The 117,124-nt window shown below is 43.0% G+C and overlaps 1 protein-coding gene across 3 annotated transcripts; it reads left to right on the forward strand.

The window, feature by feature from the left end:
* Nucleotides 1–26,411: 26,411 nt before the first annotated feature.
* On the forward strand, nt 26,412–106,536 carry pdzrn3b (PDZ domain containing RING finger 3b; the record flags this gene model as incomplete). 3 transcript variants are annotated; one of them, XM_083668986.1, is made up of 10 exons in its annotated part: nt 26,412–27,207; nt 31,144–31,230; nt 33,217–33,324; nt 99,226–99,479; nt 100,437–100,524; nt 102,120–102,218; nt 103,225–103,287; nt 103,415–103,516; nt 103,708–103,824; nt 104,157–106,536. In XM_083668986.1, the coding sequence occupies 10 exons, from the start codon at nt 26,494–26,496 to the stop codon at nt 105,675–105,677; spliced, it is 3,153 nt and encodes a 1,050-aa protein (XP_083525112.1). In that variant the 3' UTR covers nt 105,678–106,536. The 3 variants fall into 3 exon arrangements, with proteins under 3 accessions (XP_083525112.1, XP_083525114.1, XP_083525113.1); XM_083668988.1 differs by lacking the exons at nt 26,412–27,207; nt 31,144–31,230 and adding an exon at nt 64,272–64,314 and having other exon boundaries at nt 33,229–33,324; XM_083668987.1 differs by lacking the exons at nt 26,412–27,207; nt 31,144–31,230; nt 33,217–33,324 and adding an exon at nt 88,341–88,409.
* Nucleotides 106,537–117,124: the final 10,588 nt, after the last annotated feature.

The following is a 117,124-nucleotide window of genomic DNA, read 5'->3' on the forward strand; positions in this document are numbered from 1 at the left end:
TGAGATACGGAAAGAAAATAGCACCGTCACCACCATTAGCTCACATTCACTAAAGAACCCAATTCCCCGTCATTCAGTTCATCTTCAACTTAAAGTTTGAGTGCTTGAGAAAGTTTGCTTCCCGGCAACCATCATCAGAGGCACTGGGGTTGGATGGGGACAGAGGGGGCTTTAGGCTTACCTGAATGGGAGTTAATTAAGATGCATCAGTAATTTCCTCCCCATCATCTTACACTGAGTATTTCTCATTCTTAGTCGTTCCAATTTTGATCTACATTAGAAAATGTAGTGATGCAAATTATTTCACTGCTGCCACAGTTGTTATGAAGATTAGAATGCATTACGTAACTTACATAAGCCAGCGAAATTCACAGCTTTGGTTTTGCTTTGCTGCTGCAGTTGTTTTTGTTATGCTTTGTTTCCCTCCCCACATCATTCTAGGCATAGCGTGTCTATGTACAGTACAGTATCTGAGGGGGAACAACTCTGATTTATTCCACAAAATGGTCAAAGCAATGGTTGCTTTGTGATGCCTCATGCTGGTTTGGAGCAGGAGAATGACCCTCTGGCACTCTGCTTAGCCACTCACACCTGGTCCCCTGTAATGCCTCACCAATCTACCTTGAGCCTACTATAACAATGGCACCAAAAATACCAGGGACACAATTTTGAAGGACGTTTAGTTTAGCTTTCATAGAATAAATGAATAAAGCAGACATTTTATAAGAGACGATCAATGCTAACATTGTTGAAGGGTAGGAGTGCACAACCACTCTGAGGAAAGGTTAGCCAAGAGAGGTGGTACAACCCTTGAGGTATCATTTGTATGGTCACATGAATAAAAACAGATGATCTTTTGTAATATCCTAAAAATCCCTAATTACAAGCAGTGCTTTTGGAGTTAAATCCTGATTTCTGGAAGTTTAGGTCATCTCAGGCATGACCTTTATGTGTCCTTACACGTGACCTGAAGACAGGAGTGGTGGCAGACACTCTGATTTGCACTAAAAAGCAGCTCTTTCTTTTGAAGAGCCAAATACGAGGGTAGCCTCCACCTCCTGAAAGCTTTAGCTCTGAAGGTTCAAACATGATTCCAGTCTCCTCCGTAGCCCATCGCTCTAGTGCTTCACGCCCTGACTCTAAATGGAATTTCATCTCGCTAGCCTTGAATGTTTAATATGAAGGGATACCTTTGTCCTCTCAGTAAGTGCAGTGTAATGAACTGTGTGGAATGCAATCTGGCACTAACTAAAAACCCTTTTCATCCTCATTTTCAAAGGACATTGTTTGAGAATAAAGAGACTAGCAATTTTTCAAATTGAGAAATTCTCGCTAACACATACTTTATAAAGAGGACTTCTTTACCATTTCTATAGCAACTATTCTTCTTTTTCTTCAAGAAGGGACATATTAACAGTATGACACAGCTTTTCTTTGAACTTTGAATAAAATGTCCTTTCAGTGATTTGCACATGCTGCCGAATCTGTACCTCAATATCTTCACCCATGCCCTTAGCAGGGAAGATGGAACTAATGCAGTTTCCAATGTCTGTTTGTCTGTCTGCCAATCATCAAGATGTCTGTGAATGGGATTATAGTGAGATGAGATGGAGGTTGGAAAGGGATTCTGGCTTGATGACAGAAACATTCAACAAGATGCATGTGCCAGTCCAGCTTCCTTATTTCCATTCCTCTGTACCATAACCATCTGATTACCACCGTCTGATTACCATTTTCACTATTGCTTAGTTTCATTTCAACTAATCAAATATCTGACTGAATCCCAAGAACGAAAACAATAATCATTATTCAATCAAGAATAATTGCACTTTGTAAGACCACAGAGGATGTAAGTATATTCCTGAGCTGTGAGACAAAGATGTTAGAAACATACCCCCCTTTTTTGCTGTGAGTGAGTGAATGAGTTGTTAGTTATGCTAGATTCTGTTATCAAATGTGAATTTGCTCTGAGGCGATATTCTAGGAAGGTCTACTGTACTCTTGGCGAGATTGTGTGCAGTTGATTGTGTAAGCCCCAGGTTCTGACAGGTTCCTATGGTTAATTCACACAGATATATAGCTACATCGGCTACATGTTTGAGATTTTACTGGAGTTCAGTGATGGATGAACCCTATCTCCCACCTGCTGATTGTTGACTGGGTCTATGTGCATGTACAATAATGACACACCATGCTATGAGTTGTTCTTTCACTGCCCTCCAGTGGCTAAGGGAAATAAATACTGGTTAGTATCATTGAGACTTCAGTGTGCCACTTTTTAATTTTCTGGAAGCTGGCACAGCCATTTTGAAGCTGAGATGACAAGGAGAGGATCAAACATTTCCAACACTATCATGATGCTATGTTTATTTCATTTGGTGTCGCTAAAGCACTCAATAAATTACATTCAGTGTAATTACGGAAGTTACCAATTACAATCCATGTAATTTAAGCATATGCTAGACAAATAAGCAGAATAACCCTCCATTTATTATTTGAAACCTATTTTTAAGACGCAATTGAAAGTGGGGAAAGATTCTGCAAAACAAAACCAGATGTGGTTTCTTGGCTGTTTCCAAGCCAAACCGTTAGGAATGTATGGCTTTGACTGCCTCTGTGAGAATATGTGTGGTGAGGAGGAGAGGGTCGCCGGGTCAAGGGGTTCATTATGATGACTGTCTACATGAAAAGTGGATGAGACTTGGGGTCACACACCACCCCTGCTGAAGCACAGGGTGGGGGGGCCAGGGTGGGGGTGTAAGAGAGGGGAGCTCTCTTACACCCCTGTGCCTGTCACCAGGGGGCGACGTTGTGTTTCCAGACTCACAGCCAGAGCAGCGCATGTCACCAGTCTCATCGCTGGCCTCTCACTCGCTCCTGTAACGCAGCCAATCAGTTTGAGACCAGGACTGAAAATAACAGTGCTGACTTACTCACGGAGAGGACTGCTTTATTTCCTCTGAAACTTGTTTGTTTTATTTCAATAAAATGACACTGCCTTTTCGAGTTCCAAATCCGCCTGATGTTTAGGCAAAAGAAATTGAAATAAATTTGCTGACTCTGGACATAGAACAGTGATCCTTGGGGAAAGTGTTTTGGTCAGCTTAACCATATCCTCTACACTTCTAAATTTAGTGAAATCATCTTAAACATTGATTATATATTTTGTTTAATTTAATGAGTGTGGTTGCTGACACACAGTCACGGACACACGCACACACACACACACGCACGCGCGCACACACACACACACACACACATACACACACACACACACACACACACACACACACACACACACACACACACACACACACACACACATTTTTTTCAACTGACCAACCCTATGATTAAAAGATGTATTCAAAATTTCCGAGGGAGGCCTTTCCACTAGAGAAAACATGCAATCCTATTTGATTTATCAGCTGTATCACCATTCAATGTTTGTTTTTTTATGTCTTTACTGTATCACAAAATCTTACAGTATTTTAAACCACATGTTCTGTCTCTCTGTGTAAAGATTTACAGTATTTTCAAGACCAGTTCTTGTGTTATCACTCCAGGCATAGTCTTTGGCCTGTAGAATGTCATCCATCTCTACTTCACTGATCTTAAGGTTCACCAGGTGTTGTTCCATTGACCCAGAATTCATTATCTCCCATTAGACCCCTGTCTCTCTTCTCACTTAGAAGTATGTGTGTGTGTGTGTGTGTGTGTGTGTGTGTGTGTGTGTGTGTGTGTGTGTGTGTGTGTGTGTGTGTGTGTGTGTGTGTGTGTGTGTGTGTGTGTGCGTGTGTGTGTGCGTGTGTGTGTGCGTGTGTGTGTGCGTGTGTGTGTGTGTGTAATTCACCCCAGCAAATATATACAACTACTCTAACCGTGTTGCATATACTGCAAGCACAAAATAAATCATAACAATATTTTTGGTCACACAACATCCAGATCAAATGAAAATTCAACCCTGTCTCAACTTTCCTGTTTTGCTTCTTGGAGTTGTATAGAGTTCATTTTCTTTATTTGTGCTGTACAGTGTTTTGATAACCTACATATGAAAATGTGTTGCTGACATAACTCAGTGCTTGCTTCAAACTGAAAGTATTCTCCCATCTCAGAGCTTTTGCAATCTAAATGGCGTTCCCCTCCAGGAGAATATCTGCTGCACCTGGTCTCTGTCAAGCGAAGCCAACACAAAAGGGCAGTTGACGCGTATCCTTTTAGAGGGTCATGTTTTCAGATTTCCTTTCGCTTTTCCTACCATGAACTTGGAGAAGTGTGTTTGAGGTTCTAAAAGGCCCTCTAGAAAGGGTCAGTACATGAAAATCAGTTACAGTATCCACCAATTTTAGTTTATTCAAAGCAACATGACAGCATGGCATTTGAAAAGAGGAACTTTTTAATATTTTGTCCAACAATGCAGTCCTTTAGTATGAGGCCGATTGCAAGGCATTTTATAAACACTTCTCTGACAGGTTGGTCATCTTGCGAGCCAGAGAGATGGAGAGGTGTAGAAATGTGGTGTCAAGAGTTGTGTTGATTACAGGCAACAGCAGGGGCTCTGTTGAGAGATGAGTGTGTTCTCTCCTCACACATTTTCAATTAACTGGGAGCCAGTTCTCTCCCTTTGGCTGAGTAAAGCCAACCTGTGGAGAGACCAGACATTCTGTCTCACTGAGTACCAGTAAAGATCAGCCAGAGCCCTGAAACCTGTGTGGTGGAAAACTCTTACAGTAGCACTACCAGAGAAGTCAAGTCAAGTCATTCTCCCTGCAGCCTCCATGTTTGAAAGCACTCACTTCATTAATGAGAGTGTTTGAGAATAATTAACTGTATTTGTTTGGCTCCTCTTTTTTATTAGGGCATTGCTTTGACACTCAAAAGTAGCCTGGCTAAACTGTGCTGTCATACCGTTACCTTGGTTACAATGTGTAGATTACTTGTAATAGAAACAATAATTCTGTCGATTATTTTTATGTTTTTCTCCAGCCAAATTCTTAGTTACATGACCTTGAAACTAGCAAAGGACACTGGTGGCTGAAGATGCAGCCGTTATTTAGTTTAGAAATGCACACAAAAACTACCATAGATCGGTCAGTGAGCCAGCCAGCTGAGAAACTCAAATTTTACATTAAATGAAACGTGTACTTTACCCACAGCTGCACAAACTTAATATTGCGTATAAATTATTCTAAAAGTGACTTCAAACAACAGTACGTGACGGTACGTGAGTTTTCATGGTTTTGTAACATAAGCAGCACAAATTAGAATCTATTTTTATCTCTGATGCTTTCTAATCTGAAGATCTGAACATTGGTTCCACGTCCTACAAGACAGGTCTGTTGAGGCTCAGAGTGTTGCGTCATTGTCTTACGTCAGGTATCATCATTTTATCGCGACGTTGCTTCGTCGAAAGACTATGAGTGTTGCGTAGAAATAACACCACCTGTTGTAAAGCAATGGTGTTTACTCTGCAATGCCTAATCGTTCCTCAGCACAATGACCAATAGAATGGTAGCAACTCACAAATACAGTATATCTCTGATGAATGTCATTCATATGACCCCTGTCCTGCGCTGTCAGTCCACCCACTCAAATCAACTGTTTCTTTTAAAGGTTAAACCTATCTCACACAATTACATTGAGGATCTCAATATTTTATTACAACCAAATCAGATCATCATTCACAAAAGAGGGACGTCAGTGAGGCCATTGAGAAGGCTTTTGTCTATAGTCATTTGACTGGACGTAATGCATCAGAATTCTGAGAACCAGGAAATCTCTTGCAGGACCGGCAAGATAGTTATTGAATCAAGTATGTTGAGCCTACCCCCCAGACATCAGATATTCCACAGTCCCAGAGACTTTAATTCAAGACAGCATCCTGGTTGTTTTCTTTTGTGAGACACCCCCCTACTGTACTATTATTCACATGGAGTCTTATGGAGCATCCCTCTGCACCTCAGTTGGATGACAGCATCAGGATTCAGCTGCAGCCCGCATTACTGCAGACGGAGAGACTATGGAGCTGTGTGTCTGTGTGGTCAGTAATATGCATTTGTATGAATGCAGTCAGCTGATGCTACTGCACTGGAAGATTGATGAAATAGGGAACTTCTTGGTTGACTATGTTTTGAGTCATAAAGCAGCTGTTTTCTCTTTGCTAATTACCATGCAAAACATAACCCTCTGGCTTAACATTTCCCCATAGGAGGTTTTAAAAGTCTGTTATGTTCTGCATATCAATTATATCACTCTATGGCAGCCCTGCAGCGAAAGAGAAGTGACACACCATCGTTGTGTTTAGCCTGTGTGCGCTTCCTCTCTCTGTTGTTCAGACATGTTTCTATTTTCTGCCTCAGATGTGAATCTATGCATTAACCACATTCCTCTCACTCTAAAACATAGGAGATTCTAGCATTCCTCGCAATCCTCCCTTTCCCTCCATTTTATGGAATCCACCATCCTGTTTCCAGAGTTTTCAGACCAAGAGTTCAGAAAGATGGATGCTGCGTAATGAGTGTAATTGCACTAATCCTTCCGTTTTCACAGCGCTTTAATTTGTTCATGCTGTTACCTAATCTTTATTGGGCCATAATTTGTATTCTGTATATGATTACATTTCCTCTTCCAGTCGTTTGACAATTATGGGCTTGCACACTCCTGCTGGGATGTGCAATACCTACCCAACTTTACTTTCGCACAGACTTGTAAACAACAACACAGAGGCAGAGGTTAAGAAAGGGCACAGTAAGGCACAGTGTGTGAGTACACTAAGTACGTACAGAGTTATGTAAATCAGGAAAGATGGATCTTCCAGATGTGTATCCTTTTCCTATTAAACTTTATTGTCTTTTCACTCGCTACTGAACTCGACTGACAGGTCTTGGACATTCAATTGAGACTTAACGTTCAATTATCTGGTGCCTGGATGTCTAAGACTCTGTCCTTTTTGCAGATTTTTACATTTACAACACATTCACATTCAACAGTCTGGCAGAGGGAATATTAGCTATGTAATTTTGTGGTCTGTGGACTGATGGATTGTGCTATCTGATATCTGGGAGTTTTCAGGTCAATAGATGTTTATTTTGAGAGCCATCCAGCAGGAGAGAGAATAGGGCTCTATTAGAATCACATCTGAGCATGGGATGGGATGGGATGGGATGGGATGATAAGCTTTCATTCTTATACAGTATTGTGCATTCTCTCTCCAATCTTCTCCATCTGATTACAAGCTCTCAGACTTGTAAACAATGCACAGAGGTTGTTAGTTTCTTACTGCACGTGTCTGAGAGGCACACTGAGAAAACAAAGTCATTTTTGGGCTGTCTACTTTCTCACTCCTTCACACAACTGGGACAGAAATATTTGTGACACAGGGAGGAGAGACAGCATGACTCCTGAAGGATATAATTTTGGTCACCATATGCCTTAATCAATACCTTTACTGTAACATCATGGAAGGGCAGGATGATGAAGAGGGTGCAGTGGATGCCCTGTTAGACTCATTATCATCAGAAGCACATTCTTCACTGGCCATACTGGCTTCTGTACCACTAATTTACTCCATCTGATTCTCTGACTCCTCATTTCCCCTCTGATTCCAAAGGGAAAGTCCCTTTTAACGCTATCTGCAGGGTCTAATTTAGCTGTCTGTAGTCTGTCCAATCTCTGTTTCCATGCAAGTGGCACAGAGGACGTAGCTGGGCTGATGTAGAACTGACTTGACCTGGACGTCCAAGTACAAGCTTCTGTGGAGTAACACCAAAGCTTCTTTGAATAAGCCTCTCTTGGTTATTAAGACCTCTACAAAGAGTTTGACAGGGTTGTTCAGCATGTGAAGAATGTCGCTGTTTTCAACCGGCCTTCATCCCTTTGAGTTCACAGACTCCAGACACACGAATTACATGTCAATTGAGTACATATTAAGTTCAAACTCATAATACAGTTTATGTTATATAAATGAAGCATGCAGGCAACATGGCTGCCTCCCCGTCCCTTGCAGTGGCTGTTTTAGCCACAGGCCAGAATGTTAAATTAGGACATAGGCCAGGTGGTCTCTGAGAAAGAACAGCAGAGAAGTGATTCTTTTGAGCTTTACCTCATGAGACCGGTTAGCATGACAGAGAGAATCAACAAGGCAGAGAAACCCTCAAGTCACGAACATACAGTTTCAGAACATTTTCCCCAGCTTATTTTATTCTCCCTTTCTCTCCCTTTCAAAAGCAATAGTCTGCCTTGAAGGAGATTTTTTAGGGCCATGGTCAGTTATTCAAGTAAAGAAATTGAGGAAAAGTAAAAAAAATGATAACCCCTCTCTGCAGAGGGTTTGTGGCCAATGATAGGGTACATGCCTACAGGGGGTTTGAGGTAGCTGACTGGCTGATAGGGTGATAGGATCCTACATGTGACACTGAACAGGAGCAGCTGTTGCTCTGTGTTGCTTGAGGAGCTGACACAGGAAGCAGATGCACTCTGGTGTCAAACTCAGGGGAGCCCATCACCCGGTTCTGGTAAACATACCTGGGCATTATCAACATATCCAGCATCTGGCCTTTTTACTTTATGGTCTAAAATTACTTCTAATAGAACCCCACTGTTGGATGGAATATTCCATTTTCAGTTGTCAAAGTGTCAACAGAGTGTGCAAACAGGGAATGTCTTTTGGCTGGCAGTGTGACATGGTATTAGAGGACATCTGCAAGAGATTACTTCTCCAGGTTGTTGATTATAAATGGCACTTTTCAAATCGAGAGCATGATCAAAAGCAATGGCAAAGCACATGTGTTTATATTTAACATACATTGTCCACCTAGTTGAAAGCCAGCTTCCCTCTACTCTCATACAAGCTATCCAGCTGTTTTTTATCAATCTTTATCACTTGCTCTGTATTTGACACAGAAAGCAGTTCCCCTTAAAGCTACTTTTGTATTCATGTATTGGGAAAATGGGGCCAGTTTAAGAAGATCTGAAATGGAAAATATTGGAAAATTGTTTGAACCGATTATCAAACTAAGCTGTCACCCACTACATCAAAAGACAATGTGGATGATGTAGGTTTAGATGTAGGTATGGCATGGTTCATTTGTTTACATTTGATAATCAATTTATAGAGGTTCAAAGTGCTTCCATTCATCGATTAAAAATGCTGGCATGAACATTGATTTATGTTGTGTTTAAGAAGACACAGTGTAAAACCTTGTTCATCGGACAAGGGAGGTTTTCATTATTTACAAAACAAAGATGACTGACAATTCTGTTCAGTGAACCTCCTATGAATAAGATGATCATAAAAGATCATAAAAGCAACAGTAAATAATCCTCTCTCAGCATCAGTGTGAGGAAAACAACTGATGGCATACTGTATGGTCTCCACAAATCTCAATTAATTAAAATATGTTGAATTATGGTTGTTTAAAGGCAGAATGATTAGTCTTCAATCAGGCTTTAAGGCTGGGCACTCTACTGAGACTGCTCTCCTTGCTGTCATGGAGGCCCTCCACTCTGCTCGAGCTTCCTCCCTCTCTTCTTTTCTCATTCTTCTGGACCTGTCTGCTGCATTCGACACAGTAAACCAGCCAATCCTTCTCTCCACCCTCTCAGAACTGGGCATCTCTGGCTCTGCACTCTCCTGGTTTGCATCCTACCTGGACGATCAACTTACCAGGTGACAATTCTCTTACCAGGTGACAACTCACCACTGGGATCCCCCAGGGCTCCGTCCTAGGGCCCTTACTGTTTTCCCTCTACACCAAATCTCTTGGCTCGGTAAGTTCCTCACATGATTTCTCCTACCACTACCAGATGACACTCAACTCTTTCTCTCTTTCCCCCCCTCTGACTCACAGGTGGCAACAGGTGTCTCTGCGTGTCAATGTTAAGTAAATGTTAAGTAAAGCATTCAAGTTCTATTAATGAAACTTCCCTTTGGTTAGGAATCAATGGGCAACCTTGTTACAATGTTGGATCATGACTGTCAAAAAACGATTTTCAGAAAACCTGTGTTTATGTAAATAGGCAACATTTTAAAAACTATTATTTTCAACTGTGAGGTGGTCTGATTCTGAGTGTCAACTGCCAATGGTAAGAAAATCCATGATAAAAAATGCAGCAATGTTGGATGATGACAATCAAATGACAGTCATAAACCAACATGGTATGATGGTGTTACCACATTCTACTGTGCAACATTTGGCTTTAACATTGTCCCACAGTTGTTTTTCTTTGTCTCTCTATGGTTAGCAAAGACAGTGAATCAACATCCTTTTACATATGCTTATACAATGTTTGGATTAAGACATTGCTGCTCCATACCATTTTCCGTCATGACCAACATACAACGATACAACAAAAAAACTATGTTAATACAATGTTGGTTTTTCTAAATGCCCATGGGGCTGTCTGCAGCACACATGGCCTATTGGACAGGTTATTGTAGGACCTGACTGATGGCTCCTTGTCTCCCAAATCTCCCCACCTGACAAGCATCCTTCAGACTGCATGAGCAGACGTGCCCCAATTGTCCCGCATGAATCCCTGTGTCTGTGAAGATACCATGCAGTAAGGGGTGATAAGCCATTTGATTATCTGGGCTGGAACAAGCAAGTGCTGATATTTCTCAAAACCCTGGCATGATAACGACACGCGATAATGTCGCCACATTCCTGAAGCAACCACGAAAAAGTTTTTTTCTACCAAGCTTGTGTTCCCTGTATTGGAAGAAGATGCTAAAACCGGTTATCCCACAGTATATCTCTTAGAAGGACTCATGGATGTTTGGGGAAAAAAATTATGTTTCTAATGGATGTTTACAAATAAAATAAAAATATTATATATAAATAACTCTCTATAAAGATGTAGGCACTGGATGACCAATAACCAATAACGGTTCTTTAGGAAGCATGCATAATAAAAGGTCATTACAATTTCACTGCCATTTTTCATTTAAGAGGGGTCATTGCTGTTGTTGTTTTCTCTTGTTCTCTCTAAGCAAGATGCATTGCACACAGTTGTTCAGAAACACAGAAATCAGATACCCTTGGCATACTAGTTACTTTGAACCACACTCATGACATGGAAGTCAATGCATCCATCACTTCTAGATAGACATTGACAATAGGCCAGAACCATCTCTGGTAGTTTCTCTTTGAGTGTCTTAGCGAGGTGGGCCATCGGTGAGGGCTTTGAAAAAAGGAATGCTCCGTTTGAACACAGTTTATACATAATCTACAAACCCAGCAGCATGAGAGGCAATAGGTCACGGCGTAAGAGAGAGAGCCATCAAGGGAAGCTTCGGGTGTCACTTTGATACACTGTAAGCACGCAACAGGAGAAAAGAATGTTCCCTCCAAAGGACGGATCCCATTTCCACATACTACAGCCCCGTTAGAGGGGGTCCAGACCCCTTGACCAGATTTCTTCAGGACAACAGACTGCTTTATTGACACATCTCTCTGTGGTGTTTACATTCTATCTCATACCCTCTCTGTGCCCCCCCCTCCCTGAGTCTCCCCCAGTCTCCTATGCATTCTGTGAGGACATTCTTTTCCCCTTCTTGTTTATGTATTCCATAGTTGTTCCAGATGTTGTAGATGATTGAGAGTCAGTGTTCTGAGAAATCGCTTGCAGTACAGTCATGTGGGAAGCCTTCATCAATGACACAGATCATTACAATTTCAGTCTGCTACTGTGTCAACACCAAAAGTGGGATGCTGTGTACTGAAAAACTTCAACATTATGATGAAGATGAAAATTTCATTTTAATACTGAATTACTGTCAACCTATTTGAAAGCCTTAAACCAACTTAGCAATCTGATCTGCTGTACATGTATATTTGTAAATCCCTTTGATCAAATTGCATTTGAGCAAAGGGATAAATCTTCATTGATACCACATCTGAACTGATGATCTAAAACGTCATCAAATTACTCTGTGAGATCCTTTGTCACGTTGGTTCTTTGTTCTTAATGGACTGACTATCAGTATAAGAAACAACAAATCTGTGATATCAATTAATCACACTGTCTGGTTTGCAAAAAATAGAAGAGCTGTCTTAAAACTATGTAAGCTGACTGAAAAAAACCTTGCGCCTGGCATCTGCATCATGTTTAAAAGATACCAGGCATGTGTCTGTTAAAGACACAAATAAGGATAATCAGACCACCCTGGGTTTGACGCACTCTGGTTTGTGATTTGTCTGATGTCAGACAGGCCAGGGTCTCTTAGAATGCGTGAAGGCCACTCTTGTATAAATGCTTTCTGCTGATTTGCTTGTCTGTTGAAAGGTATGTCACATTGACTGACTACTGATACTGGCAGAGAGGAGGGAAGGCGGAGGGCCAGTATGCAAAGTCAGTGTATGAATGCTTTGAGCATGTAATACAAGATGTAAAAGATTCAAAGGAAGATCTGAGTGAGTTGAAAAAATTGCATTAACATTCTGGATAGTGTTAGTGTCTGTGTTAGTGTTAGTCTCTCAGAAATTTGGTGAAAGATACTTATCATAAACATTGAGAATTAATCACAAGACACATTACCAAACTTTATCATGACTTTGGTTCTAATTAGTACAGCAGAGACCAACTGTGGTCTTATTTGTGGTTGAAATATGAAATGTTTTTTCTTTTACTCAGTACCTTTTATTGAGGAATTTTTTTGATAAATGACTGTTTTTTTCTCCAAAAAGCTCCCTTTTTGTGGTTAATGGCTGCAGTTCTATTTTTTCTTTCTCTTTCTGACAACTTTGATGGTCAATTATATTTAATAAACAGTTATGGTGCAGAAATAAATCAATTTCAGGAGGACCTAATCCTCATCTGAAGCAGACTGTGAAGCCACAAGTCCTGGAGAAAAATTTGAAACAGACCGTAATGGAACACATATGTCATGCAACAAAGGCCTCAGGGAGCCCCATATCCCATACTGCTTGCTTGATGGTAAAAAGTAAGGAATGGAGAGTCAGGGTAAAGCAGGAAAAAAAGCCCCCTGTTCTTTATCCATTCACTGTCTATCTTTACTTAGTAGACTTGTGAGGAATGGTTGTCTCCTGCTCTGAGCCTAGGGCTTGGGTTCAAATGGACCATTTTAATTATCCTATCACCCCTGGGTTTAGAGTTCGCACATAACCCAACCGACATTTCTGCAGCAGCCGGTCAGGTCCACATGAGCGGTTGGAATAGTTTACAAATGGTCGGGTCAGAGGTTTAGTCCTCTCACCAGCCTGGTTAGCTTGAAAAGCCTTGGGCAGGTCTGGCAGACACTCAAGTGGCTCTTTAAGAACAGTCTCCTTTTCCTGATAGAATCCTCTCATGCACAAAAAGGGATATGTGGATAATGTGGAAACACACTCTTCATGAATCATTTTCTTTATATATGTCCCCTTTCTTGAAAGCACCATACATAGTATAAATCATATACACTGTAAGATACCTAGGTGCTGGGACATACCTAAGACTGGGACTTCCTCCATCTTGCCCTCTTGAACTTTTAGGAGGATGCATATTGTAGCATGACAATAATTGACTTCACAATCATCTCATCTCTTCTTAAAATCTAGAAAACATGAAGCCTTTTTTTCGGAAATCATCTGACATGAAATGTGGTTGATACATCACATCTTTCTTCCAAAGCTCTAATGGTGTGTGTGTCTGTTTTGTCTAGTTGATTGTCCATCGCTAAGCAACAGTGGTCGTGTTCAGTTGGTGCTGGGATGGTTCCAGAAGGTTAATGATGAGGCTTTCACCGCTGGGACTCCCAATCTTTATTGCATGTCCTCAGTGGGTAATGCTGAAGTGTATTTAGCATGCAGAAGCAGATTAAGGCAGGGGAAAAAATTCAAACACTAATTTACCATCCATATTGAAAAACATTTTGCTGACGTTTTGCTTTTTTTCCTCGTCTCTGTCTTAGAAATTGATACGTGACTGAAACATTGTGCTTCAAATATAATGTAATGTATGTGACATTGCAGTAACTACTTTATTTCAGTGCATGTAGATCCCCTATGTTGCGCCTATAGTAGTGCACTTATGGATATATTGGTTTGTGTACGATTGACATTTTTTACACTTAACAACATCCTAAAATGCAGCTCCAACTTCGACTGTAATTCTTTTTATGTAGTTGTGTTGATAAAGAGAGCAACATTGAGTTGGCTATGGTTGGTTATGGTTTCTTCCTCAGCGATGTCAGGCAATTGGGGAGGGGTGATGGGAAACATCTTCTGAGGAAGTTAATGTACTGTTTTGTTACAGTGAATTCCATTGCATTCTAATGATGTCTTACACTTTAAACAGTCATTTGTTTAATTTTCTTCAAGAGCCTTTCCCCATTCACAACACTTTCAACATACTGTATGCCAACATATCATTAAAACAAGCTCATTTCTCTCCAGATACACTTTTGAAAGAACACTAATGACCTAGTTCTAGTGGGCTAAATCCTTTCAGTTGTACAGTACACAGCAAGTATTTCAACACTTTTCCGTTAACACACACTGTGTATTATATGAGTGTGCTCTGCAGATACAGTAGGTATATTATCCTACATGAAGTGGAATGTGGAACAAGTTTAAGTCAAGCTCAAATTAATAAATATCATTACATAAGGAGCTTGCTAAAAGAAGCTGACTTTGAATATTGCCATGAGTAATGTGAGTGTCCTGGATTTAATTGCTCCATGAGTGGGCCCACAAGCCTAAACCCATAATTGGAAAATGATAATCAAGGGTTCTGGCATTGATAACTTTGGACGATTGTATCATATAATCCTGCCTAAATGTGTGCTTACCAAATATGCAATCCATCAAAATAAAGATGGTTCTTATTTTTTTTATAATGTCTATATATATATATATATATATATATATATATATATATATATATATATATATATATATATATATATATATATATATATATATGTCTATCTATCTATCTATCTATCTATCTATCTATCTATCTATCTATCTATCTATCTATCTATATATATATATATATATATATGGTAGACTTGGTCAGCTACTGTATCTATATCTCCAAAGAATATTGTAATAATTCACTTTTTTTTTGTAATAAAGGAGTAGATTACTTGGATGTTCACTTCTCTAAAGGAGCTACACATAACATTTTGACTAGACTACAGCATATCTACAGCATATGCAGGTCTTAAAAAATCTGCAGGGATTGTGGCGCGATAATGTTTAAAAGTAACAGCTCCCCACCAATGTTTCTATGGCGACTTAGTGCGTTGATTTCTTTTCACTGTGTTGTCAAAACGTAGGCAAATCAAAGCAAATATGTATTATTACCTGTTCACTTGACATCTCAGGATCTTATCTATATGGTCTGGATTGCCAATTTCTCAATAGAAGCTAGCTAGTAATAGAATGCTTGTAAATAAACTGCTTGTAATTGCAATTCCGACTCATGGCCACAGGGGACCCAGATTTCACTTGTAGCTCCTTTAACCCAAATGTGCGTTGTATGGATGAATTGGTATTTGCCCACAGAATATCTGGGACAATGTACTTGTAGACTGTGCTTCTGAAATTAACTATACAATTTGCAGACAGTACACACTGGATCCTGTTACACATAAGGTAATAAGATAAATATCCCCTCTCATCCTCCGATTCAGCATTGAGAGTTGAATTCTCTTGCAGCTTGGCAATAACCTTTTCACCTTATGTGCTAGCAATGAATCCTGTCTTTGCTGTTGCGTTCATAGTCAGCAGCTTAGCTTAGTTTAGCTTAGCGTTCCAAACATGATCTTTGTCCTGCATTGTTTTCTCCCTGTTCTAATTAGACCGTGGCATTTAACTCATTGGTCCTACATCAGCAGTGCAGATAGACATGCATAAAACCATGTCTTTTTACAACAACCAATTACTACCACATTTGACCTCCTCCCTTAGATTCAGATTAACACAGATGCAGTTTACCATGCCTCCACTCTCACTGCAGTGTGAAAGTAATATCACATCTAAAGACTTGATAAGTGGAAATAAAAAGACCTTTAATCTCTTAATTAGCCTTGCTTAATCATTTGCATCCGCTCACAATTCAACATCTGAAGTCTGAACAGTTTGAATCCACCACAGACGTCATGGTTCAGTGAGCATGCCATATGGTTGTGTGCTGTTACATTAAAGCACTATGGTTAAGAGTTTGAGCAGCTTTGTAAGAGTGGGAGTACGAAACTGCACTACTTTGTAAAACCTCGTGTTCTTCTGGTTTCGGACAATTTTGCAGATAAAATATGTTGAAATATGTTCCTTATAACAAAGCCCTCTGTGTGCCATTTGAGTCTGTTCTGAAGGCTGAATGTGCTGAAGGCACAAGGCACTGTTGTATGTAGCATAAGGCATGACAACAGAGACATGGATGGTCTTAGAAGACAAGCCCAACCTACCAACTCCATCCCCAGTGCCACTCTGATTAGGGTTTATGGAAGACAGGCCATGTGATAGACGAGACTCCAGGGCAGATGGAGAGTTTACACCAGTTACCAGACACGACACTGTGTTTGAAGCAGGACGTGAAGTCAGAAAGTGCTGTGTTAATGAATAGAGCAGTACCAGATGCATAGAAAGGCTCGTCCTAACATGTTCATAGACTGATTCATTATGAATAATAGCTATTCTCTTTTTTGACACAAAGCCATCATAGTTTACCCCAAGTGCTTTTAGGCATGTGTATGTTTGTGATTGATTCACAGCCATATTTAGGTTATGCCATTACAACAAGCAGCCATGGGAGAGGCTTGAAGTGGTTAGAGGTCACATCGTACCATGAAAAGCTCATGGCAAATATTCTTGCTTCGGTCTACCATTTCTGTGTCAAACATGTAGGTGAAACACTGAAACACTATAAAGTAATCTTTGAGGTTTACGCAATGCATTTACATAACTGCACACAATTATACACAATTCTTTCCACAATTATAATTGAAATCCAGTTTGAAACTGACCTGATTAACATCAGAGCCCATCATGTTGAAGTTTGTCTAAAATGTTTGCATCGCCATCCTCATCGCCATCCTCGTCATCATTATCTTCATTGTACAAAACCAGTAGTTAAAATGTTTTGCAAGGAAAGGAGAGCCTTTTCAGTGCTAGAGACAGTGAGTGAGCCCTCCTCAGCTGTGAAATTTGGTTTGTTTTTACACTGGGTGTACAAGCAGAGCCACTATCTCCACTCCCATCTGGTCCAGCCAACGAGAGCCAGAGCTTTGGCAGGAGAACACTCACTGTCAGGGATGGAGGGCAGGTATTTGCCTCCGAGGCGTCAAGCTACTGAAGAGGATGCTGCCTTGGATGATGGGATTCTGTAAGCACTCCCAAAACCTCAGGTCTATTGTGGAAAGAATGGACAACCAAACAAATCCAACTCAGAAGCAAAGCTCATAATTAAACAGTGGCATCGAAACTGATTATACCGTGGTTATATAATATGAATATCTGTTATCTGAAAGGAATACTGTTGTATATTTAAGAGATGATGAAACAATGTAAATAACATTAGACTACATTGTGTTCAACAAAAAAACACATTTAGGAAATTATTTGATTACACAACTGCCAGATTTTATAGATAAAAAGTGCATTTTCAATTGAGTCTTTAAATACATCATGTTGGCTATAGTTTACTTTTAGTGTAGCCTAGAGTGGCACTCCCCACAAGGGATAGCAATAACTATGACCTCAGTCTGTTATTTTGGTAATGGGTAATTAGGAGGGGCTTGTTTCCGATTAGCTCCTAATATTACTTACACAGACCATTGCCTTGTTTCCGTGTATATTGAATTATCCTGCAATGAACTTCTCTCAATGGTGCACTGCTGGACATTTTACCTGGTACTTCTGCCTATATCTGCAAAGATTCAATCTGGCTGTTTGTTGTTGTTGCTGGTCAAACATGCATGCCATGAGTATGGTTCATTCCTTCTAAGAATCTGTGTTTATTCGCATACCCAGCCAGCTGTTGCAATTAAAACAACAAGGTTAAAACAAAACGGTTAAAGAATTAATTTCCGGAGAAAAAAAATCCTCTAGAATTCCTGGTGCATTATATTAAATTTTCCAAAATGGCCTATAAAATGTAGGTCACTAACCAATGGAAAAGTCTAAAGAGAGCCAAACTATTGGTTGAATCTCTATGAACTAAGCATAGGGACATTTGTCTGTGTTGTTGTATTCCCTGTCTTCCTCTTTTTGGTCACTTGTATATATTCAGGTTTTGTGTTTGATAAAAATCATGGGAAAAAAAGGTCCTGTTCAGCTCTCCATGCTTTGGTATTCCGGCATTTGTTCTCAGAAATCTAGCCACTTCACACCTGCTCAAAGACTCTATGCCTGGCAGGATTGAGGAGTGCTTCACACAGCATGTCTTTGCATTTTATATAAAGAGATCAGGGGATCTCTGCACTGTTAAAGCACTATCCCTTTACAGAGTGTATAAACCTTGTAAATGCACATGCAGTACTCCACCATCTTTATCACTGTTTCTGGGCAAACCAACTTCTGTCCTTCCACCATGTTTACAGGCAGGCTGGTGAGCAACACCTACTCAGTGCTCGAGCTGTGCCTTTTTGTGATAGCCCGTCATCACTGCAGTCACAGCATGTTGGCTTACTGTCACTATTCTCATTATCACCAACCTTTCAGCATGGTGGTGTGTGTCTGCAGATCCAGCCCTGCTGTCAACCCATCTCAGGTGTCAGACATTATCAAAGAATGACTCCCCCAATATCACTGACCTTGCTACATGTTTTTCACATACTTCACCCTGCCCCACTCATCCTATACGTAGTTCAGTATGCAAAAGGACAAAGGTCGACAATGGCAAGGTAGTATGGGTGTTACACGCAACATTCACCTTCCAATGATGAACCTACAATTTCAATAATGTTTATTTCAAAACGATCACACTGATGAATAGGGTAATGCAATGATTTGTTTGTTAGGGTGACAAAGTGCATGTGATAAAAACAAGGACATGTTTTTAAGCGGCCTGGAACTACAGTACATATCTCTATGAATGGATAAAAGTATCTGGTAAATGTCAATTATTATTAATTATATTATATTAATTATACTATATTCTTGATATAGGCTATGTATCATGTTAAAAAAATGTATTTAAAAAAATAAACAATACTCACAGCCGTTCTACAACATCAGTTGGGTTAGTTTTTGACTGTTACACAACTGTGACACAATATAAAATGTCCATGGGGTAGTGTCTCATTTATTTACCCTGTGCACTAAGCTTCCAGAAAATGTGAAGTGACACTCAAGCTTCAGCATGAAACTTTTGATTATTTTCCTCCATCCTGTTTTGAACAGTCTCAGGTGTCCCCCTGCAAAAGGAATCATCTGTTTCTAATATTACACACTTGTCCCTTGGAAACCTCTGTAACTAATGCATTACGCAAGTCCATTTGCCAAAATGCTGAGAGCTTTACACAAGACCTACGCCAGATCACATTCTGCAGATAGTACTTATTTTTTAAGTAGATTTATCCTCTCTATCACTACCATATAAACAATCTTGGCGTTTCGCTTAATTGATGCCATTTGTTTTTATGTCTTAGAATACAGTACAGTATCATGTATCACAATCGAACCACTAGGAAAACACACATATTTTATTAAACTTTTTTCACTCTTTGCACAATGATATGAAGAATCTTGAATCAGAATTTGTCAAAAACATATTTGGATTGTATTTATTAATATTGCACTCTGAGACTAGAATGTTCATACATAACATTACATTCAGTATATTTTCAACTTCCAAGAGGCCTGTAGAGATTTAATTAGCCACTCTGTATGTGGCTGCAGATTTAGGTCAGATTTAGTTCTCAGACTTTGATTCAGTTCATATAAAATGGGGATTACTCTTCTTGTGTAGTTTTGCTGTGGGGTGATTTCGCTCCCAGGTTCTTCTGACCCATATCCTGTCCCTCCACCTTCATTGAAGAGCATACACTCCATCTGAGGTGTGTTACAGGAGCGCCATCTCTACTGAGGACAAAAACGTGAAAACAGTGGACAAGATTTAAAATATCTATCCATTGGCGATAGGCGATAGTATTGAGGCTACAGTATACATTTTGCACAGTACTGATTACATTTTGTGAGTTTTAATGCAGTAACACATCAATGCAAGCAAGACTTTCATGCTTTGACAAATACATTTCATCAACTCATTTGCTGTCGACACCTGTGATGTGAGAACAGAACGATTCACATTCCCACATGTTTATGCCTTTGAGAGTATTGTGACGGTTGAGCTGCTGTCCACTGTCATAACACACAGAACAGGGCTGGCTGGTTGTTTGGTTCACACTATCTGTCATCAGCATCCTCTGGGAGACGAGTGTGGCCTTGTCTGTTCCTAGTTATGACCCCACCCTCCACAGTTCCCCTCCACAGAGGAGCAGGCTCACACAGTCCCATTCTCTGAAGAAACAACCTTTAGCCAACATTACTTAACAGGGTACCCTAAGAACATAGGATTACATCCATAGACTGTCCTGTCCTTCAACTATTAACATTCTCAGAAAAAAGGTTGAACTATGCATGCAATTTTGACACAGCTTGCCCTTGTTCCTACAGCTTTTTAGGCCAACAGCAGTATATGTGATATACATATGGCAACCCATGCATTCAATGTTACCAGCAGGTATTTCATATGTAAGTACACCATGTTACAATGCAAAATGAAAAGACATCCCAAAAAGCAAAAACTCTTCGCAGTATCCCACATTGCCCTCATGTCCTTGTCATACTGTACTGTATCTAAAGAAGGGTGGTGATGATTACTAGATGGCCCGGCTCCAAAGCCTCACAAAACATTCTCATCACACATGCTGAAACGTAGATCACTCTGTAGCTTTACAACCGTAGCATAGAGGGAGATGGTTCAATGATTAAACCCTATAACATTTTATTGGTATATCTCGCCCTATGTGAGATGATTTATTACTCTGCTGTCAAATAAAAAGCTTTTTTTTTTCCACACTTGATGAGCATTAGTTTTTCTGGATGACCAATTGAAAATGACACATCGAAATCAGAATATTTTTGCCCCAAGAAATGTGATGAATGAATCATGGTCTTACATCATGATACCACTGAACAAACATGCCCTGTAGCTTAGCTTACACTAGTAGTTTCCAAATGCCATAGGAAGATAACATATCAGTTAATTGGTTGTTAAGGTAAAAGGAATTCTTAACTGCAAACTTTGCACAGGCATCATAATGATTGCATATCTTTACTACTGTACTGTATGTGCCATGTGTGTTGTTGGCATAAACATCAGTATATTACAAAACAGAATTTAGTTTGTTTTATACATAAGAAATTGAGCTATGGTGATCCATTATGAATCAAAATAATGATTGAGAAAAGAGAAAGGTAATAACAATTTCAAAACAGGTACATTAAACCTCATGTCCTTTGAGCTAATGAACCACACTCCAATGTGTCCTGCTTTTGCCTTGGAATGGGGCTCAATCAGAATGTTGGCATGTTTTTCTTTGTCCATTATCTCAATGGATATAGAAGTGTGGGATATAGTGTGACTCTGGGCTCTGAACTGAGGTGGGACAACTCTAACAGTCTGTCTGGCCCTCACTCACAGTCTGGAGTTGGAGAGTTGAGATTAAGTCTTATCTCCACTGGGACTTTGTCTGTCTCTGTGCTGGACCCAACATATAGTTGTCTGAGCCCCCTGTTGCCACCTCATCTTAGTTCATGGAAAACATTCTTAGATGTCATCTGCAGAGCATTCCAAACCAGAGTATATATCCATGTAGAGTATGCTACAGAATTAATGACCAAAAACAATGTTTTAAGTAAGTTATGGCTTGTCAATAGCCGCAAAAGACCGGAAATTCAAAATGACCACCACCACCCATAACTTCACCTATATGCTCTAACAAGGTTTTCCAGCACACAGCTTTGCTGTATGTTGTTTTGCTGTATGTTGATTTCTATCCAAGTAAAATATTTATTTTGGGCAAAGTTATAGTCATTTGAAATGCTAATGTTGTGCTAATGTTGCATGTACACAACACTGGGCATTAAGTACTGTAATCACACATTCATGCTTTGTATAGGTTATCATGTAAAACAATAATAATAAAAATTTGTCAGCTCATAAAACTCAATGAAAAAGTACATTCAGAGTCTGGGGATCTCTTTATTACACATACACTCATGAACACTTTATTAGGAACACCTGTATACCGTCTTATGGTAGAGGTGGTGTAATGGTGGGGGGAATGTTTTCTTGGCACAATTTGGGCCTGTTAATACCAATCAATCATCGCTTGAATGCCACAGCCTATTTGAGTATTGTTGCTGACCATGTGCATCCCTTCATGGCCACAATTTACCCACCTTCTAATGGCTACTTCTAGCATGATAATGCACCATGTCACAAAACAAAAGTCGTTTCAAACTGGTTTCATGAACATGACAATGAGTTCAGTTTTCTTCTGTGGCCTTCCCAGTCACCGGATCTGAATCCAATAGAACACCTTTGGGATGTGGTAGAACGGGAGATTCACACCTTGAAAGCGCACCTGAAAAACCTGCAGGAATTGCGTGATGCAATCATGTCATCATGGACCAGAATCTCAAAGGAATATTTCCAACATCTTGTGGAATCAATGCCAGGAAGAATTGAGGCTGTTTTGAGAGCAAAGGGAGGCCCTACCAAGTATTAGTATAGTGTTCCTAATAAAGTGTTCGGTGAGTGTATATGAGAGTGTTAACTGCCTATATTTGTAAAAAAAAAAAAAAAAAAAAAAAACATTAAAAGAGACAGAGACATGCATATACAGTAGGCAGCCACGAAGCCACGGTGGTAAACTCCAAACATGACACTCCATGCTTGAAGTTTACCACCGTGGCTTCGGGTAATGACGGATATAAAGTACATTTTATATGGAGATTAGGCAGCCTTATGGATATTTCTTGGGGCTAGAGAAAAATCCCAAATGATGGAGAGTATGTGGATGTTCTCAAAACTGCGATAAGTGATGCCGAAGCATGCTTGAATTAATAAAGCTTCGGTAAGCCAATACCACAACACTATGGGACAATTTGCAATGCAGCACATACCGCAGGCGCATAGATTTATAATTTGATATGTATTAAAACATGTTAAATATAAATATTATTGCTTAAGGTCAATACTGTAGCCTACCCTAAAATTGTTCACAGGTTGGCTCCATGATCCGCATAACGGTAACAGTGCACAGACCTATCCAGTTCTGATCACGTCATCCATCTATTCACGTCTTCAAACTACTATGGCAGGCTAGCACATTCAACAGCTGTCAGCCAGCAGTGTTGTTTGTTGCAGCATCTTGCAGCACCTTAGAACGTTCACGTTAGACTAGCATTCATCAAAACAGTTAGCATTTTGGTCTTCACCATACATAAATGGGCACGTGAATGCGAGATTTTATCAATTTAATAAAGACTGTATGACCTACGAAATTAAAGGAGCAGGTTGTAAGTTTGATGGAAACCTGCCACCTCTGGCCACCGTGGGGAAATTCATTTAGAAGTTCCAAACAACAACATCCTCCCTAATAATATAAGCCCCGAAATGGACTTGCAGTCGAACATTAGCTATTGTGTTTCTGCATGTGCGCACCATTCAAAGAGGCAGCCACCAGAGACAGAAAGGCGAAAATCGGTGAGTCCACTCCCCTAGAACACCCCTGGCAGTAACAACATGTTTGTATGCAAACTGAGTGTTGCGTAGGACACTCCATTTTCGAGCGTTCGTAAAATAAATATTTATTCAAGGAATCTCATTCCCTGATCGCTACCAATTAAACATAGTCATTACAATCATGACGACGATTTTAGATAGCTTGAATGTTACATACTGGACCTTTATCTCGGCCTCAATAAATCGATTTTGTAGAAATTGCTGTAGGTCTGACTAAGAAAACTTCTGAATTGTAATCGAGATTTTTTTAGGGCCTACCTGGTAAATGGCTGAACTAATTGTTTAAATATTCAAGGCATGTGTAGACATTGACACGTTGAGGAGACATACGAAATTGCTTCGCAATTGGTAGCTGGTTTCAGAATAATGAGAATAATTAATCATTAATTTAGAATAATTACCAGGCAGTATCTCAATTCTCAAAATGGCTGATCGTCTTAACTGTTGGGTATGTCTGTATCTACATACATATTGATGTTTGTTTTCGTATTTTTATGAATTTAAGAAACAAACATTTATTTTAGTATGACACTGAGAGGCGGACTGAACAGATAAAGCATAAACCGCTAGAGGCAGACTGTTATTATGTGGTTTGAAATAATAAATACTTACTGAGAGGAAACTCAAAATTCATAATTAAAACACACAACTGTGGATCATTCATGAATTGTAGTGTTTGTCTACATATCTCTCTTGTCTACTCATGTCTCTCTCTATACAATTTATGATATTTGTGATTTTATGACAGTGGATCAGTGGATGGATAGAAGAGAACATAATAACAATGTAGCTAACTAATGCCCTTTAAGAGAGGCATTACCTAATTTTATGATTGACTGTAAGTGCTTTCTCTTTCAGTCAGTCTCACCATTTCAGTCATTGATGAGCCTTTGGTTTCAGTCTTTGATAGTACACATATGGAATGAATTTATAAAGCACAACATTGGATTGCCCAGAGAGCAGACAGCCAATAGAAATGTGTTTCCCATCAGCAACATTACAGGGTCTGAACAAAGATAGACTCTGCTCACAACAGGTAGTTAAGCTGCCAGTGTGCTGGCCATTATTGTCCCTTCACTAAGCACAACTGGCATGCCCTGTGAGTCGCCCTTCCATCATTTTCGATTCAAATGCTTTTATGACTGTAATACTTCCTGCTGAGATGGAAAATGCGCTTAAACAAGTGTTTAAAAAGAGGTGCATTTTTCAAATGCAATTTTCTACTCTGTAGTCTTTGCAGAGAACAGAATGAACACACACACACACACACACACACAGACACACACACACACACACACACACACACACACTATGGAATCCCATAGTAATTGTCAACATGAGTGTAAGAGCTTTAAAGGCACTATATAAAGGAATTTGCCGTCATTTAACTGCAAGGGGGAATTGCAATGACAATTGTCTCCTGTTCTCTGCCTCCCCTCACTCAATGTATACTCCTTCTAAATGAATCAATGAATCTGTCGATAATTGTCTAGTTTTTATCCAGCAAATGATTTATATCTTTATTTTACACAACGCCTATATTAGCTGATTGACAAAATCGGTAGCCTATGCCAATTTTATTATTTTGTATTTATCCTTTATTTAACCAGAGAAGTCACATTGAGATGTTCACCTCTTTTTCAAGTGAGCCCTGGAGTTAAGTTAATAGGCCTATTGTATTGGTTGTGTAGAAATCACTGGTATTCGGTATTGGATCCGCCAATCATGCGGGCAGAAGATTGGCCCCAAAAACGAGATTGGTTGGTTATTTAATAATATTTCAGTTATAGCATGGCTATTTTACGATATTTTCAAGCGGGAAAAGCTACATATTGCCCCTTTAATGCTGTGCACATACCAACCAGAATACTTCTGAACATGTTTTCTTGCCTATTCCCTCCTCTAGGATTTTGAGTTGTGCTTCAGGGGGAAATAGAAATGTCACTTACTATACGATCTTTGTCACATTTGCTCTGTACTTCTCAGCCATCAAAAATGGGGGTGTTATGACTCTAAAGTCCCAGTGCCATGTCATGAAGTCGATCGTGATCACTGCACTATGTTGTTTATATCTCACATACTATGATGTGTCAGACATAGCAAGCCAGGTAACATAGTAGCTTTCTATGTAATCAGAGACACTTACATGGTTTGACACACTCACATAGTCCCACAAAACCATGTAGATACTGTACTTGGGTTATAAAATGAATGCTATAAAGAGTGGTATTTTCTGATGTTTCTCATAATTTTTTAAAACTAGAGGGCCAAGTGAATGCAGCTTCAGTCTCGAATAATTAATGTAGATGGATATAAGTACATTTTCACAGGGTTGTTGATTTGCTTCAGTTGTGTGAATCATCTTATAAACAGTTTATGGATGCTTCATTAGGATATGTAGACCTACTCAGATTAATGTGTGACCCAAAGGAAAAAAACACCGCATACGCCTTCCCAAAATTCGTTTCTTCGTTTAAACCACACTATAAACGCGTAAAAGTAGAATGATGCGTGATCATGGCCATTAATGATGCCATTATGCGCGGATCTTATAGTAGTTACGGTAGAGAATTCCTCCCCTTTTTTCCAAGGAAGTCTCGGTCAATTAGTTTAGACAGTAAGGACAGCTTGTATTCAGTCAGTCTGTAGGCTACTCCTCCAATGACAAGCTGAAACACCCACCTCTCCTACTTCGATCTGTGGGAATCCCGGCATAACTTTGGATTTACTTAAAACATGGGATTTGAGTTGGATCGGTTTAAAGGGGCTGTGGACCCAGATTTTAAATGCAACTTGTGTAATAAAGTTCTTGAAGACCCGCTCACTACTCCGTGTGGTCACGTCTTCTGCGCTGACTGTGTGCTGCCTTGGGTTGTCCAGCAAAGCAGCTGCCCCGTCAAATGTCAGAGGATCTCAACGAAAGAGCTGAACCACGTTCTCCCTCTGAAAAACCTGATTTTGAAGCTGGACATAAAGTGTGACAATCATGACAGAGGCTGTGAAAAAGTGGTAAAGCTGCAACATCTGGCAGAGCACACCGAGATGTGCGATTACTCGCCGGCCAAATGCAGGAATAAAGGATGCAACGAGGTGCTGAATCTGAAGGACATGGATGCCCATATGCGCGAGACTTGTGATTACAGACCGGTCGGAATTTGTGAAAATGGATGTGGATTGATGCTCACCCATAGAGAGCAAAAACTAGACAACCATTGCTGTTTGAAAGCTCTGAAAGCACATAATAGTGCACTGCACGGGAAAGTGGTCAGCTTAGACAAAGAGTTCAAGAAGCAATCGTTGAAATCGAGCAAAAGAGAAAAGTCACTTCTTGCTCAACTGTCCGCTGTGCACAACGAACTACAGATGACAGCTTTGAAGTATCAGAAGAAATTCACAGAATACAGCGCAAGGATCGACTCGCTGACCAAGACCCTTGCTCCCCCGTGCAAGGTAAGAAGTTTCAAATCATAAGAGTTGCGGCACTATTGTGATATTTGTATCTAACTGCCGCTCGGTGTGTGTTACTTTGTATGTTGAGCGGATTGAGTTACTGTCATTCTATGTTATTTCTGCCAGCAGCAGGGTTAGTTACTTTGTCGGTCCGTTATTATCAGAGGTTTGTCTGGAAAACTTAAGTGGTCCGATTTCTGCCAGGGGTTCCAGGCTCTTGACCAGACTCTGAGTCTCCTGTGGTCAAACATGTTGCATTAGACTAGTATTTAATGGGCTTTAATGTAATTTCCAACGACGAGGAACTTGGAGGGGCCAAGTACTGGCCAGAAGTTTGTTTCTTCTTCTCCGCCTGCCATGAGATATGTCTGTCAGCTGCACTTAGGGGCCAGCTGGCAGTTAGGGGGGAGGGGCAATTATTTACTGCTGTTCTGTACACATACAGACCCAGTTCACAATTACCACCTCCCAACCTTCTCCTCAGTTGTTTCTGTCTGCAGATGTTGTGTAATAACAACTTGATCAAATGTATGATAATTATATTGATACCTGTAGTTACATTGTAATAACGATTATGATAATTAGAAAGAGGTGATAATAACACACAAATAGTAATAATAGGCTTATATCTAACTGCGATAGATTATTTTTTCTTCACTTCGAACCTTCTGGGTATTAAAATTGTTCTTACTTTAATATGTTTTAAGTAACCAAGCCATACCCAGTTTGACCACATATGGCAGATGTTCTAAAGCGTAGCCTACATTTTAACACATAATTCATAAATGGACAGAGGCCTCTCTCTGTCAGTTAGGGAGTGGTTCAAACACAGCTTACATGTTGGTATTAGAGGAAGAACAGGCATGGTAAGGTAGCATACTAGTCTTCAGGCATTAGCCTGATTTTAGGTGTTTGCTTGTTTGCTCACGACCCAGGAATTGTGCTTGAGTTTTTATTTTTCTCATTAAAGAGTGTCTGGTGTCTCTCATGACCAAATGTTTATATGACGTACATTTTTGTCAACCTTATATCAGAAAGAGAAAACACTTTTAGCACAGTTTCTGGTTTCTTGTTCGACTATGCTATTCTACAGTGAGTGTATGCTCTTTGGGATGGCTGTACTGTACAAACTTAGTTTAAAGGGGATGAAAAAGAAAGTTGATCTCCCCCTGAGCTATAATCCCTGGAAAACATCTCCAAAGGAATTAATTCTCAAATTATCCATGAATGAAAAAAAGAGGAAGCCAGAAAAAAATCATTATGTGGATGATGTGGTTAGTTTAAAGGATTTTTCTTCAGATTCAGTCAAGCAGTATGAACAGGATTGCTTGGCGGGGAACTTCAGTGCACATGTGGCAGTATCAAACGGAAAGACACAAGTGGAATTAGCTGTGGGAGGCGGGCGACTTGTAGACTGCCACTGCACTACAAGTCTCTGAGAGCCAGAGCCTGTGTTTCTGCTTGTGCTGGTCACGTGTTATAAGATCCTCTGCAGTTTATAACTTATTTCAGATTCAGTGTGACATATCTGTTCCCCAAGCCACTGCCAAAACAAAAGCAATATAACGCTGTACAAGTTGTGACAGGTAACCTACTTTGACCGTTGTGTTTTGGGGGCAGAATCTTAGCCTAGACGCTCTCTGTGAGGGCGAGAGTTGGCAGCTCTACTGATGTTCAGAATCAGTATACAGGCTGAGAATAACTGGCCTGGATGTATGGGAATTAGGCCTGTGCCAGTATGAGGATTCTCAAACCGGTATACCTTCTCAGCAAAATACCTGCTACAACGCTAATACCTTTAAAAGGAAAAAGGAAAGTGTAACCTTTGTGCCACCCAGTGTAGTGGCACACATGGCATCGCCAAACGAGTGCACCAACAAGATTCTGTGATTCCGTCTACCAAATTTACAGTGCCTTGCGTAACTAATGTGACAGTGAAGCATTTTTTCTTCTTTTAGCTGTACACTCCAAAAGTTTGAAATCAAACAATTACTATGGGGTTAAAGTAGAGATTCTCAGCTTTTATTTGATGGTATTCATCTACATATTGGTTTCACCATTCCGAAATTACAACACTTTTTATGCATCACCCTTTTCAGGGTACCCAAAAGTGATGGGACAATTGGCTTGACAGGTGTTTCTGGTATGTCAGGTGTGTTCCGTAACATCATTTGTGCAGTCATAAGAGAGCTCTCAATGTCTAGTATTGATTCTAGGCTTTGCGTTTGCCTTTGGAGTCTGTTATTGGTGTCTGTCAACATGAGGACCAAAGAGACAGTCAGACGTCAATGAAAGTCAGGGAAGCCATTATGAGGCTGAATTGAAAAAATCAATCGGAAACATAGTGAAAACATACCAAAATGAACAGTTTGAAACATCATTCAAAAGAAACAGATCAGGAACACTCTCCAGGAGGTAGGGGTGAATGTGTCAGAGACTACCATCAGCAGAATATGTCACCAGCCGAACTACAGAGGCTTCACTTCAAGGTGCAAACCACTACTTATCCTCAAAAAGGATGCTCAGGTTACAGTTTGCTAAAAAGGACCTACAAGCCTGCAGATTGTCTTGTAGACAGATAAGATGAATATTATCATGTACCAGGTAACACTTTGAGTGATTGCAAGTCGAATGTTTCGAGAAAAAAGGATCTGCTGAGGATTTACAGCATACCACCTAATATGTGAAACATGGTGGAGTTGGTTTGGGCATGTATAGCTGGCACTTGATACATGTATAGATGCTGCTTTATCATACAGTAAGGCAATGACCCAAACATACTGCCATAGCAACTAGAGAGTTTTTCAGGGCCAACAATTAGAATTTTATAAATTTAATAAACATCCCCTTTTGCACGGGTGTAATGGCAAAATAACAGTATGTACGGTGTGGTGGGCATTATATAGGTGTAAGCTTGTAAACCGTATGCTACCGGTAATATCTTCCACCGGCCCAACCATAACGGAAATGTGGTCTTTCTACTTGGTCCTATTTCATTGTTCAACAGGAAGGTGACTTAGAATCAGGATAAAACTGGTGATTGTCATCTGTCATCTGTGGGATTGTACTTGTCTAGTTAACATGAAATGCTCACCCTACTGGTTTCAGGAATCAGACAAATTCATCCACACAAGCTCATTTAATAATGGGTCTGACTTCCATAGCCTTTTTTTGTTTTTAAATTATAAGCAAAAAATCATTAATATTGAATTAGTTCATAATCCAAAATGATCCGCAATTGGCCCCCACAGGGGGAACCAGGCATTGGGCCTGGTTGTCGTTAGCTCTCATGGAAACATGGAGATATGCCTCTATGACTCAGTCCAGCAGTGCACATTCCTCCATGGCGGACATGTACTGTGGACCCTTAGCCTATATGGTAGGCAGTACACTGTACATGCCATTAATATCTGCTTTATATTTAGTCCCTGTATGCAATGGCATACTGGAATGGCAGCTGAAATGATGTTCCCAGTACAACCCCCTGTCCCCTTAAAAAACTGATTAAGAGCTGACTGCACTACTTTCTCAGCGTTCCACTTGTCATACCGCCACTGACAGAGAGGTCTACTTGTGTATTAATACAAATAGCAAACGTTTTCTAGAGTGAGAAAGGACTCTCATTTGAACTGGTCACTTGACGAGTCGTCACTGAAACCTGGTTAAGCCACAGAGAATCCTGTCTATTCACACAGTGAAGTAACAGAGAGGTCTACTTGTGTATTAATAATAAACAGGTGATGGCTTGGTCATGGCTATATGCCTTTATGTCTTTCTGTACTGTAAATACAGTTAGCTTGTGCTTCTGTCCCTTTTACCGGCTATTTCTATCATACCCAAAATACTCCTTAATGAAATAAATTAATTTGTAGGTCATTGTTCTTGATTGGTTTTAAGTGAATAATATCTTGCCCTCTGTCTTCAATCTGTTCACAGGGAGGGGAGACCAAAAACATCACAGCAGTCCTCCATCGGGAGGGAGGATCTCTTGGCTTTAACATCGTAGGAGGAAGACCATGTGCGGTAGGTTGGAAGTTCAGATCTTTAAGGTTTTCATCTAGTTGATGGTCAGCCAAGTGTCATTTGGCAAACCAGGAATGGGAGCACATACTTGAACTACGATGAACTGTATTTTGTCTTTTTTTCTTTATTTTCTCGACATAGCTTAGAATGAATTATTCTATCTTCAGTCTATATGGATGGATGGACCGCATCAATCACATTTTTATTGTGTTAGTATATTGGTTGGGTTTAGCGGATTTGGTTTTTCAGATAAAAACTATAATTACTTTATATGAGGGTTAAATCAGGGATTATAACTTTGCCCACAGTTGTTTCCCCTTTAATTGAGGGGATTGTGATGACATGGTAAACATAGAGGGGTGAAATGGTTCTTTTACTCTCTGCTGATAACCCTTCATGGCCTCTGTGTTTGCTGTCTCACTGTCTGAAGAGAAAATCATGAATGATTACAGATAAAGAGCTAGAGAGGCAGTGTTAAGAATCACTGCTCCACTTCGAAAGAGCTCAATCAGAACTGCGTGTTTTATACATGGAGCGTCTCTCTACAGAGTAAGCAGGTCCCATTAAAATGGTGTTCATGATATCTGTTTCACTGGGAATGTGTGCCAAACTGTTCCAGGGCTGTTTTTCTGTGGTTCGTTTAAAATAGTTACAGTGACGCACTTTGCTGTAGCGACATAGATTATTACAGTAAAACCTTTTACAGCAGGAAACTATAAAAAGGAACTAAACATCCAAAGTTTTTTTTTTCTTGATTCCATGGTCTTGTAGATTTGTAACCTTTCCAGTTCTTCTGACAGAACCATGTATCAAGCTCAATGCTAAGAGAGTCCAGAGGATACATTGAACTTTTGCTTGCAGTGTTTAAGGCTCTGAATGGCTTCATAAAGAGGTCACCAAATTCTCCACAAGAAACTATTGATTCAAATGGAGCTGACAAAAAAGAGGCCCTGCAGCTTTTGAAACATGGCATTTTCATCCTTGACTGGGGCTGATGTGATGGCAATGCAAGGCTGGGCGCTAAGCTAACTGTAATTATGGGCTGGTCTTTATACATACTGGATGGGCTAAGTGCTGGAGTTTGTCTGAATTGTAGCCTCTGGACAGAGGGATGCATGGCAAATCATGAGTCCTCTCACACGGTCCCGTTGTGACATTCCCTTGGCACTCCAGGCAATTTTCGGGCAAAGCATTTTTCACAGCAAACACAGGCCTGGGATGAGCTTGAAAAAAAGAGGAAGCGGACCTGAAATAATTAATTACCGCGTTCACAGCTTGACTTCTGAGGTTTCTTTAAGTATTCCATTAAAATTTAGCACAGTGTCGCACGACTTGGCAGAGAGTAGGGAGGGTTTGATGTGGTTTTTCAGAGAGAGCTGAGAGGGATGTTGGCAGTGGCTTTGTTAAGCCAATCTTAACTTTTACGCTCTGGGGTCGTGGGTTCACTCATGGACGCAGAGTACCTCATATCCATGCAACACATCCATTCAACATTTAGCCCCACTAAAGGCTTGGGTCACTCTTCCAGGCCTGGGAAACATGTCAACTGGCAGGCCATCTTGGCACTGCGGCTGCTGGAGCACAACATTAAGCCTTGTGTAATGTGCACCTGCAACCACTTGCCAGTCACTGCAGGCTGTTGAGCCCCGTGGTTAATGGCTGGGTTAACCAGGCAGCATTGATGACTGCTGTTGAGTTCATATATGTAAAGACTCCAGGGTGTCGCTGACTCTGATCCGTGGGAATTGGGGAAATCATTTGAATTGTCTCTATAATATCCTCAGGACTTTTTAAAGTAGGTTAGCCCATAATGGAATATCATTACAATATTTTAGTATAAATACCATCGTATAGTATCATCTGAAGTTATTACCATGTATTTAAAATGTTATTGTTAGTTTAGTAGTAATAGATACATTTTATCCAATTATCCAACCAATCTGAGATTCTCAGATAATACACCATTAACATACAGTTTTTCTGCAGGACGACAATGATGGCACTTCGAACGAAGGGATCTTTGTATCTAAGATAGTTGAGAATGGACCAGCGGACAAGGAGGGAGGCCTTCAGATCCATGACAGAATAATGGAGGTATGTGACCTACTGTATTGTATGTGGCTCGTGGACTTAGCATATGTGTCAGTTTTCTCCTGGCTAATATATAGCAGAATAGTCAGGCTTATTGTAAAGGTGTTTCAGTGATAAGCATACAGTATACATACAGATTGGTTCAGAGAAAATGAAAAATGAAATACTTCAGCACAACATCTAACAAGGTTAGAGACATGGAAGTATTTATTTGAAAATGCAGTATGTGCGTGTTATAGGCAGAAAAAAATGTCTCAATGTGCTCTTCTGACAATCCATACTCAAGCATGGACATCACTACTGTATGTGTAGAATGATATACACCTGAGGCCAGACTGTCTCTCTTTGTTTAGTTTAGCCATGTCTAAGAAAGACCCTGGCTCAACTGCCTACAGTAGCTGACGAATCCCTTCTGACAGACCTGCTGTAGAGCAGCCATCTCTCGCCTTCAAACAGAATCTCACTGTGTAAAGGCCATGTGCTCCTGGAGGTCAATTTCAGGGGTTGCACAGAAAAACCAACATCACAAAGGTCGCTTTTATAGTTATAGTGTGAACCAGAGAGTTCCACAAAGGATGCATTGAACTCAGACGTTAAGTGTAGCACAAGCTGACAAATATACAGTCATTATTGCCAAAGCTCAGTTAAATCTTCTTAGAGCAATTTAGAGTAGATGTGTGTACATCCACTGGAATGTGTTTAAAAGAAAATAAGTTCTCAAGAAGAAGCAAGACTAGATTGATCATCACAGTTTTCAGTTCTGTATTTATGCAGCTCATTGTACCTCATTTCAAAATGTCTTGAGCCTGCTTGACACACCAACATTGTAAATGTTAGCACCAGACAACCAGGACCCGACACCCTAGCTCTCAACAGTAACCACCTCAAGCAGCAGCAACAAGTGGCTGAAATCCCCCTGTTCATTCAGATTTGTCATAAACTCCCTTGACAATAGACAGATTGAGCCACCAAAACCGACAGCAATTCACTTGGCGCCTAGTGACTTAAGACCGATGAGGCCTCCAAGTGGCCTATTGGCTGGGTTTGTGAGGAGAGATTAGCTCAAGTTCCACATGGATGTGTGTCAGTATGACTTACTGAGAGAACCGTGCGTGCGTGCGTGCGTGCGAGCGTGCATGCGTGCGTGCGTATGTTAATAAACCGGATGGATGAGCTAGTGTACTGGGTTATCTGAGATCTGAGAAAACACCCCTGTATAGGATTCTGTTATGCTCAGTTCATACAGCCATCCATCCTTTATCAACTTAACAGAAGATTTTGCTTAAGGACATTATTGGACCTACATTGCTGTATGTGTCTTCATATTGTTTTTGACCTACTATGAGATAAGTCACCAAATCTGTCCCTAAGAGGGAACAACATGAATATAAAGAGGACATGAAGAGCCTCAGGACGGAGCAGAGGACGCTATTAAGTGACCCTATCTGAAGAGATGAGGGATGACTAAACAAAACAGCTAAAAAGATCATCTATGTATTGAAATAGTGGTGTAAAGGCAGTGCATAGTGTCCCGGTGGTGTTTTTTCATTGGATACGAAAGCTGATATTATAGGTGGTTTGAGTTTCACAGTGTCCCTTTTTGTTACAGCTAAACAGAAGAAGATATCCTGTGGTATTTTATAAAACACAATAATAATTATTAAGTTCAGAAAGGTGTGTAATTGTGTCAGTTGCGTCTCCTACCCGGGGCGATGGATTGAGTGAACTCAGTGGGCCATAGTGATGAATAAAAGGAAGAATTAATACCAAGAACCCACCAGCAGTTCCGTGTAGTGTGTTTCTCAACCCCTGTGTATTTAAACCAACAGCCTGTAGCATCATCCTGCTGTGCTCCCTAACTGGGGCGCGGTACACAGCTGGAGTGTACATATTTAAACCTGTGCCACCGGTACCCTCCCGGTCCTGCCTATTCTCCCACAACTCTTCTGTCAACACTTTTCTTTTGTTTAGTGCTGCTCAAATAACTTCAGCATTTCTCTTCAGCTTGGGTAAACCATGAAGAAGCTTGAGCAGTTGTTTGTGGATGCTGCACATTTGATGAATTCTGGAGTTTGTTGATATGTGCAAGTTGAAGGTATTGTTACAGACAGGATGTTATTTTTGGTACACGTTTTTGGATTACTTCTAAATGGGCAACACTGACTCTACCATATTAACTAGTTTACTTCAATACAGCTTCAGTAGCCTGTGGTTCGAAAAGTACAATTACACAAATCAGGCGTGAGAGTCAACAAGTTCAGTGTCTAGTCATCACACCTCCACCCCGCTCCCATTTCTATTGCCGTGGGAAATTGAAGCCTTTTTCAATGAACACCATATGCAAGTAAGAGCAGATAAAGTGGATGGCCATTCATGTATCACAAAGTCACAGTGCCTTTCTGCAGGGATCAGCTGGCCTAAAACTGAGGAGTCATTTTCTATTCCAAAACTTGAGCGGTGTTTTCTATTCCAAAAGCTTGAGTGGTGTATTCTCTTCCAAAAGTGAAAGTGTTAGTTCCAGTAAGTCTACATGGATATAACATGTACATGATGATCCAGGCTTGGTCTTCCATAACAGGCTCTTAGTGGGGGAGTGTGATGGCAGATGTCCCTCCTCTGTAGCGCTGAAGCCTGGGATGAATCAGCCCATGAATGCCTCCTTGTTCAAGCATAGACATTTTCTCATAAAAACCTGGAGCTGTGTTTACTTTCGCTCGCCTTCCACAAGCTGAAAAATCTTCACACTCTGGTCTGGAGCGGCCGTGTTTGCCTGAGAAGATTTTATAAATATGTTTGATTCAATTAAACTCATGGGTTTGCAGAAGGCTAAAAGAGCTCTGTGTCCTGTCCCTTATCTTGAAAGGGGGCTTATTTCAGTCAATGTTTTCACATTTGTCTTGAAACTGGATAGCAGTTCTCAAGCAGATGTAAGAAATTGTTTTCAGACATATATAAACATGTATAAAGTTTTCATCTTTTTCAGATAAGTTAGCTGCAGTGTAGTTTTGGTTTGTAGTATTGATTGCATTGTTATTGTGATTCTGCTATCTGACTGCACTGTTCATATTGCATCAGTCTCTCAGGCTGTGCTTAGTTCTTTACAGAAACACACAACACATCGTTGTGTGACAGTCAGATTAAGCCATGACTCAAGCATTGTTAGCAATTAAAAAGGGAAAACTCGATTCCTTCGCTCTGTGTTTTCCTCCAAGAAATGGCTCTGGGTATTTATTCATGCCTCAAATGTTGTGCTGAATCTTAGCATTTTTGTTTGCATGACTAACCCAATGTCACAATCCTAAAATGACTGTACTTGATCTCCCAGGCAATAGGGATGTTGTTTTTGTGGGCATCCAAGTGCAAGAATTGGAAGATAATGAGGACACTGGGGCTGCAGTTGTAAATGTCACCTTGTAAATCCTCTGTAAACATGTTGAGGTCACAGAGGGCAGACAACCACAACACTTTTTAAAAAAACTGGCATTGAGGAGATGCCAGTTCTAGACATGGAGGGGGTACATTATTGCCAGCAGAAATGTGTCCTAGTTGAATTTTGATAGCAGTTAAGCTTAAGAGCTCCCACACTGGAGTACGGTTGATGCTAAAGCATACTGTATTTGAGGTTATACAGTTTTGTGGGTATTAAACAGTATGCATAGTCCAATTCAGTGTTGTCATTGTTTTCATTTGGTGACTTTTTTATCCTTGTTTCTTCTGTGTAGCTGCAAGCTCTGATGAATATGGTTTAACAGAGAAAAAACAACAATGTTGGAATTGCTGAATACTCATAAATGTCCATCCTGTGAGGGTGTCAACTGTATTTCATTTATTCCACTGTCATATGTAAGTCATTTTCATTCTTTCCAGAAATGGATGTGATTTTTTCCTGAAGCATAGTGTTCCCTCATTGTTACGAGACTGACATCACAGTTTGGCTTTGTTGGGCTTTGACTAGCCACCTTGAGTATAACAGAAACAGCATGCAATTTGTTTCTGCATAAACAGATACAGTGGGGGAAATAATTATTTGATCCCCTACTGATTTTGTTAGAGTCCCCAATTACAAAGAAATGAGCGGTCTATAATTTTTATGGTACTTTTATTTTAACAAATAGAGACAGAATATCAACAAAGAAATCCAGAAAAAACACATTATATAAAGTTATAAATTCATTTGCATTTGATCGAACGAAATAAGTATTTGATCCCCAAGCAAAACATGACTTAGTACTTGGTGGAGAAACCCTTGCTGGCAAGCACAGAAGTCAGACGTTTCTTATAGTTGGTCACCAGGTTTGCACACATCTCAGGAGGGATTTTGGTCCACTCCTCTTTACAGATCCTCTCCAAATCCTGAAGGTTTCAAGGCTTTTGCTTGGCAACTCGAAGCTTCAGCTCCCTCCACAAATTTTCGATAGGATTAAGGTCTGGAGACTAGCTAGGCCACTCCATGACCTTAGTGTGCTTCTTCTTGAGCCACTCCTTTGTTGCCTTGGCTGTATGTTTTGGGTCATTGTCATGCTGGAAGACCCATCCACGACCCATCCTCAGTGCTCTGGCTGAGGGAAGGAGGTTCTCGTCCAAGATCTTATGGTACATGGCCCCGTCCATTGGCCCCTCAATGCAGTGAAGTCGTCCTGTACCCTTAGCAGAGAAACAACCCCAAAGCATAATGTTTCCACCTCCGTGTTTGACTGTGGGGATGGTGTTCTTGGGATTGTAGCATTCAGCATTTCTCTCCCTCCAAACACGAAGAGTCGAATTTATGCCAAAGAGTTACATTTTGGTCTCATCTGACCACATCACCTTCTCCCAAGCCTTCTCTGAATCATTTAGGTGTTCATTGGCAAACTTCAGATGGGCCTGTACATGTGCCTTCTTGAGCAGGGGGACCTTGCGGGCACTGCAGGATTTCAATCCGTTACGGTGTAGTGTGTTACCAATGGTTTTCTTGGTGACTGTGGTCCCAGCTGCCTTGAGATCATTACCAAGCTCCTCCCGTGTAGTTCTGGGCTGATCCCTCACCCTTCTCATGATCATCCTTACCCCACGAGGCAAGATCTTGCATGGAGCTCCAGGCCGAGGGCGATTGATGGTTATTTTGTATTTCTTCCATTTTCTAATAATTGCACCGACAGTTGTCTCCTTCTCACCAAGCTTCTTGCTGATGGTCTTGTAGCCCATTCCAGCCTTGTGCAGGTCTACAACTCTTACCCTGATGTCCTTTGAATGTTCTTTGGTCTTGCCCATGGTGGTGGAGAGGTTGGAATGGAAGAGATTGATTCTATTGACAGGTGTCTTTTATACCCATAACAAGCAGAGATTAGGAGTACTTTTCCTAAAGTGACAGGACTAATCTGTGTGCCTCATGGGCATATAACCGGTCTGTATGAGCCAGAATTCTTGCTGGTTTGTAGGGGATCAAATGCAAATTAATTTATAACTTTATTATAATGTGTTTTTTCTGGACTTCTTTGTTGATATTCTGTCTCTATTTGTTCAACTAAAAGTACCATAAAAATTATAGACCGCTCATTTCTTTGTAATCGGGCAAACTTACAACAAGTTTGTAACAAATAACAAACTATGCCAACATAACATATGACATAATTTAAAATCAGGCAATTACTTCTATATGTCTAACCTGTGTGGAAGTGCATAATGTCTTTGACTGTAATGAGCTCCAGTAAGACAAGGAGAATTGTGGTGGAAAAATGTCACAGGTCACACACCAAGCTTGTTTCTTATGTGGAGTACTCAGAATAAAGACCAAGATTATTAGATTTAATGTTTGAACATCACCCTCAATTGGCTTGACTTTCCCTCACCCTGTTTGACTCAATCAACTTCAATGCATTTCACTTACCCATACCATTCCCCTTATTTTTTTTTATTACCTCTGAAATAGTTATCATATGACTGCTGATATACACTCACCAAGCACTTATTAAGAACACTATACTAATACTGGGTAGGGCTTCCCTTTGCTCTCAAAACAGCCTCAATTCTTTGTAGCATTGATTCCACAAGATGTTGGAAATATTCCTTTGAGATTCTGGTCCATGATGACATGATTGCATCACGCAATTCCTGCAGATTTTTCAGGTGCACTTTCAAGCTGTGAATCTCCCATTCTACCACATCCCAAAGGTGTTCTATTGGATTCAGATCCGACTGGTGACTGGGAAGGCCACTGAAGAACACTGAACTCATTGTCATGTTCATGAAACCAGTTTGAGACGACTTTTGTGTGTAAGTTTGTTAACTTCTCTTGCTAGCCATTGTTAACTCATTTTGCTTTGGTGAATGTAACTGTAACTGTTGACGGCCATTTTGTATAGAACATCAAATAACAGCAATGTCTGAAGGTGAAATAGAGAGTAGTTTTCTCTCATTGGTCTTCCTGGTCTGGTCGTAGCGGAGGTAACATCCTTGTCGAAGGTCTGGCATTCAGTGCTTCCTTATCTCGGAGCTGTGAGGTTACCGACGGTGCACCACTTAACACCCCATACCTCCCACAAGTTATTTTAGTGTCGACTCTCCAGCCAAAGTCGGTGCTCCATCGCAGCCGGCCGGGAGTTGTAAATAGTGCCTGATAGAAATGTGAAGTGAGCTTTGTGGAGAGAGGGCCCAAAGCGTGCATGTTGATGAGCCCTAATTCCTTTTGAAGTCAGGGTGTTAGCTTTCCTCCCCCTCCCAGACAAGCAGGGGGATGGAGATGTTTGGACAGTTTGAGGGAAAATGGGAGGGAAAATCAGCTTTGCTGCCTTGAGTCACTACTCTGCTGTGGAACACTCAGATCCTGAGGTTTATGCTCTGGATAATGGAAAAGCATGACTATAAGGATTATTAAATGTTTCATGGTTGATGTTGGGTTGTGTAAATACAGAAAGTAATTTTGTGGAAATTGAGAAGTGACACACGTTCTCTCTAAAATATTATGAGATCATATTAACTCTCAGACAGACAGAGTGTTTTGTTTGTTACTGTCGGCAAATTATATTAGTTTGCATTCTACACATTAGATGTTCATCACTAATATTATAGCCTGGCTGTTTTGTTTTTGATTTGGTATTAAACTTGATCTCATTGTGTAGAATAAATCTGTTCGTACTCTACTGTGTGATGTATTTAGAACTTCCAAATGTGGCTCTATCAACCTCCTCTCACAGGGACAGAATGTCAGGTCACTTGCTCCAGCATGGCGTAGGCGGTCTGTCCCCACTGTCACTAAGAATTTGTCACAGCACATGGCATCTTCAGCAGGACATGTGTCACAAGTTCCCAGGTGTTATTTCTGACCCGGAGGGCCATGGGGAACAGAAATGGCAGTTATTTCCCTAAGGGAGATCACATGTTGTTTGGCATCCCGAGGCAAGAAGCAGGCCTTTGTGAAGACCTTTATTGGATTTAGGCCCCCGCGCAGTCTGCATGTCTCCGCTAGACGAGCAGGCTGACTGTGCTCCATGCTCTCTCACACACACTCAGGCCCAGAATGCTGTACCTCTACAGGCTGAGCAGGTCAGGCTCAGCAGAGAGCCACATTCCTCTGCTCCCTGGTCCAGCTGAGGCAAGAACATTAAATCAAATCTTACTTTTAAGGAGGCCATAACCAGCTTCTGGTGGTGGCCGCTGTGCAGTGCTGTGCAGTGCTCACACAGGGACAGAATGTCAGGCTTTGTGGTTTTAAGAAGTGAGGGCCACCGACTGGAACAGGCACAAGCACATCTTTGTTTTCCACCTCTCCATATGGAAAAAAGAGAGCGAGAGAGAGAGAGGGTTTTTTAAGCTGCAGAGTGGTTACAACCGTGAGATGGTGTGAGATGAGCTTACACCTCGCTGGGGCCAGCAGGCTCCCTTTGTCTGTGCCATAGTACACCAAACACACAAATATAGCATTTTCCACACAGTTTAAACAGCATCCGTCCTAAAAGACCCGAACTTTGATGATTTTCATGGAGACATACTGTCTAGCCTACTGTAAATGTGTTTGCTCTGCTCCAATACTTTCTCTTTACAGGGATTGGACTTTATTCATAGAACCTATTCGGTTAATGTATGGCTCCTAAAAGGTTTTGGGGGCAGAAATAGACAGGTGTAATTAAGGCTAATTTTCCTGCCAATCAATCACTGGGCTTATGTAAACGGATCAGTAACAATGGGCTCAGGTTGCCCTGCCAGCTGCTCCCCCTGTCAATCCCTCTGACCCCCCCAAATGGACTGCCCACCGCCCCCCTAATTAACTACCCTCAATTAAACACTAATAGGCTGATTAACAGACCCTTGGTTGTGCTGTAATGGCCTGTCATTTCCTTCTGGTGCCCCTCTGAAATGCGTCCTGACTGCAGCGTGTTAATCACTGCCCACTCGGGAGTGCTCTCCTCTCAGCAGGGACTGGCTTTGGCAAACTGCACCCTCCACTGTCCCCCAGCTCATTCCACTGTGATTGATCTCCCTCAAAAGAAGCCCATGTCTGAACCACAGTTATTTCTATGATTTCATCTGTGTCTTATGTAAAGTAAAAGTGTCAGGGGGACTGGCGATTTAAGAAATGCTCCATGCAGTAAAATAAATTACAGGAGAGAAGCTGCTAAGCCACAGCTGGACACATTGGAATAAATCACACATAATGCTGACATGCATGCGGTTTGGGGTGAACAGTTTTGTAAAATAATCATCAATTTATGGGAAAAGAGTGTTAAACAGATGGACCAACAACAGAATCTTCTTCCTAATACGATACATGGGAAGGTATGATGACACAGTCTAGCTGGCATTATGGTGATACATGAAGGTACTTTCCTGCTTTAATGCTGGGATCCCATCTTTCCTCAAGTTGGCTGTAGACACTGTGTTCTTGTGGATGTTCCATTGAAATGGCTGTACCTTCATTAGAACAAAGTTTGTTCCACATTTCAACGATCACTTCGTGGTCCAACATTAGTCCCTTTACCAGACTGTATAGACTTCTAAATACACATGTCTCATTTCCTATCATAAATCAAAAAGCATAAGAGTCCATTCTGTATGTTCCCTTCAAATGTAAACTTAATAACAGAGCTCATGTCAGATGTGAGTGTTGAATCAATTTTTCACTCTTTACTAGTGCTTTAATCAGACACACGCAGTACATTATGTTGATAATATTTATGCCAAAATTCATTACAAGAAACTCCTCTTGTAGAGTGATATATCACCAACAATCCACAAAGGCTCTTTGTCTACCTGGATTGCAGCCCTCTTTTTAAACTTCTCGTTTTTCTCGCCAAACTCGCTTTGCTTTTTTTAATACAGTCAAAGCCCTTGCTGGTTGGCGCTGACAGATGTTATATTGTGTTTAGGAACAGTGTATCAGGATTTTATGTATGCCGAACGCACAAGGTTGACATCACCGTAGTTAATTCTCCCTCCTCTGACTGGCAGATGTTCAGTGATATCTCAGATAATTGGAATACATCCCCACGCAGATGTTTCTTTAGAGAAATTAACTACTTTACAATTAATGCAGAAAACATCCTCACATACTGTAATATATACAAAGAGATGTGCACCTGCTGTATCAGCTTGAACATCTCAAATCTTCTCTCTCTGGCCAGTGAATGGATCATGTGTCATTGGAGGCTGACACAGTATCCCAGGATGCTTTGTGGTGGCACAAAGGGCACACGGTTGGACTGGCAGTGATGGTTCAGGGGCTTCACAGTGGCAGCCAGGCCTCCATTGTAGAACGCTCTCTTTCCATTTGCTAATCCTGACAACATGGAGCGCTTTAGAATTGTGCTGCTCCCTTCCTCGCGAGCTCCTCCTCAAGAGGGTCTTAGATAGCCTCCCTTTCACACACCAACAAAGTGGAACCGGTTGCCGCTGTGCTCCTTTCTGATGCAAATGTGGGCAAATAGAAAACATTGTTCATCAGCTTTGGTTCATGGTCTGTGTTTCTCTGGGTTGGTCTTTCTACTGCTCCCCTGAGAGAGATGTTCCCTTTCAAGTGTAACCTTTCTGTCTCATTCAAGACTTCCTCTTCTCTTTTAGAGAAACAGCAGAGAGAAATGACCAACGAGAGAGAGAGAGAGAGAGGGGGGGGGGGGGGGGGGGGGACAGGCAGAACAGGCAGCTCTCCCAAATACCTCTACTCATGTCACTTCTCTATGAGGATGAGGATGAGTAGGCCTGAGGCAGGAAGCTCCCCCTTCACTCTCAATGTACAGTTAATTCAGCTGCTCTCTCTCTCTCTCTCTCTCTCTCTCTCTCTGCTAGAGTAGTCTTCTTAAAAGAGCCTTACAAATCCTTGATGTGTTTGGTGATCCTACCTGTCATGTATCATTGCTTAATCAAGAACCATACAGTATCTGTTCCTCATTACGGGATGTTTGAGAACATACAGTAAGTGAGGCACAACCATTGTCACTGTAAGTTAAACGACACTAAATATGGTATGTGTGTTTAAATGCTCCATGATATGTGAGCAGTACTCCACCAACTGCTATTAGTAAATGCTTCAAGGGCACAGCATAACACTCTCTCATGAAGGGCCCTGCATTGATTCAAATCTATAGCACAAAGTTCTTACTTTATCAAATCTTACTTTAATTATTGTATACTAAATACTAAATTTGTCCAAAGAAACAGTGTTGACTATCAATTCTTTCATTATGAATGTTAAATTAGGTTATCCCTCTGATTCTTTATCTAATTTTCTTTCAATACCCATCTTTTTCACATTCATAGACCCTCACCATCCAGCCCTAGCTTTATGACTTTGTGTACTTCAATCTGCAGTTGAAAAGCTTGTGTTAACAAATTCCTTTAGATTATGACACATGATAGCGCTAAGACAGAGAAAATAACTGGAGACCACCGGGTTAGAATGGGGAGAAGCATGGTGCCAAGGTCAATGTCAGGGTGTCAATAAAGATGCCTTTACCCCCGCCAACTGTGGAGCTTTCATTAAATCTCATATCAGGATACATAGGACTAATCAAAGAAGTACGCAAACATACCCAGACTGTGGTAATTTTATTCATATCAGAATCTGAGATACAGATTTATTTTCCCCCAGTATTGCTGCAGTGTAGCACCAGGCCAGATATGTGATTCATATGTGCAGGTGGTTAAGGATATCCCCATGAGGAAGAGCTCCCACCGAACTTGAAAGAGATTATTTTCCCCCTTTGCCATTTTATGAAAACAGTAGTCTAGAGGAGAGAGGCAGGATAGTTCAGGAAATGAAAAAAGACTGTAATTCAAGCACATTGTTTAAAGCTATGACTGTCCTTGCTGGACGATGAGCCATTGTAGATTTAAACTGTAAAGTTTAATGAGTAGAATGAAGAGATGTAGATTGGGCATAGGGTCAGAATAGAAAATAGATTTTTAAAATATAGAATATAACGGACATAAATAGTATAAAGCATATCCTTTTGAGGAAAGGTGTGGCGTCACAGATTGCATGGGGCTTGGTGTATGTCGGAGTGCTCTCTGAGCCCTCCTGTCTGGCTAACGACAAGGCCTTCTAATACAGCAAGGCCCCATGCCATGCTGGAGAAGCAGGAAGCTGGGAGCTGCTGTCTGCCTGTGATCAGCAGCAGGGACACAGGCTCAGGGATGAAATTGAACTCAGGGATGGTCGTTTATCACTAGGGGAGAGCAGAGGGTAGAGTGGGCACAGGGCAGGGGGCCAAAGGGGGCCAGATTTAGGGAGTTTCTCTTTGGACAAGATGCTGTTAAATAAACCTCTCCACATCTGCAGAAGGCCTCCGGTTTCTGACAGCGCTGCTGGCAGCCTGACAACGGCTCCTTTCTGGCCTGATGAAGACTGTGTGTGCATGTGTATGTCTCTCTGTCTCTGTCTCTTTCTCTCTCTCTCTCTCTCTCTCTCTCTCTCTCTCTCTCTCTCTCTCTCTGTCTCTCTCTCTCTCTCTCTCTTTCTCTCTCTCTCTCTCTCTCTCTCTCTCTCTCTCTCTCTCTTTCTCTCTCTCTCCCTCTATGACTTGCATAGCTGAGCACAAGGTCACAGTCTCTCCAACGTCACCTAGATTTATGCCAGATATCTTGTTTTCTTTGTTTTCATATCTGATGCCATCATCCAGCCTTATTCTGTCAGGACACGTATTCGCAGGGATAAGATTATAAGAGAGAAAAACAACAAGGAAAATATGAGGTGGGGGGGGGGGGTGTCAGTTAAGCAGTCTTATGGCCTGTGGTAGAAGCTGTCCCGAAACCTGCTGGTCTGGGTCTGAATACTCCAGTACCGTTTGCCAGACGGTAACCGAGAGAACAGGGAGTGGCTGGGGTGGCTGATGATCTTCCTCTTGTAGCCCCAGTCCTGTACAGGGCCATTTTCACCACCCTCTGCAGAGCCTTACGGTCGAGGGTGGTACAGCTGCCGTACCAGACAGTGATACAATCGGACAGGGTATTCTGTATGGTGATCACTGTATGGGTGTGGTGTGACCATGTTAAGTCCTCAGTGATGTGGACACCGAGGAACTTCAAGCTGCTGACTCTCTCCACTGCAACCCCACCGATGTGGATGGGGACATGGCCCCTCCCTGCTTCTTCCTGAAGTCCATGGTCAGCTTGTTAGTTTTGCTGATGTTGAGGGAGAGATTATTGTCCTGCCACCAGTCCGCCATGACTTACCTCTTCCCTGTAGGCTGTCTCATCATTGTTAGTGATCAGGCCAACCACAGTCAACCACAACATCAACCACAAGGATGTTGATTCACTGTCTAATGCCAACCATGAAGAGTCAATGGAAGATAACTCTGAGACAATGTTGAAACCAAAACATTGCACAGACATGAAGTAGGATGTGTCTCATGTCTCATACAAGTTATTTTGAATCATAGTAAGGCAGTCAGAAGGTGTCATTGAGGCAACGTCTCATTCCAAATGTCAACCAGACTTCTAAACATAAACTTTGCAAGATATTATAATGTTAACTGTATGTTAAAAAACAAAATACATTTAAAACATGTTTAAGCACTTTATCCATACATTCGTTCCCTCAGTCATATCATACGTAAACATTATGTTGCAAAGGGAAGAAGTGGCTATTCTGTCTCCTCCTCAGGCCTGAGAGGAACATGGTATTGGCAGTTGCGTGTGGCTGAGAGAGAGGCTTGAGAAATAAGGCTGATTTTAACTGTCTGCCCTCTCTGCTCTCCAGCCATGCTATATCAGGCCAGCAGCTGCTGTCTCTCTGCTAAGGCATGCTGGCTGCCTGGGCTTGACTTCCCCGCTCACCGGATCTTACACAAGGCCCTTTATTTTTGGGCTTACGGCCGTCCTGCAATAACAAACAGACCTTGCTCACTTTTTATTAGCAGGGAAAATGAAAACATTTATTTGTGTCTGTCATGAGAGGCCTTGGGTGTCTAAATGGATGTGTTTGTGATCGGCGACCGCTGTAACGCAGTAGTTCTAGGTTTAAGGTGTCTCAGGTGAAGGCTACAGAAGGCTACAGGCAGGCGTACGTTGTGCTTTTCTCTCAAATTCCTTGACACAGAGCCAAAGAAATGTAAGCCTTCTCCCAGCTGTCCCTTGGCACATCCAGGCATGGCCTTTATCTGATTTGGGGGAGTTTGAGAGTGTGCAGTGTGAATAGTACGTCTGTGGCCTGCAGCCTATTCACCCACTGCAGCCCAGAGATCGCTCCTCAAACAACAGGCTAACACAGTGTAGAGGCCTAACGACTGCAGCCAGGCCAACTTCCCCTGCATCGCAATCAAGTTTCAAGTCACGAACCACAAGGAATCCTAGCTTCTCTGTCAACATATCCCTGTCTCTTTTCGACTTTTTTGTAATGTTTTCTAGCTTAAATTTTTGCTTGATTTTCAAAGCCGGAGTCAATGGATGCAATAATATTTTAAAACATTATCACCCAGTGTTGAGTTAGCTATGGAAATAAGAACCACATGTCTGGCCACATTCTGTACATAAAGGTAGGTATATAGGGAACAAATAGCTCTGCTATTTCTCCTCAACCTCCTACCAGTCCCTTACCTCCTGCCAGCAGATGCACTGCTACGAGCCAACCACAACCTCAGGACAGACCTTCCCTGGTGTTCAACAATGTATTTTATCTTGAATAAGGAACATTTCCGCCCAGAACCCACATAATTCAAACAATAAATTCATACCACCCCTATTTCAGCCATTATGAAATTCAGAGTTATTTTCACATGTATTTTGTGGGAGCGAAGTGGTTCCAGACTGTTAATGTCTATCACAGGAGAGAAGGAGCACCATGATTATTTTGATATAAAGGTCCAAATAAACCCTGTGTAGGTTGTGACCCCACTGATCTGAACCAAATGTGCCACACTTTCCGAACTTTGTTTAAAGCATTACACTGCCTAGTGACTGAGGTACTGCACAAAAATATGTTTTCACATTTACCCTCTTCCTAAGCTCTTTCTCTCCAAATGTTGCTATAAAACATTCCTTCAGTAAGAACATTGCTGCACACAGGCCTGGCTTTATCCCCACTACGGTTTATTTACACAACATCATTTGTCAGGTAGTCAGCAGGCAGGTTTAAGACAAATATACAAATCCTTACTTGAGCCAAGCTTTTGAAAACTCCTTCAAAATGTGTTTAAATTGATATATTTTTCATAGCTCATAAATTCATCAGTTGCTTCACCTCATAAGCCTCATCTAGTTTGTTGCACTTAAACTACAGAGAACACGACTGTTTGCGACAGATCAGTAGAAGTGGACAAACATGTTCTTTATGGAGAAATCTCTTTTGAAGATCTGGTGATTCATCAAGTGGCAATTGTCAACACTTTCAAACACGTTCAAAGACCTGGGAGTCCATCTAACATGTTTCGACTATCACTCTCCTTTTTCTCCCGCAGAACAATTTACACGGTTCCCAAAAGCTGGTCAATATTTATGTAAGCGTGTACATTAGGGCAGGCTGACAGGCCCTGATCAAACATCCCTTTCATGTGGGATGACCTTCCCTTGACTCTGCTCTCAGAAGCCCCTAACCAAGCTGGGGGTAATCAGATGTCAGACTGGGTGTTCGCCAGGGAATCTAGCAGCGCCTCATACACACGGGACACAGGCTGCACGTCCCACATGAGCTGCTGTTTGACTACCCTTTACCTTTATGTTCACCAACGCACGTCTCAGCAGTGGCATGCAGCAACTTTCATGTTCATGAACAGAGGTTATGAGCAGAACAAACCACATGGTTAGTGTTGGCTCACTTTCTTGGGCTTTCATGCACTTTTTTCAATATCATATTGAATGCCTCAAAGTATATCCATATTAAGCCATGACTCTGCAGGATTAAATGACGAGTTTGCAAATTATTGTGTCCAGAAGACCATACCATTTGTATGAGGTCTATGCCTCTTAAACAGTCACCACTTAACCATTGTGGTGAAGCCTTGCATAGACCATACTGCAAGTGGTTGTCTAAAGTCATAATCCACAAGGCCATGTATTTACATAGTAAACACAGAGAGCAGGACCGTTCAAGACCTTAGAGGTGTTTGGCAACTTTTCGATTAGAATTACTGGAAATGTTTTCTCTGAGGTTTTTCAAGTCATTTGTCAGGCATGGTAAGTAACTATCAGTGTCATCTAGATATGGGGGAGTCTTGGTTCTATGTCTGGCGGTTCTGTTTTGCTACTCCTGAGCCAACTGTCAGACTGCTCAGTAGGTGGACACTAGCTGTGTTTCGTGGCTCATGAATAAAATTACATGATGCAGAAACTCTAGGGGGGCAGACTCCAGGCTCCAGTCTCTACAGCGGTGAGCGGCAGTGAAATAATTCTTAGTTTCCTTTTCAAGAGGCTTTTGTGCTATCATGCTAGTAGCAGCTTTCGACTTTGAGAGTGCCATACTTTCTGTTGAAAGTCTTTCGCTCTCGCTTTCTCTCAATTCCTTTTCTTTCCAGCACTTACTCATTCTCTCCTCTACCTCTGACTAATGAGGCATGACTCTCAGAGGAAAAAAAAAATGCAACTCTGTGCTGCTCTAGTGCTTCATTCCTGGTCGGTGTGTCCAAAAAGTGAATGTTTGAGCTAAATATTAAGTCTGGAGTCGAAGAACTGACGACAATCCCATGACAGGTACCATCTGTAGATAAATTGTCCTCCACATTGTAATCCCCTCATTTAAATCATACCTAAAAATGGTATGAAAATGAATAAGCCCTATACCATGATCTCCAAGCAAATCAAATTTGTTTTGTATATCATAGGCAAGTTCCTCAAGAGGCAAGTGGGCACATATGGAGGGAACAGACTTTGCTGTAGGTCAGCTCTGTTAGCTCTGTGTGGACAGAGACCATTCTCAGATTAGCCTTGCCTCACCAAACTGTAGCATTGCTCTGAGCCCGTTATTGTCGCGGTGCCTGTGAAAACCAGGTTACAGTGGCTTTCACAGCTGACTGAATAACGCCCCCCTCACCCCCTTTCTTCCCCATCAACCTTACCTCCCTCTCTCCCTCTTTTCCTCCACTCTGTTCCCCTCATAATAAGAACAAAACTCACTCAGCTGGAACTGAGGAGAAACGTTCGCCTGCAAACACATGATTCACTTACTCAATTAGTCTGTCCATTCAACGTTTCTTTTTATACCTCCTCCAACATGCCTTGATTTTGTGCCATTCATTCCACCGACTTATCAGTAATTAGTAAGAGGGAAGAGAGAGAGAGAGAGAGAGAGAGAGTGAGTTTGTGTAGACAAGACAGCTCCATCTCAAACTCTGGAGCTGTGATTCACCCGCAACTGTATCACAACTACTGTAACTCTTGTTAGTGAGGTCATGAATAATACACACACACAATGGTGAAAAGTAAGAAATCTACTCTGTCCTCTAAATATGTTGTGTGATTGCTGAGTACATCAAACCTAATCATAAATTTTTCTGGATGTTCCCTTAGGCAATTCATTACGGCAATCATGTGTAGGGAAATGTGATGTAGAGAGAGAGAGAGAGAGAGAGAGAGACATTTGAACCTAGCTAGTCCAATAGGATTTGTGAGCTGCGAGAGGACTGTGTGCACACAATGTTGGGATTAAGATATGTATTACTGAAGAGCTGCTGGCAGTAGGAGACATGATCTCTGTCCAATGCCCTCTCTCTCCAAATAATGTCAGTGACCTACTTCTACTCCTACATCTTCTGTACAGTGGGCCTTATGTTTAAAGAAGACTGCATTTGTTGAAGTTATTTGCAACGTTTGAATTGATATAGCCTTTGAGACAGCAGAGATTGAAGTGTGTGGCACATTTTTTTATGTGCTTTACTGCTTTTGCTTGAATACAAATTGGCTTGCCTGGGACCTTAGGCGTTTGGCTGAGGTTCTCCCAGTCAACAGTTTGACGTGCAGCTTTTTCCAGTGAGCAACCCTGCTGTATGGGCAGGTGCCATGCTGATTCCTCACGTCTTCGCTTGAGAGAGCCTGAGAGAGAGAGGTTGATTAGCAAGTGTGAGATCACCAGCTTGTCAAGTCTATACAACGGTCGTGTTGCCTGTCCTGAAAAGAGCATTGTGCTATAAGATAAAAAAGAGAAACACTGCAAATAAAATAGGAGCAGCACTATGTACATGCAGACTGCAATGTATGTATTATGGCCATGGTACAATACTTTGGAGAAAGTTTGTTACCAAATGTTTCCTTCACTAGAATCTCTATTCATGGGCACACAAGAACAGAGCTATACAGCGCACTGGTGATGGATGCCTACGTTTGGTCAAAGGGAACATTCAGGAGAGAGAGCGAGATGATGATGGGCACATTTACTGTACTTTTTGTGCTGGTTGGTTTGGTTACAAAAAAGAGACCTAGTCACTTTGACTATAGGTTTGGTCCCTTATGTTCACCTACCGTATGCTGAGTCTGCTGTGTTGTTCTTGAGGGCAGGTCTCCCTGCCCGGTTCTGCTTATCTAAGCACATCCAGTCTGGTCCAGTTTTGAGCCACTGCTCACTTTCAGCTCAGTGTTACCCCATCGAGCTGGATGTGTGGTCCATTGTGAGTGTGGTGACAGGCCAACAGCCTACGGACCACCAAGGTGAAGGAACAGCAACAGTACTGGGTCCAGCAACAGCAGGGGGAAGGGAGACAGGCCGCTGAGCCACTCAGGGCCACTCAAAAACAAAAACGCCAAGGAACTTCACCATTTTCTACTGTAAAGAACACAGAGGTGCATTTAATAGTTTTAAAGGCCAATGATAATGATGATATCATTTTGTTCCCAACATGTTGTTTTTATCTTTGTGTGAGGAACTACCGTATGTCTTGAACTACTACTGGATAAACAATGTGGGGACCTCACTGTTGGACTGATACTCTACACAACACTACTACTACTACTGTGTTATTGCTAGGTACTGTTAATTAGAGATCTGAGTTACCGCTGTACTGGTGTATCTGATATCTGTTTGTCACTTTGAATAATGAGCCTAAAAGGAATGGATATAGTTAGGGAAAACTATTCCACCTTGCCTATTTGAACAGTGGTTTTCCATATAAATTAGTATGCTGGAATGCTATCTATATGGAAGTGGGTGTTTTGATGTTATAGTAATACACCTGAAATTGGGTTTTTAATTACGAGTTTGGAAAACAGAGACTTTGGCATTAAGTGAAAAGCATTTTGTTTCAATAGGAATGTTAGAGGTTTGTTGTGGAGATCTGCTGTTAAAAGTGTGTCCCACTTCTCACCATCATTTCATTTACCAGTCTGCCTCTGCCACATTTTTTTTTCTTTTGGCACAGTTTTATAATCATAATCACAATAATTTGCCTGCATAAACAGCTGTAACAAAAAAATCTAAATTGTGCAGTGATTGCAGTAGAGATTTATGCCAGGCTTGATTCTTTTTGATGTTGTGTTGGCGTTAGAACTGATCCCCCGTTACATAGTACATGATCTCTCTGCCCTTCCTATATCACCAGCCCTCTCACAGCTCAGATGACACAAGGCTGTATGACATGCTGATGTCCATGCTCTGATATGGTCCAACAGAACAAGAGAGTGTCATTCCTCACATTCTTCCCCGGAGCCTCTGTTCTCTCAGGATGACCTTCAAGTTATCTCTCCATCAATGCATGTCTGAGAGGGAGTGAAGGAGGGTGAGTGAAGGAATGGAGGGGAGGGGGATCCGTAGATTGGGGCTGCTTGCTGCTTGTAGAGCTGGTCTGACCTGTTGGGAGGAATGAGAGCGTCCACAGCAGCAGCAGAAGCAGCAGCAGCAGCAGCAGCAGCAGCAGCAGCAGCAGCAGCAGCAGCAGCAGAAGCAGCCATGTACTGGCAGTCTGGCAGGCGCCTGGGGTGTGTAACTCTATGTCGTGAATGAGGAGTCAGACCCCAGGCTAACACTGCTGTGTGTGTGTGTGTGAACCCTTCCTATGGGCCCTTTGGGCACAGTGTATTCCAGACATGTCGGAAAGGAAGTAGACCCAGGGCAAAGAGACGGCCCACGAGGCGAGGTCACAGAGGTTGTCTCCATGGACACGTCAGTGCCCAGTCAGATCCCAATGGGAGACAGCAGACTCGTTTGATGTGTTGCCATAACACAGGTTCTCATGGCCTCACACTCATGCACACATACAGCTGGGTAGGAAACAGGGCTTGCAGTTCCTCTCCAAGCTCTCCAAGCTCAAAAGTAAAGCTTCCACCTTCACACTCAAAATGTCAGCTCCACTTTATTAAGTCATTTTAGGCCCACTGCATCCAAATAGAGCACTAAATCTGTCAGTCTTTGGAGCGCAAGCCAGAAAAGTATTGGGCCCTCCTGCTAGGATATTGCCTCATGTCACGATAATGCAGTCGTGCTGTGGAAGTGAATTAAGGTACAGAGACTGAGTGCACACTGGAGCTCTGTGAGATGCGATGTGACTCACTGCACAGATATGATTGCTGTTTCTCTGCTGGCTACAGAGATCGACCTGGATCTGAAGTTTCCCGATCTGGATGACACTGAACTGTATCTGGTCACAAGACCACAGAGGAATCTGTTAACCCTAACCCTAACAGGCTAGATTGTGTGTAGCCTCTAGCCGTAACCATATACATTTTTCACACTGGCCTGTACACGTTCCTTATGGTGTAAATCCTGATAGCCAAACAGTCCAGGCCTAATTGGTGGATGTGTGGATGTGCGCTCAGGCACAGCTGAGGTCGAAGGGTGTCATACCCTGCCTAATCAACATCAACTGCTTGTAAATTACCAACACATGCTGCCTAGTTAGAGCCTAGTTGGACCTGACCAGCCACGGCCCTCTGGGTTCATAGAGAATGACATGCATCCCAATGGCAAAAAATACAAGAGTCGGTTTCCAGGGTGGGAGCGTTTTGGCCTGGAATGAAACGACCGCTTACGTAGTTATTTCTGTGTCATGACTCATGCCTTGTAAAAATACAACATGCTCATTTGAAAGCCAGTCTGATGTTACCGTAACATTGTAACATATTTTTTTCTTTTAAAGTGTTCCAATTGTTTACACCTGTTTGAACATCTCCCCAAAAATGTAATATAATCCCTAATTATTTTCTCGAACTTACTTACTATAGCAAAAGTTGTTTTCAAAGGCTAATGTCTCCTTGATTTTTGGGGAGATCTACCGCAGTCCACATCAATCTATTGCAAGTTTCTCCGATAGAAAATACAGAGCTGAAGTAGGCACAGCGCCACCCATTATTATGCTGCAGACTTATGGCTGCTGTGTTCCAGAGCACATTAAACACACTCCAAAACCACAAGCTACTTCTGAACTTCACTTCATATCGGCTCTAAGGCTAAGTTCTAAATGGCGCTCTGCCTGTTGAACACTGCCCAGATGACTGCTCCAAGTCGCCCCCAGTTATTCTCCCCGTGAGGTGACTGTGACATTAGTCGCCCCAACGGAGGTCCACGGGCACGATGTGACACTTTATAATAAAATAACTCTGCCGCTGTGAAACCCATGTCCCCCTCCTTTCCTAACTTTCCCCTCAATGTCTGTTTTTAACAAAAGCGTTGTTACATTTTCAAAATCATACATGGAAAAAAATCTGGGCCGATGTATTTTCCTCCACACGCAGGGAGATGGACAAATTCACCCAGATAACAGACATTTGGAATGCTTTTGTGTGTAACTCAATTGCTTTTTATAAGACAGGAGATAACATCACTGTTGATGAGCAATTCTTTCAAACAAAAGCTTGGTGCCCCTTTACGCAGTTCATGGCTAACAAGCCCAACAAGTTTGAATGTGGAATGAGCTGGTGGAACGAGCTTTCCACTGCTGTCATGACTGCAGAGTCACTACCCATCTTCCGCTGTAGATTGAAGACCCATCTCTTCAGGCTACATCTTAACTGTCCTTCATAAAGACCTCTTCATCTCCACTACCGCCCTGTGCAATTTTCTCTCCTGAAAATAAAATTACAAAAAATAAATAATAATCTTCCTTTCTTCTAGCACTGTGACTGCCAATAGCCCCTGGTCCTAGCATAGATTACTTTTTCTTATGATGACTGATGGATAGATGATTTACTCACTTAGGCAAATGTATTTGCTGTAAGTCGCTTTGGATAAAGGCATCTGCTAAATGCCATAAATGTAAATGAATGTGGTTTACATGGTGGAGCAGAAGAGCTGATGGATTTGTCTGTGGGCTTTACTGATGCATTTGCGTAAAAGCCTATAGCCACTGAAAGAAGAAGTGGTTTTGTTTCAATCAGATTTGTTTTCTTTTTACATGTTATCAAGCATTGGCTGCAGTTTTCTTTACAGTATGTACAGTTACACCAATTACGTCCATCTAAAAATAAATATGTTAAAGTATACGTAAGCTCTTTCAAATACAAAATGTGGTATATCTTAAGTACGGACTAAACACAACCAGTGCATTATTTTTTGCATGGTATTGATCTAATTCACTCTGGGTACTTTGGTTAGTAATGAGGGCCTGGGACTTCTAGTGTTAAGGCTCTTCAGTACCGCTCAAGACTCAGGAGGGGTCTACTGTATGCTTACTGTAGCTACCATGTTTGGTCTTAAGAGCGAGAGTATATACTGTGGCACGGAGCTCCTGGCCATTGAGAAAACCACACACTCCCCCATGCCTGCTGCTCCTCTGGTCTCCTAATTAGCTCCTTATAGTTCCAGCCATTATTTAGGTCTGGACAAAAATCCCCCTATTCCCCACTGGAGACCATAAATCTGCTTAAGTCTGCCCAGCCAGAGCATGAAGGCCCGAGCATGTAGTATACCCGTGTTCACGTGCGCACAGATGACCCATTCTAATTTCATTAGCAGACTAGCTATGCAGTTTCTATCGCCCGGCTCCACCGCTAGCTGGAAACATAACACGCAAATGAAATATTATATTTTCTCAGAGTGGCTGATTTACAGAGCTGGTGATTTAGGCCGTCTTGCAGCCAGGCTAAGCTATGCTGGGTCTGTGCCTATGCAGCGGGACTGAGTTACAGCTTGTCTTGCTCTGTGTCCAGCTGGAGTTGACTTCATCTTACTGGACTGACAGACTCAGACCTAATGGAAGAAGCAGATGATTTTGGGGGGAGTTTTGGAGAGGTACATTAACAAACAATGTCACATTGTTGCAGTGAGACATCAGAACCCATATCATATCATATCAGCGATGCAACCCTTTAAAGAGTACTTTACTCTTAACTCTTAAATCTCCATGATTTAGCACCCCTGAACTGATGTGATCTCAGGTCACCTCAGGTCATGGGCTTGCTGCTTTTGGAGGTTATCAGAGACATCGCCTCATACCTCTTGGTTGACATATCTGTCTCTTATCCTATCAGCTGACCTAGATTGAATAGTCTCAAGGCTTCTCCTTTGTCTCAGTGACATTGACCATAGATGTAGATGTTTTTTAGGTAAGACCTTAGCTTGCGTTATCTGCCATCTACACTATTGTATAGTCTCTATTTGCCACCCTCCTTACCTCTAACGTTCATCCGTATTTCACACTGCAGTGTCTCAGCCCTGGTTGGCATGTTGTCTGCATGCTGCGAAATAACACATCTGTTGCTGTACCCGATAGCGGCTTTATTCTGCCGTGTGTGTGCTTGGGTGACAACAGCCCCTCCACTAACAGGTGTCACCAGTATTCTCACTATGTACTCTCCCATCTTGACAGGCCTTACATATTTTGGCGAAAACACACATTCCATCTCTTGGTGCCTTGTCGTCATCCTCCCTTACGAGTAGAAGTGCTCTTTGGCTCTCGAAAATCACAATTCTGCGGCTTGCACGCTCTTCGGCTCGCATCAACATATCCAGGTCTAAAGAAGAGTAATATATCAGTCTGTAATTTGGCATGGGAAACTGATCTGTGTTACCACCATGTCTGGATGGCTTGATGTGTAATAGCAACCGGCAGTGCTGGAAAGTAATAGCATTGAAGAGGACACACTGGCATGTAATGCAATCTCTAGCGAGCGCATCAATATACAGGGGTGCTGAGTACATAAAAATCACGCATACATCCAAGAACCAGGATGACTGCTCATAAACAGATTTTATTAATAGCCATCCTCTGGTGTTGGTATTCCATTTGCCTGTGAACCAGCCAGGAGGTCTCTGGATGGCTGGCCTGCCAAAACACTGCCATGCTGTGATGGCCATATCCCAGACATATAAACCTGGATCACTACAGCCCTGCCCTATGTATAGCCTGGGTGAGATCATTGTATCCTTACACCTTTGAGTTATGTTTGTACAGTACCAAGTACAGACAGAGAGCAAAGTGATTTGTTTTATTCTAGGTTCTCATTCAGTGAATGACAGGGTGTGTGGTTGCTTCCCCCCAGCTTGCTTCAGAGTTTGGTTGTCTTGTTTGTTTACAGCGTACGTTCTTCATGAGTGGTGTGCTGCTAGAGTCTAAACATCCTGCATGTGGCATGGGGTTTTAATTATGCAAGACTGTATGCTGTGTGTGTGTGTGTGTGTGTGTGTGTGTGTGTGTGTGTGTGTGTGTGTATGTGTGCGCACGTGGGTGTGTGCGTGTGTTTGCATATGGTATAAGCACTCTTAAAGGTCCACATTCATCCAGCGGGGCCTAGCAGTACCCAGCAGCTCTCAGACCTTGCAACAGAGCGTCTGTTGTGCAGCCCTGAGTGGAACTGCGTCAGCTCCTCTGGGAAAAATGTGAGAAATGCCTTCGAGAAACTGCTAAGTCCATTTCTGTAAAGGACATTATTTTCGGAGAAAGCCTGGATTCTGGTGGTATAAAATCAATCAGGGGGAATATGAATGGCAGGCAGATTAGAGGGCAGATATGATCTTTATTCCGGTCAAGTGCCTCAATTTCTCAGAACTGGATCACACTTCTTTAAAGCACCGAAGCACAGTATCTTTCCTCTGTCTGTCTCTCATTGAGGACTCCCCCTGGCTGACCAGACACAATTACCCATGGTTCCCAGGGGCGGAGACTGCCACCTTATCTTCACCAGCCCAGGGCAGGTCTTCAGAGATCTACATGTGTTAAAGCCTGTTCTGATGAGAAACCTCCTCTCCTCTAACATCATATTACTGTACCAGACACCTACCACCCCCTCAGAGGAGATGTCCCTTCACTTCCTCACTGTCAAATCAGAACAGAGCATAGACAGCCTCAAAACTTAGTCAACCCAGGCTTCCATCATTGTCACAGTTTTATGATCCCCGTAGACGGATATATGATTAGTATTATTCTCACAAATCCTCGACTGGGAACAATGGCATAACTCATCATGATGACTGGATTTAGGTTAAAGCTGCCATCAGAATGTGATACTTTGCTAATGTGTTGGGCAGGCTTGACTTAGCTGAGGAGAGAGAGAGAGAGAGAGAGAGAGAAAGAGAAAGAACAGTACCATACTGGTCCAGGTTGGGGAGGTAGTGAATGCAGAGTTGAAGGCGGTGCACAGCTGCATCCACAGCTGTGTGTTGGGTCACAGCAGACCCCTCTCTTTATCAGCCTGATTGGTTACATCTGGCATCATTACTTCCACCTTTGAGTCATCCAGCGTTGAGGGGGCTAGTAGAGGCTGCAGGCTCTGAGAGTCAGACCTGGATGTGAGGGTTTAGCTAAAAGCAACATGGCCTTGTTTTTGTTCTCAGGCCAGGCCAGCCTGTCCTTTGTGTCCTGGTGGTGTTCCAACGTAAGGTCAACATACCTCACAAACAGAATATCTGGAGCATAGCACTGCTCCTTTAATCAGAGCTAGTTCTCCAGGTATCCAGTTTCTTGACTTCCCTTTCGCTACAGCAGGAATTGGCAATGTGTCAACTGATAGCTGCCAATAATTAGCCATCAGGTTGCTGTCATTTACAGCCCCACTGTAGTAAAACCAAGCTAATGACAAATAAGATTTTAACTACTTTATATACTGATACTACTGTGTGGTATGAGGCAAGGATGCAAGTTTTAAGCCTCAAAACAGCCTAGGCAGCACTAATCCCCAACAGTGAGTAATATCCCTCTGGCTTTCTGGTGGAGTAGAGTTGTGATCCAGATGCAGATATTGGCCTGAACTGAGCTGACCTTGAGATGGCAGAAAGGGGTCTGCATGGTGACTCAAGCCCAAGTTTGCGATCACTGTCAAACTAGCCTTGGTTATGGAGGCATCTGGTCGGAAAATGTGCCACAGAGCATTTGGCCATTCCTTGAGTGCCGTTATGTGCCCATTTTGTGAGTGAGGTGAGGGGTAACATGTTGGGATGGGATCTTATTGGATCTCTCTCTTTCTCTCTCTCTCTCTCTCTCTCTCTCTCTCTGCATGGCTGTGGACCCCCGCCCCTCCTCCAGAGGAGCCCGTTTCCTGTCATGGGTCTGTGCTGAAATCAGATCCCAGCCTCGCTCAGGCCTTGTTTTTCTTGGCCGCACACAGACACTCACAGAGAACTTGGAGGCTCCCGCCGCTTTCTCCCCCCCCTCTTTCTCCCCCCCCTCTTTCTCCACCCCTCTTTCTTCCACACTTTTTCTCCTCTTTCCAACTCCTCTCTCCTCACTTGATTTTTCGCATTAGTTTGTTCAAAAAAGTCCTTGTCTTCTCACTCCTGAAAAACAGTTCTCACACTGTGAGTAAATGGCGACTGATAAAGATGTAGAGGAGTTGAAGCCCAGTGATGAGGGGAAGCACAAGGCATCCATGGTTCTCTGGCCATTTTTGGCTGCAATTTGAGCCCCGCCAGTTCAACCAGCACATATTTTAATGACATTTAAACATCTCCAGATGCAATTTTAAAAAAAACGTCCAAACAAAAATGGCTCTGCTTAAGGCTTTTTGGATGACTTTTTTGCCGGTAAATCATTAAGGACGTTTCAGATAATGAGGTCGAGTTGCTTTTTCTCTATTCACTCTCACTCAAATGTCGACAAACGTTACAAATTTACTTGAATCACATGAGAATTTCCAGAAGATGTCCTTTTGGAGAACAACTTAGCATTCCTCCGAGTTCATGTGTTTATTCTGCTGTAGTGCTCTGCTATCCCCCTGGATGTACTGAGCTGAGGTTGACTGAATGTGAGTGATGCAAGCGTAGCATATTGTTTTCCAGTACAGCTCTGTGGCTTGTGGGAACAGGGTTGTAAAGAGGTTTGAATGACAGAAGCGTGCACTCTGGTCAGTCTCCTCATTGTAGTCTTGTGTTTACATGCTTTTGGCCCTCACACCATTGCTATGGCCCAGGGCAGTTTAACTGCAAGTTTGAGTTAGTGCTGTAGAAAAGGTGCTCTGTCTCAAGGGCGAGCAGCGACCATGAGCCCTGAGTGTGTGTGCTTTTCATGGATGAGCACACAACCCTTGCATTCCCCCTGTGTGTGTGTGTGTGTGTGTCAGAGTGAGGGGGGCTGTGGGGTGAAACAGACTGAGCTCATCAGCGACTCTAAACAGTCCCACATTTCAGAGAGAAAGAAAACAGGACTGTTGCTCAGCATTTTAGTTATTAAGAGTGTATGCGGGCAACAGACTGTTGAGCGTTTAAAGAAAGTACCTTTCCCTACACCGCAAAGACATTCAATCTGAGGTCTAAGTCATAATTTAGAGTTTGGTTATCTGAAGCTATTTACTCTCAACTTCCTTTTCCCCTACTCCTACCTACAGCAGAGCTAAAATGAAACCCATATGACTATCTACCAGGCTTTGTGAGTTACTGAATCGAAAAATGACCCTACGCTTGGCTTTCCATCTCCTACACATGCAATGTTTTCCATTGAAGTTGCAGGCTGCAGTCCAGAGGAGGGGAAAAGGTAGGGAGGGAGGGTAACAAAGGGGTTGAGGCCACTGTTGCGTCATACTGTCGACATAACCCCCTGATTGAGTTATCACACAATTACGGCTGTTTAAATAAATAGACAGGCCCCGGAAAACACCCACAACCACAGATACCGCTAGAACCATCATATGGGCGTGCCATCGCTCATCACGCTAGGCCACGACTGTTACTTACATTTAAACATTCTGTACTACTGTAATCCATTCTCCATTACATGATTTGATTATTTTTGTTGTCATTCAAAACTAGATGACTTGTTGTTTTTGTAACTGTTGTTGTTGCCGTTTCCCCAGCATCCCCAGGGCTAGTAATTAGAGGCTGTGATGTGCGGGGTGAGGGGTGGGGGCAGGGCATAATAATTTACTTTTTGGTCTACCGGCCAAGCTGTCTGGTGGATGAGAAAATTCAACAGCCACTCAGATTTTTTACCAACCATATTTTTTGGAAACCAATATTAAGACAACGATCAGAAAAAACATTAGCATGACTCTGACGCATTGAGAATTACTCCCTGCACAGAACGAACCTCCTGTAGGCTTTAATTTTCGTGCCTATCCCTGTCAAAATAAAGAATTAAAACAGCAAAATATTTTCCCCTGCATGTTTTCGATCTCACGCGGTCTCTTGTAAGTTGCTAACCCGTGCTGTCGTGTGTAGTTGAATTTTACTGTTGTGCTTTATTTTAGGTTGTAACCAGATACATTGTTGTAACTAAGAAAGCTCAAAGACTCTGGGGTTTGTTTGAAAGTCAGGAGAAGCATGAGCAGCAGTTATAGTCAGCTAGAGGAGGTAGGAGCAGCAAGAGTGTTGTCACAAATGTTGAATCAACGGTGGCCATAATTGCGAATCACACCAGTTTTGTTTATAAATTAAAGCATAGTATTCGTGAACCTTTGTTGGCCAAACTTGCTCGTATGATTTACAGATTTACCCGCCAATGCCAAAATCTGCGGGTGCATTTGGCGGGTGGCGGGTGTTCATTTTTTGCACTGTGTGGGGTGGGGGGGGGGGGGGGGGGTTTGGATGAGGCCAGAGCTGCCCTTCTTCTTCCCCCAGCCAAGGACCCAGTGCGTGTCTCTGTAGCCATGTCTAAATTAAAAGCCTCTGCCTCTGCATTCACATTCAATTAAAAGCTCCCCTCTGTGGCCACAGAGAAACAGCTGCATCGACTCCACACAGTCTGTTTGTTGTGCCTTCACCCCTCTCCACTCAGGTTTTATACCCCTCTCTCTGATACACACACACACACACACACACACACACACACACACACACACACACACACACACTGAGAAACAGCAAGGCTAGATAAGAGCCAAATCACATACAAATGTTTACATGAGAGGCGGCGTCCCTAGTTCACTCGTTCTTATCTTGGCTGTATAATAATGCACAATTATAGAATAGATAACACAATGTGGACAACAGGCAAGCAAGTAAGGAAATGAGTAAGTAAACAGATACTTTGGCCCATATTCTTTGATGAAAGAAACAGAGTATCTCAAAGACTCAAATCCGTTCGGAAATTATATGTTATGTGTTGATTATGGAGGCTGGTCAGAATTTCCACAACATTGGAAACCTTGATAAGGTTATCTCACAATATGGTTGCCTCTGCTTGTACCTGTATTTGTTTACAGACTGTGCAGTCAAATGGATTATAAACTATGGATAGCGATATGTTCAGTTCAGCCTTTTTGATTTTACTGCATTTGTATAATATGGCCAGGGTGGACACATATTAGCTACCGTGTCTAAATCAGAAGGAAAAACGAGCAACACTTTACAAAGCATCAACTCACTAAACTCAACTGTCCCGAGTGTAATTTCTCCAGCAGCGTCTCCCATGGTGAGAGGTTAGGAATGATAATGTATTCCTTAATGGCAGCTCTGACTGACTGACTGTGATAGGATGACTGGGGAGTCTGATCCAGTCTAAATTTAAACCTGTGGACAGATGAGTCTCGCCAGCGGCCAGCCTCATTCCAGCCACTGATCACCCATGGCAATGAAGGACGGCCCAGGCCTTTGGTCTGTCCGGTCATGTCTAATATAATATAATATATGCCATTTAGCTGACACTTTTATCCAAAGCAACTTACATTGCAGTGAGTGCATACATTTTTCAGAATATATGCTCCCTCCCTCTTTCCGTCCCTCCCTCCCTCCCTCCCTCCCTCCCTCCCTGCCTCTCCGTCTTCAAATGTAGACCTGCGAACACGCAGGCTTCTCTAGAGCAAATCAGAGGTTTGTGGGGTAGAATCAGGCTGCTGCAAGCTGCTACAACTCCTACAACATAGTTTAATCTTGTCTACGGTAATCTCATTCTGAACATGGCAGTCTCCCTGAACCCGATGCACTGTGCTATCCTTATCTGTGCTCTACTCAGTACTCACCTTATGTAATGTAGGTGTAGTTCTGGACTATTTTCACACTGTGTCATTACAAGTCTGGACAGAGCTCAGCTCACACAGATATCAGTGTCCTGTCATTAAAGAGTCTAGGCTATATGTCTACCTTGAGGGCTGTCTACCTGTGAGTACCCATATTCATTCTCCCATTGTATTTGACTATGAAAAGATAATACTATTTGTGTATATATACTGCACAAATACTGTGGTGTGAGCTGAGGCCTTAGTTATGTTCACAGCCTCCAAGGCATCAGCTGAAGGAGAGCGTGTCACTCAGTCTCAACCCAGACAGTTAGGAGTGGAAAAGATGTTTCCATTCTGGTTTCCTCCAACTTCCTTCCTTCTCCCTCCCTCTCTCCATCACTCTTTCTCACTTCATTCCATTCTTCCCTGTAATCAGTGGCCTTTGAAGTGGGCCGCGGAGTGGGGATTAGTCCAGGACCTGTTGTGGCTCTGACCCTGGGGTGAGCCAGGGAGGAGTAATTAGACAGGGAATTAGGAGGAAGCATCACCTTTTTAGCCCAATGAGGCCAGTCACACACACACACACACACACACACACACACACACACACACACACACACACACACACACACACACACAGACACACACACACACACACTCCCATCACACACAGACACACAGACATACACACACACACACACACTCCCATCTGCAGACATGATGACTTAACCTCCATGGTTGCTGATCCAAGACAAAGATTGTTCCAGATCTTCTCTCCACAGTTTGCTTTTATAGTCGTTCGTACTGGTAGGATCTCTGGGGTCAGTTATCTCCTACATTAGTTGCAGAACTTATTGTAACTAGTTTGAGTCCTCAATGTGAGAACGGATGGGGCATAATTGACGTAAAGATGCTGAAGAGAAACATAGGGTCTGAAATACACTTACAGAACAGCTAAAATGATATATATAATTGCGTACATTCCAGTCCTGGAGAATTGTATATGTTGGCATTTGTAAGAATGTAGGACTGTGTGTGGGATGAGCAGGCAGTAGATAAGAGAATTAACTCCGTCAGTCTGCCCAGTTGAGACCAGGCAGGCACTGTGTTATTAAACAGAAACGCTCAGGAGCGCCCACAACACCAAATAAGGGCAACAGCATCTCACCCACCCTCCTCACCCACCTCCAAAAGAATGAACCCAAACCCACAGCCTGCCTGACACGCATGCATTTCTTAGTGTAAAACAATGTGCAAACGTACTAACAAATCCCTCTCTCTCTCTCTCTCTCTCTCTCTCTGTGTCTCTCTTTCTCCCGCAGGTAAGAAAGACTACCCTCTCTTAAAGCCTTTGTGATCTGCCATGTAAGTAGAATGTCACAGTGCGGATTCCCCTTTCTCCCTCCTCCCCAGTATGAGTGTGATACCCTCTGGATACTTGTTGTTTTGACAGCCCCTTGAGTCGGCTGTCTCTAGAAGACAGTGTGTGAATTGTTTAGTGGGGAGCTCCCATTCCCCATCCTCTATCATGTAGTAATCCTGGGTGTCAGTCAAACCACGCCGCTGATTACCGGCACAAGCCGATGCTATCTTCTCTCTATTATACAGCCGTGACAAAAGGAGCCATTTATTGCCTGCAATTTAGTGCTCGTGGTATTGGCTTAGTGATAATAGAGATTGAACCTGGATTGACTTACTCATTTGCATAATCCTTGCTAATGAGTAACTTCCAGAGTGTCTGTGATTATATTCAAGGGCAATAACACATGGGTAAACAGGCTAGGGAGAGAGGGAGAGCTTTAATCCTGCTGTGGGATGGGGGGGGGTGTGCACTGGGCTTCAGGGTGGAGAGGGCGAAAAAAAACGAAAACTCTGTCTCCCTCAGTGGTGATGACTTCAAAAAAGAGAAGTAAGGTTAGGCCCTGGCATTGTTTGGGATGGGAGCAGTAGCCATGTCGATCAGAGGGGCCCAGGGCCAGTGGGTCACAGAGGGATTTGGACAGACTACTTCATACCACAGACAACACCCCTCCACTCTAACACACACACACACCCACCCACCCACCCCACATCCATCCCCTCTAACCTCTGCTTACATAACCCACCCCCCAGTCCCAGAGCACTCCTACTGTTACAGCACCGGGGAGAAAGAAAACAGGGTAACTCGTGGAGATGAGGGTCCATAAGGGTTCTTGAACTGAGGACTGTAAAGTCACATCGTGTCCTGAGAAGAAACAGCTGTATCACTGAGAAACCATGGTTGAAGGTATATTTAGGCCTGCATATAAAACAATCCATCTGATCTGTCTTATTTATACACCCAGGCATCCAACACTTCTTGGGAACAGCACATATTCTGAAGCCTCACTTTCAACTCTGTTTCAGTTCCAAACCTTCCTCCACTTCACCCAGACCACACATCCTTCAGTACTAATATTTCTGTAGTTGATTTAGCTTATATTCTCTCTTTCTACACGCAACCGAATGAGGGATCATATTCAAAATCACAGGGCTGCTAACTGCATTAAATTCCATAGATTTACAATCTAGCAGCTGAGATTCTTCCAGTATTTATAAACAACTCTCGTAAACATCCCTGTCAAGCAAACAGAATTTGCCGAACGTCTCCTGACCTAATTATGTTTATGCAGAGTTGACTAAGCTGCCCAGTGAAGGGGCTGCTGGGTCGGAGGAGAGCGTCAGGCTACAGAGCCTCTTGGCTGCTTGGTCAACAAAAGACCTGTCTGGGCTTGTTTGTTCTGGGGGAGATGGGAGATGGGCACGGTCATATTAAGGCCAATCAAAGAGAGTAGAGCCTCCCTCTGTGTTGTTTATGCCCATACTATTGTCTGGTCCTGGTATTGAGGCTTTGCTACAGTTGTAGAAAGAAATACATCTGTCTCCACAAGGCAGCTCCCTCCACTTGAGTCGCTGTGGCCATTTGGAATAATGAGTAGCCCTACAGGAAATATCAATATGCTGCAAGAGAAAAGCTAGATAAACTCTGGGGAGAAGATATAAACATCTACACACTAAAACTCTCAGGACATGAAAAACAAAATAGAAAAACCTTCTCACCACTGTGGCAGATTCCTAATTGATTAGAAATAGAGGTTGCTTTGACTTTCTATTTGGACTCAGTGATGGTATCTGTGATGAGGGAGAAGAGGCTCCATGCTGCTCCCAGTGCCAGTCTAGCAAAGAGGCCTGTGTGGAGGAACAGGGGTCTGCTATTAGCCAAGGAGAAGAGGAGGAGGAGGAGGAGAAGGAGGAGGTGGAGGAGGAGGAGGAGAAGGAGGATGTGCCAAGTGATGCAGATAGTGGAGATAATGAGCCCCCCCTTCATGCCCCCCCCCCCTACCCCCTCCTCCCACAGAGCCACTGCCATCTGCTGCCCTGATGGCAGAGTTTATCTAGATTCTAGAGCAAACCTTTCTCTCTATCTCTCTCCCTCACTCCCTCCCTCCCTCAATCAACCCTGTGTGCTGGACAGAAGGCGAGCGATGGTCAGATGATGAGCGGTCAGGGCCACCCAGATTACAGCTGAGACTGATGATGAGTTAGGTCCCATCGATCCAGGGAACGGAGGGTGCTGAACCCTAGCTGTCGTAGCACAAGATATTATGATGTGATAGGACATGACGGAGAAGGAGTGTCTGCACACTGTCTGACAATCAGATCATGATTATTCACATTTGGCTGTCTATGTCAAAATGTCCTGGTGAACTATAGCCATAGCCTTTCATTTGTATTGAAGAGGAGCATTTGATATGAATGGATGTCAATCTAAGACGGGTTATAAGAAGTGATGGCAATAAAATATGCTGAAACTCAGTGTGCAGTTCGTGATAAACAAGGCTAACCCAGTGGTTTACTGTTCCATGATTAAATTCACTGTACTGTCTGCCACACAGCTGGAGTGAGCTGGGAGGGAATCAACCCTCTCTAGAACATTCTCTAACCCCCCAGAGTGGTTGTGACTCACACACCCGGGAGCCTTTCTTTAACAGAATAACTCTTTGCCCTCACTGTAACAACGCAATCGCTCCTTGAATCAGGTGGGAGTTGCATATAATATACATTGAATTCAGTGAGTGGTATTTACATTGTGTGTGTGTGTGTCTGTGTGTGTCTGTGTCTGTGTGTGTGCCGTCACGCCACAGCCTGCTTGTTAGTATAATGTCACACATGTCCGTCAGTGACAGTCCATGCTGCTCCGAAGACAAGCCTCAAACCCCGCTCTGAGGACACATATACCTCACCTCTGTCTCTGAATACCTCTCTCTTGCTGCTAGCTTAGCCCTCTCTGTACTCTGCCTTAGGATTCTTTTCAATTATGTTTGAGTTTTATCAGTTCAGATGTGTCCCTCACCCCATGTCCTTAGCTGGTTCTTTCAGCAGCTCACTAGTAAAACCGGATTTTCTCTGGGCTTTGTGGTGTCGACACAGTTTCATTTAAATCCTTCTTTAATGTCTTTGAGTGTTGTAGAAAGAACTTTTCCTGACCTTCTCTCCATGCCAGGTTGGCCCTCTCAGTGAAAGTGGAGCTCTGCACTCCCCTGTCTCTGTATAATGCACTCTCACACCCAGCCCATCCCCTCCCCTCCCCTCCCCTCCCCTCTTCCCCTCTTCCCCCTGAATGCACCTCCACTTTCCCCAGCACCCGACCTGACCTTATTAAACCACTGGACCTCTTCCAGCGGAGAGAGCTCCATTAGCTTAGGGTCACCACTGGCACTGTCCTCCCCACCTCAGCCCTGTCAGGGAGGCTGTAACTCTGCCTTGATGAATCAAATTCAATTAAAAGGTGTGAGAGACACAGAGAGAATAGGGTCGGTGAATGGGTGAGTGATGGCTGCAGGACGGTCTAATCCCTGCCTCTCCTTATCTGCTCTGGGCTCTGTTGTGGGAGTCTGACTCCAGGTCCTCTGGGGGGCTCCTCCTGGGGAATGCCTTTTATTCACCCTGACTGATCTGACTTCAAAGGCGGTGGAGGGAGCGGCGGGTATCCTTTCTTTCATTACCAACAGCTTTGTGCTAATCTGCGGGGGCACACCTGACGTCCCCCTCCGCTCGGGGAGTAAGTGCTGTGTAATCTGTGCATAAAGGAGGCTTAATCCCTTGCGCTGGGGTCGCATACTATTGCACTGCTACCTGATCCTGGATCAGTTCCCAAGCTTGTTAATTTGTTAATCAGAGCCGGGTTGGAGTGAGGGCCAGGAGGGGATCAGAGGACGACCAGAGCCATGACTTGAATCCTCACACGCTCTCTCATTCTCTTTCTCACACACACACAAACACACATACACACACACACACACACACACACACACACACAATCAGGTATGTTTATTCACTGTGAAGTTCATATGACCTACAAATTGATCCAAGCTTCATCAGGAATCCCCCCAGAGATGAGTCATCCCCCAACCTGAAATAGAAGACCACTGCATTTTTTTATCTAGAACACATTATTTTATTTCACCATGTCTGGGTTCTGTAGGAGCAAACAGCTCTTTTGACCTGTAGCCAATTACAGTTTTGTATAGAAGTCGAATGACTAATGTTGCTTCTTCTCCTTCTCCCAACGTTATGTCAGTTATGTGGAAGTGCAGCCTTCCAGTATTGTACATTGGTTGTTGTTTGAAAAACATGTGGGCGAAATGTTGAAACATCAGAGCTTTCTCTTTATGTCAAAGGAGTTGTTATTCAGAGTTGAAGAATAACTCTTAATGGACACCAGAATGAGCCCTTTGAAGGATTCGGTGTCTTCAGTCTTGCTGGTATAGAGCTTGGATAAAGGTACAGTATGTGCGCTGTGAAAGCAAAACCAGTTTTATAGCTAATTGGCTAGCATTGTCTGATCCTTTTATTTTTTTTATTTTTTTTATTTTTTTATAAAGGGTTTCACTAGCGTAAAAAAGGAGATACATAAGCAGAAAAGCACACAAGTACAAAAACAGACATGCTTTACAGTTCTGGCATGCAGGTCTATACAGCCATTTTTATTCTCTTTTCCTTGAAAGTTTGTTTCCAATTTAGTTTGGAGATACTTTAATTTTGTGGTGAGTTGAAGATGTTTTTCGCTGAAGCCACATGGAACACTGTCTTGAAGGCATATGAGGACATTTTCTGAGCAAAGGAGAAGACAAAGGTTGGAAACTAAAAACAAATGTAATTCTGCTTAAAAGGTCCAACAGTGTAACATATTTCTGGAAACTCTTAGGAGTATCTGAGATGATTTGCCATCTAATGTTCTAAAACATTGGCTTCAGAGGAAGAGTGTAGAGGAGTGTGAACTCCACCCGTCAGCCCCTCCCAGCCCCTTTGGTCTTCCAGCAAACTTCCATTTCTTCCTGGGAATCTGTAGCAGATAAAGATCGATGCCTCCGTCGGAGGCTTTTCCTCCCCTCCTCCTCCTCCTCCTCCTTCTCTTGGTCTTATTCATCTTCTCATGACCACCAGTATAATTACAGCAGCTCCTCAGCCTTCCCCCAGAATGAGCTGTTTACTTTGGGCCGCTTGCCTCTGGCTGCTGTGGCCGGCCTCTCATCCCCATAGTGCTCAGCGGGGGCAGCCACACAGTCACCAAAAGCAACCGAGCGCCCGCCAGCCCAGCTCATCCAGGCTCCCACCCAGCCCCAGCCTAGCCGCTCCTCCCCAAGCACAACACTCACAACCTCATCAGTCATGTTGTTGGCCTAGCCTCGCCTTCTCTTTCTCTCTCTCTTCTTAGCGGTAACTAGTACAGTGGGAAATCAGTTCCAGCTGAGGAAAAGGCAGAGGGAAGAGCATTTCATTTGGTAGAGCGATGTGTTTGAATGTATGAAGACAGAAGCATCCCTTAACACTGATGGCTGTACCACATGCCATGCTCCCCCCCCGAGTTCTCTGTGCCTGAAGCCTGAGATGGATTGAAAGAGGCTTCTCCCCCATGCCACTGCTCAGTGCAGGGGAGGGGAAGTATGTTTGTTTACACACAGCCAAGCAGGCAGGCTGGCGCTTGGGCCACAGAGCCTATATAGATCCCCTCCATTTGGGCTGATGATGTGTTGCTTTGAGTGTATCATAGCAGGGCCCCTGTTTGCCTGTTTGCCTGTTTGCCTGTTTGCCTGCCTGCCTGCCTGCCTGCCTGCCTGCCTGCCTGCCTGCCTGCCTGCCTGCCTGCCTGCCTGCCACTCTCAGACCCCTGGGCCCAGGTGCTTCCTGTGTGATGTTTGGAAAAGCATGAGTGAGCCCATGATGGGCCAACTCAACCATGAGCATTACGCCGTCCCCGCGTCCGCTTCTGCCCCGATGGGAACAGCAATAAGGCTTTAAATATCCCAACTCTATTTTCTCTCTCTCCCTCCCTCCCTCTCTTTCTTTCTCTCATTCTCCCTCTTTTTTCCCCTCTTGTAATCAGTGATGGTAGATGCTTCTGTCACTAACATCTGGGGAGAGAGTTGGCTGTAACGTTAAGAGAAGAGCCTCCTAGCCCTCTTTTGTTTGTTTGCTTTTCCCTACCGCTGAGGTGTGGCCTGTAATGCCGGTAAGACAAACCGATTTTACAACGGATCCTTCGGCTGTGCTGTGTTGTGTTGTTCTGTTGTCTCGTGTGTGTTTGCTCTCTGTTCATGTTCTGGAAAGGAACTATCAAGTTCTTTCACGCGTACGCACACTCATAGTGTACATACTGTACTGTGCAAGTCATGGCCAGAAAGCAAGTTCGAGGTGAAGGCTTAGAATATTCGAACAAATATTTTCACGAGTGAGAGGGGATTTACACGCTTTTGTGCCAGCTGTGGCAGTACCATAAAATATTTATATGCTCCCTGAAAAATTCATTTTATGTGTAACTGAAGCTGTCGTCTGTTAAAAAGAGCCTGGGTCTACCTGTTAGAGCTGTGTGTTTTTCAGAGGCAGGGTTTTGTCCGAGTGGAGACTCTCAGCCCTGTGAGGATCATTCTTGACTTGAGTCCAGCTGGTCTGGGCTGGAAAAACAGCAGAGGAGGAGTGGAGAGCCTCCTAGTGGTCACAGTCTACACTCAGCTTCAAACTATATTATTTTCCATTACTTGTGTCTACTCTGAAAAAGTACGTATTAATTATAGCTAAGCAAGTCTCTTAATGGTTGTTGTTCTTGTTTCATGGATTTTACCCTTGACAATTCTCATTTTAGTGCTGCCTTGAATTTATTAGCTGACTCACTTTCCCCACAGTTAATCTCACACGCTTATATTTTACCTCTTGACACACAAGCACTAAACATAACAAGGAATGATTTATTGCGAGTGTGAAAGGTATAATTTGGGTCTTCTAGTAGAAGCTTGAAAAATAAGTGAGCCACTCTGCTGTCAAATCATGTCGAGGAACAACATGAGACATTTTCAGTTCGGATGATCCTTCCTGTCCTAAGGAACCATTCACCTTGCCTGGTGTGAGGAGGGGGACAGAACATACTGTATTAACACTCCTCCTCCTCCTCCCCCCTCAGATGACTCAGCCTCTAACAGGCGGCAGGCCTTGTTTGTTTCCTTGGCTGGTGTCAGGAGGCAAGTTGCCTGAGAGGACTAGCTTGCAGTAATAACAGTGAGGTTTAGACAGACGCGGGAGTACATTAGCTGCTCATAAAAAAGCTGATGGCGCTCATTCGCAGTCTGTCCCCAGCATCTGGCTTTTCATTGGTCCTGACGGGTATCTCCATGACGATGAGGGCAGTTAAGGTGGTGTTTACTTCAGTGTGCATACCCAGGTGGTCTGCCTAGCCCGACGCCAGAACACTGTCTGGCCTGATAAGAAGGTTGACTGTTGAACTGCTGAGGGTTAGGGCCTGTCTTGGAAAATACTTGTTTTTTCCTTCAGAGAAAGGTTGCTTTAATGGGCCATTGTTATAAGAGTCACCACTCTTACAGGCCACTGTGTACACAATACACAATTTACACTATAAGATACAATGTATCTTATAGTGTAAATCACCTCTAAGCTTGTCCATCTACAGTATCTTTCTCTCTGGGAGAACTGGAGATGCAGGGTCAGAGGAAGGACCTTGCTTGACTGCACTCTTCCAGTTAGTAGAGTTGTTCTGCTTAACGTCCTGTTCTGTGTGCTCAGTGAACAATACCGTAGCTGACCAAAGTCAAACACAGTTCATGTGATGTCCCTGTCCTCTGGGGTGACTTTAAACGATTGTCACCACTCCAGACTGCCTAACCCTCTGACCTTAACAACATAGACAGGCTCAAAGGGTTCATGAAAGCTTCAGTTCAGTATCTGTTAAATGGTGTTGTTTTTCTATCAGCATTTGGTAGAAGAATATGGTTGCATCAGACATCATGGCCAATTCAACCTACTCCCAAGGCCAGCTTGTTTATCCAAGTCATATTTATGAATAAAGTTTTCACCTCTAAAAGTTTGGAGTCAGTGCTCAGTCCAGATCTCTAGATAGCCGGTAAGACAGGCCAAGGAACAGCTGTGGAAACAGCGGCAAGTGGGCGAGTGAGCGAGGGGGATTTGGTGTGCTGGATCCATGCAGCTCCGTGGAGATGGAAGTTTTCATTTCCTCAGGATAGCGCTGGCTGTTTGAACAGGTGGTGGATCCCCCTGGGGCCGTAAACGCACCAGCTCCACTCATGTCGTCCAGTTTGCACTCTGCCGGGCGTCGCATTCCCCAGCACTGCAGAGCTGAGCAGTACTGCTCCTGTATGGAGCAGCACACAGGGGCCCACTCTCCCTCATAGCGGTGCAAGTCCTCTCATGAAGACAACTATCCCAGCCCAGACCAGCCTGGCTCAGCCTAGCCTAGCCCATACCTCACAGCAGGCTTCAGAGGAAAGCCCAAACAGACCCTCTGCTAATGCGTTTACTGCGCCCCCCCCCCCCCCCCCCCCTTGTCATTGCTGTTATTACTGCTCTGTGCAGCTGGGATAGGGGACCTGGGAGCGCCTGTTCGGGGGGAAAGTGAGCATCTGAATGCTCTAATTACAGGAGGCGGGGGATATGTGGGACTGTGTGTTTTGGTGTGTGTTTTGTATTTTTACCCCGGGGGGCAGGGATGCGCACTGCCTGAGTCATACTAGACTGGAGCCATTGGGCTCCCTCCCTCCGTTCCCTTCCCTCCACTGCCTACACAACCACCTGGCCTCCCGAGACACACAGAAATACAGACACACACAGACAGAAGTAGTGATTGGGAGTGATGGGAGAGAGGAGTGATGAAATGCAGTGGGGAGAAGGAGAGAGGTGGCGGGGAGGGGGGGAGTGTGCAAGGCCCCAGGCAGATTTATGGGCTGCTGTAGAATCTAGCAAGTAAATACCAGTGAGTCCCTCCTCCCCCGGAGGACACAGCTCTGGGATTAGGCCACTTGTTGAAACTGTTTGCACAGATTCTCGGTTTGGTACAAAATCCTGCAGGGCAGGACCTCTCTCTGCATCACTCTCACTCACACTCTCACTTCTTGTCAGTCTGTCTGTTTATTTGTCAGTCTGTAGGCTTCTCTCTTATTCATATAATTTGAAATGTCTGTGGATCTATTTTGCCTTAAAAAAAATACATTTTCTAAAGCATGACCTTGCATTGGGCACTGTTATTGTTTCATGTTGAATACCATGCCTTTGAATACTTGAGCACACTGACAAACGTGACCACTAGGGGGCTCTATGACCCCATACAATCTGTTGAGGCCTGTCTCCATAGACAGAATCTTTTCACCTTGCCCTCAGTTGATCCGACTCCCCACAGCGAAATAGTATCTCGTTAGTGGTGTGCACATTTTAAAAACACCTCTGGGTGCTTTAGAAATTTGCCAGACAATTATTTTTTCTGCTCTCTGTAATGAAATGCATGAATATGTATCTGGCAGTAGAATTCAAGCATTCCCTGTGCTCTGGAAAATATGTGTAGCAGACGTCTGTGGCATAATAAGTATGTGAGCATAATAGACTGTCTGAGCTCAGGGTGTCTGTTGGTCTTTGGGAAGGCTCTGGCTGACATATAATTAATTATATGATAATAAAATCATATAATTATCCTTATCCTTATCCTAACTTGGGGTCATGATTTGCACTGACCACAGTGACAATGTTTCCAGTGTAAGACTAAGAAAAAACCACCAATTTGATAAAGTTGACCTGACTAAGCAATGACATAGCAATGCTGTAGTAATAATAATACAAGTATAATCCTGCAGATTTCAATGTGAATTGTCGATTGATTTTAAGAACAGCATTCCATCCACTCCTTATAGAATGTTGCCAGTCATAGGTCACTTCTGACCCCAAAATAATCCTCTTAGTGTGGATTGTAAAGCATTGACTGTCTCCTGTTTCTCAACAAGACATCTCTCTTTCTCTGACCTGGTGGGTTGAAGCCTGGAGAGCCAGTCTTCTATCCCCCTTACATTACATGGCCTCTCATAACAGAGTGGATAATGTCAACACTAGAGAACAGCTTGGAGCAAATGGAGTCCTCTGAGTATTGACTCTGGGCTTTTCACTGTGCAAAGATGGATGAACTCTCAGTGGCCTCTCTGTGTGAAGGTTTGTAAATACGGAATGTTTGTTTGAAGGTTTGTGTCTGTCTGTGTGTTTGTTAGTGCACGTGGGAAGGTGGATGCAAGTGTGTGTGTGTGTGTGTGTGTGTGTGTGTGTGCGTGTGCGTGTGTGTGTGTGTGTACATGCATGCCTGCGTGCCTGCGTGCCTGCGTGCGTGCGTGTGTGCGTGCATGCACTGGCATGAGAGAGCAGCTCACCATGCAGATTTGTGAAGTAATCATGCAATCAATTAATCTGTGCCCTGATGCTTTCTGAGCGGCTCCATGCCACAGCCTACTTCCCTGTACGAGTTGACCCAGAGCTAGAGCTCCTATCCCTTAGCCCTCAACCCCATTTGAACTGATAATCTCATTAGCGGAGTGAGTGCACCGAGAGAACACAAGCTCTACTTCACCTGAACCCTCACACTCATTACATATCAAGAGCAGCATCAGACCCCACTGGATGGAGTAATCGCGTTCTGGGCCCTGCGCCATTGCATAACGGAGCAGAGCAGCTGTGCTGGTTTAGCAGGCAGGCACCACTGTTGGAACTGTGGGCTCTACACTGGGGTGAACACGCTGGTCAGGGGTCATTCTCTCCATTTGGGATTTAGACAAGACAGAAAACAGTTTATGATTCAACTGCTCTCATCCATGGAAATCAGGCACTGATTCAGGCACATCAGTTGATCAGAGTTATGGAACAGTTTATAACTGTATCCTAATTGGTTGGAGCATTTCTTCAAAACATATTTTCTTTACCACTCATGCAACCCACATTGTGCATTTTTTTTCAACAGAGAGGCTTATGTAAGGTTATTAAGAGCAATTAAAAGGTGGAGAATGGTGAAATTTTGCATGCTTACATTCGATAGTGTGCTTAAGAGTGTTTTGATGGAATATCATGACCTTGTTTATGATGTGTACACTCTCTAAATATGAAAGACACAAAAAATAGCGTATCGTAACCTTAAGAGAAAAATCTTCAAAGCATCTCATAAGAGCCCCAAATACTTTCGGGATGGAGGTTGTCATGGTGATGGACAATATCAGTGCATGTTTCCTTGGCAACTGTTTTGGGGTCTTGCTTGTAGTGTGCATTAGCATCATTGTTAGCCCCTATTAGACATCCTCTGTCCCTCCACTCACAAGTGTACACACACACACACACACACACACACACACACACATACACAAACAGACACGCACAAACACTCACAAGCACACAGACACACTCAGGGGCAAGTCTGTGAGGAAAGCTCTTCACTTGAGTGAGAGAGCAGGAGAGGTCTGTGTTATTGTACAGCATTTGAGCACCTCATACTAACTAGTCCTTTCCAGCCTTCATTGTTATAGTGCCACTGTCTCAATCCAGTTTATTCTTCAGCAGAAACATTCACTGTGTCACTTTCTACCTCTGTGTTGAGTTATGGCAAGGTTTGTTAATGGTTCTCGATGCTCACCTGTTTGCCTCATTAGAACCCAGTGTCTGGTGAAGCATGAAGGCTGCAGCATCAAAGCAAAGAGGACTGGGAGTAATGAGAGGCCATGTCATCCTGGGGTACTCAATTACTCCAGATTGGGGCAGAGCCCCCCCCCCAGAACTGCTAATGACCCCCCCACTGTGACCAGGGACCCATGCAGGTCTGAGTGAGAGGGGGGGAAGAGTGGTACAGGGAGGACAGGTAGTGTATCCAACACAGCAGGGTTTCTTCTGGACTTTCCTCTGAAGCATGCATAGTACACTAGGTTTTGAGCAGCATAACACCTCTAACAGTAGTTGAGCTTTGAAAAAAAAAAGTATTGATAGGTGACAGAATGCGATCGGACCATCATTTAGTTGGCCTTCAAATAACTCTTACAGAATTCTCACATGGACGGGGATACTGGAAATGTAATCAAAACCTTTTAAACCTTTTACTGTATATTCTTAACTAAGACAAATCATTTATAGTTATATGGATATTATGACTTTTTATACCATAATATACAGTAGGTACAGCTCTTATTGTGTGGGACACTTTCAAATGTGCCTTCAGAGGTCATTCAGTTCAATACTCAATAATCATTCAAACAAAAACAATTCTGGTTAAAAGAGATTAGGCTAACAACAGAAATAGAGAAACTAACAGGACAAGTGGATGCAGATGAAAATATAAAAAATCTTTTTTTATTACAATTTTCCTTTTAGGAGAGGGTTGGGGCAAGGAGAAAAAAAAGGGAATAGAAATGAGGCAAATGAGCAATGCTTGAATAGAACTATATATATATTTTTTTTTTTTCAAAGCTGGTCATTCCCCCCTCCCTTGAGTACTTGAGCTTGACCACTGACCTCAAAATCTCTCCAATAGTCAGTGACTGTGTGCAGGCCCTATTGGTCTACTACTCCATACACATAATCTGGTGATCCCAGGGTTTAAACCGTGCCCCTTCATTAATTTTATCTTGCCCTCAAATGGTCATACTGAGTCAGGCTTTGTGGCCTCTTTGACCCTGCTGTCCACAGCCATTCATTCAGCTGGCAGCACACTGAGCTGTGATTGGCACACAATGCCTGTTCACATTCATCACAAAAAATTGATCTTTTTCAGCAGCAGGGAGAGTCCATTGGCTTTGAATCAGTCTGAATTGCCTTGCTGTAGCTGAAAGAGGGAAATAACCTACTCTGAGTGTTGGGCTGATGGAGAGGATTCAGTAGTGTGCTACTTCTGCTTTGAGGGAGACAGATGGGTATGGAAAAGCTGCTGCGCCTATACATGACCCTTAGCAGATTGCCAAGCTAAGCTTCTCTACATTTTACATTTACATCTATGTGTATGTTGTTTGGTCAACCTTTGACATTGGGAAATAGCAGATTGTGTAGTTTGCCTCCTGCTTAAATTAATACGTTTATCTGCGTGTGCATGGAAGAGTTTAATTTAGCTTATAGTTGCTGTTTTATCCAGTTCATTATTCAGTTTAGTGTTGTTTAATACTGGTTGTATTCAGACATCCTTTGTGGCTAAACTGTCGATTCCAGTATCTATATAGTTGTATGAGCATCTTTTAGCATCTCAATCAGTGTTTGGGACTCCATGATGCATGTCCAGCCATACATCACAGTTTTGTCCAAGGGAGCCAGCTGTTGAGGTTCCCTCATTGTTCTGTGGTTGTGTGAGGCAGGGACTGAGGCAGGTTCTGAGTAGCCTGCTCATATAGACATGCCGATGGTTTGGGACTCCTCACCTCGCCCTGTTCATGGGACACCACACAAGCCCACGGCACCTAAAGTATCCATTCTCTGGCCCGGGGACCCAGAGAGAGGCGCAGACCCGGGGACCCAGAGTGAGGCGCAGACTCACCCCTGTCACTCACCCGTCTTGGGACAATGAGTAGGGTGGTCACCCTGCCTCTTTGTGTCCTTATTGAATTACAGCACAGGTTGTCTTTGTGTGCTCAGAGAGTAATTGAAAACATGTGGCAATAAGGAGGGTGGAAAATGGAGGATATGCTCCAGTGATCATGATCTCTACCGTGAGTGGCAGTCAAAAAGCAGTCCAAATGAAAGTTAATATCGGGGCATGGCTCGCACTCCTAAACACTGGTCTCAAGTGCTCCTTTTGTAAGTGTTAAGTCTGAAACGTGCAGTGATTGAAGGTATTGGGCTGTTCTCTGAAGTGAAGTCATGTTCAACCACTTTGCTTTAGGCGGAACTTGGACGATAAAGCCATAAGTGTTCTCTGTTGGGATCGAGGAGAGCTCTTATTTCCCCACCACTCACTGCGTGGGTGTGGACAGAAGTAGTGATCACGTATATGTGATGAAAGCTTTCAGTGTCCTTACAAAAACACACACCTCTCTAAGGTAAAGTATGTTTCATCTCTCTCAGGGAATCCCAGTTAACCCCTTGAGAACATTCAGGCTTAATTGAATGCCAGTATGCTCCATAGCCATCTTGGGAATCTCTTTTTCTAGATACCATTGACTTTGTCTATATGCAGGGGATAACAATGGATGCATATCTCTATCTAAAGCATCAACAAGTAAGCATCAACAAGTAACCCTAGACACGTTTAGCCTATAATTGCCTTTTATCTCAAATATCTTATCTGAATGTTCTGTCTCAGATATCTCATTCTATCCATACTATATGGTGAAACTCTATCCCAAACAAAACCTATTGAAAAGCATTTGTCTTGCAAACCGGAATGAAGGGCAGATATCCCGTGGGATGACGGTCCGCAGGCAGTATTCCACACTATTCCATATCTGTCAGGATTGGCCCACTTTTGTCATGGTGACTCTGTAACACATGAGGTGTGTGTGGAGAATGAACGACAAAGCTCCACCGAAAGATGACCTACTGCCACAGGGAACAGGACAAGGTGTCTACAACACGGACGGACACACATGCACGTACACAAATGTGTGTGTGAGCGTGTACACACACACACACACACACACACACACACACACACACACACACACACACACAGGGGAAATATTGAGGTGCATAATTGCTGCTCTCTGGGAGAACACGGGCACATGGATGTGTGCCCTTTTCTCATTACTCCCTTGATTACCTTAATCCTCTCTCTGAACTCAGACCTGTCATATGCACCAAGGGATCTGAGGGTCAGAGGCCACACCATCCCCCTGGTCGCTCACTCACTTTCCTCCAAAAACACTGTCTTCTTATTCCACAACAGGATTCTCTCTCTCTTCCCCTTTTCTTCTATCTCTAACCCCTCTTTCTCTGTACTCCGCCTCTGCCCCCGTTCCCTGTACCTCTTTCTCCTTTTCTGTCTCTCTCCTCCTCCATCTCTCCTCCTCTTTTCAAGGAAGAGATGGGCCAGACCCTTCCCTCATCTTTCTCCTAATGGACCCAGGTCCTTTTAGCTGTACCATAGCATTGTGCTCTATAATGACAGCATTTGCAGAGCACTTCAGTGCAAATTAAGTTGGAATTGGATGAAAATTACAGGCCCATGCTCTTTCAAAGCAGACATCTATTTTTCCTCTATCCATTTGGAGGGGAAGGAGGAAAGAAGAAGAGGATACATTTGTCGTTCTCTCTATTTTCAATCAAACATACTCTTCTCTGAGGGTCTGTGGTGGAAACAGTACTCAGTGAATTACTGAGTAGCATACTGGACTTCAATGGGGAAACCTGCACTTTATGGCCATTTTCCCATTCCCAATGTGATGTGATGTGATGTGAATTTAAATGGCTTTAATCAGCATCTCTTATTGATTCAAACCTCACCTTCCCTCGCTCCTTCCGGGTTAGTTTGTCTCGAGAATTTTACCAGTTAACGGTCACTCATTATTTGAAAGAAAGCAGAATTATTTCAATCATTCAAGCAAAAACGTAGTTGTTTTGTAAACGCATTAGATTTAAAATGTGTCCTTGGAAAAATAAACAGGAGAATGACAACCATTCAGTTAGACCCACTTAGCACTTGTTCTTCGCATTTCTTATAGATGTACAACCCTCCACACACACTTAGCACACATTAACACGCTTGTTGAGTCACGCATTGACAAACTAAGTGCATTAAACTGTAAAGTGAAAATAGTTTTTAATGCATTCAGTAATGATGTCTGTCGCAAATGAATCCCAAATTTCCAATTAAAGGATTAGCGGTCCTCACTAAAAGCAGCAACCTTTTGGTTATCTGTGGATCAGGAGGAGATGGGGAAGAGGAATCAGGATATATTGGACTTTGATGCTCTGGGAGTTGATTATTGAATTCACTTATGGCAAAATGAGGTTTGTATTGTCTTGAGCAGATGTGTCAGGGTCGGGGTGAGAGAGACAGGGACAGGGGGGAGAGGAGTCACTGGGCTGAGTTGAAGTCTACAGCACAATGGACTCACTAAATCCAACTCTTATATTCCTAGGGGCGGTTTCCTAGACAGAGTATAATTTAAGTCAGGACTAGGCCTAATGCTACAAACTTAATGAAAAGAAAACGATCAAAATTGCTAGTGAATTTGAAATAAACCAGTAATTGCAGCTAACTGTGTAAAACCTAAACTACAGTTTGCATTAATTCAACACAAATGTAAGAGCAGATTAAGCCTTTTAATCCTGGACTAGATTCCATGTCTAAAATTGTTATCCTCGGTGGTGTTCATGGGTCATTTCCCAACATTGCCATTGACCAACTGCACTAACCTGAAGTTAAACCTGTCTTTGGCGAGGTCTAATTTAAGACTTCACATAGATCTAGATAAACTCTAATCTTCCTTCTAGAAATCAAACCTTTTAAATCTAGACGAGTGAAAATCTGAGACTATTTTAAACCATCAACTAGTCCAGTTTAAAAGTGCAGTTTAGTCTAGGATGATGCTTAATCTGCGTCCGGGAAACCCCACCCCCCCTATTGTACAGGGCTATTACAGGGTATTGATAGTTTTTTGTAACTTATAAATATTGTGATATTCCTGCATGGTGTAATTGCTTAGCAAAATAATCATTGTAGATCTATGACTGAGTGTCAGTAATAGTAAGTGCTATGGTATGCAGTAGGAAGTTATTGTGCAGTTAGTCTAATCCAATATATGAGTAATCAGTTCCATCATGAAACCGGATTGTGATGGGTTCATCTGCTGAGAGCTGGGCCCAGTGGATATACAACTCTGATGATTCCCACATCCCTGGGGAGCAATTACGAAGAGTAAAATGATTACTCTCTATATGTAGGACTGCTCTGAAGATTACAAGATTCAGGATTTTTCCCTGGGTGACTTCAAATGTTTAATTTGATATTATCAGCTATTTTCTGTTTCCCCCTGTCTATCGTAAACAAGTCTACAAAGCTCCACTCTAGAGAGTGAAGGTTGTCCATCATTGTGATGCAGACGAAGCGGAAACAGTTTATGAGTGCATGTCTAGTTTTTCTGCAGTGATGCTCCAGTTTAAAGTTAAAATCTCTCAGTCATGATGTTCAAATGTGTCTCAGCTGGAGACCAGTCAGGCCTGACACATTTAAAGAGAGGGGGACGCCTCACTTCGAAACTGCTCAGTGACTGTAAAAACAACATGGTCCCCCCCCCCAGTGCCCACTAGGCCAGAGAGGTCACTGTCTGCTTTGTGACTAATGGGGACAGGGGTCGTTAATGTCGATATTTACTGACTGTCTGAGACTTTCAGTAAGCATGGTTAGCATGTTTAGATATCATTTACATCCATTTGTGTGAGGCAGGACAGATGGGAAGGCCTTCACATAGAACAATATTGTTTCTGCTCTCCATCGTCAGCAGTCCTCATTTATCATGGTTGACTTTGGGCAGTTAGCTCTATCTGTCCTGGTACAAAAGCATTGTCACTCACTCACCTGTCAATGATGTCACCCTACAGTCACCCCCTTTCATTTGGGAGAGCACTGTAATTTAATGAGATGTACTCCTGAACATGGAGTCATGCCTATAACTCTCCCGTCAGCCCATCCCATCTCCACTCAGCCCCCCTGAGACTCTGTCTCACTCCACACTGAAGAGATGGAGTTTCATACGCAACCTTGGCTGTTAACACACCACAGCAGCCTGGAGTGCTGCTGGCTAACTGGGTATTTGAATTAGCTAGTGACAGCAGGACCAAGTACCCAAGCCAGAGCTTAGAGAGGCCTGTAGCACTGCAAGGGGGCCCCACCACAGAGCAGCAGCACCAGGCCCTGCTGCTCTCAGTACAGAGTAAGGCGACGGGATGAAATATGAACTCCTTTAATATCCCGCTTAATAACTGTGTTGACAAGCGGCATGAGTTACCTTCGGAAGGAATGTCCTGGCATTTGGATAATTAGCTGTAAATAGTGTTTTATTATACCTTGCCGGTGGACAATTGATGCCCAGGTTTTTTATAGTAGCAAAGGTTAGGTCGTGATTTTAGTGGCCCTATTATGCCCGTTAATTCCGCTCGGACAAGAGGTCTTGGCGTTGGCGGGTTGGAGCGCTGCCAGGGCTGAAGACATATTGGATCCGTTAGCCCGACCCAGGCCAGGGGAATCCACTTACCTCAGACACAGTCACTCTCTGTCATCACCAGACACAATTTATTTACATTCAAATCCATGTTTATCCCCTGTGTGAAAGCCCAGCAGCTCCCTCTGACAGCAGCTCTCACCGACACTCTCAACTAGAAACCAAGATTGTAGTCTCTTGTATTCTCCTGTGTGAATATTTATTTTTGCCTCAAATAGCCTAAAACGTCAATGAATAAAGTGTTGGATCTCTTGTCTTGTCGCTGTCTGGTATTGAATTTGATATTGGCTTATTAGATATGGCACGTGTGTGTATGTGTGCTTTTGTAGAGTGATTTGTTGGGTTTTTCCACATCCCACAAGATGACTGTAGAGAGGGGGAGAGGAAGAGGTAGCCTCAGCTGAATACATGCTGTAACACAAGCTGTGATGCGGTTAGATGTGGAGGGAGCTGAGATTTGACTGCACAATCTGATGTTTGGAGGGAAAAAAACTCCTCTGGGGGAGGGAAAGGTATCAGCAAAAATGTCTTGTTTGCTTTTTCCCATTACGGTGGTGGAGATAACTAAAACTAAGATGTATCTTTTTTCTCAATGCAAAATCCTTCCTGCAGGACTATCATCTGCCATACTGTTTTGTATGGAGTACATGATGTCTATATGACATGATCATCCTCACCACTGTTTATGGCATCCAGTTGTCATGGTACTGTGCCCTGGTGCTCTACTACTATGTACTACTCATAGTCAAACACAGAAGTCCCATTACTTTTCCTGTCACAGTGCCCCAGTCCTATGACAGAGATGGCATTATTAGCTCATCTGGCCTCCAATTAAAGTGCTGTGGTGACTGTGAAGTCCCTGGCTGGGGTCCCTGTTGGCGGAGGATCTGTGTATCTGAGTCAACAGGAGTGTGTAGCTGACAGCTGTCTGATGAATTATGCACAGGCTAGTGTTCCAGAAGTGGACACGCACACCACACACGGGTCCCAACAGCAGGGCTTAGGGGAGGGGGACTCATTAAACCACCCCTGCTCTGTGTCTATTACTCTTCTTTTACATTCCCCATCTCTCTCTCTCTCTCTCTCTCTCTCTCTCTCTCTCTCTCTCTCTCTCTCTCTCCATCTCCCATCCTCTCTTTCCCATAAGATGAATTCCATATCTCATTTATCATATCCATCCCTCTCTTATATCCCTCTCTCTCTCAGTGCCTCACCTGGTGTCTCTATTATAGAACCAGATTGTATGTGTCCTCCTTTCCTCATATCCTGTGCAGATTAAGGGGATGATGGGTAGAGCCTGAACCCCAGGGCCAAAGTCAACTCAGAGGAGACGGCACTAATCTCTCTCTGTCATGGACCACACTGCTGGAGCCTATGGGATTACCCCCTCTCACTCCTACTGGTAGACCATGCAGTGTCTACACAGATGAGAGAGGTGACACTGAATACATCAGGCAAGCTTACACCAGGAACGTCTCTACTTTGGTATTGCCTTGACGTATTCCTTCCCCTCCATCTCCTGTTGTCTGGACAGTGCATCGTCTGGAGTGTGAGAAGAACCGGACGTCATACGTTCCTCAGTGTTATCACTATCTGCCATCAGTCTCCGGTTTCCTTGCATGTTGCCACATCATCACCTCCTCAGACACAGTCTCAACAGTGTTAAGCCCCTGTTCTCTCTGATCGTAAAAAAAAATGCACTCAGGTTGGAAGACGTCCCACAACTTTTCGCCACCCCAACCAGCTGATGGAGAGACTGATAGCTTGACATTTTCCAGCGTGGCGTGCTGAAATGTTGAGGTCAGGTTCCACTAACTCTGTGTTGCAGCGAAGACCCTGGTAGATTTACTGTGATGTTGCCTTGCAGTTGGGCGGTAAAGCCGGCAGTAAAGACCTGCACCACAGGTCAGCACTGAGACTGTAAGGTCAGGTATACATTGTTAACCCTGGTACACTGACAGTAAATCCTCAATTAGTCTGACCTGAACGGATGTCAGCCATCAGCTTGTAAATACATGCCACCTAAGGAGAATCATTTTCAAACATTGTCAAACTTTGGTTACTAACCCTTTTGCAAAGTTGCACCCGTACCTGTGTAGTAAGACTGTAATTACTCCAGAAGCAACATTGTACAAACTTGTTGTTACAAAGTCCTTACGGAATACATGGTCGTGAGAGAGAAAGAGACTTACACCCAAATTGGGAGAGATTGTATGTGTGGTAGAGACAGTAAAATAGTGTGAGCTAGAGAGAGATAGTAAATGTCACAGCAGTGCCCATCTGATCCCTCTGTTGCTATAGTTAAAAACACAACTGTTAAACTGGGCCCGGTGGGACCCCAGCAAAGCGTTACAGAGCAGTTATGAATATGAATGATCCAGCAGACCGTGGAGCCAACACAGGGGACCCACACTTTTAAAGGAACCCGCCATAGTTAATTAGTGGGAGACATGGTCACCCCTGACCCCCTCCCCTGTCTTTCTAGCACCCCCAAAACCCCCTGATGTTTACTATGACAAGCCACATGACATTATTACCTTTTGGTCTGACTTGTTTCTGGGTCCTGTGTGGAGTCTGTATGTGTATGTCTCTACCACTAATGAAAGAGAGTTGCTGTGCATCTCCTTCTCTCCAGAGTCCGCAGATCAAACTACTGTTTGAAGGCTGTTTACCCCAAAACGGCAGGTTTCAGCATCACAGTGTGGGGGTGGGGGGTTGGTAGATGTACTGTTGTCAGGGTAACAAGAAATTAAATCAGCAACAAGGAATTAAATTGATGACTGCAGTGACAGTGCTGTGACATGTGGCTGTTGTTTCTGTTTTCATAATTCCTCAGTTGATTTACATGATTGTCATCCGCAAACACCACTTGTCCCTTTGTCCCTTCTAGGGTTGGGCGGTATAAATTTGTTCACATCTTTATACCGTCCTCAAATTTTATGTATACTTACCTATAGGCTGTCATTTGTCTATAAAATATTGATTTAGTTACCGTTATGAGACTATGCTCTAGGAGTCCTAATTCCGCTAGCTTCTTTTTGAGCTCTCTTTCGGGGCCAGCTGTGAGAGAAGGCGGTGGTAATGGCATGGCAGACTCTAACCTAGCTGGAAGAGGTCACGTGCAACAACTCAAAAGTTACACTCCTCAAGGTGAAATATTGTAGTTCTCCACGCTGGCAGCGGCTGTTACACATTGTGAATTGACAAACAGCACTTTTTATGACGGTATTGAAAAGCACACCATGGGCATTTTCAAATCCCGCGGGATACCATATTACCGTTATACCGCCCAACCCTAGTCCCTTCCATAGTTTGCCTGACTTTATGGTTGATTCATATTGTGAATAGGCTAGCTCTTTGGCTCTAGTAGGTATTCATACTAGTTTTGTGTAGTTCTGTGTGGTCATTGTAATGGAGTAATCTCAGTGTGAAAGATACAGTAGATGAGTAGAGAGAGTCTTCTCTCTAAATCTCCACTCATCCCAGCCCCAGGCAGACCATGTTGTGGCTAATACTAGCACTGTTTTTCACACATAGCATTGATTGTAATTACTGTTCCTGCAAAGAGAGCTATCCCTATCCACCTTGCATATTGCAGGTTTTTCTTATTATCAGACCTCAACTCTGTGATATTATCATATAATCTCTGTTGTTAGGGCGTGAGGAGTGTTTTTGAATCCAAAGGCGTGAGAAAAGAGATGATTATCCCTCGCCTGTCTCCCAACGGTTGAAGGGCTGTAGATAATGAAACAGGCAGGATCATATAGATGGAGAACAGGAGGGGCTTACAGTGAAGGAGGATCCCATTGGAGCCGTGCCATGGTGGAGCTGAGAGGCAGTGGTGAGGAAGCTGCGCTCACTGTCAGATAGGGATCAGGGGAAACATCTGGCCAGAGGAAACACACTGCTCCGTGCTCATGTACCAGTATCAACACCAGCCAGGCCCCCCTGGGATACGACCCATCCCACCGTGTAATCTATCCAGGTATGGGATCTTATAGCACTGGAACTGTGTCTAACCAAGCATTCTCTATGAATGAGACCGGAGCGGAGCTGATATGAGCTTGGGACCCTGTGGACCAGTGTCTGAAATAATATTTCCTTTAGTGATAACCTTAGTCAAGCATGGTCAAAATGCACATCCTTTAGTAGGGTGCAGGGCCCCACCATGTACCTTTATTAAACAATTTATTAAACGTTTCGATCATGTACCTTTATTAAACAATTTATGAAACGTTTCGATCTGACATGGATCTTCATCAGGTCATGTTGTGATAACCTTCACATCAGAAAGGCAGAGGAATGATGATGGCCTTGCAGGAGCATGATAGGCAAATAATGTGTGAGAATATGACAGAACATGTGAAAGTAGCTGTTTCTCCGTGACGTTGCGGTACACTGTCATGTCATCCACAGTATCATGTCACGTTACGTCACATGCTTCAATGTGTTATAAGCCTTCGCAAGTGGGTTCTGGCACCAGCTTAGCCGTGCCCTTTTCCCAGCACCCTCAACGCAAGCATGGACGCCTGTTGACTGCCAAGTGACATCAGGCTGTGCTGGGCGATGTGTCACTAATTGCGTGAGCGGAGAGGGGGGAGGAGGTGGTACAGTAGCGCTGCTCAGACAGGAGCAGTCTGTTTTTGGGGGAGACCGGCCGCCCCTTTGCCGTAATAAGTAGGGCCACCCGGCGCCCCACTCGCTGGCGCTAATTGGTATTAAGGTTTGGTTGGCTGCGTGGCACCAGAGTGGACGGCAGGGCTGACGCCAGGTCTGCGACATCGGAGCCGTCCCCTTTGTCAGCTCGGGCGCTGGAAAGGGCAGCCTCTGACCAGGCAGTAGACCCAGCGAGGACGTAGAGAATGGCATGTCACTTAGCATCAGACGCTCCATTGGCTGAAGCCTCCCTCTACGTTGGATGAGGCAAGCGTAAACATTTAGCCTGTTTATTTGTTTGTCTGGCTGTTAGCCTAGCCATTAGGAGACATACAAACGTAATGGTCCGCGTTGCTTTTGCTGAGAATGCATATGACGAAGGTCATGGCAATAAAGCTTTTGATTCAACTCGGGACAATTCTCTCTATGCCTCCTTTGTATTATACCAACCTCCCCTTTTATGGAAGGAAGCCACAGAGCATTTCTTTGGACCTTTACATTATAACAAAAAGACAAAAAGATGTCTTATCCGACATCGGAGATGCTTTTATGTGGCTCTGTGCAAACGGGATTGGGTTTATTGTCCCATCACTGAATGATTCATATGAAATGTCTGGAGCTGTTAAGACTGACAGGCTTGCCGGGCCCCTTGAGAGAAGTCATGTTTGTTTGCAGTGACAACAAAAAGCCTCCATGTCACTCACTTTGTCCCTGCATAATAGACGTAATGATTGTTAATTAATGAAACTTCATCTGGCATAGTCTGCAGTTATTTGCCCCCCCCCTCCCTTTTTAACTCACCCCATCCTTGTTAGGCAGGCCCCTCATGAATATTCAATGAGCGGGTGCTTAATAGTCATGAGGGGGAGTATATAGGCTGAGCAGTTGCGCTGGCCTCGGCAGGCTGAGCACAGAGCAGAAGCGACTCAAGAGCGTGAGGGAGTGTGTGAGTGAGGGAGTTAGTGAGAGAAAGACGGACTGAGAGCAGAACAGGCACGCTCCCACAGACACACACACACACACACACACACACACACACACCCGCACAGACACACACCACACACACCCAGGACTACGCAGCTTTCATGTAAATCCTGTCAGCTAAAGCCATTGCTTTGACCAGTGTGAGAGTGGGAGACAGAGCAGACCTAGCTCCATGTGAGCCTGTCCAGAGAGAGAGAGAACCAGCAGATATCCTCCTCTCTCTTCCTGCCTGCCTGGCCGGAGGGGAAGACTGGATGTTGAGATCTCTCCACCATGGGATGCAGCCTTTGTACCCTGCAGAAGCCTGAGGAGCAATACAAACTACTCTATGAAGTCTGCCAGGTACTGTATCTAAACCACTTCTGCCTTCTCCGCAAGCGCTGCCTGTCTGTCAGGGATGCTAAATCACAAAGTAAACTTGCTGAAAGTGCTGAAGCTCTGTATGAGGGATAGGTCAATAGTTCAGGCAATATAAAAATATATATTTGTTACCTACTGTGTAGTGTAAAGCACGAATACCTTACATATTTTATGGATGTAAAGATTCAAAACATTGTGCATATATTTTTCATAAGTACTGGTTTATTTTTGGTCTCTGGTCACATTTTCAGTTTCAAGTGGTTGTAGTGTTTCTCCTCTGTTTGCAGACATTGTAGTTGAGTGTTTTCTTAGCGGCTTCCCTGCTGCTAGTGTCCGTCTCTAGCTGGAACATATTGATTGGCAGGGTAGGAGTTGAGTTGAGTTGTTGCTGGCTGGCTCGCCTCTGGACCAGCAGCAGTGTGAACTCTGGGTGCATGGGTCAGAGAGGGCTGGAGAGCTTTAGTTAAAGGAGGGGTGATGGAGAGGTGACAGGTCTTTGAATGTGTCTCTTAGTGTGTGCTGATCACAACCCACCTCCTCATTGTCAACTGAATGCTGACACAGGCCTTCCTGCCTTTAACCCCTGTTTGACTTTTGCTTAAGTTTATGTTTAACATCCCAGCACTTATTCTGCACATTATCTCACGAAGAAAATGGAAAGGGCATGTTATAGATAGTCTGTTAATGGAAAAGAGGTATGTTATAGATAGTCTGTTAATGGAAGAGAGGTATGTTATCATTCTAGAGCTCTTTTTAGCCCTTTAAATTCCTATACAAAGTTTATTTAGATTATCAATAAATAATGAAATGTTATTGCTCCTAAAATGTATTTATTGCACCCTTAGTTATGTGTTTAATATTTAATATGGCACCCTTGATTTGTATGTAGTTTTTTTATGTAGAGTTTTTGTCTAAAAATCAGTTTCATTATTAGGGCCAATGTTGCAAGAGGTTGGATGGAAATTTTTACAGACCTGGATTTGTGCTTTGGCCACCAGAAACAAAAATAACAGGAAAATGCAAAGTGAGGAACCATATGGCTCTTAAAAGTCATCTGCCACCTTGCAGTCCATGCAGCATATTCCATTTGTCCTCAGATGAACTTATTATGAACAAGCTCTCTCTTCTACAGTATGCTATAGTCATCTAGTTATCCCTGTAGGGATGAGAAAATATATTGCATCGCCTGTAGACTGGACTACATTTTAATGACTTAGGGGAGAGAATGGAGATGTCCAATGTTGAGCACGATGTACATATTAGTTTGTGTTGTGGCCAGCAGGGGGTGCTTTATATCAAACTCATTTAGCCATTCTGTATGCTCTTCAGACTCTTCTCGCTGTCACGCACAGTAGCTATGTAAGCCTCCCCAGTTATAGTTTATTCATCTTAAAGCATTTATGCACCAGCTCTGGGTGGGTTAATGAGAATAACACTGAGCGTTGACAGCAGACAAAGCTTAGCTCAAAGTGCATGGCTCTGACAGACTTTGTTATAGTTTGGTGAAAAGGATCCCAGTCCCAGTTTTCTAGCTCTAGTTTTTCCCTCACTTTTCATCTATGATGGAGTGTTGTCCCTTTATCACAAAATTGCATCCCCATTTACTGAACAAGGTGGTCTGTGGCTGGTGTCTGGTATAAATGAACCTAATAAGCAGGCTCTGTGTGTATCTCCATCATTATTCCCCAAAAAGCTGTACCCCCATATGCTGCGTGGACCCATTAGTGCGAGATGACAGAGGATCCTCAGTATTGTGTCTGTAAATAGACCTGCTTTGATCATGCTTGGTCTGCTTGAAAATGACTAAAAGGTTTAGTCCTGTCTCTGGTCTCTGGTGAGAGGGAATGTTTTTGTGATGCGAAATGGATTCTGAGTTTAGTAAATTAAATAGCAGAAAAAGACCAGAAAGCAGCCCCGCAACCCCCTCTTCTTCTCTATTTCATTTTCTCCACATCACCACATCCCTCCCCTCACACCCCACCACCCAAAAATGACAGCAAGAGGATGGTTATGGAGGAGGGCAGTGAGAGCCTTTGTTCTGCTTATTCTTCAGCCATAGTGAGTTTGTCATTCTGCCTGTCAATTATGGTTGATTGGCAGGCTGTTAGCTGGTGGAGTCCTACTGCTTGTCTTATGGTACCCTCTGCGTTGCCAATTATCCCAACTACAGCAGCCACCTGACCAGGCTGAGGCACAGCAGACAAAGCCAGTCCACCTTCTTCAACATCTAACCTTATTCATCACTCAGCCAGCCTCGGACAAGCCATTCAGCTACCTAACCTGATCACACAGATAATGCTCACATGTGATTCACAATGATACAGTACATCTATTTGTATTGATGCATCTTGAATGATAAAAACAAGAACGATGTTGTTCTCCTTGGTTTTGTTCCTGAGGGCACTCTGTTGGATCAAAGATTAAGCATTATCTTAATGTGACATTGCCAAAACAAACATTAGCAATGTAATTAACCTTGCACAATAAAACAGTTCTCCTTCTTTGGGCAACTGAAGCTGGGCGCCACTCCAGTTTGGGTTACTCTATTTTTAGCCAATGGTGAGAGAGCTGTGCTCGATAAGAGTGAGAACCTGCCGTTACATGGACTCTATTTGAGAGGATAATTAAGTATTTGTGACGTGGGGCTTTTTGCAACTATGGCTGTAAAACGATAGCTCATGCGTAAACTTGAGGTTTTATTTTGGTCTCACTGTCGTGAGAGTTTACCTTTGGCCAGTGGAGAGGTCACATCCAAGTCCTGGCTTGTACCACCAAAGGATGTCCCCAGTACCGTGGTTCTAATGAATAGGACAAACAACACCTCTCCAGTCTGAAAGACATCTATCTTCACAACCCCCCAGTCACTATCATACCCACACATGAATCAGACCTCTGTGCCCTCTATGTGCATGGAAGCAGGCTGCATCTGTCCGTATCTACATGTGCCAAAGTTCGCACAGGCGTGTGCCAGTGGCTGCCTTATGTGAGAGTTCAAAAGGGTGTGTGTTTGCCTGTCTGAGTGTAATGAATCCTCTGCTGCTGGTGCTGTGGTAGTAGACAGCGATAACGGAGGTCTATGTCAGCAAGTCCATAGATGGGATACACTGGGGATCACGCAGCAGTCCTGCTTCATCCACTGGTAATATACACAGATCCTCTTGATTGGAGCGCCTGGCATTGTGCCTGCTGCTCTACCCTCTCATTCAATGATCCAGTATACTGCTGCTCTCTCACTCATTGTGTACACACACCTTGGAAAGTATGAAAAGCATTGCTCCCCACCCAGTTGCCACAGAAAGAGATGCTCTTTCATCATATAGTTATCATTACTAAGAATTGTTATACTGTATTTGGGTTTAACAATCTGAATCAGCAGTCGAATCTGAATCAGCAGTCGTTTTTGCCTATTGGCCATTCTTTGCCCCTGTCTCTTATGAAATCCAGCCGAATCAGCCAAATGCTTACAAAAAGGCTTAACATAATGTTTTGGGGATTTATTAAGGCCATCTGCTTCACTGAAATCCTTGAGTATATTCCAAAATAGCAAACTTCCGTAAGGGCATTGATTCACAATAAAGAAACCCTTTATAAGCCACTCTTTGGAACAGTGTATTAGTAAGAAGTCAAAGGCAGCTTGGACACAGTAGATGGCAGTTTTCTCCCTCAGTGAAGATCATTAGAGCCTTGAACAGGCTGGTGGTTGGACTACGGTCCCCCTCATGTAAACTTGACCCTTCAAACTGCAGTGAACCCCACGCTCCCTCTTCAAAGATGAAAAGGTAAGCGTCACGCAGAGATGCAAGCTCGGCTGCTTTTGTCAGACCAATGGAGGTAGGGAGCTCTAAACTCTGTCTGACAGTTAGAAGGCTGCTAATCTCTCCAGAAGTGCCCTGTAATGGCTGTGGCGCCTGTCTGTGTCTCGCGTAAGACCCAGAGCTTAATTAGAGCTTCAACACAAGCCGGCCATTGAAGTTCTGATCCAGGCTGGACTCCATGGCATTGTCCCTGTTGCTTGAATTTGCTGTCTTTTAAGTGCTCATTACAGAGTTCTGTCCTGGTTTATTCAGATACATACTGTAGGTATTCACATTTTGTTCCATCTTTGGCTAGATTTATCTCTTTAAAATATTCCGATATTTATCGGATAAATCTAATTAGTCCTGTACCAAAGACATTGAAGTATGACGTCTTTCTGGTCAAACAGAAGAATTGAGATGAATATATTTGTACAGCATGGCCCTGACCCCTACTGACAGCTCTCCTGTCATTAAAGCAGCCATGACAGGAGGACCTCCAGAAACAAGAGCCATCCGCCTCGTAATGAGGCTTGACAGAGGCAGGGTAGAGAAACAAAGCAGCTTGCGCGAGGGGAGGCCGGAGGAGGTTGGTGCTGTGTGTTCAATAACAGGCAGGTTCAACCTGGTGCGCATCCACATCTGTTAAACACTGGAGCAGGTGGCTAGCATCCACAGGGGAGCGCTCACAGGAGCTTGGTCTGCTCTGTCAAATTGCTCAGACGGAGGGAGCACAGTCAGGGCACAGACACATCAACATAGGTGCACAGACACAACAAACACACACTCTCAAATGAGCAATGCTATACACTAAACACACTCAGAGAAAATGACAAGACATCCAACACATAATTTATAAACATAAAGGCATTATGTAAACTTAACACATGAAAAACAAAACAGAAACCATTTTTGGCAGAGATAACAGATCCTTTAAATCAAAAAGAGGTTGAAAGGCTTAGGCAGAACCTCTGTATTTTGCACATGTATCTTGTCGGTCATGTTTATGTTCACTGAGAGGTTATTAAGGCATTACTCTCCATTCACCCTTGAATGACATGAGATGGTCTCTTGGCCCGCTCAAACCATCAGACAGGAATACTAGGTTATACAAGGTTATACCAATTAAATTATTACATTTGCCACAAGCCCTAGCCTTTTACTGAAATAGAACAACATCATGATTTGGACCCATATGAGGGTCACAGATGTGACTTTGAGTGAGGACGGGCAGTCACAGGTGGGACTGATCCATTTATAAGGACATATTTCCGGAGATGGGACTCTACCATGTGTGTGATCCTGTATGTGGACAGAAGCACCAAGAGAGATTTGGTGTACATTCTTTTGAGGATGGATTATATTTACCATAGATAACATAGAAGCCCACCTTTTTCAGTTATGGGATAGATAGTTGTATTGTCTACTTCAAGGTGATAGCCCAGTTTGGCTCATTTCATAGTTTTCATTATATTCAAATGGGTTTACATGTACATTTGGTTGTATTAATGTCTCAAAAAGTAACCAGTTTCCTGTTTAAGGCAACTGTATGTCTGGATGGAATACAGTATATTCACTTTTGTAAATTGATTTTTCTTTATTTGGGCTGTATGCCCAAAGGCAGAGTTCAGACTAATCCATTGGATAGTGATAGGACATGATTAAGAGTAATTTGTGTACACATGTGAATAAACCAATGCGAATAAACCAATGTGTCCCCTATGTCTGTACCCCATCATGAATAGCACATTTCCACAGAGGGATGTAAGCACATATTAAAGAGTACCAATAGCTGTAGCAGGGGCCATTATAATGAAGATGATAGAGAATCATTATTCCTCATTATCTTGTTGTCAAAAAGGAGCCCAGAGCAGCTATTCACCAAGAGACTCTCCCTGCATTCAGAGCCCAGCATTAAGTGTTGATATGGTGCCCTGGGTGTGTTTTACTGTGACCTATGCGTGCCACCTGGGACACAGAGCTATGATCACCCTGTGGAGCTGAGGCTGCCCAGGGTCGTTCCTGTATCCCTGCAAGTTGGCTTTGTGCTTTTTGTCAGTCATTTCTAAATACACAAAGTCCATTTTGATTGGGCCTGTTTGTCGTTGTGTGCATAATTGTGGGGGGCTTTCTAAAATTATTGAAAGTGTATTGATACAGCAGATGTTTCTCTGGGCCTAAAGTGTGTGTACCATCTCTTGGTCGTCCAGACTGACTGATGGTTGGGCTAACAGAGTTGAAGTAAAATATGATCTGCTGTCATGTCAGTCCTCACAGGGGGGCGTATGTGGAGAAATGATCCTGTGTCTGGAGCTGTGGATGCTAGTTGGACAGGGATTGGGTGACTCGGAGCAGTGGAGTGAGATAACAGCCCTAATGAAGGGTGACAGAGCCCAGGGTTTCAGCCCCACTGCTGGTGATTACTACCCCACTGGGCCCACCCTCTCCTATCCTACCTTCCCCCCCCTCCCCCCATTGTCTCCATCTCCTGCCCTCACTGTTGAGCAGCGGACTGAGAGGCAGCAGAGCTTGATGACTGCGGTATTGCCCCATAAACATAGTGTCTGCGCTCTGAAGGCAGTGTGCATGTGGATCAAACAGGTTCTGTCTCTCTTCTAGATCTGACATCCTGGCCAGTGTGAGACTGGGCTAGTTATTTTGGTCCTCTAACAAAATAAAGTAACATCTTGGTAAAACTGTTAAATTGGTATTTGAAATTGACTTGTTAATGTGGGAAACCAGAAAAGGCCTTCTCCTTGATTAGCACCTTGTTGAGCTCATTAGGACCGAGGAAGGCAGCAGAATGCCTAAAGGAAGTGATGGTGAGTGGTATTTTATTGATCTACTGTGGATAACAGAATGTCCCGTGCTTAAATCAGATTAGGAAAAAGTAAACAGTAGTGTCTTTTTCAGCCTGCCATGCTTATTAGTGGCATTAGTTTCTTGCTATTTGTTCTGTAATCCTCAGACAGCCAGCATGCTGCAGTAAATAAAGACTGCTGTGTTTTTCCCCACAGCCAGTCAAAAGAATAACACACACACACACACACACACACACACACACAGATAGGCTATTACCAAGCTTCCAGAGTCGTACTGCTTTTTGTGAGAACTGTTAAATGTGAAATAAAAGAAGGATTAACTGTGGTTTTGAACTTAATTGACCCACATTCAGAATGCTCCCACTGCCACTCAAGCACTATAGGCCGCATGAAAACTAAGCCTTCAAGACTCCATTCCCGCTATCACGTCAGCCCTTCTCTGTTCGTAAAACGCGAACTTTGAAGAATTTGCTTAAGAAGTGTATCGGACCAGAAAAATAGACTTTTGGAGGAGAATGAAGCTACCGACACACACAGCCCTCTGAATGGGTGTCCATAGACTGAGTTGGGTTTTCCGGCCCACAACTGAAAGGCAACTTTTCCACAGTTTCCACTCCATTCACTTCACTGCATTTTCCAAAGGCAAAGAAACATTCACTCTTTAATGATATGTGCTTTTCTTTAGGATGGGATTGTCAGACAACTACATGTGATGCAGACAATTACATGTGATGTTGTAAGACTTTGCCCAAATTCTAGATTCTGTAAAAAAATATATTTTTTAAATAAAAAAATAAAAATAAAAAAATAAAAATATATATATATATATATACATATATATATATATATATATATATACATATATATATATATATATATATACAGATATATATATATATATATATACAGATATATATTCCACTTATTTTTTCAGTCCACCTTAAGAAGCCCCCAGCTGCAGCATTGGTGAAAATGAAAGTAACTGATCTCGTAACCCGAAAGATAAGCCTCTTGGGCAGCAGGTCAGCAATCAGAGAGAGGCTGACACACACACACACACACCTACACACCTGCTGCCTTCACACCGAGGTCTCAATCTGGCCTGATTTGCAGGGGTGAGAACGAGTGTTGGAGTGTGTGGCAAGGCTATCCACTGCTGTTCCTAATTATCCCCAGGACATAGACACAGACATTTCCATCAAAGGCTCACTGATATGGCCAAATTATATGACCAGTGCTAAGATACAAAATTAGATCTGTAGTTTGAATCAAACCATCTTCCACCTCACCAAACAGTTATAAAGACATAGCATTTCATTTATTTTGCTTTAAGAGAGGGGAAAAAAATCTCTGATCCAGCGATCTGATGTCTTAATTAAAGAAAACGGGCTCTGAATAACAAAGGCATGGCTGAATAAATTCCCCAGTAGCTCAACCGTCACAAATACACCAAGCATATGATCCAGTCCTCATTATTATTCCTTTAAGACGGGGCTCACTGCCCTCCTGTCATTAAATAGGATTTACTAGGCCCTTCACTGAGGGTGTATGAAAGGTTTGCAAAGTCATTTCTACATGTCAATCATCCCTGCTTTGTGTCAACAGAACACCACATTCTATGTTTTGACATGTAATTATTATGCAAATCTCTGCTGCTGATTACCATTAAGAAGTATGATTTACACTATAATGCTGTTCATTGCTGTTTTAGAGTATTGTTAATTGAATGTTCAGCTATTCCATTTCAATAACTGCAAACACTTTGTATCTGTGAAGGTAATGTTAAAGGGGACATGGTTGGTAAGGACAGTGTTAGCAAGTGGGGCATATTTTGTTGGGGAGTGCTGCGTAGCTTTCTCAGTGCACTACGCTGGGCTGTGCCGTGTCAGAGGTGAGTGCGGTGAATGGGGGCCGTGGGACCCCCTTCCTGCCTGGGAGGGGACGCCCCCAATGAGGGTGCTGAGGCGGAATGCTCCAGGCTCTCCAGGAGGGGCCAGGCTTTGTCTCTGGATCGGTGCCTTCAAGGAGCACTGGGATTCCTGGGCAACCAGGCCTGTCTGAGAGCATGCATGGAGAGAGAGAGACACACACACACTTCTATTCCTCTCAGCTGATCTGAACCGTCACAGCTAACTCTGAGAAACGGAAAGAGTGTGAAAGAGAAAGAGAGAACAGAACTTTTTCTTGACTCTTTGGGTTTTGCACAGACGCTTTCAAAGCCTCATTTTCAACACTTGTCCTCATGTTACTTTTTAAGGTTCCCTTTCAATTTCCTAACAATTGTGCACAACCCTCTCATTCCATTTGCTCAATGTCCAATTATTCAATGCAAATTGTAAATGGTGGAAGCTATTACTTTTTTTGCCAAGTTTTGATGTTGGAAAAGTGGAAGTTGAACCCATTTGAGATGATCCAATTATCCTGCAGGCTCGGATTAGCATTAATCCTCTCTGGTTATTAGTGGGCACATAACCTCTTCAAAGTTGGAGTGCACAATGTTCCCCCTCCCTCCCTCCCTCCCTCCCTCGACACACACACACACATTGCTCACTGCTCTGTGTTGAGAATGGAACACATGTTTTGGCTAAATTGGCAAATTCTCACAAAAAACTTAGGGTAAGGTATAAATACAATCCAAACAGACTGGAACCCGAATTGAGGACACAAAGATTGCCCCAATTTACTCTTGGGAACATGGTCTACAGTGCTGTTACTCTATTGTATGGTATCCCTGTTAAGCCTGGGAACTGCTGTGAATTAAAATGAGGCAAATATGGCCAGAGGAAACAGTATCATCCAATTATATGCTTATCAGAAAATTAATCCTCACACGTGTCTGTGTATGTGTATGCACACTGCATGTGTGAGAGAGACAGAGAGTTAGGGAGGGTGCAAGAGATTCTTAACATGCCTAGAGAACTACAAAGGTATAAATCTGGAGATCTAGCCATATTGCATCACTTCAGTCCTATAGTAGATTGTAGTGTGTTTTATCATTCCTCCTGGAGCTCTCATGGCCTTTGTGTGTGTGTCTCTCTGTCTGTGTGTGTCTGTAACTGTGTGTGTGTGTGTGTGTGTGTGTGTGTGTGTGTGTGTGTGTGTGTGTGTGTGTGTGTGTGTGTGTGTGTGTGTGGTGTGGGTGTGGCAGGAGGAGGAGGGAGCGTGGTGAGCCTCTGAAATGAGAAGAGCCCCGGGCTCAGATCCTATCAAAGCTCTCACACGTCCAAGAATCACAAACCAACAAATTCCAAATGTTGTGCTGATTGAGAGCGGAACTGGTGGAGGCTCTGTGAAAACTGTGATAAGCCGAGAGGCAGTGTATTGACCCGGAGTGCAGCACGTTGGTAGCAGGAGTTATTATTTTGACTACTGCAGTATTCACATTTTATGATCGTGAATACAGAGCGTATTTAACTGTAAATCTCCCATAAGATCCAGGGACACATTATATTCATAATAGGGGTTGAGAGGGCATGTGCTCATCCCTCATCACTACAGAGAGAGGATTGGCTTTAGTGGCTCATCCAAAGTTAATTAGCTTCTTCTCTGTGACACACTGCAGCCCTCTGCTCAAATTAATCTTCCCAGGTTAACATACTGTGCACCCACACAATATCTGAGGGGAGGTCAGATTTTTCACTGCTGAGAAATTACTTAGCTAAATGAGGGTTCCCTGGTGCAGCTCTGTCTAACGACCTTGATTAATTAAAGAGGGGCTCATTCTAATTAAGGTCCTATTCTGCTTAGTCGGGCTGTGACCCTGTAAAACAGGCTAAAGCAGTAATAAATCTGATCGACGGGAATATTACCCCGTGTTTGTGTGGAAATCCACAGACACACTTATCAAATGGATATTTTATTATATGATGATATCAGGGGTTTATGTTATGAGGAAGGCTTTCTCTGAGATGCATCCCGTCTCACTAAACCCACAGCTTGTTAAAAAGAGTTATGTTTTCCCATTGTAGAGTGTTGGTATTTTGTTGATTAGAGATGAAGGCAACGAAAAGAACACTAGAAAGAGCGTTATTAAAGTCAGTCTCATCCCTCATAATGTCACTCTCCATTTCTAGTGAGTAACCTCTTTCTCATGAATAAACCAACCTTATACTACTGTGGATACCAGGCTCCACTCATCAGTGACCATAACCAATGTCTCTTTGTGTGTCTTTGTCTGTGCAGGTCAATGGGAAGGACCTGTCCAAGGCCACCCATGACCAGGCTGTGGAGGCCTTCCGCATGGCCAAGGAGCCGATCATGGTCCAGGTGCTGCGCCGCACCCCGCGTCCTAAACCCGTCAGCCCTGCCTCCGACACCCAGGTGGTGGACATCAGCACCCAGACGGATATCACCTTCCAGCACATCATGGCCCTCACCAAGTTGCCCGCCTCTGCCCCCACCGTGGCTGTGCTGGAGCAGTACCTGCTGCCTGAGGAGTGAGTAACACCTTTATGTTTGCTTGGTTAGAAAGGTTAGAGAGACAATTGCCTGAAAGAAAGGTTCTTGTCTTCTCTCCTCTCTCACACAGACTCTCATTTAAATGGACTTGGATTGGTGAAAGCAATTTTATCAGTGAAATCAAGCAAAGGAAGACATTTATTTGTATTTTGACAGAGCTCCTCATCCACCATTAAAAGGGTTAGGGTTAGGGTTAGGTGTATCATTCTCACACAAAGGAAACTTGTGTAACTTTGCCAGTTCATTAGCTTAGCACATTTCGTGTACTTTCACTCGATTGGTATTCATGCCATGGCGCTGAGGTTTGTGTAAATGTTACACTTGTCACTTAGGGAGATGGAAGTCCTGGGGCACATGGTCAAATGAAGATGGTCTTGTTAATTTGTGTTTGCATATTGAATCATGTACTGTCGTCTACTGTTTCTCTATGTGTGGCCGTGAGCTTAAGAGAGTCTGGCTTGTTTAACACATTATTGGCGGGGAGCGGTTGCCCTTTAATAGTCAATCAGGATTAATGTAATTGATTTCAGAGTAAAATGAAAAACATGGCATGCTCATTTCTGATTAACCCCGGGCCATGGACGCATCTTAACTTGATTTAAGATTGAACTTTTACAAAGGAACGTGATTACTTCTTTTCCCGTTGTCATGTAATTTTCAATTTTGTATTGAAATTAAACCAAAATATGCACATGCCTGCATCTTTGAATTCAGCACAAAATCTCTTGGTTATGTTTTACTCTAGGGACATATTAGGGAATATTTTCCCTTCACTTCGCCAAGTGAATACTAACATACTGTCATTGTGTTCCTGTCTAAAGATGGATTGAGACAAGGCCTTGTAAACCATGGGAACAGTCAGTGGGTTATTAGTTTCTTGAGGTTGCTTTACTTCCAATATAACTATCTTTGTTGTTGCTGCATTGCTTTCATAGGCACTCCCCTGAGCACGAGTACTTCGACCCCAATGATTTCCTGGAGGGCATACAGCATGAGATGGAGCGGGAGGAGCTGGAATATGAGGTAAAAGTCATACCCCCTCTTTCCCTCTCTCTCCCCTTCTCAATGAAGATATACATTCAGACAGCTGACGCAGTATCTTTCCGGCTGGCCCATCACTGGGCCTGACTTAGCCTTCATGGCTCCAGCCCAATGGCCCTGTTAGTCACCACAGGGCCCATTCTCCCAATATATCAGAGTTATTGATGAACTGAGCCCACTCTACCCTCGTAAAGACACTCCAACGTAAGACAGACAAGAATCGAGTAGCTTGTTTTCCCCGTACCCGGAGCAGATGCCAGACGGTGACATCATTACTTATTTGTGACAACGCCTAATACGTCTTATTGCGGGGGCGCTCATAAGGCTGAGTCTGGAGATCATGCACAGAGAGATAATTAGATGGCGCAGATAATGGGATCCAGAGTGATGGATCGGATGATGCATGCTAACAATGCCTAGATGGGGCCATGATGAGGATGTAGCCGGGAGATAGAGACTCCAAGGTCTCTGGGTGCTCTTCATCTGACCCCTGCCAACCTCCCAACCCTCCACCCCTCTCCAGTGCATTAATAACGTATAACCACCATTGAGGCTAAGAGCGGAGAGGTGAAGTTCAGGCTGGGCAAGGGCAGATGCACAGCAGACAGACTGCCTCTGACCCCCCTGTCCTAGACCCAGGGGCTGGTAAAGAGCCCTCCATCTCAGAGACGCAGATCAATTGTTTGTGTTGGACATTGACAAAGGATCCAGTGGCCTCCCTCTATGGATTTTTGTTCTGTTTTGGGGGCTTAAAGCTTGCCACCCATCCCACAGATGTTTTACCTTCCTGTTTACCACAATAGAACGACATTCTCTGAGTCGTAAATGCACTCGAATGTTGGTAACATATTGGCATAATGATCTTATGTAACCTTTAAACAGCTTATGATGTGGTTCTACAACAAATCCATGAATAACACTGGATATAAATTCAGATGAAAGGTCAGGGCCTTGTTAAGAAGGCCATTGTGAGTGAAAGTGAAAGCCATTGCCGTCAATTACAGATTACATTGTCTTGTGTGCAAATGAGATCACACAGTATGTACAGTACAGTACAGTACAGTACAGTCACTTCCTGAATGTTTTTCATATCCCTTAGAGCATATCCAACCTTGTCTGAACCCTCAGGGTATTATGTTGTAGATCAGATTAGGGGGGATTTCAGCAGTCAGCTGCTGGTGGTGTAAAACAGTTGAGGGGGGGCTAATGGGGGGGTAACCCTCTCCCCACCCCTGGCACCCCAGGCACAAGACGACTCGTATCTGTGTCTGTATCTCAGAGATTACAGGTGTTGACAAGTGACAAACGGGACTCAGCTCAGCTGCGAGCCTGTGCATCATCTTTCATCCTGTCACTGTTCCCTATAGGAGATGCGGGGGCCCTGCCTGCCCCCAATTGAAGGAGTCATTACAGTGATTGATCATTGTTTTTCTACGATCCCATACTGAACTCAGTGTGCGCCTAAGACTGTGTGCGCCTAAGAAACCAAACAGCAACCACCAAGTAACATTCTGATTTGAAACCGAAATACAAATATATGAAGTGCAACTCTGAGATTGTGTTTTTTGCCTTTGCAGGAGGTGGATTTGTACAGAACCAACATCCAGGACAAGCTCGGGTTGACTGTCTGTTACAGGACTGATGATGAGGACGAGACTGGGATCTACGTCAGTGAGGTAAGCAGCACACCTGCATGGGCTGGTAGGCCAGTAGGTAATCAGTTGGCTTTAGTACCATGTGGCGGCTGCTGCAGCTGCTGGAAAATACAGTCTGTTTAACTCAACAACTCTTTGGTCAGTGCTGAAGCTTAATATTAATATTATATTATTATGTTATTATTATATTTATTTTCTGAATTTAAAGACTGTCTATATGATTCATTCATACTTTGCATGTCTGGGCAAATTATTCATCCAAAGGGAGAGAAAAATATGCGCTAACATTTCAAAAATATATGAGTAGGTGGCTCGGCAAACTTTGTATCACTGGGCGGCTCGTGAGAGCTCCTCAAACCTTCCCGCACCAGTGGCAGTTTGTCTGTTATTAAACAGTTTTTCTCTCTTCTTTTTCTCTTACCACGAAAACACAAATGAGCAAATGTAATAACACAAAATGTGTCATTTAACTGATAAGCATAACCGGTTAAAGTATTAGTCAGCAGTTAACCGATTAATCATTAACATCCCTAGTGATTATAAATTAAGAGGTTAAGAGAGAAGCCCTGTCTCTCTTTGGCATATTGTTGTCATTGTCAAGGGGTAAAGGGAATAATGGATGCCCCTGTATAGAGATTCATTTATCATCTTGTGGTCACCATGGTTACAGACAGCATGCGTCTGAATTAAGAATATTAAAAGCAGATTCAAATTGCATTTCTGTCTTATGATACATGATAACGTTTTTTTGTAGGCTCCACCTGAATTGCACGTGATGACCCTCCTTATCCCCCCATGTTATTATTTACAATCAGGTTAAAATCCCTGCCTCCATTTGAAGCAATCGTCTCTATTCATCAGTAGAATCTCTGTGTTGCTGGGGAAATTCACCGGATGCACCACTTTTCATCAGCACTGTTCGATGAGTGTGCTATCAGACTATCCATTTCAATGGAGTCTGACTTAGTGAGACTAATGCTACATAACCACGTAATGTAAAATGCACTGCCTTTCTCCATTTCTTTAGATTGATCCGAACAGCATTGCTGCAAGGGATGGCAGAATCAGAGAGGGAGATAGAATCATCCAGGTAAGTTCCCTTATTTAGCACTACAGTACAACTCTCAAGAACACTCTCAATACTTGATGAACTTCATGACAATGTACATCACCATTTCCAAGCACAGCTCCTATATTGTCCCTTCTCCTCCCTCCAGATCAATGGCATTGAGATCCAGAATCGGGAGGATGCTGTGGCACTGTTGACCAGTGAGGAGAATCAGAATGTGTGTCTACTGGTGGCCAGGCCAGAGATTCAGGTAAGACATCGCAAGTCGTGTTATGATTACTTACTGGTTGAACAGTCACGGCAGAAATATTGTAGGTCTATTCGGACACCTTCAACCAACTCCCACTCACCCATCAAAGTCTCAATACTACCAGACATGAGTTTCACTGTAGCCTTAATTGTCTGAGGCTAATGACCTCATCCCTCTTCTGTGTGTCCCAGCTGGATGAGGGCTGGATGGACGATGACAGGAACGACTTTCTGGATGACCTCCACATGGACATGCTGGAGCAGCAGCACCACCAGGCCATGCAGTTCACCGCCAGCATGCTCCAGCAGGTACGCTAGCTACATTCATCATAGAGTCATTACTCTAACTACACACATAGGAACGAATACATACACATATACACACACACACAGACACACACTGACAGCAGGAGCCAGCATGCAACCACAATTAATCACACATATGTTCACCTGCATGTTACTGAAGTTAAGCCAAGTCCAAACAGGGGTAACATATGCTCAGATAGCATAGTGTTCTAGATACCAGACTGAAGTAAGGTAATGATGTTGTTACCAGAGTAATTAGTTAGTACACAGATATTGGGGAAAGTGTGAATTTTGATTGATTTAAGTATTTGTTCTAATATCGCCTTGTGTTACAGAAGAAGCATGAGGAGGACGGGGGAACGACGGACACCGCCACCTTGTTATCCAATCACCATGAGAAGGACAGCGGGGTGGGCCGCACCGACGAGAGCACGCGCAACGACGAGAGCTCGGAGCAGGAGAACCTTGGCGACGACCAGACCACAGCCTCCAACACGCTGGGCAGCCGCAGGAAGCTGACCTACAGCCAGGACACCCTGGGCAGTGCCGACCTGCCCTTCAGCTCCGAGTCCTTCATCTCTGCAGACTATGCCGATGCTGACTTCCTGGGCATCCCTGCTGACGAGTGTGAGCGCTTCCGCGAGCTCCTGGAGCTGAAGTGCCAGGTGAGGAGCGCCGGGGGGCCACAGGGCCTGTACTGCCAGGGAGCCGGCGGGCCAGAGCAGGAGGGGGTGGATAAGGAGCTGGAGCTGCTTAACGAAGAGCTGCGCAGCATCGAGCTGGAGTGCCTCAACATCGTCCGTGCTCACAAGATGCAGCAGCTGAGGGAGCAGTACCGCGAGTCCTGGATGCTGCACAACAGCGGCTTCCGCAACTACAACACCAGCATTGACGCACGCCGCCACGAACTCTCCGACATCACTGAGCTGCCCGAGAAGTCAGACAAGGACAGCTCCAGCGCCTACAACACCGGCGAGAGCTGCCGCAGTACCCCCCTCACCCTGGAGCTCTCTCCAGACAACTCCCTCCGCCGGGGGGGTGAGAACCAGGGCGAGGCTGGGGCCTCAGGCAGCATCGGGCCCAATAGCAGGATCCTCAAGCCCTTACTTTCTCCTGTCCAGGAGGCCAGTGGCCCCAGCAGAGGCAGGCCCTCCTCTTCCTCCAAGGAGTCAGAGAGCAGCCTTCAGGCAGAGGGGAAGGAGAGGAAGCCAGGAGAGCCCAGCAAGGCTGGGAAGAGCTCCCTCCCCCACTCCCCCTACAAACATGCACACATCCCCGCCCATGCGCAGCACTACCAGAGCTACATGCAGCTGATCCAGCAGAAGTCAGCCGTGGAGTACGCCCAGAGCCAGATGAGCCTGGTAAGCTTGTGTCGCGACCCCGCGACCCCCGGCGACCTGGAGCCCAAGATGGAGTGGAAGGTGAAGATCCGCAGCGACGGCACACGGTACATCACCAAGAGGCCCGTGAGAGACAAGCTGCTGAAGGAACGCGCCCTGCGCATCCGCGAGGAGCGCAGCGGCATGACCACGGACGACGACGCCATCAGCGAGCTAAAGATGGGGAAGTACTGGAGCAAGGAGGAGAGGAAGCAGCATGCGGTGCGTGCCAAGGAGCAGAGGCAGCGCCGCGAGTTCATGAAGCAGAGCCGTATGGACAGCCTGAAGGAGCAGGCCAGCCTGGAGGACAAGAAGGAGCCCAACATCATCGAACTGAGCCACAAAAAGATGAACAAAAAGAGGAACAAGAAAATCTTTGACAATTGGATGACCATCCAGGAACTGCTGACCCACGGCTCTAAGTCACCAGATGGCACGCGAACATACAACTCCCTCCTGTCTGTGACCACGGTGTAGGGCAGGCAGGCATATATAGGGCCTGGGCTGTAATGTACTGTAAATAAAACGCTACCAATTGGGGTAGAGATTCCTGCCTCGTTCAATGTGGCAACATTTTGTAAATATGAAAAAACATGAAAAGCCTTTTCTGAAGGAACTTTTGACCCCCTGTGGTTGAAAGATGCTCCACAGAGTGTTCCATTGATGGACCATTGAGGATGATTTGAAAATGTTTCCAAATGCTTTCAATAACCTTTTTATCTTTGTGCTTGCTATTTGAATAATATTGAATAAAACTGTCTCACAATATTTGGGTAGGTTTTGAAAGTGTGTAAAGACCGTGTGCTATAAGTAAACAGCATTTACATATTTTTTTCTTTTTTTTCTTTTTAATAAGTATCTTTTTCAGTATTTTACTGTTATGCATACCTTCATTGCTTATTGGAAGAAATACACAAATATTTAGCTTCAAGGTCAACGCATAACCCTTTTTGAGGGGACTTTTGTAAATTTGACGAAACATAATGTTGTTGTTTTTTTTAAACAAAACTTAACTTAAACAAACTTTTTAGTTTTAAAATGTCAAAGGGTGCTGTTTTTCGGAAAGTTATAACCAGCAATGTACCGTCTGTTACATAGACCACCATCATAAAGTGATATCATTGTGTATGTATGGATAGAGGAGGACAGTCCTCAGACATTTGTTGAAATTTAAATCTTTCTGTGTTATTGTTGAAGCACAGTAGTCGCCTTGCCTTTGTAGGACTCCATGTATCAAGCAAAATAACACAGCTTAACAAATCCTTAGTTAGATACACAATTTGATGTCTTGTAAAATGAGAGAAATAATAAATTATTGTTTTATATTTGATGAGCTTTCAAACACTGGTGTGGAATTTTTCATTTTTTCATTGAAAAAGGATTGTCACTATTCATGCAGGCAGAGTCCATCCAAATGTTATACTGCATTTTGTCAGAAGCTTTGGCAAAGCTGACTTTTCTCGTTAAAAATAGCAATAAACATCTTTCAACTTTCTATGTGATAATGCGTACACTTGGAGTCAATATAAAATAAATCAATGAAACTAAATATACGTCAACGAAATATACTAAAAATTCTGGAACTTGAACAAAATTAAAATTGGATGTGAGCTTTATGATTAGCCAAGCCTGACGATTCATGCCATTGTTCTGTTCAGCAACTGACTGTACAATCTTATCCCCAGTCCAAAAGAAACTTAACTCTCTCACACATGAAGATGGGTGCCATTAGTTTGAAAAGAGGAGGAAGGATACTATCTCAATACAGACAGTGATCAGTTTGCATGGTCCTCATCTTCACCCCAATACTCTCTCTTGGTGGAATGATGTTGTATATATGAATATGTGTGGTTATCACATATATAAATGCAGCTAAATAATAGCCTTTGGCGGTGCCCTTGTTCACAGAATGGAAATGAGCAGATTCAGAGGAACACAAGCTCTAAAGTCCAGCTCAGTGGAAGAGATGAGTTTTGCTATGCAGAAAGCCCTTGTGTAGACATGTATGACCTAACATATACCAGAGCAATCCGGTCAACCATCAACCAATCCATCCCCCAGGTCTGCCATGGTTGTTGGTGAGGTGGGGTCAAAGCTGGGACATCTCTTCCATAGGTTTAGATTGTCTTGATGTCATACTCAACCTGATGAAATGCTGTGTTCTCAGCGTATCCAACTAAACGCAATATTGGACAAAAATGCGCTTAGTATATTGTATAGTGGATTAAGGTGGATTAAGAGCTGGCCTAGAGCATGCTGTATCTCAGAGCTGAGGTAATGGTGAATGTCTTTGACAGCAGGGTCCCACCATCTGTTAGAAGCACCTTGGCATTGAGAAGCTTAATGGAGGATCATATGGGAGTGAGGGGCACTCCCATATGAAGCATATGAAGCACCAAGGCATTGAGAAGCTTAATGGAGGATCATATGGGAGTGAGGGGCACTCCCATATGATCCTCCATTAAGCTTCTCAATGCCTTGTTACAGAGGACACACTGACTGAGTTATTCTGCAGAATTTTACTTTTATGTCCACATTCTGCATTTCAGCAATTCTACATAAAGCTATCATCTAGTAGTAGAAAATAAATGGTAGACTGAGATGCAATAAATCGGTAGGGTTTTGTCAAAGCACTTTGTATGATGTATGAAGAACTTTTTGTTGATCAATCAACAATGGTCACATACAGCCATTTGACCCTTAGTGCTATCTAGTCATCTCTACTTGAAATGTCATTATCCATTATTGGCAGGAGGATTTGTCTATGTTGTTGAATCATTATTGTCTATGGGCCATAAAGTCAGAGGAATCTTGGCTGAGTGGCGTCCCCACTTGACTGACTACTCCACCCAGGGCCTACTGACCCACACTGGCCCCTGCCTCCACGTCTCCCCCTGCCTCCCTCTTCTCCCCCTGCCTCCCTCTTCTCCCCCTGCCTCCCTCTTCTCCATCTTCATTCCCTTGCCTCCCCTTGTCTTCCCGTCTTCTCAGAGGAGGAGCAAAACTCTTATTCAAATCAACACAACCATGTCATTTAGATAACACAGGACACAGCATTATAAGCGCACGGGTGACTTATGTATGTTAGATGGTTTTGGTCAGTATGATAGATACAGCACAGTTGTGTGATACTTGCTCAAAATCTTGAGGCCATGTTGTAGATACGAGGCCTGTGGCCACTCATCCTACTGTACTGTACTGTATGTGTTTGTCTCTATGTTGCCATGAGACTTATTGTCTCACTGCCTTGGATGTTTATGAATGCAACTCAGAGAGCCCCACAGTAGTGTCTGTGTTTTAGTCTGCATCACTTAAGGGGGATGAGTATGATAATAAGAGTAGCCAAGGGAGCCAGCTCAGGCACTTCCTCTATGTCTGCTGGAATATAATTGATTGCTCCTCCTTAAGCCTGAGCGAGCCCCAGCTCTATGGTATGATTTATGTCTGGGTACACGGCTTTGTACACACTCCTTTAATGGGAGATAACAATATGGCATGCAAAGCAAACAAAAGCTCTCACAATCAATTCTGGCCCTCTTCTCCCCTGATGCAGGGAGATTAGTTGATCACACACTTGGCTTTGTCGCCCCTCTGTATTTTTTATCTTCAGAATGAATGAAAGTGTTCCACTCCTCGTTCGCCTGGCTGTCCTCTTGTTTGGGCTGGAGAGCTGGTTTCATCCGTTTAAATGCCAGCCCGGGGAAAGGCTGACATTCCAGTGATATCATCCATTAACTGATAAGGCTGCCCTTCTGTAGCCTAGTGCTGCTAAGCCTGATGTTGTTTATATTCTGTACGGTGAGAAGACGTCTTACTGAACGCCAGGCTGGTCTAGAGGCAGACTAGTGTGTCTGGGGGCTTTTTCAGTCTGCCTGCATACAGGTGGATAAGGTTGTGCCTGTGGATAATGTCTGGCAATATAACATGCCATATGAAAATATAACTATTTTCTTAATTCCGTCATAGGTGAACATTAGAGTGAAATCATACAGTTGATGTGGTCTATATCGACATTTTAAAATCACAGAAGTTGGCTTTAGTTTTTTCAATGCTGTTTCAATTATTTGTTGTTTGGACTGTTTGTGCTCATTATATCAACATCTTAATCACATCTTTACCATGTCAACAGTAAAAATTTACAATTTTGAATGGTACATGTGGGGTTTTGATTGAGTGAGCTTCTTGGGAAATATTCAAATGTAAAACCCTAATCAGTGAAGTCAAGGCTGAATTATATATTTCATGAGGTCAACAGGTGCTTTTCATTCCACCCAGTTTATCTGAATTCCCTTGCTGCAACAATGTGACCTACGTTAAAGTAATTGAATCTTTCACAGTTAGTGAAAGCCCTCAGGGTAAACATAGATGAGAACAAAACAGGAATTCAGCAGGTGGATAAACTGTGTTAGCAGATCATGTCTTGGATTGAAGAGAGCAAGCTGCTTGATCCTTGAAATGTTGACCGACTTCTTTGTTTTTTACTTCACACCACATGAGTCAGATGCTTTAACTCAGAGCAACACAACTACACAACAAAGTTTATATCATGAAACACTGTATGTAGACTGATGAAACATTGACCACAATATTGTAGTTACAGTGTTCAACAATGGAGATCTAGAAACATCATTGTTCTACCAAAATAGATACAGCTAATGTTTTGAAGTCACCTCATCTACTTTGACATTATATAACACACCATGTTTATGTTAATCCAGGGTAAATGTTCTGACCTTCACTTAATCACAGTCATTACTAAACTGGTATTAGTAGGATTGCCTCAGTCTGCTAGTGATGTTGACAGCCAAGGATTTACGGTAGGCTCAGAAGACCCTTCATTTACTCAATAACGCTGTGAACTATATGTATGCTACACAACACAATGTAATGTATGGGGGAAGGAATGTCTGAGAAGGCTCTTTAACTTTCAGATTCAAAATCCAAGATCACATGTCGAATGTTTTAAAGATGCCAAAATCAATGGTTCCTCTCTGGAAAACAATATTTCTTCAAACCAAGCTTGTTCAATCTAAAATCAGAGCCTGCCATTGAACTGTCTGGGACTAATTCCTAATTCAGTTTTTATGTGTATTACTAATTTTATACTGATGTTGCTGACATCAAGACGAGGCCTTCTGATTGCCTTCAGTCATGTCTGAATGTAATATGATGAATCTTGCTTATGAACACAATCAGCTCTACTTTGACACAACACTATGACTCACTTTGATGTCACTAGCGTTTGATATCATTTTGATATGTGCCTTGAGTTGGTGCAGTTGGTAACTCCACAGGAAATTGACATACTGTACATGCGTGTGCTTATTCACTAAATTGAAGCTCTGCTGATAAACGTATAAATAATAAATAATTAATTTGACCAACTATGGCATTGTTAAATTGTTTGCAAGAAGTAACAATTCAACAGTAGGTCCATGAACAGTTCAATGGAACCATAGCATACCTAAGGGGGTTTAATGTAATGATTTCTTTTTTTTTTAATCTAGTAAAATCATTGTCCTCTGTCACTATAAAAAACATCCTTGACAACCAGCACATAGGAGGACATACTGTACCATTGCTAAATATATGACATACATAAAAATTTATGAACACAATCAGAACCATATTCTACCTTATCACAAACAAGAGGTGAAGTGACAGGAGACATGACCAAGGTTAATGACAAGAAATAATATGATAAATATGATAAAAATGTGCACAAGCTTCAACAATGTAGTGTGAGTAAGTGGTTGGTTGCTGAAAGGTTTTGTAATGTAATCTCAAATGGCACAACCCACCTGTCCATCAGAATATACCCATGAATATAAGTGAGTTATTGTGTCTTGGCATTTCAATATACTACACCATGGTTTATATTTTTCATGCCAGTATCAGAATGTAATCATTGAATTTTTTCAATCATTCAATGTTCTAACAGTGACTCTGATAGAGTATATCATCTAACGGAGGAAAGAGATATTGAGTATGAAAGTAAATGTACTAAAGATGAAAAGAAAGCACTATGTTTCATGTCAAATTGCAACTTTTGTAGGTACAGAAACCTAAACATCTATAGAAATAAAAGATTTGTAGTATTAAAGATTAGTAATGCAGTTTTGATTTTCAAAGTTGTGTAGGGAATCATATCACAACACAAACATTTTCTAAAACCATTCCTTTTCAAACCACAGACGAAAAAATGGTTTATACTTCAGTATATTTGTTCTGAAATATGTTCTTTTAGGCCTCTGAGATTATCTTATGAGATATCTCAAACATCACCCCTTCCCATCATTACAGAAATATCATGTCTCGCTGGCCAAAGCTGAAAGACTAGTACTGGCCTTTCAGCTCACAAACAAGAATATAAAATTCACAAAATGTGGAGATGTGAGGAGAAGTGAAGAGAGATTTGAGGGCCATCCTGGTGGGTGTCTCACCTTCAACTGGTTGGCCAAGGAGGGGGGAGAGTGCAGGGTTGTTTCCTCTTAAACCGTGGCACAATGATAAAGTGCATGTTTGGAGGACAGTAACAATGTCTTGATTATCTGTAGATTTTGCCACATGAGAAATATCTCATTTGTTAGTTGGTGACATCAGACTGAACAGCGTGTTCCTTTACAACTGCCCATCATTTTTCATCATTTAGATTTGGCATTGCAATAATTATCTTGAAAATAATTACTTATGATATTAACACAGTATTGCATTGTGCTTAATGATGTAGGTTTGACCTTAGAATAATGAGGACACATTTGAATTTATGAGACAATTATTTTTGCAGACTGTGCATCCATAACATAAGGAGCTATACGTTATTATACAAATTAAACAATGCCTCTGCTTTATTGTGCTTTATTGCTATATTGTGCTTTACTGCTTTATTGTGATGGGAATGTCTGGGCATTGTTTCCAAAGCCATTGGAAAAACACGATGTTAAGCCCCTTTTGAAAACCAAGCTTTTTGTGTCCTTCTGTCATTTAATTGAACATATTCAATACTGAAATGCAATTTGTAAAATGTATGTTTGTTGTTTTTAATGTGCTGTCATGTCGCAAAATATCGCTTACTTACACTCTTGTTTCGAACAGATAAATAACATTAAAAGGGTCCTGCCTCTCAGAAAGCCACACGTACATCAATTTCTATTACTACCTATTTGACCCTTGAACTTAGCAGGGACTTGTTAAGTTCAAAGGTCTCTTTGGTTGCCTTTGTTTATTGCTTCACAGAGCTGTAACTCACAGCAGTCTATCTTCCCAAGACTGGTTCTTCAGGGCTCCCCAATTCCCACAGTGGAGATCCCAGGGCTAGCCCAGCCCAACAGGAAAGTACCGGGCCTCTGGCTGCTTTCTGTGGCCCTTCTACATGGATTTATTGGGCTACAGCTAATTTGTCCATTATACACATTCCAGATCACAGGCTCCGGTCAACTGGATAAAAGCAACAGTGCAGGAGGAGCGACAGACATAGTGTCATTCCACAGATACCTCCACCCAATGAACTGAATTATTTCAGTTTGTCCAGTGTGTCTTATTATAATTGATAAAAGACGTCAGTTTGGCATAGCATGTTGTGTGTAGAGAAAATAATACTAACAATATATTTGACAACATTAAAATGAGAAAAATCAAGATCAAGAGATCAAGATTTGATTAGGTTGTAATCAGCAGGCAAGTTGAGGCAATTGAGACAACACAGTTTTATTTCAAAGCCACTGACACCATCATGTACACATATGTGTCTGTGATTCAAACGTCCTCTCCCTATTCTATCCTTGAAAATGATTTTACATTTTGATCAACCGAACAAACACAACAAGTAAACATAACAAGACAGCAGTGATGAAATGCCCTGGACAATGTGTTCAAGTGAAGCAATAATACAGTCATACAATGATTGTGGGGTATATCAATATCATGACCAGCTCATATCAAGAGAAGTGTGTTTGAGTTGATGTGCTTCAGGGCAATGTTCCCAAAGGCCACTGTCAGGACACAGAAACCAACTGAGCTGTCCAACCAGTCCAGCCCACTGCCCACAGCCAGCCCAATTCTACTGGCCAGCTAGTCCAGGTCCATTGCCCAGATGCTGTGTAGTGACGGAACTGTCGGGTAGGTGAGAGGGCCAGTATGGTTTCCTCTGGCTCTCATAACAGTATCTGCAGGGCCAATGTAATCAGAAAGCCTCCACCTTATTTACTCTGAGACCTCAGGATCTGCCACCACACATCCAGAGCAGCACTCTATCACTGAGCCACTGACATGAAGGGAGTGATAGAGGTGTAGGTGTGTGTGTGTGTGTGTGTGTGTGTGTGTGTGTGTGTGTGTGTGTGTGTGTGTGTGTGTGTGTGTGTGTGTCAGCCTCTCTCTGATTGCTGTGTGTGTGTGTGTGTGTGTGAGAGAGAGAGAGAGAGAGGGGAAGGAACAGAGAGAGAAAGAATTAAAGATAGAGAAAGATAGAAAGACAGAGTATGCTGTTATTGTTTAATGGTCAATGAATCACATCTCTGGTAGAAAAAGTCCCTTTATGGGTCATTGAACAGTCTTTCATAGAACTTTACAATGCGTGGTTTGAACATCTCATGAAATTTATTGCAACCATTTTCCTCAACTGGTGGCTGTGCCCTCCATTGAGCATGTCAGTGAAGACAGGATTCAAATGTTAATCCGAGAGTTCAACCACGGGGTGTTTCCCTCACCCTCTTTGTGCTTGATCATTTTGCGGTCCACACCACAGCCCACACTACAAATCAGAGATTTCTCCAAATAGACAGGTGGTAATGCAGCATGTCAATAACCTCCCATTCTGAAGAGGCACAAAATCCCCATGAAAACGGGTGCAAATTTCCCTCCTTTAGAATTTCTGTGCCTTGGGCATGGCAGTGAAAAGCAAGGAATCGCCTCTGATCAACATGAAGGGGTAAGGAATTAAAACCTCAGTGTGTGACTACTTGAAAAACTTCACTCAAACACCATTTTCAATAGTAATAAAATTGTCAAATATATATATTGCCACTCATATATTTTGAATCACAACAAATGCAAATAGAATAGGAGTGACACAGTCACATAAACCCTCTCAGTGTCTTGTTCATGGCCCATTTCTACGCCCATAACTGCCATCTCTGACTGTAAAACTGCAGGCACCAGGGGTTTGTGTGTCTTGACCGTGGTGGTTTGTTGACCATTAGAATTCCTGATGTCCCTCTAGGGAATGAGGTAAGGCTGACCAGCGGAACACAGAGGCAGGGACGTGACTCCTAAATCCACAGGCTCTGGCACAATCGACCCACATGTATTTAGATGTCATTGATTAAACATTCACCAGCTACACTTCTTAATGCCCTGCTTGCACTGTTATGATGTATCTGCCATTACGTAGATTCAGTAATTATAGTAGTAGCCTCATAATATGCTGATCTCCAGAACTATGGGGCGTGATGTGCTTAGGGTGCAGTCGTGAGCAACACTGTTATTTCCTGCCATTGATTTAGGATACGATCATGCAACCCTAAATGTGACTCGAGGTCTTTTGTTGCAGTAAATTATCTGTGGTCATTGTGCACATTCTTCTGGGAGGTCTGGAGCTTCCAGCTATAAGCTCTATCTACCCATGGCATGTTCTCACAAGCAAAAGGTACAATCAATACAACTTAAGTGGCAAGCTTAAAAGACAGACTGTGTGAGGGTTTCAGTACATGAACACAAGATGTATTTGTTTTTCATGCTTATTTCATGCTTATTTCATGCTTCTTCCTAAATGGTAAAGGGTACCGGTGAAAGAATTATGGATCAGTTGACTGATCTGACTGATCATGTTTTATCAAACTCAACTCCAAATGATAATTGCAGACATACATCAATGTGAGACAGACATGGTGGACAGTATTGTGACATTTTAAGAAATAAATGATGTAGCATATGATGTAAGTACAATCTTTTCAGTTTGATGTTGTCTGCTTTCGTCATTAATACAATCCCACTATACATCAAAGCAGCCTTTCAGCATGTCTAGTCTGTTTCCGTTCAGATTCAGATTCAGAAAATGTTGTCCTCAAAGCAATCTCCCAAAGAGACAACAAAGTCACAAGGGAAATACACAGGGAGAATACATTCTTACCGAAGTGATGTTCTCTATTTTAGCTCTCTCATCTTCTACGCTGTGGCCTAACAAGCACTTATGGCTATGCAACACCCAGCAGGCTAATTCAACAGCAGGACACACATGACCATACTCTTACCACCAGTGTCGTGGACAGATTCGCTCAAATTGAGCCTTTATTGGTCCCCCTTTCACACTCACAACCTGACGCAAAGAGCAGCACGCCTCTTACAAAATGGTCCCTAAAAGCCCTGCCTTTGTTATAAACAAGACCCTTCAGTGCCATTAGGCTGAGTGGTTGGGGGAGAGCTCAATGTTGTAGACGCTCCCAGCAGAGTCAATTAGTGCACTTCATTAGACTGTACTATTCCTAAACAGGCTGCAACCTGGAAATCCCAGTAATCATAGCAATCGATACACTGTATTAGCTGAAAATAGAGCAACCTTCTCCTTTTACCTAACAAAGTGCTACTCATGCTAAGATGTCTAACAGTAACTGTGTGTTTGTGCGTTGTGCTCATCCACTGTTTCAACCTCTCTGGCCCCTAACATGTTACCCTGGTTCTCATATGATTTGTGCTCATACTTACTGACAGCTGCAGCGTATTATCGTGACGTTAAAACTGATGTCTTATTAGTTGTATCATTCTTGGACGTACTGCCGAAGACCGGCTGGCGGGAGTTCATTGGGACTTCTCAAGGCTTTGATCAAATGACAACTAGAGACATGATGTCTCTTTTCATAACATTTAAAGTACTATGAAGTATGCAATTCTGCAATTCTGCAATTCCATGATTCTTTGCATAGCAAGCATATTACTGAGTGTATTACAGAATGCATTATGGCTTGGAATATTACTAATGGTATACAGCATTCTGTCACACTTGGGTAAGGAGAAGAAGAATGGTTAGAAATGTTACACAGAGGAGTTGGCTTTGAAAAGAGGGGTGGAAAAGAGAAAGGTGATGAAGCAGAACATGACTGGACAGTTGTTGGCACACACACACACACACACACACACACACACACACACACAGAGTCTGTTGAGATACAACCCTGGGGCTCTGTGCATGGGCTTATCTTTAATTGCACAAATAACAGGGGCAGTGATTATTTTATTGTTCTTGTTGTTCATGAGGATTGTTTGTCACGGAAGCCGGATTATTTCAGTCATAAACAATTTAACAATTGTATTACCCTGGAGTGTTGAAGCTTGTAGGGGAGGGTGCAGCCATTGCTCTGGAACCATCGTAAACGCTAAGGTGTGAATATGTAAAATGACTAGTAAATAATGACTAGAAAAGATTAACGCCAAGAAAGTGTGGTTCAAGAGCCACATTCAACATGCTTTCTTACCTGTCCATATGGGAGAATAGGTGGTAAAAAGCAGGTGTCAAATAGAGAAATGATGGGAAGGCTGGGCATGATTTGCAGTCAATAGTCCTTGAACGTGTGAATAGCCTTCATGTAACATTTTTCCTCTTGCTTTTTGATAGAGAGGAGATGTAGGCAGACCTCAAACTTAATGTTGTTCATTCTACATGGTGTCCATGGCCTCATTCTCTCTCTGTGTGTGATCATGCCAGTCTGACAGGTAAGTGGCAGTACAAACAACAGTTACCTGAGAATGGCGCCCGCTTGGAGTCACACACCCGCAGCACGCAGCACAACCCAAACCTCAAACCCCCAAAGGGCCTCAGTCTATGACGACTTCCACTCCACTTTCGTCTCAGCATTTCAGAATAATACACAGTATTTCTCACTGTCTCCTCTCCGCTATGCGGCTCTAGTGAAGTCATAAAGTTTAACATCTGT

The sequence above is a fragment of the Argentina silus genome (assembly GCF_951799395.1).
Source record: "Argentina silus genome assembly, chromosome: 4".
Lineage (NCBI taxonomy): Eukaryota > Metazoa > Chordata > Actinopteri > Argentiniformes > Argentinidae > Argentina > Argentina silus.